The 144,179-nt window shown below is 45.9% G+C and overlaps 2 protein-coding genes across 7 annotated transcripts; both read right to left on the bottom strand.

Annotated features, from left to right (window-relative positions):
- Positions 1-32,307: 32,307 nt before the first annotated feature.
- Positions 32,308-88,815, bottom strand: LOC142836495 (uncharacterized). Of its 6 annotated transcripts, none has more exons than XR_012908092.1 (5): positions 88,441-88,815; positions 51,299-51,574; positions 41,027-41,082; positions 38,190-38,412; positions 32,308-32,622 (listed from the first exon to the last, which is right to left on the bottom strand). XR_012908092.1 is itself a non-coding variant. In XM_075950789.1 (4 exons), the coding sequence occupies exons 1-4, from the start codon at positions 88,600-88,602 to the stop codon at positions 32,454-32,456; spliced, it is 660 nt and encodes a 219-aa protein (XP_075806904.1). In that variant the 5' UTR covers positions 88,603-88,815; the 3' UTR covers positions 32,308-32,453. The 6 variants fall into 6 exon arrangements, 1 of the variants encoding a protein (XP_075806904.1); XR_012908094.1 differs by lacking the exon at positions 41,027-41,082 and adding an exon at positions 73,696-73,801; XR_012908095.1 differs by lacking the exons at positions 41,027-41,082; positions 51,299-51,574 and adding an exon at positions 41,604-41,774.
- On the bottom strand, positions 74,501-76,987 carry Sox2 (SRY-box transcription factor 2). The gene has a single exon (XM_075950800.1). The coding sequence runs from the start codon at positions 76,558-76,560 to the stop codon at positions 75,601-75,603; it is 960 nt and encodes a 319-aa protein (XP_075806915.1). The 5' UTR covers positions 76,561-76,987; the 3' UTR covers positions 74,501-75,600.
- Positions 88,816-144,179: the final 55,364 nt, after the last annotated feature.

Here is a 144,179-nt window from a genome sequence, read left to right on the forward strand (position 1 = left end):
AGTACTCAGGAAGACACAGAGGATCAAGGATTCAAGGTAACCTCTGCTACATAGTAAGTTTAAGATTATCCTGGGCTGGCTACATGACATCAACTTCAACTAGACAGACAGACAGACAGACAGACAGATAGGTAGATGATAGATCAATAGGTAAAAGATGGATGGGTAGATAGATGGTAGATAGATAGTAGATAGATGGATATAGATAGTAGATAGATGGAGATAGATAGATAGATAGATAGATAGATAGATAGATAGATAGATAGATAGATGATAGACAGGTAGATAGATAGATAGATAGATAGATAGATAGATAGATAGATAGATAGCATGATAGTTAACAGCAGTTGCTGCTCCTCCAGAGAACTCAATTGCATCCTCAGCACCTTGGTTCGACTGCTCCACGTACTGTGATTCCATCTCCACACACTCTCCTGGTCTCAGCAAGCACAGGGACACATACAGTTACACACACATGCACATAAATAAAAATAAACCTAAAAGAAAAAAAGAAATGATAAATAAAAGAGCCAGTCCTTCTACTGTATCCCAGACTGGTCTGAAAGTCACCAAGTAGCTTAGCCTCCTAAAGGTTAGTACTACAGGCTTGTGCCACCATATGCTGAGTGTGTGTGTGTGTGTGTGTGTGTGTGTGTGCATGTGTTGTGCAGGGGAAGGGAGAAGCATGAAGACAAGTAGTTCAAAGTTATCCTCACTGAGAGGCCAGACTAGGTTACATGAGACCATGTCTCAAAAACAACAAAAATATTCTTGGAATCACATTACAAGAAAGTCTTTTTCTGAGACGGGCTTAACTCTCATGTGCAGTCTACCAAAGCCCATATGACCTGGGTCCTAGAATCCTGACAAGGGGTGGTGTAACAGGCGTTTGGACCACTACAAACTCTCAAATCATGATTGGAGATGTACTATTAGCTATGAGTTCTTGGTCTTATCTTATGTTCATTTCATGCTGACTCTTATAACTTATATTAACCCATTTCTCTTCATCTACATTTGCTTCAGGCCTCTTTACCTTCCTTCCATTCTGTACACCTTACTCCATGTCTGACTGGCTGGCTGACCCTGGGTATCTTCCTGTTTTTCTCCCTCATTCTTCTCTTCTCTCATTCTCTTCTCTCCTATTTATTCTCTTCCTATCAGCCCGACCTATCCCTCTACTGCCTACCTATGGGCCATTTAGCTTTTTACTAAACCAGTCAGGTGCCTTAGGTAAACAAGGCAAAAAACAGCAACACATCTTTACATAATCAAACAAATACAACCCACCTTTGCAATAGTTAGCATACTATTCCACAAAAGGGTGGTGAGGGTGTGAAGAAACGACAGATGTACAGACACCACACACAGGAAAGTTGAGGGTGGTCACAATCTAACAGAGGGCTGCAACCTGGAACTTCAGTTGTTCCCCAGGGACAGCCCAGGGGGTGGGTGGGGCCAGCTAGCCTCCGCCAGCAGGTCTTTGTAGTTGAACAGTCCCAGGCTGTAGTTGCTAGTCTTTGCGCACACTGGTCATTGAATTGCCTTCCGACTCCTGAGGAAACGTTGTCAGCTCTCCTGTGCTGCTCCTGGGTAAGGCTTGGCCACTCATACGAAGCTTGAGGCATCGATGCTCTCAGTATTGTGCCACATCAACAATGCAACACACTCAGGGTTTCTTCTGGCCCCTACTGTAGTTTCTAAGGTTTACACAGATATAGACGATTTTATAGAGATACATAAAATCGTGTGTGTAAATATAACATGAAAAATGGGAGCCCAATTGCCTGGGGAACAAAGGGGGCTAACAAGGAAAAGGCTGAGAAAGGAGAGGGAAGAGGACGTGTGGATACATTGCTGGATACATACTTTACACTGCTGTGTTTCTTTTACTTTTTTTTTTTTTTTGGTTTTTCGAGACAGGATTTCTCTGTGGTTTTGGAGCCTGTCCTGGAACTAGCTCTTGTAGACCAGGCTGGTCTCGAACTCACAGAGATCCTCCTGCCTCTGCCTCCCGAGTGCTGGGATTAAAGGCGTGCGCCACCACCGCCCGGCTCTGCTGTGTTTCTTTATGCAACATAGCACCACTTACAATCATACAATGAGTTTTCCCCCTTTTTCCAAATGTTTTTATACTTTTTTTTTTAATATTTATTGAGCTCTATATTTTTCTTTACTCCCCTCCCTGCCTCTCCCCTCCCCTCTTCAACCCTCCCCTAAGGTCCCCATGCTCCCAATTTACTCAGGAGATCTTGTCTTTTTCTACTTTCTACTTTTCATGTAGATTAGATCTATGTAAGTCTCTCTTAGTGTCCGCATTGTTGTCTAAGTTCTCTGGGATTGTGGTTTGTAGGCCAGCTTTCTCTGCTTTATGTTTAAAAACCACCTATGAGTACATGTGATAATTGTCTTTCTGTGTCTGGGTACCTCACTCAAGATAATGTTTTCTAGCTCCATCCATTTTCTTGCAAAATTCAAGCTGTCGTTATTTTTTCTGCTGTGTAGTACTCCATGTGTAAATGTTCCACATTTTTCTTATCTGTTCTTCAGCAGAGGGGCATTTAGGTTGTTTCCAGGTTCTAGCTATGACAAACAATGCTGCTATGAACATAGTTGAGCACATGTCCTTGTGGCACAATTGAGCATCCTTTGGATATAGACCCAAAAGTGGTATTACTGGGTCTTGAGGAAGGTTGTTTTCTAATTTTCTGAGAAATTGCCACACTGACATCCAAAGGGGTTGTACCAGCTTGCATTCCCACCAGCAATGCAGAAGTGTTTCCTTTTCCCCATAACCTCTCCAGCGTAAGTTGTCATCAGTGCTTTTGATCTTGGCCATTCTTACAGGTGTAAGATGGAATCTCAGAGTTGTTTTGATTTGCATTTCTCTGATGACTAAGGATGTTGAACATTTCCTTAAGTGTCTTTCAGCCATTTTAGATTCCTCAATTGAGAGTTCTCTGTTTAGGTCTGTATTCCATTTTTTTTTATTGGATTATGTGATCTTTTGGTGTCCAATTTCTTGAGTTCTTTGTATATTTTGGAGATCAGACAGACCTCTGTCTGATGTGGGGTTAGTGAAGATCTTTTCCCATTCTGTAGGTTGTCGTTTTGTCTTGTTGACCACGTCCTTTGTTTTACAGAAGGTTTTCAGTTTTGGGTACCTTTTTTTTTTTTTTGAGTCGGGGGTCTCACTGTGTAGCCTTGGCTGGCCTGGAACAGACTCCTAGGCTGGCCTCAAACCTGTGATCTTTGTGCCTCAGCCTCGTAACTCCGTGTGCAACCTTTCTGCTCTTTGTTTTCTTTTGGCAGCAAGGAAACGTGTCATTCACGCTATGCACTCATCAGGACTTCGTCTCTGCTCAAAGAATTCATGCGACCTCCCCACATCAAACCCAAACTCCTAACATAATCTGAAAAAGCTTCCCAGTGTCGGGAGCAGAATGTCCTTCACTGCTATTTCCTAGTTGGAGATATATATATATATATATATATATATATATATATATATATATATACACACACATATACACACATGTATATGGGATTTTTTTTGAGACAGGGTTTCTCCTTACTGTCCTAGATATACTGGAATTCACTCTGTAGACCAGGATGACATCAAACTCAAAGAGAGCCACCTGCCTCTGCCTCCTATGCTAGGATTAAAGGTGTGCACCTTCTCCTCCAGCTTTTAAAAAATTGTTTTATTATTTTTAAAATTATGTACTTGAGTACGTGTCAGTGTGTGGGTATGAGTGTAGGTTACTGAGTAGGCCATAAGAGATCGTCAGATCCCCTGAGCCTGGAGTTCATGAGAGATCGTCAGATCCCCTGAGCCTGGAGTTCAGCTGTGAGTAGGCCATGAGAGATTGTCAGATCCCCTGGGCCTGGAGTTCAGTTGTGAGTTTCCTGGTGGATGCTGGAACTGAACTCAGGCCCTCTGGAAGGGCAGCAGTATCTTTAAGCATCCATTCATTTCTCTAACCTCCTAATTTGAAATTTTAATCTATTTGAAAGATAATCACTAGATACTGGGAGCAGTAATATTGTATCCTGGATTAACATGTTACATTTAAGTATTAAAGCTCTCACCTTAAATGGGGAGTGGTGACTCATTCCTACCATTCTAGAACTTCGGAGGCAGGGGAGTAGAGAGTTTGAGACACACCTGGGCCACAGAATGAGATTCTCCCTATCTCAAAACAAACACAAATATCCCCTTAACAAAGAAAGGATTGGAAGAAGAGAAGAGGAGAAGGAAAGGAAGAGAGGAGAGGGGAGGGGAGGGGAGGAGAGGAGAGGAAAGGAGAGGAGAGGAGATTTAGTATCTGTGTCAACTTTACTGCATTAGGGTTCCTCTTCCAGTCATATTCTGGTGACTCTATAACTCAGAAGGACCCCACGGTTTATGAAAGGCTTATTCATCAGACGGAGCAAGAAGGTCTTCAGGCACAGTGAGTTATCTGTCCTGTGTGTACCCTCAAAGTACAGATGGATCCTCAGGGCAGGAATTAGAGCTGAAGGGAGTTCTGGGTGGAACACAGGGCATTGATTCACTCAGAGCCACCAGGGTGGGTCTACTTCACCGCCTTTTCCAAAATGCCCAGTCTGGCCTTGCGTCCAGTCACGGTAGATGTGACCACGCCCTCAGTGTGCCCGGGACTCTCCCCGTGGCTTATCACTGATTCTATGTGAGCTTCCTGATTGCCTGAGAAGTTTGAAGTGACATGGATCAGAGACACTGAAGGCTGGGTGTCACCACTCCAAGAGACCTGGACAGACAAGTCTTTCTCTGGTGAATTCTGGCTGGGGCTGAGGTTAGCCTGAGGAGAGATGGAAGCAGGAGTCTTGCTGGGCCAGCCCACCATCCCCTAACTTGTTATGGAGTACATGTGGGTTGTGACCTAGGCGGGCGCTGGGCTTGCAGTGTAAACAGGATGGGCTGAGAATGATGTTTTTATGTTCTTGTCTTATTATGGGGCCAGGAGGACTCTTTGGCTGAGATGAAAGACAGGGGCTGGGTTAAATAACCTTGTTTGCAGAAATAATTGTACAGGTCCCTGGCGTCTACTACCTCATGCCCTATGGGAAGGTTAAACACAATCTGTCATTGCTAACCAGTGATATGGGATTCCCCTCTGTATGCTGTGAATGTCATTGGTTAATAAAGGGACTGCTTTGGGCCTATAGCAGAGCTATAGGGGAACAGAGCTAGGCGGGGGGGGGGGGGGGGGGCAGAGTCAGAGAGAAGCCATGTAGCCCCACTGGAGACCAGATGCCAGAATTTTAGATGGTAAGCCATAGAAATGGGTTATAATAGCCGGGCGATGGTGGCGCACGCCTTTAATCCCAGCACTTGGGAGGCAGAAGCAGGTGGATCTCTGTGAGTTCGAGACCAGCCTGGTCTACAAGAGCTAGTTTCAGGACAGGCTCCAAAACCACAGAGAAACCCTGTCTCGAAAAACCAAAAAAAAGGAAAAAATAAGAAAAAAAAATGGGTTAAAATAATATATATAAGAGTTAGCCAATAAGAAGCTAGAGCTAATGGGCCAAGCAGTGATTTAAATGATACAGTTTCTGTGTCATTATTTTGGGGCTAAGCAGCTGGGAACCAACAAGCAGCTTTTTCAACAAACCAGACCTCATTGCCATCACTGAATCTATAGCTTGGCTACATCTCCATCTTCTGAGAATACTTCCCTTACACCTATTGTAAATCAGATTTGATGGTTAAATCCTAATTTTAGGGAGTGTAGCTCATTGGTGGTTACCTACTCTACGAAGGCCCTGAATTCAATTCCTAGCATCATGTATACATGCTAGAGGTTTTATTGAATATGTCCTTTCTTGCTGCTATCTTTTTTTGTGGGTTTTTTTGGGGGGGGGGGTATTTCTTTTCTTTTCTTTTCTTTTTTTTTTTTTTTTTTGGTTTTTTCGAGACAGGGTTACTCTGTGGTTTTGGAGCCTGTCCTGGAACTAGCTCTTGTAGACCAGGCTGGTCTTGAACTCACAGAGATCTGCCTGCCTCTGCCTCCCAAGTGCTGGGATTAAAGGCATGCGCCACCACCGCCCGGCTGGGGGTGTATTTCTGAGACAGGGCCTAGCTATATATTTCTGACTTGCCTAGAATTTACTTTGTAGGGTCTTGCCTCAAACTTCCAGACTGCTTTCCCCACCCCAATCCCAACTTACTGAGTGCTGTAAATACAACCATCATCTCTTAAATATATATTTAAATCATATATATATGTATGTATGTATATATATATATATATACACACATACAAAATGGGTATATATATTACAAATGTAATATTACAAGCCGGGCAGTGGCGGTGGACACCTTTAATCCTAGCAGCACTCGGAAGGCAGAGGCAGGTGGATCTCTGTGAGTTTGAGACTAGCCTGGTTTATTTTTTTTTTTAATTTTTAATTTTTTTTTTTTTAATTTTTCGAGACAGGGTTTCTCCGTAGCTTTTTGGTTCCTTTCCTGGAACTAGCTCTTGTAGACCAGGCTGGCCTCGAACTCACAGAGATCTGCCTGCCTCTGCCTCCCGAGTGCTGGGATTAAAGGTAGCCTGGTTTATAAGAGCTAGTTCCAGGACAGGCTCCAAAGCTACAGAGAAACCCTGTCTCAGAAAACCAAAAAATTACAAAGAACTTATATACTTATATTACAAAAGTATATAAACTTATATACTCACATTACAAATATGGAGTGTTGGGAAACCTGTATATAAGCATTGCACCTTGCTACAACATATAAAAAGATATATATGCAAATATCTATGACAAAGTTTTAGCCACAAAAATACTGCCAGTATTGAAGAGCTAAACTATTAACAACTTTTTTTTCAATTTTATTTCACACAATATAAAAGAAGTGGGAACTTTGTCAGTTAAAATAAAAGAAAGCTACTTTATTTCATGCCATTATTTCTTTTCAGTCTCCTAGCTAAAAACACATGCATATCCAGCTTTTGTTTCCAGATCCTTATTATAGTGTCCATAGAAATCACTAGAAACACGCTGCTGCAGAGGGGGATGCTGATTCCTCATCTGTCCAAATTGTTAGTTTTCTGATTGACTTCAAAAACCAAAACTTTACTCTCTTTGAGGCAAAATAATCTATTTTCCCAGCAAATTCCAGTCTGTCAGTCACTCTGATAGACACACAGTTCCAACCGGATTATTTTTTTGTTTCAACGAACATATCTGAAAATCAATTTTGAAAGCAAAAGGCAACTCGGCATCTTGATTAGTCCCCAAAGTTCCCTTTGTTAGGGAGAGGGCAGAGCTTTGTAATTGCCGATGCGTGCTGATGAGCCCTGGCCTCAGAGCCCTGGCAGCCTCAACTCATCTACGAGACAGACAGACAGACAGGCAGACAGACAGACAGACGGAAGCCCCAGCTTTTGTCTCCACCCCCGGCTTGTTCTTCTTGTTGGCTTCTGTTTTGTTTGTTTGTTTGAGGCAGGATCTGTCTATGTGAGACAGATTTAAACTCGCGGCAATGCTCCTGTCTCTGCCTCCCAAGTGCTGGGATTACACATAGGAATCGCCACGGCCACCTCATCGTCCAGCGACGGCCAAGTTTTCAGATGGAAGACAGTCTGAGGAACACACGAACTCTGATCTGCCCAGACTTTAAGAACTACACCCACAGCCACCTCTCAGCAGGAGAGGCCGCCCTGCAAAGTTTGTAGCTCATACATTTATAGTTTTAAATAGCACAGCAAGTAACTTTAGCTCCCAGACATAAAATGATTAAAAGAGAAAAAATTAAGTTCAGGAAGTCCTTGCTGCTCATGGTTTTAATCAATGATTCATTTGTGTGGGCCAGGGCTGTCACAATGGATCACTATGTGAAGACACCGATTGCAGTCTCTCGGCCACTTCCTCTTGGGAACTAGAACATCCAAGGTCTCTGGCTCAAAGTACGGATGGAGGGTAGAGAGTTGGGGGATTTTCAAGCGATTATTCTTCAAAGAATATCTCTGTGAAAACTTGTTTTAGTTGTTGCAGAAACAAGAAGCTGCAGTGCACGCAGGGAGGTTGTTGTTTTTTTTTTTAGAAGCCAATTATTCAAAAGAGGTCAGCCTTAAAAGCGACAAAGTGAGTAAGCGTAAGCAGATATTCGGAAGAACTAGGTTCTCAGGTTCTACCATGTGGGTCCCGGGGATCAAACCCAGGTCATCAGGCTTGCCAGCAAGCACCCTACACACTGAACCATCCAGCTGGCCCTCGCTAAGTTGATATTCAGAAAGAGGAAACCTGATGAAAATAGTATACAAGTCGGTGGAATATAATGCAGAAGCCTTTTCTCTTACCCCCTCCTTTCGGCCCTGCCTTCCTGTCTCTTTCCTGCCCCCCACCCCCACCCCACTTTCCATTTTAAATCTTACCGTCTTTAGCCAGAGCAAGGCTTGAATCCTGCAGGTTTAAGGTGCTGTGTTAAATCCACTCTGCCAGGGTTGCAGCTTGTCAGAGTTACTTACCGGGCAGCACCTTCAGGGAAAAGCACTTCAGAGCCACAACATGGCAGGTCTCCGTGGCCCTAAACTCAGTGGCTTTTACATGTGGCCAAGAGCAAGGACTGTTGTTTAAAAATATATGAGGCTTGCACTCGAGCGGTGGAAAAATTACAGTGAAAGAAACTGCCTCAGCTGGGCGGTGGTGGCGCATGGCTTTATTCCCAGCACTAGGGCGGCAAAGACAGGTGGATCTTTATGAGTTCAAGGCCAGCCTGGTCTCCAAGAGCTAGTTCCAGGACAGGCTCCAAAGCTACAGCGAAACCCTGTAAAAAAACAAACACAAAAAACAAAGTAAAAGAAAGAAAGAAAAAGAAAAGGAAAAGGAAAGAAAGAGAAAGGAAGGAAGGAAGGAAGGAAGGAAGGAAGGAAGGAAGGAAGGAAGGAAGAAAAGAAAAGAAACTGCCTCTTTCCATAGCCCAGGCTGACCTTAAACTCTTGACCTGCTTCAGCCTCCAGATTGTTGGGATTTATTTGACTTCTCTGATAATTTTTAAATATATATTCTTTGCCAGATGGTGGTGGTGCACACCTTTAATCCCAGCATTTGGGATGACACTGAACTCCAAATCCTCCTGCCTCCACTTCCCAAATACTGAGGTGATAGGCTATTTGACCACATCTGGCTTGACATCAGTCTTTAAAGCCATTTCTGAAAGGTCTTCTATGACAAACCATGTAATTCATGCCCTGACAATGTTGAAGTATGCATGGGCAGCCCATATATGGCGGTTCTCTTGAACTTGTCCATATTGGGTTTCATGGTCTAAGTTGATGAGGACGACTGACCAGGTCTCTTCCTCAGGAGAGCACCAGATCTCAGTACAGATGGGTGTGAGTCACCATGGGATTGCTTGGAATTGAACTCAGGACCTTTGGAAGAGCAGGCAGTGCTCTTAACCTCTGAGCCACCTCTCCAGCCCAAAGGTCTTCTATAACATGGTGGTAAGAACCCCACAAGAATAGCTAAACGATTAAGGGGTCAATGAGGTGGTTCTGTGGGTGAAGGCACCTGCTCCATGCTGACAACCTCATTCAAACCCTAGGACCAACATGGTGGAAGGAAGACCTGAGGCCTCAACTGTTTTCCTCTCACCTCCATCACGTGCTCTGTGACACTTGTGTGTGTGTGTGTGTGAACATGTGCAAATAAATAAAGGTAGTCAAATGTGTTTAGAGGAAAGAAATGGAACAGCAGAATCTGCCCTGGACATGCATCTGCTTGGTAGAGTTCTGCCCCACTGCGTGTGAAACCCTGGTTCAGTCCCCAGCACCTCTGACCACCCCGGAGACCCTGGTAACCCTCCCTGTTCAGTCTTCCCAGACTGGGACCACAGGTGTGGGTCACCACAAAAAACTACTCTTTGCTTGTTTGGTGGACTGGTCTTTCTTTTTATTATAATGCTTTTCTTTAATTTTATTTTAGGCATATGGGTGTTTGACCAGCATGTCTACTGTAAGCCTACAGTGCTCTAGGAGATCAGAAGGGGGTGTCACATCCCCTGGGACTGGAACTGCAGATAGTTATAAGCTGCCATGTGGGTGTTGGGAACCAAACCCAGCTCCTCTGTAAGAGAGGAGCAAGTGCTAGTCACTGCTGGACCATCTCTCCAGCCGTTTGTTGTTTCTTGAGTTAAGTCTTGCATAGCTCAGGCTAGTCTTGTACGACCCAAGCCTGCCTCCACCTCCCAAGTGCTGTAATTATAGGCACGTGTCACCACACCTATGCTTGACTTTGCTTTTTTTTCCAAACACGTTTACGCTATCTTATTTCTCCAAGGTGTTCTTGGCTCTCCTCCTACCTGTAAAGCTAGTGACCACCTCTCCCCATCCTGCAAAAGACTGATGGTTTGTTCTTTGGAGAACGTAGGTGGCCTGGGGTGGGCTAAGGACAGTACTGTGCTGAACCTAAGAGGGGACTCAGTGATGTGCTGAGACATCCCTCCGAAAGTCCACTCATCCACAGGGACAGTCATCTTCTTCCCACACAGGTCCTACCGCCCTTCAGCCTAGAGCTGAAAATCAGAAGCCTGTTTTCCAGCAACCCAAGAGGAAAAGCTTTTCAAAATGCTGATCAGGAGAAAGGTTTAGACAAAGGGTCCCACACAGAGCATTTCCCATTCTCTTAGGAAGGAGGCAACCTTGAGTAAGGACTGCCAAGGGCAGCCCGCAACACTAAATTACTAATTAAGACAAATGCATTGATAAAAGCCATTGGAATGAGTGAAGTCTGAATAACACAACAGCAAATCAGTACTGCCAGATAACCATGTTGTTGCGGGGCTGGGGGTGTGGCTCAGCTGGTAGACTGCTTGCCTAGTATGTACAAGGTCCCAACACAAAATTAAACTGTGTATGGTGGCAAGTCTCTGCACTCAGAAGGTAGAGGCGTTATGAGGAATTAAAGGTCAGCTTTGGCTACATAGGAAATTAGGGGCCTGTCCAGGTTACATGAGACCCTGTCTCAAAAAAAGAAAAAGAGAAAAAAAATATTAAAAACAAACAAAACAACCCAAAGCTGTGGATATCTATTCATTCACTTGTTCAACAAATACTTATCAAACAAGCTTTGTAAGGCTGAACATCTTCTATAACGATGCATAAGAACAGCTGGGCAGTGGTGGTGCTTACCTTTAATTCCAGCCCTTGGGAGGCAGAAGCAGGCAGATCTCTTGGAGTTCGAGGTCAGCCTGGTCTACAAAGTGAGTTCTAGGACAACCGGGACTGCTGTTACATAGAGAAACCCTGTCTCAAAAAAACAAAACAAAAACCAAAAAGGATGCCTGAGAGATAGAGAAATACCTGCCATCGAGAAGGACAGGTATGTGTGTGGGGGTGGGGATGGGGGTGGGGGTCAGGGGACCACTAAAAAAGCCATGTGCTTTTACAGCTCAGTGAGGACTGGTGGCTGGTGATTTCAAAAGAACTTCTCTTATGCTTGGGATGCTGGATCTTTTTTCATTTTTTTTTTGCAACTAAAATATTTCTATGAGTTAATTCTGTAATTAGATGCAAAGACTTACTTCCTACCTGTGTGGCTGAGGAGAAGAAGGTAGCTAGTTACAGATGACTAATCCCAAATCCTATAGCCTTGAGATACAGCCTGCTTAAGCTTTATCTGTATAATAAGCATACATGAGATTCCGACACCATTCCCATACACAATGATACAGGTTCACGGCTTTGGGGAGTCAGGCAAGGATGGGGGTAAGGATGGGGCACAGGGGCCCTAGAGTGCTGCCCCCTTCTCTACGCCCATCTACCACTCCAGTTCCCCCAACATAACCTCATCTATCCTTTTTTGAGACACAGTCTATTATAAAGTTCTGACTGTTCTGGAACTCACTATGTAGACCAAGAAGGCCTTGAATTCACATAGATCCATCTGTCTCTGTTGGGATTAAAGGCATGTGCTGTAGCTTTTGGAGCCTGTCCTGGAACTAGCTCTTGTAGACCAGGCTGGCCTCGAACTCACAGAGATCCGCCTGCCTCTGCCTCCCGAGTGCTGGGATTAAAGGCCTGTGCCACCACCGCCTGGCGACCTGTGTCTTTTGTCTTGTTTGTTTTTCAAGACTGGGTTTCTTTGTGTAGCCTTGGCTGACCTAGAACTCACTCTGTAAACCAGTCTGGCCTCAAACTCACAGCTATCCTCCTGCCTCTGCCTCCTGAGTGCTGGGATTAAAGGGCATGTACAACCATGCCCAGATAATAACAAAAATTTTTAAGAAATCAAGACTTCATTCTATCTTTATTAATTTCAACCCTAATCTCGGAGTTCTGCGCTCCACACCCAAGCCCTCTGGTTTGTCTTCTCATTTAACTCTGTGAAGTACTGAGATCTGTCCATCACACAGCCGTAGGTTGATCTTCTGAGAGATCTCGCCCCTTGCTGAAGGTCACCACCCAACAAGCAATGCTACCACATTCAAGTCTACATCCAACTAGACTACAAGATTCCTCACCCTAAACCTGAAAGTCATCCCCTGAGCCTCCTTGGTCAGCAGTCTCAGAGAAGGGTTTCTGAATAAACAGAGAAGCCTGTGGGGTGGCCGGCTGAGAGCCTTCATTTTCTGCAGCTCTTCCTCTCTCTGTGTTCCTAGCTCACAGCAAAGTTCCACTTTACCGTGAAAGTAGTTTACCAGTTTACTGTGGTCGTGTTTGTTAAGTATTTGTTAAGTACCTTTGAAAACAGAATCATGAGCAAACGCGGGGACTGGCCTTGCTCTGAGAACACTACTAGAAACTTCCTCAAGGGCTGGAGCAGTGGTGTGGCCGGAGTCTCTGAGCAGCACCACGTCCTTGGTTTTTGTTTTTTGTTTTGCTTTCTCGCTTGTTGCTTTAGCTTTTCCTTGTTGCTCCAGCACGACCTCCTGCTGTCCTTCCTGCCTCAGCCCCTGCAGCAGCTGGAGACTGAGCTCTCCGCCCACACACCTAATTTCTCTGTATTTTACATAATATGCACCACAACCTGAGGCGTGGAGGAAAAAGATTAGACTCTTGAACTTGATACAAGGCTGGGACTGTGGGGCTCTGGCTCAGCTGGGTAGAGTACTTGCTTAGTACACACAAAACCCCAGCCCTGCTGGGGTGCTCAGCGCTGAATAACTGAGGGTGTGGAGCTGGCTCATCTGCCTGCGTCTGAGTGGGGTCTGAGTTCACTCTCCAGACACCACGGTAGAAGGAGAGGAGAGAAAAGACTCCTGAAAATAATATATCTGCACTCACACAGAGCAATAACAAACAATTTTTTGAAAAGCCCAGGTATGATCATGAATAGGGACAATCCCAGCTCTGGGGAGTTAGAGACAGGTGGGTCATGGGTCAGAAATTCAACGCTATTCTTGGCTATTTGAGCCCATTCCAGACTACCTAAGACCCAGTCTCAAAAAAAAAAAAAAAAAAGGTGATTTGGTCTTAAGATTACTGCGTGCACAGACTCAGTGAGCACAATTGTCTACCCTACACTCAGGGCTATATGCACCAAGCCTTTCATGTCAGCAGATCCAAGACAGGTACTCCTATCCCCATTTCACGAAACAGAGTACAGTCTTGGTGGGCCTACGTAACTTGTTCAGGCTGCTGAAACACTTCCAACCCCTGGCTCCAAGAACATTGCCCGTGTTTGCCTGTTTCTGCCCTGCCAGCCTAAGAGAAGCAAACTGAACACCCTCGGCTACAGCAGAGCAATTTCATCAGGAGGGAAATCCTTCGACCCTTTGGGGACTCTGACTGTCAAATAGAAGGCCAGGTCTTAGAAGCCTGGGATAATGTCGGAAGAGGAGAACATTTTATCCCACCTCTAGCTAAACTTTCGACTTAGGCTTCTGCTATTCCCATCCTGCAGTATCGCATATCCCATCAACAACGTCCAACGTTCATCCACACTCACGCAAGCATCAGACAGACTCCTTGAGGACACCAGCTGGAGCTTGCACCAAGGATGCTAGGGGTCACAAGTCCCAACTCAATCTCCCACAGCTCCCTGAATAGTGTTCCCTGCACCACACAGTCTTGACATCACGAAACAGGTGCATAGTGACTGCAGACACTACCGAGGGGAAGATTTCACAGCCAGCAATCGCTCCTGTAGAGATTTTTTAAATTATTATTGTGTGGGCACAAGTGGCGCATTTGTGGAGGTCAGTCCTCTGCTTCCACCTTTAGGTGGGTTCCAGCGACTGAACTCAGGCCACCAGGCGTTTGTGTCTTTACCTTTAGAGCAGTCTCACAATTTCTTTATTTTTTTCTTTTGGGGCAGGATTTCATCTAACCTACACTGGCCTTTAATTTGCCACGTAGCTAAGAATGGCTCGTGATCCTACAACCTCTCAAGTGCTATCTGACTAGGACGTGTCACTAGACTCAACTTTCCTATAAAGATTTTGCACACACACGTGTGTGTGTGCGCGCATGCACACGCGCGTGCAAGTGTATGCGCAAGACAGGTCATCCTCTGCTTTCCTCCCTTCAGACAAAGTGTCTCACTCAATCTGAACCTGAAGCCAGGCTGGCAGACAGCAAGGCCCAGCCATCCTTCTCCGCAAACTTTGGGTCATCACAGGCAAGCGCGTGAGGCTGCTTTCAATGTTTTACATGGGTGCTGGACCCAAACTTAGGGCCCAGTGTTTGCATAGCAAGGCCCCTTACCTACTAAATTGTCTCTCCAAGTCTCCTCGAAAGTTTTGTCTAAAGACATGATGACACATGCTTGTTTTCCCAGCACTCAGAAGGTAGAGACAGAAGGATAAGGGGTTCAAGACCACTGTAGGCTGCAAAACACCCTGCTCGAGAAAATAAACAAACAAAACAATAAAACAGGCCGGACAGTGGAGACAAAGGCAGGCAGATCTCTGTGAGTTCGAGGCCAGCCTGGTCTACGAGAGTTCCAGGACAGGCTCCAAAGCTACAGAGAAACCTTGTCTTGAAAAATCCTAAACAAAAACAAACAAAAATCAAAAACAATAAAACAGTGACTGAAGAGATGGCCCAGTGGTTAAGAGTACTTACTTATAGGACTGGAGAGAAGGTTCAGCAGTTAAGAGCACTGACTGCCCTTCCAGCGGACCTGGGGTTCAATTCCTAGCAAGTACATTTCTTGCTGTCTATAATCCCAAGATCTGACACCCTCACACAGACATATACGTACATGCCAGCAAAACACCAATGGATATAAAAATAAAAGTTAGTTATTTAAAAAAAAAAAGAGTACTTACATCTCTATAACAGAATTAAGGCTCAGAGGCACAAAAAAGCACCTATAAGTTCATCCGCAAGGGATACACACACACACACACGCACACACACACGCACACACACACCACTCACACACACACACAAAAATTATAAATTGAGAAAGAAAAAAGACAGGACCACTAGGACCCCATCCAAAGTCTGAAAGGGACAGCTCATCTTCAGCAAAATTGGTTGTCTGGGACAAACTTTACAAACCATAAAAAAAAAAGGGGGTGGGGGCTATATCTAAATTACGTGAATGTGTGGGGTGGAGTGGTCACAAGTGCTGTGAAGACAGTTGCCCTCAGAGGTGTTAGATCCTCTTGGAGCTGGAGTTACAGGGTTGGCTATCAGGAGAAATTAATCTAACAGAGAGACCCAGCTGACACAGGGGTGTGGCCCTGAAATCCCAACAGCAGGGAGGCAGAGGCAGGAGGATCACCCTAAGTTTGAAGCCAGTCTGATTTGTAAAGTGAGTTCCAGGACACTTGGGGGCTACACAGCAGGATCCGTTCTCAAAAGCAAAATGTAAAATAACAATAAAATCAAACAAACAAGAGTCTGCCAGTACTGGAGAGCAGGGAATCACACAGCCCACCAAAGGAGAGCCAACTGGCCTCCTGCCTGCTCAGGGAGCCCAGAACCCCCAGGGGTATATGGCTGTTCTCTCTCTCTCTCTCTCTCTCTCTCTCTCTCTCTCTCTCTCTCTCTCCCACTCCCTTTTGTCTTAAAACTTAGAAAGATTGTTCCTGAACTGCCAATAGAGAATCTGGTTCTGAGGGCTCACTTGGGATTTTCTGTCGAAAGACTCGATATTACTAGTCCCTAGGGGAAACATTTTCAGACATTTGTGGGAGTGTGGTTGTTGGGCCCTGCAGTACCTTAATAAAAGATCATTTCTCATCAGCTGAATTCCAGCTAGAAACACTGTTAGACAAGTCTTCGTCACCTTCTGCTCCCGTCTTTTCTGCAATTTGAACACTTGAGGTTTTCATGCAAAATTCGCTGTGTACGGAGTCTGGCCTCATGTGGTCCTGGGCTTTCTCTTTGATGTGATCACTTAAGGGCATCCATCGTGGTAGAAAAACAGCTGAGTTTGGGCAAACAGTGCTCGCTCAGACCCTGGCTCCCTTTCAGACCTGGGGACCCTTCATCTGGCCCAGTTCCCATTCTTGTGCCTCTCCCCACGGCTTCCCCAGGGCCATTTTATTAAAGCCCGGTTCATCCACATCCAGCCGCACGACTTCTTACAGGCTTCAGAATAAATCACCACATAGCTCCGATCGTGGCTTCTCTGCCCTCGGCTTTCAATTAAATTTAGAATTGCCTTTAAAGGTCCAACCTCAATGTGCATGGTGGAAAATGACCTTGTTTCCCCTTTCCCACCACCTGCGACTTCCTGCGAGGGGTTCTTACACTCCAGCTCCCGGTTCAAAAACTAGAAACAGGAATTTGCTTCATGCTCCCGTGGCCAACTGTAAGTCTCAAGCTGTTTCAAGACTTTCAAGTCCTATCCAAAAGGTAAAGTGTACTCTGCAGAGAGAAATCTGGGGTCCGGGATCTGTGTGTGCCTGGATTCAGGAAGAGATGCAAGGACAGGGAGAAGACAGACAAACCCATCTCTGAGCTGAACACTTTTAATTAGTTTAGTTTCTGAGTCTTCGGCTCACAATATACGTCCACCATTAAGGCAAAGGCGTGAAGTCTGTATAGACTCAGAGATGGAGCCCATCAAACGAGACAGACCTCAAGTCTAATCTCCACCCTGTGTCTTATTGCTCGGCTTCAGATTCTCAAGGGCCATGCCATTGGAAGCAGGCATGTTGGGCTCTTAGGGATCCCCTGACTCCCCAACCCGTGCCCTTTGGAAGGACAACTGATTTGGAAAACAGTTCTCTCTCTGTTCATGAACCATTTATGTTTTAAGACACAGGATTGTATCTCACTGAGGGCAATAAGGTCCCTCGGGTTTGGAAAGAAGAAAATAATTTGCTCGTCATTAGGACCAAAGGAGATTCTGTGTGGGAGAAGGGTGCAGGGGATCAACGACATAAGAGAGTTCCTTATTTCTTATCAACCGGTTATTGGGTATTTAGCCCACAAGCCTCACTTTTCTCCCCTTGAAAATGGGTGCAGAGAGCCTTCATCTTGTGGAGGCGAGAGTTCAGTGAAAGAATACATGCACGGCAAAACCATTTTCTAAATCATTTATTTATTTTTGTTTCTTAAAGAGGGATTTATTGTCTTGTGTATGAGTGTTTACCTGCATGTTGTGTATGTGTACCAGGTCTCAGAACCCCTGGAAGCTGGGGTTACGGGCATTTGTAAGCTGTCTTGTGGGTCTTCTACGAGGGGCAGCAAGTATTTAACTGCTGAGCCATCTCTCCACTCCCAAACTAGGGTTTTGTTTAGTGTGTGTGTGTGTGTGTGTGTGTGTGTGTGTGTGTGTGAACCTGTGGAGGCCAAAGGACAACTTGTGAGAACTGGTTCTTCTCTTCCACCTTGAACGTCCCTGGACTCAAGGTCATCAGGTCATCAGGCTTGGTAACACAAGCACCTTACCATACCTAGTGGTCCTTTAGAATAGATTTGGAAGCTTTCTATGAATATAAATTTTCCAAATGTGTGGAATCTAGAATATAATGAGTAGCTCCCCTGAAACTTATAATTTTTTTAAATATTTATTTATTATGTATACAATATTCTGTCTGCATGTATGCCTGAAGGTCAGAAGAGGGCACCAGACCTCATTACAGATGGTTGTGAGCCATCATGTGGTTGCTGGGAATTGAACTCAGGACCTTTGGAAGAGCAGGCAATGTTCTTAACCACTGAGCCATCTCTCCAGCCCCATAATTTTTTTTTTATTCTCTTCATTTCTTGTGGAGAGGAGGGAGGGGGAGGTTTTGTACAGTCCAGGCTAACCTTAGACTCATTAAATAATCAAGAATGGCCTTGAACTCTTGCTCCTGAGGCCTCCACCTCCTGATTAGAGGTGAGGGTGTCTTTGGGGTTACTATTGTTGTGATAAAACACCTTGATGACCAAAGCCCCTGTAGGGAGGAAAGGGTTTATTTCATTCATAGTTCATCATCAAAAGCAGTGAGGGCAGGAGCTGGGTGGTGGTGGCTCACACCTTTAATTCCAGCCAGCACTCGGGAGGCAGAGGCAGGCGGATCTCTGCGAGTTTGAGGCCAGTCTGGTCTACAACAGCTAGTTCCAAAACAGCTAGGACTGTTAACACAGAGAAACCCTGTCTTAAAAATAAAAACCAAAAAAGAAAAGACAAAATGAAAAAAGCAATGAGAGCAGGAGCCAGGAACTCAAGCAGGGAAGGAACCTGGAGGCAGTAGCTGATGCAGACAGAGGTCATGGAGGGGTGTCTCTTACTGCCGGGTTCCTCATGGCTTGCTGAACCTGCCTTCTAATAGAACCCAAGAGCAGCAGCTCAGGGACGGCACCACCCACAATGGAATGGACCATCCGCACTCAGTCACTAATTAAGGATCTTAAGGAGGTATCTTCTCAGTTGAGGGTCCCTCCTTTCAGGTAACTCTAGCTTGTGTCAAGTTGACTTAAAAGTGGCCAGCACAGTGGGCTACCACATCTGGCCTACCCTTGGCTTAAAAGCCCAAAACTCAAAAACTTTCAAAGACTTAACTTCTCAAATCTCAAGTCAAAATACTTTTCTATTGATTTCCCTTTAGAAAGATGTACTGGGGCTAAGGAAACAGACAGGAGGATGGCTGTAAGGTTGGGGAAAGCATGGGCTACAAGTACCAAGAAAATTGTGAGGGTGTTAGTTCATGCCCCTTCCTTCACGCCGAGTGTATGTGTGTGTTTGACCGGATGGGTTTCACTCAGGTGGCTTTTATGACCCTGGATGAGAAATTATTTTGGGGAACATGGGCAACTTACCTGTGGCTACATCTGTGAAGAATGTATCCATGCCTCCTCAGTAACCTATACTTGCTGATGGGTCCAGTACCATGCAGGTCTTATGCAGAGAAGCGTGGCTGAGTAACTTGGCGGTGCCTGGAAAAGATCACATGACAACACCCCACCCCTTCCAGCTCTTACCTTCTTCCTGCTCTTTCTTCCAAGAGGGCCTCTGGGCCCTTGAGGATATGATATTGATGTCCTATTTATAGTTGAGGCTTTGGGCCTTCAACAACCACTTAGGGTTAGCACTTTGGCCAGTTACCTGGTCTGCAGGCACCACTGCCCTCTGTGGAAAGAAGCTTCGCTGACCAAAGCTTACAACAGAGATAAACGTAATTATTCAGAAGTCAAGCTTGTAACCAACCACTTTCTGACTGGAATTGATGCCGCCCCATGGGAAGGACGTCACATCTGGTACCACAGCTGGTCAAAAGTTACAACTGGAAAAATAAATAGATAGATAGATAGATAGATAGATAGATAGATAGATAGATAGATAGATAAAATTTTAAAAAGCTGGGTGATAGTGGTGCATGCCTTTAATCTCAGCACTCAGGGGGCAGAGGCAGGCAGATCTCTGAGTTCGAGGCCAGCTTGGTCTACAGAGTGAGTTCTAGGACAGCCATGACTGTTACATAGAGAAATCCTGTCTCAAAGAAACAAAATAAAAGTTATGGCTGGGAGGGTCTAGGCTCTGCGGGAGCTAAATGGGCATGATGTGCAAGGGTACATATGTCCTGCCTGGCAGTTAAGTAGTCTAACATTTTGGTGATTGGGTTTGTTTTTGTTTTGTATTGAGACAGGCATTCATTCTAGGTTGGCCTAGAGGTCACTCGGTAACCAAGGCTAGCCTTGAATTACTGCTTCTCCTGTCTCCACCTCCCGAGTGCTGGAATTTCAGGCGTGAAATTCAGCCCAATTTGACAAGTAAAGTAATGAATTTCTCAGGCTGTCATGCGCAGCACAGTCTACAGTGTTTTCTGCTTTTCCATTTAAATTCTTCCAAGTAGAACCTTCCTTTCTCAGCTCTGAGAGATCAATATTGGCAGGGCTGTTTCCGTCGGCTTTGATTCTCTTTTCCTTTCTCTCCGGAACACTTCTGCTTCTTCTTGGAAGGAAGCCACACAAGTGTGGAAGACTGTGAACTGAAGCTAGGAAGGGAGGTTGCACTGCACTGACCTTCTCAAAGGCCACCACCACCCCCTAGGTTAACTGATTCCCAATTCTATATTTTACAGCCTTCCCAAAAGGAACTCCTAAGTGGGTATGTCCTGCTCCCTGCCTCCATCATGGGAACAGTGACAGTCACATGCATGAAAGTCAAACCCAGGAACCAGGGGCCGAAGGCTTTGCTAGGTAGATCCATCACCCTTTTTTCTCTTTTGTTTGTTTGGGTTTGATTTGGTTTTTGAGAAAGGGTTTCATTGGGTAGCTCAGGTCAAATTACTTGGTCAGCTTGCCTGTCCTGGGTGCGTAAATGCATGCCAGCATGAAGAGGCGTGGTGGGTAGGTCCCAGGCTCCACAGCATTTTGAGGGTATCAAGGAGAAGTCACCTGCCCCTAAAATTGTTCTACCAAGACTGACATCCTCAGCCCAGTTGCCATGGTCTCTCCAGTGACTGCCAGGCAGTGTCCTTGGCCAGACCAGCCAATTGAACTGTCCATCCACAGAACAAAAAGCCTTGCATCATAGGAATGGTTCTTTTTACCCTTTCCTCCTTCCTTCCTTTCTTTTCTCGGCTTTTTGAATTTCCAGAAATGATCTTTTCCCAAGTGGATAACGGAAAGGCACTGTTTTGCTCTCTCACTGCGGAGCCTGAACGCTTCCCTCTGAGACCGTCTGTGAGCTCCACGGAGGGAAAGACTGAAGGGTAATAGCATCCTTCGGGGGCTGAGTTGGGTCTGTGAGCTCCACGGAGGGAAAGACTGAAGGGTAATAGCATCCTTCGGGGGCCGAGTTGGAAAGAGGATTGATGTACTCTACTCTTGTGGAAAATACACTTGCTAATGTCAATGTGTGTCGCGACTACAATGTGCATGTGCATAGCGACACTGCCCAGCTTGGTCCGGGTTACTGTGGTCATACCAGTGTCCCCCCTTGTACCTCTTAAGCACTGAGGCATTTGGCCATGAAAATATTTTGTCTATTTTTTTTTCTAGAATGTAATCATGGAATCGGGTAGGGTGAGGCAGGCCTAGCATCTCAGGTACTTGGGATGATGAAACAGGAGCATCAGGTGTTCAAGACCAGCCTGGGCAACCTAATGAGCTCTGTCTGAAGGGAGAAACAGAATGAAAAGAACTGTCCCTGAGCAGACAGAGCATTTGCATGGCTTCAGGTCATCCTGGCTCAGTTCCCGGTAGTCTCCCTCTTCATCAGCGAAACAGTGGCATTAGACTTGAGCAATAAAGGCCCATTAGTGGAAAACTAGTACAAAGAATAGAATCTGACATTGGACGTGGTAGCACAAGTCTTTGATTCCAACACTGGGGAAGCAGAGGCAGGAGGATCTCTGTGAGCTCAAGGTCGGCCTGGTTTTACACATCGAGTTCCAGGCCAGCCATTACATAGTAAGATCCTGTCTCAAAACAAACAAACCGAGAGAGGCAAGGGAGAGAGTCAGAGTCTCTGGCCTAGGTGGATGGAGCCTTAATATTCCAGTTGAACGGTGTCAGTTCAAGGCCAAGGGACACCTGTAGGACAATAAGGCTACCTTAAGCCGTGCTGAAGAAACAATTGTCCTATAACGAGATGCTGTACTTCTCTTTCCCAGAGTTCCTGCCCTGGAGCCGGGACTCAAGTCAAGCTGAGTAGCCCTAAGGCTCCTAGAGACTGCACACTTCTGAGAGCAACCTTTTCCTTTATTTCTCTTCTGTCTCTCGCTGGTCTGAACTAATGATGCTTTTTCTGACACTGTGGGCTTCCTACCTCTTTCTCTACAGGCTCCTCCCTTCCACATGGCTGCTTCCACCTGGTGAAGGACCAAAGGCCACAGCTTGTCTCCTTCTCTCCCCCATCCTCCTCCTCCAGGCAGATGCTGAGGTTCTTTAAAGTTGAATAAAATTGTCTTAGAGCTTCCATTTGAAAATTATTTTATTAAGAAGCTTAAAAACCTCCAGGGGGACCTCCATCTTCCCAGAGCCCCCGGGGCCATTTCTACTCTCAAGGGAGCGAGGTTAGATGCAGTGTCTGGCAAGCTGCTCTCGGCAACCCATGCGCTCTCAGGGTATTAGAGTCCAGATCTTTCTTTTGAAATACTGAGTGAAGTCAAGAGAATGAGGTTAAAGAAATGAGGCACCAGGGTTATGTCCCCTCCAATGCCCTCCTGAAGACCACAGCTTCCTCCTAACCTACAGAACCTGCAGAGGAGAGCTGGTTGAGACAGGGTCAGAGGCACGGAAGTCCCGAGGCTGTGTGGTAAGGCCAAGATGGGCTTAACCAGAAATGGGCCTGAGGGTCCTTGTATCCTCCTTCAGACCCCCCCCCCCCCCCATCAAGATTATCCAGACCTCAGGTGTCTTTGTTCTTCCTTTTCCGCTGCTGGGAACTCAGGTGGTCACTTGGTTTCCTCCTTCAGCTCAAGTGTCATCCTTTCAAGGACATGGTCACTATCAGGTCTGAATCAGTTTGAATTCTGTTCTTCTGTTAACTCTGCAAGGCCTTATCCTGTTTATTTTTATGGCCAGGTCTCACCGCTTAGCGCAGCCTGGCCTTGAATGTTCCTTCTGCTACAGCCTCCAGGTGTGCCCTATCATGGCCACGTCAAACTCCTTATTTTGACTGACTTTTTCTTCCTTTCCTTTTTATTTTTATTTTTCAGACAGGGTCTCACTGTATAGAAACCCACAGATACTTGCCCACCTCTGCTTCTCAAGTGCTGGGATCAAAGGCATGGAACCACCACACCCCAATCCTGTTACTTACCAATTCTCCACTAGAAGCTAACAGCCACAAAGGAACACACATGAATTCCCCTAGCTGGTGCAATTAAATGTTTGCTGAACGAGGAGGAAGCATCTATGTTATAGGTATGAAATGACAAAATTCTAATTTTTATTACCTAGTGAGTTATTTTGTAAGTGTGTATATACGTGTACACATGCCACAGCATATGTGTGGAAGTTATAAGACAATTTGTGGGAAGTGAATCTAGGGATTCAAGTTAGGTTGTCAGTCAGGCTTGGGACAAACATCCTTACCTGTTGTTGGGTAGTCTATAAATGGCCAATAGTTATTGGATTTGGGATTAAGTGTGAGCTCCTCAAAATCAACTTTTTCACTTCTGATCTTTCCTTAAAAGATTTTATTTGTGATTTGATGTCTGTGATTATTTTTCATGTATGTATGTTTGTATGTGCACCATATGCATATCTGGTACCAATAATGGTCAGAATAAGACATCAAATTCCCTGGAACCAGTTAGAGATGGTCGTGATGCTTACAACTGAACCCAGGTCCTCTGCAAGAGTAGCAAAGGCTCTTAAACAGCTTCACGTGTGATCTTCCAACTGATATTTTCAGCCTTGGACTGGGGTTCACAGAATTGTTAAAGCTAAATGACATTTAAAAAATAGTAGACAGATTAACTCTTCTCTAAATTGGCACTTTTCACTTAGAAGAATACCCACGCTAGGCATGGAGGCCCAGACCTACAATCCCCACATCAGGAAAGGTGAGGCAGGAGGATGGCAAACAAAAAGAAAATCATTTTTCTGAATCCAGGCCAGCTAGGAGAATTTAAAAGAGATCTGACCTTGTCATCTTGCCCTCTGCCCAGCCGGTGCAGACAACTGTGACCACCCCAGGCGAAGCTGAAGAAGCCCCACCCAGAGGGCCCTCCCGGATCTGGTTTTCACCGGTACTAGCGCACCTCCCTTTAGCTGTAGGGTGTCATAGAAAACTTGTTATCTCCAGACTCCACCTCCTAGGGGAAAAACAGAAAACTACCGCGTCCTTGCCTTAGCTTTCCCTTCCTCAACCTGGTGACCTCTTCTGGGACGTTCTGTAAAGTTAGAGAGAAATTATGAAATGATTGTGCCCCAAGGAGAGCTTACCGTGTCCTTTTTTTTTCTTTTAAACTTATTTACTTTTTATTTTATGAGCATCGACTGGTGTTTTGCCTGCATGTATATCTGTGTGAAGGTGTCAGAACCCCTAGAACCAGAGTTATAGACAGTTGTGAGCTGCCATGTGGGTGTTGGGAATTGAGCCAGGGCCCTCTGCAAGAGCAGCAAATGTTCTTAACCCCTGAGCCATCTCTCCAGCCTAGGATATCTCCTTCCTGACATGCATTTTCACGGTTCCAAGCAGATGAACTAACCATATGCCACGGAATCAACAGAATTTCAGCATCCAAGGGCCAAGGAGAATCCAAGAGAAGCCTCTAACATAGCTCAAATTGTCAAACCGCTCAGAACATCAGTTGCTAGCTTACTGGGGTGCTTTTTCACAGAGGCGTCTCTCAGTAGAAACAGGTGCTCTTCAGAGCCTCTGCTGTGAACTGGGTAGGAACATAGTTCATTGCTCTGAAAAATCAAAATTAACAGCCTGGTCTACAAAGTGAGTTCCAGAACAGCCAGGGTTGTTACACAGAGAAACCCTCAAAAAACAAAAGAAAACAAACAAACAAAAAATCAAAATTAGGAGGCAGGGATTATGACTGTAACATAGTTGGTATAGTGCTTACCCAACATGCACAAAGCCCTGGCTTCAGCCGTGGCACTGCGTGAACCAGCCCTGGTGTACACAGGACATATTTGTAACTCAGCACTTAGGAAGTAGAGGCAGGAAGATCAGAAGTTCAAAGCCATCCTTAGCTGTCTGAGCCTCCTCAGACCTCATTTGAAAAAAAAATTGGGATGCAGAAATCTTTTGTCTAATCTCAGACACCAGACAATACTGAACAGCATTATGGGTGCTCTGAGCCTGTCCCCAGGTCTCTACAGTCATGGTTAAGATTCCTCTTTGAACTGCAGTAAGAGGAGGTCCTTAACCACAAGGATGCTGACGTGATGGACTACAAAGAGGTAAAATTCATCTTTTGTGTCTCCCAAGAGCTTTATGGCAGGGGATTTTTCTTGAATTAGGGATATTAATACTTATAATATAGAAACCCATTATGTTTACCAGCAAGAAAACCTTTCCTAAATCAACAGCAACAGCAACAAAAAAAATGTATGAGAATCCAGCCTTCTCTGCTTCCTGTCTCTCCGTGATGTGAATAGGTTTCGATCTGCCCCGGCCACAACCCACCAAGCTTGGCGCCAGCCAAATCCTCAACTGTGATGGGCTAGAAGTCCTCAAACTGTGAGCTAAAATAATAAGTATTTCCTCTCTGAAAATAATAACAAATTGTTCTGCTGTAATGAGGAAATGTAAGCATTTGACCATTGTGAGTTTGGGGCGCAGACCTCTGGAACCAGTTTTGAAAACGTGGGTCACCCCCTTCCCACATTTTCAGCTGCTCCAAGAATCCCAAGCTAAGAAAGATTCAGAACCAAAGAACAAAAAGAAAAAAGAAAAATAAGGCTGGGTGGTGGTGGCGCACACCTTTAATTCCAGCACTTGGGAGGCAGAGGCAGGTGGATCTCTGTGAGTTCGAGGCCAGCCTGGTCTACAGAGCGAGTTCCAAGACAGCCAGGGCTACAGGGAAAGCCTGTCTGAGTAGGGTGGAAAAAGAGACTCAGAAAAGCAACTGAACTGAGATCCCAAAAGTTCCCTCCTGGCAAAAACTGGAGCGATATTTAGGCTTAAAAGCCAAGGGCCAGTTGCTGCTGGCTGTTGCTTGTTTTGATTGATTGTGCTCCCCTGTGTTTCTTTGATTTCAGCACTAAATTCAGTTTTGTAAGAGCCCTTTGAGCCCGCGGGTGGTGATGCAGGCCTTTAATCCCAGCACTGAGAGGCAGAGGCATGCGGATCTCTTTGGAAGTGTGTGCCCTGTGTGGGAGAAGGGAGCAGGCTGCTGAGAAGGGACCAACACTCAGCTGCAGGTAAGGGAGCTGCTGTTTCTCCAGCACCTAGCAGTGAGCTGTGAATGCCTGGCTTGGCTCCAGGCTCCACTTCTTCCGTTGTCCTGGGCATACCTTCCACCCAAAGCAAGCTCATCACATAGTCTTCATTCCAGGGAGCAGAACTATTTCCTGAGCTATGACTTGGGCTCAAACACCTCCTGACTGCCTTCCTGGTCACCACAGGGAATCCATTAAAAACAAGTAAACAGTTGAGTAGAGGAGACCTAGGCTCCTCTGGTACCGAGAAGTGACTCCTCCCTGCTAGGCTACCACACGCGGCTGCCTTTCCGACTTAACACTGGAGAAGTTGATCACGTAAACCTGAGAGAGGTGTAAAGCTAGGCGCTGGCCTCAGATTCACCGAGTTGGCTGAGGATAGCATTAAACTGCTCTCGGTGCCCACTTCCCAACCGATGGGCTAACAGGCATGCGCCGCACACCCAGTAACAAAAACCTTAAGTAACAAACAAAACATGCTTCTTCAGGGTCTAGCCTCACCTCGTAGATGTAGCCCTCATCCCTCACTGAGGAAACGTCTCTCTGCAACAGATGGAGACCCCTACAGAAAATTGCAACCCATCAAACTGCAGAACTGTGGAGCCGGGTCCCAAAGGATACTTCAATAAAACATTCCCGTGCTGAGGGGGGGGGTGGGGGGATCGAAGGGGTGAGGGGGATGAGTGAGGGGTTAGTGGGGTTGGTGGTACTCGTCTTTCATCCCAGCACTCAGAAGGCAGAGACGGGCAGAGTTCGAGGCCAGCCTCGTCTACAAATTGAGTTCCAGGACCGGTTCCAAAGCTTCAGAGAAATCCTGTCTCATACCACCTCCCCCGCAAACAAACAAACAAAAACAAACATTCCCCTACTTAAGGCTCAGGGAATACTGCAGAAGAGAGGGGCAGAAGGGCTATAAAGGCCAAAGAATTGGGGGTGGGGGTGTGCTGTGAGACTGTGTCCCCTAGGATGTCACCCATAAAGTCCTACCAACATGACTGACTAAATATGAGTTGAATCTGTTCAACAGGAATGGACATACCAAAATGAATGCAGGGAAGACCGCAAATGGAGTTTTATCCTTTCACAAAGAACCACAGGCAGCCAGGGAATGCCCAGAGCTGTAGAAATAGTCTTCCCCGAGGAAAAGCGCTTGAATTGATTATCCAATACCAAATGACCAGCCCTGAAAACATAGACGCAAGGAACACTATGCAGACGGAGCAGAATAGATTTAAGAAAATGTCTATATGTGTGTATACAAATATATGTGTGTGTGTGTGTGTTAAAACAGTGAGAAAAAGAAGCCATTAATTTGAGGAGAGCAAGGGGAGGAATATGGGAGGGTTTCGAGGGAGGAAATGGAAGGGGGAAATGATGAATTATAACCTCAAAAAATAAAAGAACAGAGTTTTTTGGTTTTGCTTTGTTTTCTTTTTTTTCATTTGTTTGTTTTTTTTTGTTTTTTCAAGACAGGGCTTCTCTGTTTAGCTTCGGAGCTCATCCTAGAACTCACTCTGTAGACCAGGCTGGCCTCAAACTTACAGAGAGCCGCCTGCCTCTGCCTCCCGAGTTCTGGGATTAAAGGCATGTGCCACCACTGCCCAGCAAGAATGTAGTACATTTTCCAAATATGCTACCGAACAGGACAAAGGCAGTCCAGACTCTGTGCCTCAGTGTTCTCCGCGTCTTTTCCGAGAGATGCTGGCTGAGAAGAGTCTACAGCATCACCCTTGCTCCTGTCTCATGCTTGCTTTTTGTGGATTGATCCAAAAAGAGGCAAAAAACTCATCACACTTCCCAGCCTTTGCAGTGGTGTATGGTTTGAACTCACGACTTGATTTGCCCAATAGAAGAGGAGAGAAGAGGGACCTCGCCAATTCTGAGTTTAAGCCTACAGACGATAGGTGTTTCCCCTTAATTTAAGATGATTCTAGCCTGTGATAGTGTAGTGGGATACCAAAACCACCAGGAAAGCCTGTGAGGAGAAACACGGCTTTCTGTTTGACCAATCAAGTAGAATACTTACTGAGAGCTTCCAATATCACCGGTGTCTACCTATGCATTGTGTCAGGGACCACAGGAAAGGTCCAGAACAGGTGCATTCCAGATAACCAGATTCAGAGATGACAACAGGTAATTAAAGGGTTGCTCAGCTAACTCTGAACAGCATCACCATAAGAAATGAGAAAATGGTAGCTTGTTTCAGGCAATCAAATCTTAGGAGAGTGTATATTGTTTTGTTAGGCAGCAATGAGCAACATAAACATTACCAATCAAAGGATATAACAAGGAACCCTTAGCCCGACAGTGGTGGCACATGCCTTTAATCCCAGCACCTGGAAGGCAGATCTCTGTGAGTTGGAGGCCAGCTCTGGTCTACAAGAGTTAGTTCCAGGACAGCCAGGGCTGTTACACAGAGAGACCCTGCCCCCCCAAAAAAGAGTCTAGAAAATAAGTAAACAGGAGGGAAAGCCCCCACACAAAGATAACAAGACGAACTTGCATTCACAGATGTTTCTTTCCATTTAGATTTTATTTTATTATTAAATTTTATGTGTTATTATTATTATTATCATTGTGTGTGTGTGTATGTGCATACCGATGCTATGGACCCTGTGTCTAGGAGGTCAGAGTATGACTTTGTGAAGTTGGGGTCCCTTCTACCACATGTGTCTCCAGGATAAAATCCAGTCCTCTCAACTTGTATGACAAACTCCTTTATCCATTGAGCAGGCCGTTTCCCACTCCTCAGGAACTTCGGGTTTCAAAATAACTACTTTTGGTAGCCTTTCTTCCTTCAAATCTTCCAAGCAAAGAAACTGCCCACTGTTTTTATTTTTCCATGGTTTTTTGAGACAGGATTTCTTGGTGTAGCTTTGGAGCCTGCTCCAGAACTCGCTCTGTAGACCAGGCTGGCCACGAACTCACAGAGATCTGCCTGCCTCTGCCTCACGAGGACTGGGATTAAAGGTGTGCGCGGCCACCACCACCAGGCTAGAAACCTCCAGCTCTTAACATATGTCTAACCATAATGGTATAATATTTATATCAGTTTTAGAATTTAAAAAATTACTGGGGGCCAGGTAGTGGTGGCATGCCTTTAATCCCAGCATGGGAGGCAGGCAGATCCCTGTGAATTCAAGACCTTGCCTGGGTCTATAGCCAGGGGTACACAGAGAAATCCTGTCTCAAAAAACCAAAAGGAAAAAAAAAAATCCCTGGGGAAGAATGTTCATGCATTTACAGAGGCAAAACTGAAACAAATGAAGTGTATGTGACCTCATTTTCCTTTTCTCATCCCAATAAACAGGCCCCCAAGGATAAGGGCGGGCATCATTTTTAACAGCAGTAATCAAATAAAGCCAGAAAACCGGAGACGCAAACCGCAAAGACAAGCCTGAAAAAAGTTATTATTTCAAACACACAGCTCTCCAATCTCGTTTCCCTGAAGAGAAAGCAAAGCTAGGGCACTCATCGATCGCATCCTCCCGAGGCCTCCTGCCCAGGCGGGATCTTTCCCTTTCCTTGAGGAAAATGGGGGTGGGGAGGGGTTGTGGAGAGGAGACAGGGACTTCTCTACGTGGCCTAGTGGTACAAGTGACCATGGCTGCAGAGGAGAAGAAAAGCCCATGAAGCTGAAAAATTTTGCAAAGAGAAAACAATTGTCCCGCAGACCACAGTAAATAAAATAACAGCGGTGGGGCGATTTGCAAGCATGTAACGCGCTTTTGTGCGGGGCTGCTCCTGCGGGCCTCGAGGGTTTCTGTGTGCCTGCTCCGCAGGACCTCCGCGACTGGCCTGCAGCACAAAGGCCGAGCCTGCGCCCCTCCTCCAGCGATTCACCCCCAATCTTCCCCATGCTGAGGAGGTCTTACAGCGCACTGAAGACTTTCAGTGGGGTGCAGGGCAGTGCAATTTAGGATTTCTGCAGTACGGGGTGGGTTTCCAAGCCTGGCAGACAGGGGCCAGATTTAAAAATAGCCTTTACTCACCCGATTAACCCTTTCCTCGCTGCGCTGCTCTTTGCGACTTGCTTGCTCGGAACAGTGTAAGATCCAGCTTCTCATGGCTTGGAGATCAGCTGAATAAATGTCATGATTCATTGCCAAAAGAGCTATTTAAATTATCGCAGTCTTATATGGTAGGGTTGAAGGTGAAAGAGGAAGGGGGCTACCAAGGGAGACATGATGACCCAAGTAGAGGAGAAACGGTTCCTGGTTAGAGGAGACATGGCCCTCACATGGAGACTGGGATGAGTCCGTGATTACTTTAATGACCGTGAAACTTGAGTATTCAAAGAAATAAATGAAGCTATGTAATCACCTTCTAAGTCCGATCAAAGGCTGGTGAGAGCCCGATGGGAGGGGCCGGTTATATAATAGCATTTATGTCCCACAGGGCTCTGCAGGCCGAGGAAAGCAAGGCCAATGTGTTAGCAGGAGAGCAGGCCTGCATTCAACGCCACCGGGAAGATCTCATCTAAAGCAGGGAAGGGGCAGCCCGTCCCACTGGGACCACCGTGGGCTCTTGTAGCTTTTTGGTGGGGAATGTTTTGGGTTTCTGAGAGCTTTGCAGTGAAAAGCAAACTTGAGTATGCCACAGAGGATGGGCCAACACCATCCAGCACGCGCCTGTGTGCTTTGACTTTTAAATAAAAACACACGATCCAAGCAAAAGACAAACTTGTGATTATCTTAATGTGACGTTATTTTAATATTTCTATCTCTTCTTTGTTTGTTAATGTGATATTACAAAATAGCAGCGTAACCAGTTGCCTAAGGGAGAGATGCTGGACATTGGCCTCCAGCTCTCTTTGGGGCCGAGGATGGCTTTAAATGGTTGATCTTTTTTTGCCTCTCCTTTCCAAATGCTGGGATTGCAGGTGTTCCCCACTACCCACTTGTGCTTGGTTTGTGTGGCATCTCAGATCCAAAACAGGCCTCACTCTACCAACTGTGACTAGGTCAAGCCTGGGACACCCACCTGTGATTTTAGCACACTTGGGTATTTCTCAGCCTGTTGCTCTGGGACAGGCCTCATCTGGCTTTCTGTCCTGCTTCTTGCCCTCACAGCTGTCTAGCTCAGTGTGCTAGGGTCTCGGTTTCCTCAACTACGTCTCTGGCTACATCCTCAGCTTGTTCTGGGGATACCCACTGGCAAATGGGTGGCACCTGCTGATTGACCGTCGGAGACAGAATGGTGTGGTGGTGTGGCCTACTCCAAACTTCCAGCAAGGCACAGCAATGGCTTGGTTTTGTTTTGTTTTCCCAAAGACAGGGCTTCCCTGTGAATCAGTCCTGGCTGGCTATCCTGGAACTCACTCCGTAGACCAGGCTGGCCTCGAACTCACAGAAACCCACCTGCCCCTGCCTCCCACATGCTGGGATTAAAGGTGTGAGCCATCAACATCTGGCTTGGCTTTTCTTTCTTCCTTCCCTTCTTTTTTTTTCTCTTCAGATATTCTTAATGTAATCTCTAGGAGTGGGGGGGGGGAGCCTTTAAAAAACAAAATAACATCTCTAGCCCTTCTAGCGAGGAGTTTGTTATTGTTGAAATTCTCCAGAAAAAAAGAGAAAAAACAAAAGTCAGACACCCAGTTAAATTTGAATTTGAGATGAATAATCATTTTTCAGTGTAAGTATATGTCAGTAAAAAACAAATTATTTAAAAATTCTAGTTTGGCTGGGCGGTGATGGCGCACACCTTTAATCCCAGCACTTGGGATGCAGAGACAGGTGGACCTTTGTGAGTTTGAGGCCAACCTGGTCTACAAGAGTTAGTTCCAGGAGAGGCTGCAAAGCTACAGAAAAACCCTGACTCGAAAAACCAACAAATAAATAAATGAAATAAATATTCTAGTTTGTTTGGCCATCCAGTTCCTTCCTACACACCAACTGTGGCCATCTAACTCTTAACCCTGAAGACCTGTGGGTAGTTTTCTTGCCGTAATGGGGATTGACTGAGGGCCTCCCCTGGGTCTCCAGGTGCTGTACCACTGCCCAGGCCCAGCCTGAGACCTAAGAAGAGATACTGCTCCCTTTCTTGGCCCCAGACTCTGCTAAGGTAACAAGAAAGGCTTACTCATTTCAGAATGTTTCCAAATGAAATTAATATCATTATTTTTACTTATCCAGAATATAATTTCTCAACATTATAAAAAGACAACCATTTTGACTTTCGCAGTTTAAAAGTGACTTGCATTTTTATGATCCCTGGCCTGCGCCACAGCTATGTGCCGGTTCAGGGTTGCTGGGCCAGTTCTGAGTGTGTTGCGATCGGATGTCGACCACAGGGTCTTGGTGGGTTCTGTTTTCTCCTTCCCTTCTGCAGAGTAGAGCCCCACGGAAGCTCATTAACAGGCCCATGTGGTCCAGACAAGGCCGGAAGCTGCCACACCGGCACACACCGGCTGAAGGAGAAGAGGAAAATGACGGGCTGAGTAAGGAATGAGGCACCCCTGAAAATGCGTAGGTGGAGGGGTGCACAGAGGCGGGCGAGGACAGTCTGGTCAACACTGCACGTTCCAAAACTGCCAGGGCCACGCTGATCCTGTCTCGCAAAAAATTAAAAAGCAAGGAGGGTTAGAAATTCATTGTTGAAAACAAAAAGTTACATACAGTGTAACAATGAGTTAATACTTGAAGCATGAGTTTTGTATTCTTAATTCCATGACACTACCTTTGTAACGAAAAATTTAATAAGGATTTTTTTTTCCTGTTTGTTTGGTTTTGGTTTTGGTTTTTCCAGACGGGGGTTTCTCTGTGTAGTCCTAGCTGTCCTAGAACTCACTCTGTAGACCAGGTTAGCCTAGAACCCAGAGATCCACCTGCCTCTGTCTCCCTAGTGCTGGCATTAAAGGCGTGACTCACCAGTGCTGGGTTTTAAACAGTTCTAAGTAACATTTATTACTTTTTAAAACTTTCAAAAGAAAGTTTGCCTTATCGGTCTTCATTTTATTTGACTTTATATGTAGCTCTGGCCGTCCTGAAACTCACCCTGTAAGCCAGGCCTTGAATTCAGAGATCCGCCTGCCTCTGCTTCCTGAGTGCTGAAATATAGGGCACATGCCACTACTCCCGACTTGCATAATTGTGTTTTGAAAGGAGACTTATAGACTTCTATTTTTTTCTCTTTGGTTTTTATTTAGAGACAGAGTTTCTCTGTGCATCAGCTCTGGCTGTCCTGGAACTAGCTCTGTAGACCAGGCTGGCCTCGAACTCACAGAGATTCACCTGCCTCTGCCTCCCAAGTGCTGGAATTAAAGGTATGTGCCTCCACCGCCTGGCTAGATTTATGTATTTTTATTTCATGTGTATGAGTGTTTGCTTGCATGTATGTGTGTGTGTGTGTAAGCAGGTGGACCTCTGAGTTCAAGGTCAGCCTGGTCTATAGAGTGAGTTCCAGGACAGCCAGGGCTACACAGAGAAACCCTATCTTGAAAAAACAAACAAAAACCCCACCACCAAAAACACTGTTTGGTCTGAATTACTCTAAATTTTTCTCTGTCCTTCAAAAGTTAACAGGTTGTTCTGGTGTTCTGCTTTTTCATTGCTTTCATAATTCTTTTCTTTAAAAAAATCTTAGCTGGGCAGTGGTGGCGCATGCCTTTAATCCCAGCACTCAGAAGGCAGAGGCAGGCGGATCTCTGAGTTCGAGACCAGCCTGGGCTACAAGAGCTGGTTCCAGGACAGCTCCAAAGCCACAGAGAAACCCTGTCTCGAAAACAAACAAACAAAAAAAAATCTTTTACTTTTATGTGTATTGTTTTGCCACTGTGTATATATATGATGTGTATACCTGGTATCCATGGAGGCCAGGAGAGGATGTCTGTCTGATCTCCTGGAACTGGAGTTACCAAAGGTTGTGAGTTGTCTCCAGCCCCACCATTTTTGTTTGGGGTGTTAAGTTCTAAGGTAGCATGAGGAGCTGGCAAGGTGGCTCAGTGGTTAGATTACTAGCTGCTCTTGCAGAGGACTTGGGCTCACTTCCCAGGACCTACACGGAGGCTCACAAATATCTGGAACTTAAGTTCCAAGGGTCTGATGCCCTCTTCTAGCTTCATGGTCAATATGTGTGTGTGTGTATACAATTTGTCTGTCTGTTGAGACAAGTTCTTGTTACACAGCCCAGGCTTGCTTTAGTCTCCTCTTCTGAGTGCTGGATTTTAGGTACGTGTCACTGTGCCCGCTCTATGGCATTTATTTTTCTTTTGAGACAGGATCTTATTAAATTATTCAGACTTGATCCTAACTTAGAATCCTCCCACCCACTTTCTGGATGCCCAGGTGCTGGGGTCCCAGGGGTGTGTTACTGCAGTCCACATAGTGCTGATGAGTGACCCCAGACTCTGTACATTCTAGGCAAGCGTTCTACCAACTGCATTGCATGCCGAGGCAGCTCTATGGACATTTTGTTTGTTTGCTTGTTTGTTTTGTTTTCCAAGACAGGGCTCTCTGTGTCGCCTTGTCTTAGAACTCACTCTATAGATCAGGCTGACTTGAATTTACAGAGATCTGCCTAACTCTGCCTCCCGGGTGCTGGGATTACAGATGTATGCCACCACTGCTCGACAACATTTGTGTGTCTAAAACATATACTAAGACCAGACATGATGGTGCACACTTTTAATCTCAGCCTCAGAAGGCAGAGCCAGGTGGGTTTTTGTGAGTTCGATGCCAGCTTAGTCTGTATATTAAAATCCAGGATAGCTGGGGCTATAGAGAGAGACCCTGTCTCAAAGAACAAAGAAGGAGGAGGAGAAGAAAAAAGTAAACAAACAAACAAACAACCCACAAACCAACCCCACATGTACTAGGCGAGGCAGTGTAGTGTATGTATAATCCTAACAGCTCAGGAGGCTGAGGCAGGAGGTTAGTAGAATAACTTAGCAAGACCCTGAAAGGCTGAGCTCTTGCCTAGCTTACATGAAGCCTTTGGTTGACTTTTCAGTACTGAAAACAAATCAAAACCTTAAAGCCAAAATAAAGCCAAGCGACTTACTTCATTGCTAGAGATTATCCGTGTGTGTGTGTGTGTGTGTGTGTGTGTGTTAGTGGCTGTCCTTTAAAGTCCCTTTATAAGAACAGTACTGTGGCCAGGCAGTGGTGGCGCACGCCTTGAATCCCAGCACTCGGGAGGCAGAGACAGGTGGATCTCTGTGAGTTTGAGGCCAGTCTGGTCTACAAGAGCTAGTTCCAGGACAGGCTCAAAAGGTACAGAGAAACCCTGTCTTGAAAAATTAAATAGATGGATTGATAGATGATAGATAGATAGATAGATAGATAGATAGATAGATAGATAGAAGATAGATAGATAGATAGATAGATAGATAGATAGATAGATAGATAGAACAGTACTGTGACAGATTGGGGAACATATTGGAAGGTTTTCATTTGAAAAAGTGAAGGGGCTTGCTATTGGCTGTGAGGTAGGCCAGCAGCTGTCTTCTGCGTCCACATTTGTGTCCTCAGTGTGTCTTATTTTCTTCCTGAGTACCTTTTTCTCCAAACCCTAGTGTTTAAAAACTGCATTGACCTCTCAGGCTAGAGAAAGCAAGCACTCTCTGGATTTAAAGCCCACGCCACAAGAAGGACCCAATGTATGACACCGCCCAGATGACCAAGACCTGAAAGTGGATAGGCCATGGGCCTCGGGGGAAACACAGCAATAAGATGACTCCTAGGAACGTTCACTATATGCATAGGTCAGAACCTCGCTCCATCATCTGAGAGGGACTCGGGTTAGGGTCTTGCTCAGCCGTATCGAAGAAGCTGCCTTCTGCAAACTGAGACAGAGACCCACAACTGGACAGAGTGCAGAGTGAGAGACTGGGGAGCATTGTCCTAGGCGGGATGTCTGCATCAAACCCCTCCCCTCAGGGCTCAGAGAGGGATGCAGAAAAGGAGGTGGGAAGACTGTGAGAGCCAGGGGGAAGTCAGGACTCTGAGGAACCAGTGTCTTCCAGACCCGGCAGGACTGGTGCCCAGAGGCGCTCACAGAGACTGGCAGCGCGCACAGGGCCCTCTCAGGTTCAGCCAGACGGGGTTCCAACGCGAGAAGGGAAAGTCAGGCCTCCCACCCCTAATCAGGAAGGTATCTTCACTTGACACCCGCTTGCAAAGGAAAAATTCGTTTTCTCCACTGGAGTCTAACTGGGAAAGCAAAGCACACTTAGGAGCAGGCGGCATGTCCAGCAGTAGACCAAAGCAAAAGGAGCTCAACGGGATTCTTGTAGACTCTCTGTCTCATGTTACTTTGTTTGGGCATTGTTTATCTTACTGTTCCTTTGCTTGTGTATTTTGGTTCCTAGTTTTGGGGTTTTGTGAGGTTTATTTGTGTGTGTGGATTTCTCGATTTTCTTTGTAGGTTGACTGGTTGTTTGTTTGTTTGATTGTATTTTTAAGGAGAGAAAGAAAGGATTAAGAGTTGGATGGTTGTGGAGGTGAGAGGATCTGGGGCAGTTAGGGAAGAAAAAAAAGTGTGGCAGATTACATTCCATGAAAAAAACTCCAATTGAAAAAAAAGAAAAAGGGGCTGGAGAGATGTCTCAGCAGTTAAGAACACAGGCTGCTCAATTCCTAGCACCCACATAGCAGCTTACAACTGTCTGTAACTCCAATTCCAGGGGATCTGACACCTTCACACCAATGCACATAAATTAAATAAATTATTAAAAAAAACCTCTCAGGCTAGTGAGATGTCTCAGCGGGTGAGGACAATTGTTGCTAAGCCTGTCTAGCTGGTTTGCATGCCTGGGAGCCTCTGGAAGGCTCTCCTCTGGAAGGAGAGAACAACGTTGCTCTCTGACTTCTGAACGTTCAGAGGCACCGTCCCCAAATAAACGTAATTTAAACAAAAATTTTAAAATCTATATTGAAAGGCCGGGCGATGGTAGCGCACGCCTTTAATCCCAGCACTCGGGAGGCAGAGGCAGGCGGACCTCTGTGAGTTCGAGACCAGCCTGGTCTACAAGAGCTAGTTCCAGGATAGGCTCCAAAGCCACAGAGAAACCCTGTCTCGAAAAACCAAAAAAAAATATTGAAATATCTTAATATACCTCAACCCTGCTCCAAAGGGAAAAAAAAATACATCAATTTTGTTTGTCAGGCCAACTATGCAATTCTACTTCTGTCTCTCTCATAATAACAGTCAGTGCTGTGTACAGTACAGATCTTCTGTGTAACAGGTAAGTCCTTGGGGTTAGCGGCCACACTGCCATGTAGACAGGGTCTAAAACATCTTCAGAAAGAGCATGACGGAGGGGCAGCCTGCCCGGCATGCAGCCTAAGTTTTGGCTCCAGAGATGAGATGCTGGCAACTGTGGATGGGGGAGTTATCACACAATCTCCTGCCGCCAGCAAATGGGAGTCCCTGTCTCCCAGCGCCCGTGCTTCAGGTCCACCCTGATCAGCAACAGAGCGTCACCATAGAACTCTCCCATAAACAAGAGCACACAAACGGGTCTGTGGAGACACCTGCCTGCAGGGCTCGCTGAGGCCACCAGTGACTGCTACAGATCCCCCCCCCCCCCAATGAGATATGAAAACAAAGACTGTTGGCTTATTCAAGATGAGAACTGGGAGGTGGCGTGCTGCAGGGGCCTAGGGGCACACACCCTGGCGGCTGGCGGCGGTTTGGGATCTGACACGGAGACTCCCATTCATAGGTTGTCTATTTGGAGTCAGAGATGATTGGGATTGGTAGTTTAGTTGCTGGATACATGGAGCTGATTTGACAGATGAGTATCTGTGCCAGCCCCTTAAGTCCTGTGGCAACTCAGTGAGAGAAGCAGAGGAGGGATAAGACCGCTAGTTTAACTAATTTAGTAATACCCAGGAAATAGATCGATCTTGTTGATTGCTTATTTGTTTTCTTATTTATTTGGTTTGTTTTGAGACAGGATTTCTCTGTGCAGCCCTGGACCTCCTGGAACTAGCTCTGTTGACCAGGCTGGCCTTGAACTAGAGATCTGCCTACCTCTGTGTCTTGAGTGCTGGGATTAAAGGCGTGCGCCGCCACTGAGCACAGCCAAGAAACATCTTCAGAATCCACAGAGCTTCTTGTGTTCCACCTGTGCTTCCCCCATTTCCAAAAGTAGCATCTCTCTCACGGCAGTGGGTCCTCATGATCTGCATCTCCCAGGCTTTTCCAGAATTCCAGACAGAATCCCTTAGCTCCCAACAAATTGAACAGACTGGTCCTGTTTGACAAAGAGAAAATTTCAACTTGGAAATGTCATTTACCTTTTGCCTACCGTCGCTGGATGACCTAGCTGAGAATAAAAATCTAATGCCTAGCTTTCTAAAACTGGTCACGGAGGCATACTCCTGGGACACCCCACCCCCGAACTCAGGAAGTAAGTAGATTCACAGGCTCAAGGTCATTTTCAAGTTCAAGACCAGCCTTAGCATCTTGAGAACCGATCTCAAGTAACAGAGACTAGGTAGCCACATTTCTAGTTTTCCTCTCTAGTTTCACAGTGACTGGCAAGCACCGGCACCACCGATAAAGGCATGTAGACAGTGACTTCTTGAGTCTTTAAAGGGGATTCCAAATACTGCTGTTGACAAACATAGATGCCCGCATGGAATACCATGCATTTGAGGCCATCATGTGGAGAGAGGACCATACTTATCTCAAAGCTGATTATATTATAAACAGACCATAAGAACACAAAAACTGAAAATTACTATAGTTACTTTCCCCATGTGGCGGTGCATGCCTTTAATCCTAGCAGTCAGGAGGCAGAAACAGGCAGATGTCTGTGAGTTTGAGGCCAGCCTGGTCTACAAAGTGAGTTCTGGGCCAATCAGAGCTATACAGTGAGATCCTGTTTCCAAACAAAGCAAAACAAAAACAATGCTATTCAATTTTTATATACACTTGTAGTTACTCAAGTTTGGTTGCCTTCACATTATTAAGTATCATTCAGTATGACAGAGATACACAACTTCAAGGTAGACAACAATTCAGTGTCTTTGTTTTGTCTTAGAAACAGGCTCTTACTTCATCGTTCAGGAAGCCTCAGATTCCTGAGCTGATGTTATCTGCCAGCTCAGTCCTGCAACCCCACTTCCTCCCTGCTGAGCAGGCATTACCTGCACTGGTGAGGAGACAAGGCCTAAGTTTTCCAAACAGCCTCACAAAAGGCAGCCAGTCATCCTCCCGTCTACCGGTGTCTGGGATGTTTCACAGCGGGAGGGCCCGGAGAGGCAGCCCAGCAGTGGAAAGCTTTCTGCTCTGGCAGAGGACTAGATTCTAGTCCGGGCACCATGTGGTGACTGACAAACACCAATTCCAGGCGATCTCATGCTTTTTTATGACCTCCTCGGCCTTCTCTACGCATGTGGCATTCAAACACACACTTGGGCACACACACATGTGCGCACGCGTGTGCCCACACACACAAATATACAAACAAAAGGAGAGCAAGGGAGGGCTCCAGAAAGAGAAAGTGCTTGACACACAGGCCTGATGTGAGTGCCGTCCCTGGAACACACATAGGAATAGAAAGACTGAATGGTCCCCACCGAGTTTTCCTTTGACCTCTATACATGGCCACATAGACACCACATGCAATAATAATAAAATTGATTATAAAAAAACCACAGAGTGAAAGTTGGACATTGTGGTCCCTGTCCCAGTATTCAGGAAGTGGAGGTGGGAGGACCAGAGTTGAGTTCAAGGTCAGATTTGGCTACGGAGGGCATTCAAGGCCAATCTGGGACGAGTGAGACCTTTACAGGCTCATTTCAGTCAGGTGACAAAGCTTCCAGAGCTCAAAGTGCGCAGGTTCCATTTCCAGGGGGCAATATTACACTGCAAAGAAAAAAGATGCTGTACCTCCAGGGCCTTCAAGGACAGAAAGACTGAAAACCAGCCAAAACCCTGACCGGCAAGAACAACAAACAATAAAGAATGAAATAGATCCCCTCCATCATCAGCTCTGTATTGGACCGTCTTCCTGGAATACTGCAGAGTAAGAACACACACATAATAAGTCTTATTGACTTACTTATTTGAAGCAGAGTCTCACTGTGTACCCCAGGCTGGCCTGGCATTCACTATGTTGCTCTGGCTCTGCCTTGATTTCAGAGATCCATTTGCCTCTGTTTCTGTCTGTCTTTCTATCAATCATCTATCCAGTCATCTATTTACCAATCTTTTATATATGTACTGATATTTATCAATGTCTATTCTATACATATGTATCTACCTATTATCTATCTACCAATCTATCTATCTATCTATCTATCTATCTATCTATCTATCTATCTATCATCTATCTATCGATGGTTCCAGCCATGCCTCCATCTTTCTGAGATATGCACTTCTGGGGAATTGATAGTCTCTTTCTTAGTCCACACAGAACTTTCAAGTATGCCTCTTGAAATGTCTGGACTGTTACCTGTGCCATGGTCAAGTCTGAAATCATGGTGCTGAGTATTCCTGATGTATAGATATTGTAACTACTAAGGAAAGCTTTGCAAACTACTGGCCCTTACAGAGGTACTTAGGGTTAAGTAAGTGATTTGCTTTGCATCAGATTCTCTTTTGAAAAACAAAACAAGGTGGCAAGTGGAGAGAGGCTCACAAGGCCCCGCCCTCCCTGAGGATCTTCAGACAGCTGATAGTTGCTAGGTGAGTTGTGTATGTCTTTGATACTCACAGGACCCTGGATGGGAGACTTTGGCGGTTGAATCCAACAGATGGTATTGTTATATACTCATAGGCAAATACTATAGAAAGACTGTAAGAGTTTGCTGAGGTTGTGTCTCCTATTAACGTCAGAAGCTACACCCGTAAAGTCTCACCAGCATGGCCACTGAGACAGGAGCTAAACAAGGACGACACCAATGGACACGCCAGACTGAAAAGAGAAAAGCCCATGAGGCCTCAACTCTACACAGAGAATTATAGACACTCGAGAAGCACTGGGAGCAGAAGAGGTGGTCCTCCCAGAGACAGAGCACACCAATCGGTGGTCCTTCCAGAGACAGAGCACACCAATTGGTGGTCCTCCCAGAGACAGAGCACACCAGTCGGTGGTCCTCCCATAGAAGACAACCAATCGGTTGTCCAATCACCATCCAGCCCTGAGCACACATACAAGTGTAATCACATAGACTCAACAGGTTGTGTGTAGGAATATATATGTATATACTTATACATATATGCTTGCAACAACAATAGCGAGAAAAGAGGCCATGAATTTGAAAGAGAGAGGAAAGGAACCTAGGGAGGGTTTGGAGGAGAAATATAATTAAATTACAGTCTCAAACGATGTTATGTAACAACTTGATTACTTGCTTTTCAAATTTGATCCCTACAATTAACTTGGGAAGATGATAACGGCATCAAATGGAAACTGGCAAGTTTAGTGACACTGACCACCACCTGCAGAGGACCGGAGTTGGGACGCCAGGGAGGGCCTTCCTGAGGGTTCTCAGACTGTCTTGAGCCCAAACGGAAGAGGAAGTTTTCGGTGCATCGTCTAGAAACCAAGCTGCCCTGTATTTATTTGTTTGCTTCTTGAAGTCTTTTTCTGGGGTGGAAGTTCTCCTGGTTAAAGAAAACAGAAAACAGGGCCCAGCATGCTAGACAAGTGTTCTGCCACGGAGATAAAGATGTAAACAAAGAAAAGAAAGGTAAGAGGAAGAAATGAAAGAGACAGGATGGGCTGATGAAAAGAGAAGACAAGGGATGGCTCAGCAGGTAAGAGCACTGGCTGCTCTTCCAGAGGACCCAGGTTCGATTCCCAGCATCCACATGGAAGTTCACAACTGTCTGTAACTTCAGTTCCAGGGGATCTGACACCCTCACACAGAGGGTGCACCAGTGCACATAAAATAGAAATAAGAAGAGAGAAAACAGAAGGAAAGAGAAGACAGAGAAAAGGGAAGGAGGGAGAGGTGGAAAGGAGAGAAAGCAGAAGGAGAAAGCGTTTTGAACAACAGTCAATGAGAAGACAAAGGGACATGGCGCAGATGGTTGCTGAAAGAGTAAGAAACTTCACAAACGATCAGGAACAGCTACACAAATACCCTGTTACCAGCAGAGCATCGCTTCGGTGCTGAGACGGAACCCAGGCTTGACCTCCAACCCAAAAGCCTTTTTGTTTTTAGCTCTTATTTTGCATTTGGGGAGGCACCAGGAGTTTGGTAGTCTGTTCGCCTACCTTTACTTCCTATGAACATCTTCAGCCTAACGTGGCGTTTTCTTAGGAAAGTCTGAACACTGGAAAGGTCCAATGGCTTGGGAAGACAGGGGAATGACTCAGGGATTGCTACACAAACCTGAGGAACTGAGTTCGGATCCCCAGCACCCACGTGAAGAAGACTGAGAGACAGCAAGCCTGGCATTCCAGCACTAGGAGGCTGAGACAGGAGGATCCTTGGGGTTCAGTCAGACCAAAATGGGTGAGCTGCAGGTTACTGCGAGACCCTGTCTTAAAAAAAATACTTTGAAAAGTAATAGAAGACTCCCAACATTGACCTCTGGCCTCCACACATGCCCGAACACACATGTTTACATCACACACATACATGTATTTTTCTTCTGTTTTTAAAAGTTCCCACAGAAGCCGGGATCACACCTTTGATCCCCACACTCAGGAGGCAGAATCAGGCAGATCTCTGGGAGTTTGATGCCAGCCTGGTCTATAGAGCTACTTCTAGGACCCTCAGGACTGTTCACAGAGAAATCCTGTCTAAAGAAAAGAAAAGTTCACACAGATCTGTAACAGCAGCACAGAGAAAGCAGGGACAGGAAGATAGGTTGGAGCTCAAGGGTCAGTTTGGTTAGAGAGACAGACCCTATCTCAGAAAGACAAAAGGACAAATGATACGCCTAAGGCTAGGCATGGCTGGTTATCCCAGCACTTGTAGGTGGAGCAGAAAGATAAACCTCCAGCCTTCCTCTCATATATATGTACATATACATATATACGAGCCAATCTGGACTGAAAAACAACTAAGAAGAATCAAACATAGGCATCATTTTGTCTGTTTTAATCTTTATGTTTAGAAAGGGCTAAATTAAGCCGGGCGGTGGTGGCGCACGCCTTCAATCCCAGCACTTGGAAGGCAGAGGCAGGTGGATCTCTGTGAGTTCAAGGCCAGCCTGGTCTACAAGAGCTAGCTCCAGGACAAGCTCCAAAGCTAGAGAAACCTTGTCTTGAAAAGAAAAAGAAAGAAAGAAAGAAAGAAAGAAAGAAAGAAAGAAAGAAAGAAAGGAAGAAAGGAAAACAAGCAATCAAATAAGCAAGGGCTAAATTAACATAAGTAAATAAAACCTTCTATGACCCCTATGAAAGTCACACCCCCTCCTTTGAAACAAGGTCTCACTCTCTAGCCCTGGCCTTCCTGGCATTGTTCTGTAGACCAGGCTGGTTGGGAACTCATACAAACAAGTGGTCTGACACCAGGGAGAGCACTGCAAACTTTTTAAAAATAAGGAATTAAAAAAAAAACAACCCAGGAAGAACAAAAGTAGTATATAATTTTGTTTCTTAAATCTTGCCAAGATTAAAAAAAAAAAAAGCAGTCCATAAAAACTAAAGGCCGGGCATGGCTAAGTGTGCAGGGTGCTTGCCTAACAAGGATGAGGCTCTGGCTTTGATTTGCAGAAGCAAATTAAACCAGAAGCCTGTAAAACAGCGGCAGGAGGCTCAGAAGCTCAGCTTCAGCTTTGCTAAGTAGTGAGTTGTTGATACGGTTGTAATTTAAAAACTGAGAAGTCGGGCTTTGCAGCAAGGCTCACAGAGAAGGTTTAGGGGAAGAGAGAAGAGAAGGGGGTAGAGAGGAGGGCAGAGGCCAGTCCCTGGGGACAAGAGTGGCAGAAGAGAGGGAGAGAGGGAGGGAGGGAGGGAAGGAGGGAAGGAGGGAGGGAGGGAGGGAGGGGAGGCGGGCAGGTCCACCTTTTAAAAGGGAACATAGCAAATGTGCATAAAAGGTGCCCTTAGTGGCTGCAGCTGAGGACATAGCCTGTCAGGACCCCAAGGGCAGGCCAGTGCAGATGCCTGAATACTAACAGACACACAGAAGTTCAAAGTCAGTCCCGGGATACAGGAGACCTTGTCTCAAAAACAGAAAAAAAGAATAAAACAAAAACCATCAAAGGACACAGAGGTAGAATGCTTGTGTAGCAGTGATTTAATTATACAAAGTGCCTTGAGTTCCAGAAGACTGTTTTAAAATCATATACAACTCAGAGGCAGGCAGATCTCTGGGGGTTGAGAGCCGTATTGTCTTATACAGTGAGTTCCAGTGAGTAAGGAATCATAGTGAGAATGTGTCTTAATCAATAAATCAATAAAAATGTTTAAATAGAAATCATGTACAGCCGGTTCTAGTGGTGCACACTTTTAATCTCAGCACTCAGGAGGCAGAGGCAGGTGGATCTCTGTGAGTCTTAGGTCAGCCTGATCTACAAAGGGAGTTCTAGGACAGCCAGGGCAACACAGAAAAATCCTGTGTCGAAAAACAACAACCTTTACCACTCTTTAATACAGAATGTTGGCAGTGAAAAACAGAAAACACAGATCATTAAAAGCCCATTTTTTACATGTATTAATCTTCAGAGGGCTTGTCTGGCATATCGAAGAAGCCCTGGATTTGTCACTGCAGAACCAGGTGTGATAAATGCCAGCATCCCAGAGTCTGAGAATGAGAGGCAGAGGACTGAGGGTCCAGGGCCATCCTTAGTTACACAGTAAGCTCAAAGCCAACCTGCACTACCCGAGACCCTGTCTAAAATTGACAATAAGAATAATTTTTTAATTAATTAATTAATTTATTTATTTGTTTTTTTTCGAGACAGGGTTTCTCTGTACCTTTAGAGGTTGTCCTGGAACTCTTGCAGACCAGGCTGGCCTCGAACTCACAGAGATTCACCTACCTCTGCCTCCCGAGTGCTGGGATTAAAGGCGTGCGCCACCACCGCCCGGCAAGAAAAATTTTTTTAAAAAAAAAATCATAATCTAAGTCGATGCCCTAGTTAACATGACGTGCAACCACAAGACAAGATTTGTGCTGGGGTTTCCTTAAATGTCCTTCTAGGGCTCAAACAAAGCTAGGAGTCAAAAGGTATTAAAGGGCCAGCAAGACAGCTCCATAAATAAAGATGATTGCTGTCAAGTCTCACAACCTAACGTTAATCCCTGGGATCCACATGGTGGAGTGGGAGAAACAACTGCCACAACTTGTTCTCTGATTTCCATATGTTCCATGGTAGGAGCTTTCCTAAATACTTGAATTTCCCTGCACGGTGCGCGTGCACACACACATTTGTGCATGCACATACATTTTCAATTTAAATGTAAAAAAAATAAAATATTCTGTAATAGTACATTCCATAAAAACAAAACCAAATAAGACTTTTTTTTTTTGGAGCGGGGGGGGGGGGGGGGGGGAAGGGAAGGGGGAGGGGTTACTATGTAAATTGGCTGCCCTAGAACTCACCTCCCAGACCAGACTTGCCTTGAGCTCACAGAGATTGGCCTGCCCTCTGCCTCTGCGGGACTGTGGTTCACAGAGTGTACCACACCGGGACTCCATGGGGGGGAATAAAAAAGTAAATCAGTTTGTGTACGGTAGTGTTCATGCCTTTCCACCTGACATCTGAGTACAGGCTCTGTCTTGACCAAGCTGTCTGTGCTCAGATCCACAGCCCGAAGGAGGTCACCTGCCGTCAGACCTCTACAGTGCTGGCAGGACAGTGTCGTCACTGGGGCAGGCTTAAGATAGAGGAGGGCATCTTGAGTGTCAAGCGGGAACAGTAAAGGTGCCCTGTATTAAGAAGGAAGCTTGGAATCCATCTATTTAAGATTAATCACTATTCCCTTAGCTAAGCTGTTGTCACGTCTAAGTTTCCTCGCGTAGAAAATAATCTACACTTCCAGCTAAGTTATTCATGGTCCAGTTTGTTCTCAGAATACTATAATAGGCTTTGTGGAGATAAGTTTTATAATAGGGATTTAATGGAGTGAGAAGGAGCAAGTCCCAGGCCTTGGAGCATGAGCATTTGTACAGAGCACCTCCCCGTCCCCTAGTCTGCACCCCAAAGGATACTCAGCCTTCTTTAGGTTCTAATTTCCACAAAAGAATCAGATGCACAGGCACAGCAGTTGCTTCCTATGGGGAAGGGACTTGCTATTTGCAGAGCTGGGGAAACAGCAAACAGGGATGAGGGCCGAACTCAGCAGGGGTCAAGGAAGAGCCCTTCAGTGCCTCTTCCAGGGAGTGGTTCAGGTCCCTGCTCTGCAGGGAAATTTGAGTGGTGCTTTTTGAACAAAATTGTGTGTGTGTGTGTGTGTGTGTGTGAGAGAGGGGGGGGGGGAGGGAGGGAGGGAGGGAGGAGAGAGAGAGAGAGAGAGAGAGAGAGAGAGAGAGAGAGAGAGAGAGAGAGAGAGAAGGGTCTATTGACACCAGCTTTATTTCCCAAGCTTTGATAGTTTAAACTGTTGACTCTGTGTAACTCTGCTGTGAAGACACTGTTACATCTCGTCAAATTTTTCTTTTCTTTTTTTTAACCGCTGTATGATGTTACTTTCCTTATTTACAAATTTCCTCTACTTTGTATCCAAATGAAGCCTATTAGTCTTTTGCTTTACAAAGTAGCAAGGGACTTGAGCCAAACAATTCCTTGTCAATCCCCAGTCTTGATTTGCCCTGAGAAGGTGTTAAAAATCCCCCCTTTAAAGCCTCTCAAAACAGGTACACACTTTCCTACTTAACAAGGTTACAAGTTCTTGATTTAATATTGAATTTGACTAATAATCGGTTTCTGTCACATGATAACCACGTCTTATCTAGTTTGTTGCAGCGCTGTCTATCCTATTTGCATATTTGTAACAAAGTATATAAAAGAGTACAGATGCTTGGTTTATTATTTACATAAAACTGATTTTAGTCAGGTGGGGATTCTGAATCAGATTCTTAACACTTCTAACTTTTGAAAGCAGAGCCCCTTGCTTTGCTGCACGCATTTTAACGATTTCTACAGCTGACAACGCCTCTCCCTGGCCTTCCAAAATGTTTATACTGTCCCCAGTAACACTCAGCAAATGCTGTCGTTTCTGGCTAAATCCTTACTTAGGGTGCATGCTATGCCTCTCTGAGACAGGGTCAGGAGGTCAGAATTGATTTTGGAGGCCACCTGGAGAGTCTAGGCCATGAACTGACTCAAAAAATTTCTATCAGAGCCGGAATAGGCCACCTCCCACGGTCGGATCTGGCCTGACACTCCAATTGCGGGACCAGCATCGCAGACGGGCTTGGGGAGAGGGCAGAGTTGTCGACCCCAAGAGCTGACCTCTTCAAACTTCAGGAGAATTTTTTTGGCAGTTACCACGGTGACTGGGTACTCTAAAGGCTTATCCTTCTTACTGAATGGAGGAGGAAAAAAAATAGGAAAAAATATGTTAAAACCTACCTCATAGAAATGTGTATCACAGTTAAGTTTTTTTTGTATTTTTAAAGAATGAGGATGGCCTTGACCTGTTTATTCTTTTGGATATTAATAAAGTCCTAAAAGATGCTTTCAAACTACAAAATTTGATGTTTGAAGCAGATCTGTTTTCATGTTTGTTGTGTGTCTGCCTGCTTTTTTCTCTTCTCTTCTCTCTCTTTTTCGGTGTGTGTGTGTGGGAACCACACTACTGACAACATATGACCGAGTCATGAGCAAACCTTTCAAACAATGCAATTGTATTGGAAATTCTAATATCACCCCACTCCTCTCACAGAATAATTAATTAGCTATTGGAGGGTGATATAGATATGAATAATTTGCATTGGTATGGATTTTAAGGTCAGTTTTGTTATATGTATATGAATATTTCTAATCTTGATTAAGGTATTGTGATTGTGTAGTTCATTTAAAAATGTAATGTTTAATTAGGAAATATAGGTTGTTAATGGATAATCATAAATAATAGTCAAGCTTGTAGTCATGTTAGTTAGATTTTCTAGATATATAGAGATATATTTCAGTTAGATAGACATTCTTCATATCTTTCAAAGACTGCAGAATATGGCATTTAATGTTTTAATAACTTAGGGTTTTTCATGACAATGAGACACGTCTGCTCCTGGCAGCACCAATCTACTTTGAGAGGAAGATGGGTATCGAAGAGGATCCTTATGGAGTTTGATAGCCATTTGGGCAAGAAACTGTTCTTGCCTGGACTGTTGCATAAACTGGACACAGAGAACCTGCAGAGAGAGGACTGCTGAACTTGTCTAAAGGTGAGATGGTCTTTCAGGGTTCCTGATTCATAAAAGAGTCTGCGAGATATTCTGCAAGACACAGCAGAAAGTGACTGAACTGTCTTTGAAATTTCCTGCTTCCTGAAAATGTCTGCTGGATACTATGGGCCTGAAGGCCGAAGATGGATGCCCCAATGGTACAGAGGAACTTTGGGTGACTGTCCAGGCAGCGAGATGTCTCTGTCATTTCTAGAGTTTTGGACTTCTTGTTTGCTTAGGTAATATTATATCCTTCTGGAGTCTTTGATGGAGTTGAAGAATGGTTAGTTATAGTTATAGTTTTCCTTAGATATGATAAAAGATAAAGTAGATATAAATATTGTAACTATAATTCTTGCTTGATAACTGTTTTGTTATATGTAATCTTACTATGTCAAAGTGAAAGCCTTTCTTTTTTTGTTTAAACAGAAAAAGGGGAAATGATGGAGGTGGGTCATTTGTCTATCTGTTGTTTTCATTGGTTAATTAATAAAGAAACTGCTTGGCCTTTGATAGGGCAGAAAATTAGGTAGGCGAAGTAGACAGAACAGAATGCTGGGAAGAAGGCAATGAGCAGTCGCCATGATTCTCCCATCGGACACAGCCGCAGGTTAAGGTCTTCCCTGGTAAGCCACCTCGTGGACTACACAGATTATTAGAAATGGGTTAGATCAATATGTAAGAGCTAGCCAATAAGAGGCTGGAACTAATGGGCCAGGCAATGTTTAAAAGAATAAAGTTTCCGTGTAATTATTTCGGGGCATAAGCTAGCTAGCGGCCAGGAGCCGGGCGGCAGGAACGTGGCCCACAGCTCCTTCAACAGGAGGGAAGTCTCTAAATAAACATTTTTGCTTTAAAAACAGGCTCAAAGTACTTCTTCCTCTTGAGTGGATATTCTCCATTGTATCTCCCTTGAAATAATAAACATAGGGGAAAAAGCCAAGAACAATTGTCATTACATATATTACCCACAAATGACGTCACAAAAATAGTATATATGTTAAGAACAACACTCACAGCTGGAGAGATGGCTCAGTCAATTAAGACCCCTGGTCACTCTTCCAGAGGACCCAGGTTCAATTCCTAATACCTACACAGCAGCTCACACCTGTCTGTAGCTCAAGTCTCAGGGGGTCCAATGCCCTCTTGTGACTTCCATGGGCACCAGGCATGCACATGGCACACAGACATATGTGCAGACAAAACACCTAGACACACTCCCACAACAACAACAACACAACCGCTCTAGAAATACTCTATACATGACAATGAATACACAGAGAAAAAAAATACTTCATTTAAGAGCAACAAATACTGAAACTTAAAACTTAAAATACTCACCAAAGCCGCGTGGCCGTGGCACACACCTTTAATCCCAGCACCTGGAAAGCAGATGCAGGCGTTTCTCTGTGAGTTCGAGGCCAGCCTGGTCTACATAGTGAGTTCCAGGACAGTCAGGGCTACACAGAGAAACCCTGACTGAGAAACAAAACAAAACAAAAACCAAGCAACAACCAAAACCCCAACCCACCAAATGGTCTTTCATGCTAATAACAAATATGATCTTGACATAAAGTCCTGGCCAATGCAGATATTTCCACACTTAATTTTATTCCATTCCGCAAAGCCACAGCACGCACGTTAGAGAAACTGCTACTTGACTTTTGGTCACAGGTTATTACATAACATTCCTTAAAATAACTCCTGGATGATACATGAAAGTAAATGAGAACCATAGTAAGAGTGTTTGTTTGTTTTTAGCTGGGAAGGCTAAGGAGAAGACTCTCTAGTGGAGGGGTTGTTTGACAGCAGGGAGGCCCTGGGTTTGAGTTTCAGCCCTACTAAACGTTAGCAACGACAAACCAACTAGAAAGCTGAACAAGTATTCTGGGAACTAAAATCATGGGCTTTCAATGTTGTTGTTGCTTTGATCCACCCTTGATTTTCTCATCCACCACCTCATCGGGAGAATATGGACCCCTCCCCCCAACCACATACCTCTTGGGTGTTTGATATGTGCCCACTCACTTAGCACCAGTGTTTAGGAGCCCTTCTACACACTGCAGAAGGGAGAGCTGACTGGCATTTAAGAAAGCATTGGCTATATAATGAACAATGTCTTTGTTCTAAATACCATTGTTTTTTTTTCTGCTGGAAATGACAGCACCTAAACTCCCTGATCCAAGTCATCCTCAGCTACATTAGAAGTTCAAGGCCAGCATGGAATGTAGGAGAACCTGGTTCATAAAATAAATAAAGAAGTAAATATGCATTTTTTTTCATATGGATTCTAAGCCTACCCCCCCCCCAGGCCAAAAAAATAAATTACAGAACTGTAGTAACTGTCACACCCAAAATGACACAGAAGGGGCAGGAGAGTGCTCTAAGCTGCTCTTGAGTGTGCCTTCTGCTGTGACCTATTTTTACTGTTTCGTAATCACCACTGGCTTCCTGGAATAGAATGAACATGAATCTATGTATTCAGTAATTTGCCTTTTCTTCCCCTCCCCCCCTTTGGTGTTTTGAAACAGTCTCTCTATTTTGCAGCCCTGACTGTCCTGTTACTTGATGTAGACCAGGATGGCTTCCAAATCCTGAGTTCTGGGGTCAAAGTGTGCGCCACCACACCCAGCTGGCTGTCTGTGTGGCCCAGGAAGACCTTAGTCTTGAGAGTCTCCTGACTCAGCCTCTCTATGGCTGGGACTACAGGTATATATCACTGATTAATTCATCTCGATTTTAAAAGGAAAGAGAGTGTAATTCAGGAATCATTTCTTTTCTTGTCTTTTTCTCAGAACAGCCCTAGAAGGAAATGCTTCAGATGCCCCTCCGGCTGACCTTGAGTGGACCTTGCTGTGTTACCAAACACAGTTGCTAGGATCTTCCAGAGAGTAGCTTCTCCACTGCCTGAGTCTAACGAGGTGGTGCCACCCACTGTCTTCCAGCTCCGGGACCTCCTGGCAAGCTTCTCACAGGGCCCAGGGCTAACAAAACAGGAGGAGCGGCAAACAGGAAAGGAGGCCATTCTGAGGTTTGCAAGGGATGTCTGCAATCCCAAACCAAAGGAACCAGCCACTTTCTTTTAAATGGGTTTTGAGAATTTCTAAGTTTGATCTGAAAAAGAAAAAAAAAAAATCAAACGTAAGTCCTATATTCCCAAGACCCTTCAATTAGCTTCTTCAATTTTAAAATTCCCCTCTCAGAAGAGAAAAAAAAAGCAGTTTTTCATGCCTTTATTCTCATCACTTGGGAGACAAAGAATGGCGGGCCCAGATCTCTGAGTTCAAGGCCAGCCTAGTCAACAGAGTGAGTTTTGGGACAACCAGGGCTACATAGAAAAACTCTGTCACCAAAAAAAAAAAAAAAAAAAAAAAAACTCCCCCCAACCCCCCCCCAAAAAAAACCCAACCAACCAATCAAACAAACAAAAAACCAGTCATTTTTCATTTTCCTTCCTTTTGGGATGACCTTGAACTTGTTCTGTAGCTGAGTATGACCTTGAACTTCAGAATCTCCTGGTTCCACCTTTCATGTACTAGTTTATTCTGTGCTGGAGATCCCAGCCCAGGACTTCCTGCACTCTAGAAAAACACTTGACCAGGTTGGAGAGATGGCTCAGTGGTTAAGAGCACTGACTGTTCTTCCAGAGGACCCAGGTTCAATAACCAGCACCCACGTGGTAGCTCACAACTGTCTGTAATGCCAAGGTCTGGCACCCTCACACAGACCTACATGAAGACAAAATGCCAATTTAAATGAAACAAAAATAAGTAAATTATGAAAGACAGACAGACAGACAGAAAAAGAAAGCATTTCGCGAACTGAGCTCATCCCAGTTCTCATTTTTCAGTTTTGTGTATAAACATTTGTGCAATGATACGGATATTTTGTTTAGTAGTTAGTCGAACTGAAGGTTCTCTGATGGTAAAAACCCATCCCATTTGTGTGTTGTAAAATCTGCAGATACACTTACAGGCACAAAGCCTGAACTCCAGAAATCCACTCAGACCTAGGTAGGCCCTCCCTGCCTGCTCAGTGTCATCACAGGTCAGGAAGAGTCACCTCCGCAACACCAGCAGATATCTTGGAGCCCCGGAGTCCTTCAGGTACCAAATGTTCTGGAAAATAACCTGATCAGAGTCCTCATGAAACCAGGTGTGAAATAACAACCTTCAGCAAACTGCCTTGACCAGCTTCAAAACTCTCAGGACAGGTACTGTATGGAACCTAGCAAGGTCATGTTGCCGATGGTATTTCTCTAGCTAATTTTCTTTCTTCAGTTGTTCTAGCCAGGAAGCATCGACCTATGAATTTTCTCTAGTAGGGCCCAGTCTCCTTTCGGCTGGGTTTGTAATTAGATGTCAAACAGGAGGCCTGTGGCCTTAGTTATCTCCCCTCCAAGTGACAGGAAAGACTGCCCAAATAGCTACGAGCTATGAGACACACAGGATGACCGCTCAGCCCCAAATGACTTCACTGTGCAGATTTAAGGCTGCTCTAGTTGGCGCCAGCTTTGCTGTCTTTCTTCAGGACTGGAGAACCTTGAGAACAGAGTGAAAAAAAGCCTGTAGGCAAACGTGGGGCTATGGTCCATAGCGGGCCACCACGTGTGGACCGCGTTCTGTCACTCTCTGTGGAGCAGTCCTAAATTTCTCTTAGTCATTGCTTCTGGGGGCTAATTTCTCTCTCTCTCTTTTGTCTAACTTTTGGGACAATAACCATGATTTCATTCTGAAAAGTTTCCAGGGGGCCCGAGAAGAGAAATGGGTTAGGGAAAAGACGACACTTTCTCATTCTTTCTCCTCCTCCTCCTGCCTCCTTGTCCGTCCCTCCCACTCCTGGGCTGGGATTCCAGGTGTGCCCCACCATGCTCAGCGGGACTGGGGTGTAGCATGTGTGGTCCTGGGTTCAATCCTTCACTGCATAAGCCAGGCTTGGCGTCACAGCCTATGATGCTAGTCCTCAGGAGGTGGGGGTGGGAGGCTCAGAAGTCCGAGGCTGTTCTCAGCGACACAGTGAGTTCTAGGCCAGCCTAGGTTACCTGAGGCCGAATCAACATCAAATGCAAACAAGAGAGTCCAGAGCTGAACAGAGAGAAGAAAGTGGGCAAGGGCAGAAGGGGTGGAGAAGGAACGGAAATGTCCCTTCTGGGCTTGTCCCTGATGTGACCGTAGCGAGCTGGATGGCTGAAGCTACAAATATAAGCTACAAATATAAGCAGATCTGCATGGCGGGGTGGGGCAGACTGCAGGGCATAGCGAGGCTGAAGCTTTCCAGTTGTGCTGAGATCAGCATGGACCATGGGGTACCTGCCAGCCCTCTCCCTGCATCCGATGCTCACGCTTGCTCTTTTTCCTCCCGACAGCGCTGCGGCTCTCCGCCACCTGCATTGATGCTTTCTAAACACGCCCGTCCCTGTCTCCAGCATCCTACTGTTTGGCTTGACCCAGGTTCTTTTGTTTGAAATCCTGGCGTCTTGGGAGTCACCGGACTTCAATGACATCGGTGTGCTTGCCTGTTCCTTACCTTAGAGAAAACAATGCAAAAGACGGACGTGGCATATCTCCCTGTGGATGTGCTGGGAGAGTGTGTGCACATGGAGCTATTGAAGAAGAGTCTGATGCTCTCTCGGTGTGGCTCTTCACTGTCGCGGCCTCCTCCACCTAGCGCACGCTGCTAACGGCTGCCCTCTTTGTGCTCACACTCACAAATCCAGAAGTAACTTTATTTATTTTTTTATATATTTTATTTACTTATTCTTCTCCCAAGTATTAGATCCCCGATTGCAGTTTCCCCTCTCTCCTCTCCCCCTAGCCTCTACCCCCCACCTCCAGTCTCCCACAGACCCACTTCAGAAAAGGGCAGGTCTCCCAGGGACAGCAACCAAACATGGTACAACAAGTTACAATAAGACTTGGTGCATTCCTCATATCAAGGCTAGATGACACAACCCAGTAGGAGGAAAAGTGTCCCAAAAGCAGGCGAAAGAATCAGGGACATCTCCACTCCCGATGTTAGGAGGCCCACAAGAACAATCCAGCTACATAACCGTATTATATATGCAAGGGACCCAGCATAGACCTATGAAAGGTTCATGATTAACATTAAACACATACAATGACCTACATATGCATTTAGGGTTTCTTAGGAAAAAAAAATCTTTCTTTCATCTATTTATTTTCAAGACAGGGTTTCTCTGTAGCCCTGGTTGTCCTGGAACTTGTTTGCTAGACCAGGCTGGCCTTGAGCTCACAGAGATCCACCTGCTTCTGCCTTCCAAGTGTTGGGCAGGATTAAAGGCATGCACCACCATACCCAGCTTTATTTTTATTTTCATTTGTGTGTGTGTGTGTGTGTGTGTATGCACACATAGACACATGTGAATGCCGGTGCCCCACCGAGGGTAGAGGACATCAGTTTCTCACGAGCTACAGTTACAGGCAGTTATAAACTGCCTGACACGGGGACTTGGAACTACACTCAGGTCCTCTACAAGAACAGCAAGTGTTCTTAACTGCTGAGCCATCTCTCTACCCCCTAATGCACACAGAGTATTAGATACTTCTTCTTTCAAGGTAATGCATCCAATTACAAATCGTGAGGATTCAAATTAAACAGTCAGTCCCATCCCTTCTCTGAGGGCCGAGGTAGCTAAAGAAGTTCAGATTCAAAACTGAATTCCCCGTTGCACTTTCTTGGACTTGAATTTCGATCTTGGCACTTTGATTACCGCAACGGCGCTGGAATTAAGAATCACCTTGCTAAACTGGATTCTCTTCTCGCTTCTGCGGCGCTATGAACTACATTGTCATAAAATCAATAGGGAAACCTCAGCTGTCACGGATCCTAAGCAACTCCTAGCCACAGAAATAACACGAACTGGCATTTCCGAGTTGGAAAATGTGTGCTGTTTGGATGACAAGAGCGGATCTACCCGAACGGCTTTAAATTTCCTGATCTCTGTGAGTGCAGAGGCCTGCCCCCACTGAGAGACTGAGATCCTGGAATCCGCTTTTCTCCTGGTTAGAGACCAGGTGTTCCCTTTCTTCTTTCAGAAACAACCACAGGGGCCAGCACAGCATATTGAGATGTGGGACTCAGAGCTATTTCTAAGCTCTTCTAAGTTGGCTTTCAGAGAATTTATAACAGGATTTCAAATTAGGTATTTTTTCTTTTCCTCTCCTGAACCAATGCAAAATTCAGATTTGGATTTAAAAGTAGGATTCAGAAACGAAGTGCTGAACAGTTTCAAAGCCTGTCTGCCCGGCCACTGCCAGGACACTGCAGTATCTGAAGCCTGCAATTCCAGAAACAAGGGCGCACCGCCGGGCTCATTTCTGATCGGAAACAACATAACCAGTTGCAGTTGCCCCAACTTCACCATCTCGGGGGACAATGCTCAGCCTTGCTACACAGTCTGCTACACACATGCTAGCATGCCATTCAGAGGAGAGAAGAGGAGCCCGTGACCAGACCGACTCTGTTTTTAGTTTTGACACTGCTTTCCGCTCAGCTCAGGGACTCTCTTTTCAAAACTTGTTACTGGATGCACCTACCCTGGAGTTCAACCAGCTTGGACGCTTGGATTATGCAGGAAACATGCTAACTCATCCCAAAATCTTGCTAAGAAGGCATATGACCATGGCACACTACAAATCGTTTACACACTAGAGGTAAAAATATTCTCTGGTGAGTCTGTCAGAGAGTCTATGCAGCACAGTTGCCCAGTGCCTGGATCAAACTATCCAGGTAAGCAAGTAAGTAAATACATACTCGAGAAAGCTAGATGAAGGCTGGCCGTGGTGGCGCACGCCTTCAACCCCAGCACTCGGAAGCAGAGGCAGGTGGATTTCGGTGAGATGGAGGCCAGTCAGGGCTACACAGAGATACCCTGTCTCGAACGTGCTCCCCGCCACAGAAGATAAAAGCCAGAGGGAGATCAGTGACACAAGAACATCGTATAGTTTTATAGTGTGGACGTGTGACACTTGTCGTTTCTAAGCTGTGGCTGCGGGAGTCTGTTTCCTCCATCGGCCATCGTTAAGATCTTTGGTCTGAGAACGAAGCTCTCTACCTCTGATTTGCTCAGCTTCCCGGAGTCAAGGTTTGTCTGTTGCACCCACTTAGCTCTGGAACAAAATAGAACTCGGGCTTCTGTCAAAAGCCAGTATTTCAAACAAGCTCCATTTACAATCTCTCAGAAGTCTCCAAATCACCAGGTGCTGGTGGCAAACACCTTTAATCACAGTACTGAGTTCAACGAGAGATCAGAGTTCAGACTCAGAATATGAGGCCAGCCTGTTCTACGGAGCGAGTTCCAGAATAGCCTGGGCTACACAGGGAAACCCACACTCAAAAAACAAAACAAAACAAGAAACAAGATAAAGAGGTCTCTGACTCATTATGAATAGGCTTTTTCAGGGACTCAGGCCTAGCCTGGTTTTGAACTTGTGCCTCCCTAGTACTGGGATTACAGACATGGATCACTACCCCCACCCAGTCTATGCTGTGCTGGAAATTGAAGCGATGCTTTGTGCATGTCAGATAGGCACTCTATCAATCAAGTGATATCTGTACTTCATTCAGACTTTCTTGGCAACTTTGCTCTAGGACTTTGGACACTGCAGGGTTTATCTATGATCATGGTTCCTCGGCTCTTCTAGAACAAGGGGATACAAGGGACAAAGCGTACACAAGTACCAAGTCACTCTTCCAGACAAGAGTCCCCCAGCGGGAGTGGGACAGGGGGAGTCAGGACCAGGCACATCATACCAGCTGCAACCAGAATTTGGTAAATTCTGATGTTTCGCTGTAACCGGACATTTGATGAATTAGCTTTTCTTGCCATTGTAGGAAATGACTAAATCCTACCCCAATCTCAGGTAAGGTGCCTGTGGGTGAGGACAGGGGGGCTTGTAAAATTATATCTGATTCCTTAAATTTGATAATAGTGTTCTTCCATGTGGCCAAGTCAGACCTCAAATTTCCAACGTCTGAGCCTCTTGTCTCTACCTCCTAAATTCCAAACCAGGGGTGTGAGCCAATACACTTAATACACACGCCTTCTAAGGCAGTTCCCTAAGCTTTCTGTTGGCTTAATTTTACAGACATATCTGTGTCTCCATTGATCTGTTCAAACGGTACATGATGCAGGAGTCTTGTGCCACCAATTCGGGCACCTTGCTTCTTCTTAATTCTTGTTCCTAGCCAAGCAAGGTGCTACCAAAGGTGAATTCCCAGCCCTGAAAACACACTTATAGTTCAAAAATCACTACATCAACAAAATATGCCTGAAGTTCCAAGGTTGTAGATCTGAAATCCTCTAGTCTAATGCCCAGGTGTGACATTCCCCTGCGGATACCAAGTTCTAGACCAATGGCATAGTCTCTGCCCCTGGGAGCACTCTGTCCTTGGGGATTCAAAAAGAAGGGAAAAGTTTCAATGTTCACTTGCCAGAGTTACTACATTTTTAAAAGAGAGTCCAGAATCTCCACACTTTCTTTTGAGCTCTCTCTCTCTCTCTCTCTCTCTCTCTCTCTCTCTCTCTCTCTCTCGTACTCTTGGTCACCAAGAAAATATATCTTAAAAGGAATTCTTTTCCATGCAGTTCACTAAGAACAGTTATAGCAGGGTGTCTCTCCTGGGAAGTGTGGGCACTTGTTGATCTCCGGGTTAGGGGCGGGGTTTGGGAAATTCGACCTCTGCCTGCCCTTGCAAGTTGTGGGGTTGTAGATTGGCAGCGGCTCAGCGGAGGCAGGGCCCGGGATAGCAGGGGTCAGGGAGGTTGAGATGTATTCAAATGTAAATTTACACCTGAAAAGACAGAATGGAGTCACCCACTTGGGGGGTGATTTGAGTTTCTTGTGAATACACGCCCTGAGAGCTTCCTCCGAAAAGATGAAAGTTGCAGGAGAGGGGAAACCCAGTCTAGAAGTGCAGGAGCAGGAAGAAAGGAGGGAGCAGACACGGCTTTGATGAGCAAAAGAAATGAGTTCAGCCACCGGTTGTAAATCTATTTTCAACTTTTCCTTTTCAATGCAGTTTTGAGATACAATAGCATGGTGGTAATTTCTGCCTTTCTAAATATTTGGAATTGTCTATGAAATCAGGAATATTCAAATAAAGAACCAGCCTGTTTTTTTTTTCCCCTGGCATTTTCCTGGGCTTTCTTGCTGTGTAACAGTCTTTCTCTTTAATGACTGCTGCCTCCCTTGCTTAGTGGAATCCCAAAGTACCAGTGAGTAAACAAGAAAGAAAGAAAGACAGGAAAGAAGAAGAAGAAGAAGAAGAAGAAGAAGAAGAAGAAGAAGAAGAAGAAGAAGAAGAAGAAGAAGAAGAAGAAAACACTTCTACATTCCGACACTGCCTTCAACCTCAGATGACAGTAAAAGGTTCATTCAGACCCCAGGACCACACTGAGGCATTAATTAGGCTGATGAAATCCATGGAAATGTATGGATTCAGCATAATCAAGTTTCCACCGCAGACTACCGTTTAGGAATATGTGAGCAGCTGGGAGAATAGAAAGTACTGTTAGAGTTAAGTCATGCATGTAATTGAGTATATTTAACATAACCATTTTAATGACCAGTGATTAAAAGTGCATCTTACTTAAATGGTATATCCTCTGCAATTTGTTCATATCAAGTCGATAATGTTCTCAGAAGGAAAAGGGGGATACAAATTTCTAAACAAGTTTTTTTTTTTTCAGTTGGGAAGAAAAGGGCAAGAAAATGAAGTGAGAAGGGAATAAAAAGCCTCTTGCATGCAAAGAGCTTCACCGGTATGCTCTAAATTAGCCGCTGTTTTGGGCAGTCTGTACTTAGTTCAAACAAAGTAATAGGAAGATATAAGCACATAATATGTGAATTTTTCCCTTTGAGTCCCTTTCTCGGCTGAAGGCTTTAAGGTGTTCATCTGTGTGTGTATGTGTGTGCACGTGTGTCCATGTGTGTGCACGTGTGTGCATGTGTGTCCATGTGTGTGCACGTGTGTCCATGTGTGCATGTGTGTCCATGTGTGTGCACGTGTGTCCATGTGTGTGCACGTGTGTCCATGTGTGTGCATGTGTGTGCTGTCACTTCAGCTTCCACGCAGGCCAAAATTCTTCTAATTTGAAGAGATTTCCCTAGGGATCTGGGAAGTTCACCCTTGCAATCTTCCAGGCTGTAGGGTTGGCTGATGTGAGTGGAACCTGCCCCTGGGAAGAAGAGTCTACAGAAACAGAAGCACCCGGATATGGCTGACCATAAGCAAACACAACACGGCCCAGAAATCTGTAAAGTGTGTGTGTGTGGGGGGGGGGGGGGGCTGAACTGTTTCAACCACTAAAGGGGCCTGGACTCTCAGTCCACACGCTTAGAGGCAGAGTAGGCTCTGTCCCATTCACAGGGACCAGGCCTATAAATGCCGGCTTTGTGGGACCGTGCACAAGCCAGCCTGGCTACTTTTGTTATATGTTCTCAGCTTTTGTGCTCAAACAACAAAACCCACCAATGACTGTGCCCCAGGAAAGAACGAAAGGCAGAGGAGGCTCCAGACCTGCGTGCAGGAAGGACACACACCCGCCCAGGCCCCATTAAAAGCGGGAGTTTGGGAGGGCTGTCCAGCTCCCAAAGTTGCTCCACAGAGCTCCTTTTTCACTCTCGTCTCTCCCACCCCCATTCCCACAGAGAGACAATCCATTCTCCTGTTGAAAAGGAAGGCCGCAGAGGGGCACATTGCTGTGGATGTCTGGGAGTTGGGCTGACACGTTTACTAGCTCAAGAGGAGGCTAAGGGAAGTGTGCAAACACGAGAAAGGAGGCTGGTGTGCGTATTTGGGTTACATCGACCACAATAAAGGAAGTTTTTAGGGGAAAAATCATTTGGAGTCTTTCCACCTCCAGGTAACGTGTGTGTCTCTTTTGGCTTGGAGGGATAGGTCCGGGGACGTGCGGGCTCTGAGGCACACTCTTGTCCTCAATGTGCAGTCTATAAACGTGGCCGAAGAGTAGTGCCAGGGCAGGCAGAGCAGAAGAATCTGAGCCTTGAAAGCATCTTTTCCTTCTGGCTATGGTAGCACTTAGATGATAATGTGGGCAGTCAAGCTGGGAGATTTATATCTTTTGGAAAGTGGAGCAAGCCAGATGGTAATAGCGTCATTAACACACAAACTTGGGATGTGGGAGTCAAGCTTGAAATCAGGGAAGAGCTCAAGAGAACAAAGGGGGCTGCTGTGAAGAGCCCCCCCCTCTGCTGGCCAGAGCCCCCCCCCCTCTGCTGGCCAGAGTTAAGAGCCCCTTGGTACTGGGGTCTGCTCCTGTCCAGAACTGGATAATAAACAGCAACCTTCCTGATCTCCCGTTGTGACTTAGTACAGAGAAAACTTTTCCAACAGGCAAATTCAAAAGTCATTCGTGGGTAAGCCTTCATACTCTGAAGTGGCAGGAGAGGGCCTTTAATTCAAATGTGTGTCCCCCCAACCCAGTATGATAAGCCCTGCAATGTTGACACTTTATGAAATCAAAGTTCTGCTTAGTGTATGTTTCAGACAAAAGTTCGCTTCCCTCCCCTTATGTAAACACCGTATGCAAACAAGACAAGTTCAGAAGCACCTCCTTTTATTTTATTTTTTTTTTTCATTTTGGTGCTGGGTTTTGGTGCAAAGGTGTTGGGGGGCACAGTGGCAAACTGAGTTTTACTTCGTAAGACTTTGATGGTCAAGTCAAGCTTTTTCTGAATAGATAAGGTTTAGAAAGAACAAAGACGATACCAGGACAGTATAAAAATGGAACTAGTAATAATGAGTTTATTCTAACTACCTCTGCAGACGCTTGTGAACAGCGAGTACAGTCGTAACTAACAAGACAGAAATTAGTAATTGTGTCATTTTATTAATGCAACGTGTGTGTACACATATATACACAATGCATTATTAAAAAGAAGAGCAACATTCTTGACACAATGAACGTGCCACACACAGCTTCCGGAAGACAGCAAGCAAAGGTGATGGGGATCAAGCCTCGACTTGCTTGAGTGATTCCTGTTAGTAACTAAAAGATGACGAGGTATAAACTAAAATTGAACATTTTCCCTTTTTTCTTAAAAGCAAAACAGAAAACAGCACACACACACACACACACACACACACACCCCGCCCCCCGCTTAAAAATACCCCCAAACTGAAGCTCTTTTTAAAGACCTTGAGGACTTATGCTCATGGCATTATTCAGAAAAATACTGAGCGGGGCCGTTCGTCACAGGCAATTGTTAAAGGCTTTCAAAGAGCCGATCAAACGCGGCCAGAGTAATCTACATTGGAGTCCGGATGGTGGAGTTACAGCGTACACCTGCGGGGTGTTTGCTGTCCTTGCCCCTCGCAGAGCTACAAATCTTGATTACAGCTCCCTGCCTAAATTTCTCCCCAGTTTGAAAACAAGAGTTTCTTGGGACAGTTCGCTTTGACCAGAGAGCTATTTGGACGCTCCAGTCAGAGCGGAGTGAAGCCATCAAGGTGGGGAGGGACAGGGGCGGCGAACAACAGAAAAGGTCTGTTTCTCGAATCGATTTCCTGAAACAGAACCTCCACCCAAATGCTGACAACCCTGTTAGAAGCCCTGATATGTCGCTTTGAATTCCCGCGTCTCCGAAACTACTTCACTGTCTTTGCCACAACTTTTTTTTTGCCGACCCAGTGTGTGGATAGCAAGCCCATTTCTTCTCTTTCTTTCCTCCACTCCCACAGGTGCCTACATTAGGACCAGTCCCCACCCTCGGCCAGCACTCTTTCTTTTTTTTCTGGTGCAAAACTACATCTTTCTCCCACTCCCCACCCCACGCCCTAGGGTCGGTATCTAGTGTGAAACTTTCACTTTTGATTCATTTGTTTGAGATTATCCTTATTACTCCCCCCCCCCCCCCGCTTTTCTGGGTTGGCTAGGTTCCCCACTGCCTTCACTCTGAGGGGCAAAACATGTGAAGTTGTGAGAAAAGAAGGCGAGCGAGGGTCGGACGGTTGGAAGCGGGAGGGACCTCAGCGTCTGTCTGCACTCAGCTAGCAAGTCCGCACACCGTCTGCAATCGGTGTGTGACCTATTTGGGGGTGGGGTGAGGACTAACCGGCGGCCCGCGATGCCAAGATCAACACTCGGAGCGAATGTTATCAATAGACCAATTTTCTGCTCTTACTCGGGCCTTTTTTTTGTTGTTGTTGTTTCATTCCTAAGTGGAGAGTGTCTGAGCTGCGCAAGACGCAACTGTACGGAGGCATCCGGAAAGAGAGGGCGCTAGAAGCGGGAGACGCAAATATGGAAATTAACTCATTAGGAAGGGGTGTGGTTAGCGCGAAGCCTCCTCCTCCATCCCTTCCTTTCTCCCTTGCTGCCACCGTCCTGGCTTGCTAAATATGAGATTACAAACAAACAAATAAAGCAGAAGCTGACTACGCAGCCCCAGATCAAACACGCTCCAGATAATTCTCTCCACTCAGCGCCGCGGCCAGCTCTGCCACGCAGCGCCCGCCCCTGTCGCCACCGGTGGCTGCGGCGCTCCCTGCGCCATCTCAGGCCGCCTGGTACCGCACCGGGGCAGCAGCCACCTTTCGAAGGCGCAGCACGTGGTCCCGACACCCGGCAGGGTGCACGTTTTAAACCCTAAGGCGCCAGCTTCAGCTTCTGGGGCGCCCTTCCGAGGGCGTCTGCTGACCTCGTGGTTCCTCTGCAAAGGCCGTGGGTGCTGGTGTGCTCTGGGGGAGAAAACAAGCAAGCTAGAAAGGAATGTCCCCGAGTCTCTGGCCTGGGGACGTTTTCTGCGGAGCCGTACTCCCAGCGCGAGATTGCGGTGTGCCAGGGCTCGGGTGAGACAAAATTGGCACCAAGGCGGAGGCAGGCTTAGCGTCAGAGCCCAAGGTTGAGATGTTAACAAAAGACAAGGTTCTCAAGAATGAAGACTAGGGGGCTGGACCGCCTGGAGTGCAAAATTCTGTGTTTAAATAAAATCGCGTGTGTGGGGGGAGCAATTAAAACGAAACAAAGTGCAAAACTCATCACTCTTTAGGGTGACACGCCTGCACGCACTCACACGACTCAGGCAGTCCAGTGTCTAGGTCCTGAAAGCCAGGCTCAGTGTAAGGCCTCAGGCAAAATGGTACTTCTAACGGCTGTCCTTCCGGCGACCGGCCTCCCCGCCCCTGACGCTCCCGCAGCTGCGGGCCCCTTGGAGGAAGGCTGCGCAGTCCCCAGCCTCCTGCTGCCTGCAGGCCACCGCGCCTCAATGCGGGCATTGTCCGCCGCGGGTGGGGAGGCCAGCAAACCGACACACAAGAATAGCAATGTGCCCGACTCCTCTTAAGACAAAGTTTCCAAACGCACTTCTTGTGCTGAAAAAATTACCTTTTTTTAAAAAAAAGTGCAAGTGCGTGTTTTTGTGGGCAAAGACTCATTTTCGAAAATCCTCTATTTCCTCAACAATTTTCACTTCTTTTGGGTTTTCAGAAAGGGAGGGAGTGGGCAGGGAAGTGACAGGCACATCATGCGAAGGGGGCCAAAAACGTGCACACGGCTGGCCGCGGTCAGTGGGACGGTTTTAAAATACAGGCAGTTGTCACCCTGGTCGGGGACGCGGAGACAGCTGCTGGGTCGGTGCGCCCAGTGGGAGGAGGGCCCGGGGCGCGTGTGCTGGGAAGCGTTTCGCACCTCCTGTTTATTTTAGAAAGGCGCCGAGGGGTGGGTGAGGAGCGAATTGTTCCTTCTCCCGACAGGCAGTATAAGTTGACTAAAATGGAGAGGCGGGCACATACAAAAACACAACCTTTGCTGGCTCCGAGTGTCTCTCCCCCTGACCCAAGTTCCAAAGGCTGGGGGCTTGCCACTTAGAAGACATTCGCAAGTCTGAAGACCCCAGCATCGGCGGTCTCCCTACCAAGGCAGAAGCAGCGGTGGATGCCGTTCGAATGGGGCCTTTGAGGACAAGGGTGATGAGGCTCTCATTCTAGCAGCGGGGATGCCTTCCTTCCAAGTGTGGTCTTTCTCTGGGTACTCTCAGCTCTTCCAGGTATTTGTGAGATAATGGTTCAGGTCTCTTGCCAGACTGTCTGGGGCAAGTCTATTCCAAGACCCTGCAAAACCGACTCCCTTTAAAGAAATCACACCAAAACAAAATAAGACCCAAACCAACCAACTAACCAACCAGACAAACAAAACAAAACGAGGCCCCTGCTCTCCAGGTCCCACAGCCAAATTGACCGTAAGGGCGCCCAAAGGGTTGTGGCAGTTTGCAAGTCTTGTTAATTTGGTAAGCTGACTGGACGCCTTAATGATAAATCCCCAATGTAAAGAGCCCGATACAAGCTCTAATTGCTGCTGGGAACTTCAGGTGGTTGCTAGGTTCTGTGGACCACCGCCACCCCAGAATGCCTCCAACAGTGTTTGGACAGTGGGCAGAGGGGTGGGGTGGAGTTTCTACAACTAGCGGTGCCCACATCTGCTGGGACTTCCATATCGAAGCTGTTCGTTTACCGGAGCCAACTTATGAAACCTCCACAATTAGATCTTCATTGTCCTTCCCCCATAATACTGTCTAGAAAGAAAAGGTCTTCTCGGTCGGGGCCAATCCAACGAAGCGTTTGACGTTATTAAATAATAAAGCGATTGTGATTTACATTGTTGTTGAGAAAAAAGGCCAATTATCCACTGTTATGTTGCCATAAAGATCATATTAACTCGAATTAGCAATCAAACAATATGCGAGCGCCTAAAAAGTACAGCAGAAGTGGGTGACAGCTACCGCGACGTCTTCACTTTCACCAGCAAACCCACCCGCGTCGTCAGCCTGAGCAAAAGAGGCCGACACACCAGGCCCGAAGGAGGGAAGAGAGCCGCGAGGTGGTGATTAACCGTGTCCAGTGTTAATTATTCTCAATTAATCCCAAACAGTGCAAACCTTTCCTGGTTCTATGCAAGTTCCCGCGTTGGGAATGCTCTGGGGATTGCACCTCTTTGGGAGGGAAGAGGCGCCTTGGAGTACCTGCAGGCTGAGCAAAGGGACTGGGATGCAGGTGCGTTCGATGATGCTGGGCGTGGTGCGCGCGCGCAGGAGGTTCGCTGCCTTCCCCACAACCCCAGCTGCAACCCGAGGCAGACGCCAGACGTGGGTAAGGCCCACAGCATCCTTCCACCCCACCCCACCCCCCGTGAATCGTGCGTCTTCTCTACTCAAATCCCTCGCGCGCGCGCCCTCTGTTATTAGGTTTATAACTCGTTGCCCACTTAAATCTGTGCAGCCAACCAAGGAAATCTAAATAGGTTTGAGTCGCCCCTTGGGTACCGAATGGAGGCTTTAATAAGAAAGATTAATTGTGGGTGTGTACCGGCCGGAAGATACGTTAGCGCTTAAGCTGCGACCGCTGTGGATGGGGGAGCCAGAACCCTGTTCTGGGTCTACACTTTAAGTAGGCGCCATAGGCATACCCACTGTGAGGCCACGGGCAGTGGGCTTTGTCGCGCCCTCAGACATCTCTCCCTGAGATTCGGGGTTTTAAAGAATTTGGCCTTTACTATCATTGCTTTTCAGAAACACCCGGTGCAACTCTTACTCATGCAGAGGTGAGCAAGGGGTCCTGCCAGGTTACCCCCCGCCCCCCCCCCCCCGCAAGTGTTTAAGTGAACCATAAACAGGTTTTGCTTGGGGAGGGCCGTTGGAAGGTTAATGTTTTTCTTGGCTAGAGGAGTGCGCTTTAACTGTAAGTAAACTGGGAGTAATATTTCTCAGCACAAATGGGAACCATCTATTAGCTGGGCCACCTCGGTGTCACCCTCATATCGCGGGCCAGGGTGGTGCTGCGGGAAGTATCTTACCTCCCCTTAAATGTCCAGATCCAAAACTAAAGCCTGGCAAAGCGACGGGGCAGGGTGTGTGAAGAAGGGCCCTGACTGCGAAGTTCCCAGCAGCCTCTCACTCTTAAATAATCCCATTGCAAACTTGCTGCACCCAGGGCCGGCGTTTACACCAGGGCGAGATGAACTCTTCTAACGTCTGCTCCTTGCCAGCAAGGGCGGCTAAAGGGTGGTCACATTTTCTGTCCAGAGTTTTTAAACAGTTGCCGCCTTTCCTGACCCCCTTCTCTTTCTCCCCACCCCTCTCCCCAGTAAAACCAATTCAAAAGGGGACAGGACAGCGATCAGCGAGATTAACGTGCCTTCATTTGTAGGATTAGCCCTCTCGTACTGCATAATAAAATACTAGAGGTCCTTTTACATTTAAACAAATACACGGAATTCATGCCTTCTCTCCTTTCCTGTTTGATCTCACAGGACATGCAAGACCCGGGCTTGGAACCTAAGTAGTCTCAGAAAAACTTTTAACTTAGAGTTTTCAGATCCCAGCACATCTGGCCCTTCTGAGCATTGATATTGGGAGAGAGCAGAGAGATCCGCTCACTTTTTAATATCTACAGCTATAGATTTGAGTTTGGAACTCACGATTAAAAGTCTGTTTGTTCCTCCCAGGGCTCATGGATTTCAATGCTGGCCATAGGAACCACAAAATGTTCATTAAAGGAACCTATGCAAGGCTACTGTATGGCCACTTTGTTGGTTCAGAACTATGGATGGGGGAAAGTATGTAAGTGGGAGCCGATGTCACGCTGGCCACCAGTGTGTGGTCTATTGTGGGAAACGCTGCTTTTTGACTGAACAGAGGGCCCCCTCCCCCTTTCCCAGCTCTACTGCACCTGCAGTGGATGAGGGAGTCCCTGCCATTCAGCCCATCGCAGATTGTTCAAACACAAGACATCTCTGACAGCACTCAATTCATTACATTTCTTCCTGCTTTTCAAACCAACACACACACACAAAATGAGTATTGCCAGCCAGTGACAGCCAAAAAAAAAAAATCTTAAAATACTTTATATGCAGCTAATTTAGAAGCTCACACAACTAACCATGAAATATTTTGTGTCCTTAACTTGGAAAGCTTCCTGGGGCTGGATGGGGGATGGGAGGATTACCTGATTTTTTTCCCCCCCCCTATTAAAACTTATCTCCATAGTTTATAGGGAAATAGTAAGTTTGTAAAATGACATTACTCACAGAGCAGGGAGAACTTTCTATGGGGATCAAAGCCAAAACATGCAAGAGAAAAGAGGTCCTGATTAATCTTAGCAGAAGGGCCCACTTGATATATATTCACAGTTTATGCTGGGGAACCAGCAAGCTAAAAGAGGTGGGGTACCCAAGTACCAGGAGCAGGCTCCTGAGGAGGAGAGGGAAGCCCTGGGGGCCTGAGGTGAGAGCTAAACATTTAAATCAGTCTCCTGACAAGCACGCCTCAGCTCCATATGTTCAGGTTTGCTTTGCCATCCTTGGATCCTAAAATGTTTTGCACTCTTTTGCAAAGCTGATGAGAGGGTGTTTAGAAAACTACAGAGAAAGTGCTAGCCTAGTTGACCAGAAGTTGGAGTAAACAAACTCCTGAGGAGCCTAGGTTTTAAGGTAGACCTTCCCTGGAGGAGGGAGGAAAAAGAGGGGACTTTGAAAAGATAGGCTTGCTTCATGGACTGTCATGTTATGCAAGAACCCAGATTGGAGCTGTTGGCCGATTCTTGCTGAATCATTAGTCTTGTGAGATCCTAGACCAATATCAGAATATAAAGCCCAGTTTCTGAACCCATTGCACTTGAAGGGAATTAAAAATATATATACAACTGATTTAAGGGGGTTGAAAAGAAAGCCTGGGCAGTACATCTCCAAGAACACCAACGGGCTTCCGCCAGCCACTTTGTCCATCTTAGACACACTCCGGCCACCAAACAGCTTCATCTGTAACTTGCCCAGGCAATGTCTGTAATCAGTGTTTAACTCTAACATGGTATCATTCCTATTCTGAGATGGGTCTGATGTTGCTCTAATTTAAAGTTGTACAGATCCTCAGGACTGGAAGGCATGGAGAACATGGACTTGGCAAGCCAATGGTAAGCCAGGAGCAATTGTTCTAACCACCGTGGCATCAGAGCCAGGTCCAAAGCTGTTGCTGGGACTCAGGAAGGCAGAAACAGACAACTCATGGAACATCTAGAAAGGCCTCCGGCCTAATTCGATGGCCTAAAGACTAAAAAAAAAAAAAACCCACAGCTGACCAACTCATTCTGACCTCAGAATGAACTAGCTAGCAGATGACTCCACCTCTGCAAGTACACATAAAGGAAAAAGAATCCCGCTGTAACGTATGTGAGCAGGGACATTTGAATGCTGGGGAGACCAGGGTCCTCTACAACTGGACCTTTAGGTAGTGTGATAGAGGTCAGCTTTACTACTGGTCAAGAACTCTCTGGTCCAGATAGATCTCCCCGAGTTGCTGTGAACCCTGACATCACAAGGTCTCCTTCTGGCCTGGCTGCCAGTGATTAAGAATGTTGGGGAAGAAGTCATGGCTCTTTATAATACAGTCACTATTTTACTGCCCTCTGGGAGTGGGGGCAAGCCAAGTCTCAAGTGCCAATAGTTTTCTCTTCAGGGAGACACAGTGGTGACAGAGTTTCCAAGTGACTTTCCAGGCTAACCCTAAGCCAAAAGGAGTAGAAAAGAGGCTGGAAGAGTGGCCCCCAAGCTTAACGCCACTGCCTAGAACCAGCAAGAAGGACCAGCAAGACAAACTTGGCTCATGTGCTCGCTCCCCTTGTCTCTCACCTTGTTCTGAGAGACAGAGAGGAAATCTCTGGCTTGAATCAAGGCAGTAGATGTTGGGGGCGTGGGAGTGGATTCGCACGGCCTTCTCTACTTCACACTTGAGGAAGCGCAGGGCTGGCTCAGCATCCCCACCTGCATCTTGCATCCTTCCACCCTTCCCCCAATCCAACCAGACCAGAAGACTCGCAAAACTTCCCACACTTCTGCCAGCTCTTCCCCTCTGACCCTGGGTGGGAAGGAGCCGGTGGGGCTTGGCCACAGGCAAAGGACTAGGGTGAGATGTCAGGGAGACAAGACCTGGTCGACAACTTGTGAATTGGAAGGTCTGGAGCCTGGAGCCATCTCTGGGGCCAGGAGGTCAACAAACAGAGGGTTCAGGCTCCCGCGCAGGAGGATGCAGGGGACTCTGTAGCAGCGACACAGTGTAGCAGCTGAACGCAGGGCTGCGGGAGGGCAGAGAGACTGGGAACCCCTGAGCATTTTATTGGGGTGGGGTCTCTGGCCGCGGTGATGTCAGAAGCTGCCCAACCCAGGTCAGCCACCCGTTAGGTTTGCCCCAGCCCAAGCCCAAGGCTCTAGGCCTGGGCCCGACAGTCCCTTCCTCTCAGGCGGCCTGCAGGAGGCTGGGGAGCTCTCAACTCAGTCCTGCCGAATCTGGGCCTAGAGAGGCAAAGGTGGTTCAAAGCGCCAAAATCTTTATAGCTCCGTGCTCACTTGACTGGGTTATAGACCTCAGATAGGGTCATAAAACGAATGGCCCCTCCAAACTTTGGATCACCTGAGCTGCCTTCCAACTAGGAAAACTACCTCTAGCCTGAACGCTGGCCCAGCAGCCACAAGTAAGTCTCTGTGTCCCTCAGATGAGAAAGATTTACCACTTGCTTCTGGAGAGAAACTGAGAGCAGCGCCCAGGAAGTCAGAACTACTCCCATTCTACCAAAATATAAAATACAATTCATCCGGAACCGCACACAGAAAGAGGGCTCTGACTCAAGAAATCCCAGCTTACCTGAGTACTCCCGTCTCCCCAAGAGAAGTCTCTTTAGTCAAAACAAGAAAGTCGAGTCGCCCATTATTTTCTAAAGGCCACAGAAGGAAAACATCCTCGCGCAGAATAACAACACTAAAGCTGGCTAGCATCCCTAGAAGAGAGGAGGCTCTCGGCTGGTGTCACGGGCACATTTCCGGTAAAGTTTTTAATAGAAAATAATTATGAAAGACGTCAACGTAATCCTGCAGTTAGAGCCATCTTCCCTGTCTTTGGAAAGCTCTGTGGAGCTTATTTTAAATTTCCAGAGGCCGTGTACAGGCCTTTGGACATTATCCAGACTCTCACAGTAAAGGACAGAGTTTCTCCGGTCTTTAAGGAATCCATCTCTTAGACAGGGTCCCTAGGGAGAGGCAGTCAGACATCTTTCAAGTCAGGTCAAAAAAGGAAGCGAAGAGTATGAAGCCAATTCCCAAACCCAGGCCCAGGTGGACCCTGTACGAGGAAAAGCAACAGAAAACAAACAAAAACAAAGCAGAAAACCCCACCGAGATGCAAATTGTTTGAAAGTAATAGTGGAGTGTGTGTGTGTGTGGGGGGGTATGGGAGAATTAGAAACTGGGGTCCTGGCTAAGGGGGTTCCATGCAAAAGAAATTCCAGGAAGAAACAAATATGAAGGCCTGCTTTTCAAAACTTTTCGAAAGCAAGAAATGGGGGAAGGGAGTTTCAGAGAGGAAGTGTTCTCAGTCACAACATAAAATAAATAGATAGATAAGGAGAATAATAAGAGATGCCAACTAGTAGTGATCAGCCACAGCCAGTCCACAGTCAGACCTCAATCTCAGAGCAGTTGAAAAGTAAAACCTCGTGCACACAAAGGCCCGATTTAATTTCGCTCGGGTAATGGCTCTAAATGAAGACCCCATCACCAAACAGTTTAGTAGTGGTCCTCCCCCCCCACCCCAGGCCCTGATCAACTCCTTTCAATGTGAGAAAACTGGCAGCTCAATCCCAGTCAATGGAGCATCTACAACAAAAGTTCTGAGAAGCTGAATGAATTGGGCTGTAATTACTGCCCCCCCCCCAGCTTATGTCTTATTCATTCAATTTATATTATTGTGGAGGAATCTTACTCTCAAAATCATTCGATTACCAGATTACCATTCACCTAAGGTCATGGAGGAACCTGTGACATGGCAGAAATGCATACCCCCCCCCCAGTGTTAAAACCAACAGGAGAAGAAGGGACTCCTTGCACCTCTATTTACTCTGCCATTATTAGAACTCAGAACACCCAGCCTGGTGCCTTCCATTTCAAACCTTTGCTTTTGTTGCCAAACAAGAGTACGTTCCCTACCTAAGCTCAAGCCTGGCAGGGGCGTGAGAGATCCTGTGACTTCGTTATTTGGACAAGGCAGAGGTTGTATAAAACACCATCCAGTTCCTCCCCAACATCAGACTCTAAAATATCTTGCCAGATATGGTGAAGAAATTCACGTAAATTATTATATAGTTCTTTCTTTTGAACTAAAAATAGTCCCTGAAACGGGATTTTTTTTAAAAAAAAATGCAATTCTTTCCCTTGAACCAGGAAAATGTTTCAGGAAAAAAGTCAGCCTTGGAGTGGCAGGGTTTCCCACACCTTTCCATCTGAGATGCTGCTGATCGGTAGTCTCGGGAGATTTTCCCACTGCAAGAATGTGTCGCTTCCAGAAATAAGTACAGCTATTACATCCAAATCTACTAGCAGTCTAAATAATTAATTGAAGCATTGCTCTTTGACCTTGAAAAGTCCAGTAGGGACACATTTATAGTAATAATACCTCCGAATGAGCCCTTGTCAAATATTCATTTAGTGGTTAATGTGAGCCATTTTCCCCTGGGATAGTCTGTGATACCAGCTTTCCAGCATTGGCAAAGGAACCTTGTTAATCTACTCCCGCTCAGCAAAATATTTTAACACTCTTTTAAGATATGGAGGGGGCGGGGGTAGGAGAAAAAAATGTAGCAAGCACAGATTATATGCTCATCCTGGTACAGATTTCTAGTCTGTGTATAAAGTCAAAGCAATATTTAAATTCACCCTCTTGGCTGGAAATTAACTCTCTTTGACCAGCACAATATCCCTAGGAATGATGGGAACAGCCAGTAACAGAAGCAAGCCATCCCTGCCTGGGCAGATTCATGTCTTATCCCTTTTCTTTAAAATGAAATTCTTCTTAAAAATGATTTGCTCATAAATATTAACCTAGGTATGAAATTATACATCTTGGGAACTGTTTTACTCAATAAAATGGATAATGCAAAAGAAAAGGAGTATTTTTTCTTCAGTTGCAGTTTATCAAAAGCTTCTATACTTGCAAACAAAATACGGTGACCTCTACTTTTAAACTATTTGGTTTGGAGATATGGGGTTTCTCCTCTCCCCCCACCCTTTTTTTGAAGAGTGATAATCATTTAAATGTTTTTAACTCTCAAAAGTGCTTTTCTGTTTTGCGAAATATTTGAACCTGAGCATCTCCCCAACAATGTTTGGCTTGGGTCAGATCCACTGAGCCTTTTTCTTGTTCCTTTAAACTGGGAGATTGAGTCTGGTCAATTATTGTAAACTGTGTACACACACACACACACACATATATATGTATATATACACATATATATGCATATATATCCCTAAAATATATTTATTTTCAAATATATACATTCTATACTGTCCATTGGCTTGAATTCTGAGAATATCCTCTCCTGTCCCCCAGCACGAGAGTTTGGTTCTTTATTCAAAGTTTCTTTTATTCCTATGTGTGAGCAAGAACTGTCGAGCGTGCTCATCACCACGTGAATAATCCTATATGCATCACAATGGCTGGCCAGGCCCAGAGAAATTCTTTCAGAGTCTCTGCATTAATTAGAGGAGAAAATGCCTAGCTTGGATTGGAAACTGAATAAATGTCCCTTCTCCATACAGCATAACCGTAAAAACGAAAATAAAGAAAACTACCCACTGTACACCTGAAATGAAGCGATCGAGAAGAAATATAAACACAGAAAACGACACCTTCATATTCCTCCACAGAACATCAGCAGCTCCTCAAGAAAGAAAAAGACTTTCTTGCAAAAGAGGCAACGTAGGCCTAGAGGCTGACAGAACCGGCTAAGGCCGGTATCCGGCTCCAGGGCAGAAAGCGCCGCAGGATTCTAACTTTAGCAGAGGTGCCTCGAGCCGACTCTCTAGAAACAGAAGCAATGCTAAACTCCTAAGGACGCTCGATTGCTGGTTCTTGGTGCCTTTGGATGGATGAGCGGAAATGGGGGCAGGGAGGGAAGAGCCCGCCAGCGGCCTCGGCTGCGCCGCCAGAACCTGCTGGTTAGCCTAAAGACCTCGGCGGTTCCCAACTTTTCAGCTCCAGCCGAGGACGTGGCCAGCCTCTCTTTACTTTTCCTGGGGCGAAAGAAAACAGCAAATCCAATCTCGTTTCCCCTCCCTCTCTCCTCCCCGTCTCTCTATTACTGTAGTAAAACAGTTAACAGATCAAAAGCACAATCATGTCCAAATGTGATCAGAGCGCACAAAGCGAAATATCTACCTCGGAGTCGAGAGCTTTCTTCTGTAATATGTCTGTTGCCTGGCTTCTCTTTTGCGTGTAGCCAGCTGCAGAGATTATCCGATTTGGGACTAGTCTTGGACCCGCGCTGCCAAATTAAGAAGTGGAATCCGGAGTGGGGGGTGGGGGAGGAGAAAGGGGGAAATAAAATAAAAAGTCCATGATAAGTAAGGGAATTTTGCAAGGCGGTCTTTGCTTTTCCCTCGCCCCAAACAGGAAAACATAGAGGAGAAAGTTTATGAACTCGGGAAACAAAGACAGAAAACCACTTGTTTCCTCACACAATAGCAGGGATGGAGCCACCCAAGCACCTACCCGGCAGAACACTCCGCGTCTACTTTGTAATTATTCCGATACAAGAAGCATCATTTTCCCCTATAAACCACATTTCAAAGGGCCATTGTGTTGTAAAGAAAATGAAAACAAACCCAGCCAACCTGGCTCTGATTTGGCTCAATACCCCATCTGCTAAGCTACATGAAAATTTTAGAATCGACTCTTTCTGGCAACAAGTGGTACAAGCTAGCTTAAGCCCACAGCGCGCTTATTCACGCTGCTTCGGAAAGGAGGGGGTGGACTTACAATATATGCCTCTCGTTTCTATTTTAGAAATGACAGCGCATTTCAGTTTCCCTTTATTAATCAGCCAGCCATCTTTTTCTTCTGCAGTTAATGCTAACAGACATTGCTGGGAACGTCAAGCCTGGGGGCTCAGCATGGTATTCTCATTCCCCAAGAAGTTATGTCTAAGCATTGCTAGCCAAAGAAATGAAAGACTCAGGCATAATTTCAGTGTCCATATTTCAAAAATTTATTTATCTCAAACTGTGCATAATGGAGTAAAAACTTAAGTTGAAAATGTAGCTGTTATAAGGATGGTATTAGTTCAAATATATACATGGATTCTCGGCAGCCTGATTCCAATAACAGAGCCGAATCTTTTAAAGTACAACTACGGAAAATAAAAGGGGAAAAAAACCTTAAAATATCACAATTTACAGAAATATTACAAACCATAAGAAAATATTCCAAACACAGTAATTCCATATTCTTTTATCTGAACAAAATGAAAAGGTGGGATTGAACAAAAGCTTTTATAAATTAACAACGATATCAACCTGCATGGACATTTTTTTGCCTTTAACAGTAAGTTAAAAATTTAGTACAATCTAGAATTTTGCCCTTTTAAACAAGACCAAGAAAATAGTCTTGCCAGTACTTGTTCTGAAGTTTTCCTTTTGTACAATTTTAAAACTAAAATGTTCAAATCCGAATAAATTTCTTTCTTCCTTGTTTGTAACGGTCCTAATTTTACGCTGCAGAATCAAAACCCAGCAACAACCCTTTCCTCGAAAAATATTGGCAAATTCTCAGCTTATAAACAATGGACATTTGATTGCCATGTTTATCTCGATAAATACTGTACAAAAGTTGCTTGCAAATATTAAAACTTTTTTTTTTCGTCGCTCGGAGTCTAGCTCTAAATATTACTGGTAAAGACTTTTGCAAACTCCCTGCGAAGCGCCTAACGTACCACTAGAACTTTAAAAAAAAAAGTTTTGCGTAGTTTCTTTCTCCAGATCTATACATGGTCCGATCCCCCACCCTCCCCGCCGCCCTCAGGTTTTCTCTGTACAAAAATAGTCCCCCAAAAAGAAGTCCCAAGATCTCTCATAAAAGTTTTCTAGTCGGCATCACGGTTTTTGCGTTAATTTGGATGGGATTGGTGGTCTTTAGCCGCAGCTGTCACTTTGCTGCGGGCAATGAGATTTTTTTTTTCCTTTGAGCATATTAGATTTTTCTTACTCTCCTCTTTTGCACCCCTCCCAATTCCCTTGTTTCTCTTTGAAAATCTCTCTCTCCCTTTCTCAGTTCGCGGTCCGGCCCTCACATGTGCGACAGGGGCAGTGTGCCGTTAATGGCCGTGCCGGGCACCGGGCCGCTCTGGTAATGCTGGGCCATGTGCAGTCTACTGGGAGCAGCGGGCTCCGGCACCTCGGCGCCGGGGAGGTACATGCTGATCATGTCCCGGAGGTCCCCGGCCTGGCAGGGCGCCCTGGAGTGGGAGGAAGAGGTAACCACGGGGGGGCTGGAGCTGGCCTCGGACTTGACCACCGAGCCCATGGAACCCAGCGCCATGCCGGGGGTGCCCTGCTGCGAGTAGGACATGCTGTAGGTGGGCGAGCCGTTCATGTAGGTCTGCGAGCTGGTCATGGAGTTGTACTGCAGGGCGCTGACGTCGTAGCGGTGCATGGGCTGCATCTGCGCCGCGCCGTGCGCGTTGAGGCCCGGGTGCTGCGGGTAGCCTAGCTGCTCCTGCATCATGCTGTAGCTGCCGTTGCTCCAGCCGTTCATGTGAGCGTAGCTGTCCATGCGCTGGTTCACACCCGCACCCAGGCCGGCGCCCACCCCAACCCCGCTCGCCATGCTGTTCCCGCCCGGGGCCAGCAGCCCTCCGGGAAGCGTGTACTTATCCTTCTTCATGAGCGTCTTGGTTTTCCGCCGCGGCCGGTATTTATAATCCGGGTGCTCCTTCATGTGCAGAGCGCGCAGCCGCTTGGCCTCGTCGATGAACGGCCGTTTCTCGGTCTCCGACAAAAGTTTCCACTCGGCGCCCAGGCGCTTGCTGATCTCCGAGTTGTGCATCTTGGGGTTCTCCTGGGCCATCTTACGCCTCTGCCCCCGGGACCATACCATGAAGGCGTTCATGGGCCTCTTGACGCGGTCCGGGCTGTTCTTCTGGTTGCCGCCGGTCGCTGCAGCCGTGGTGTTGCCTCCGCCGCCGCCGCCCCCCGAAGCTTGCTGCGGGCCCGGCGGCTTCAGCTCCGTCTCCATCATGTTATACATGCGGGCGCTGGGCGCGGGCGCGGCCCGCCGGCGGCCGCCGACCCTCGGCCCGGCCGGGACTGCGGGGGCCGCGCACGGGGGCCGGGCTGCAGGGGCCGCGGGCGGGGGCGTCGGCGTGCACGGCCCTGCGCGGAGATCAGGCGGAGAATAGTTGGGGGGAAGCGGAGCTCTAGTCGGGCGAAGTGCAATTGGGATGAAAAAACAGGCGCTCTCCTCCTCGGGCCGCCGCGATTGTTGTGATTAGTTTTTGGAAAGGCTTAAGCCTCGGGCTCCAAACTTCTCTCCTTTCTTTCTCTCTCCTCTTCTTTCTCCCAGCCCTAGTCTTAAAGAGGCAGCAAAGTACTTTTCCCTTTTTGCAAACACTCTCTTCTCTGCCTTGACAACTCCTGATACTTTTTTGAACAAGTTAATAGACAACCATCCATGTGATGGGGGCTGTCAGGGAATAAATGGGTTTCCGGCGGCCAATCAGCGAGCGCCGGCTCCTGCGCCCGAGCCCAGCCTCGCCAGAGGGTTTTGCATGAAAGGGGGCGGGGCCTGCCGCGCCGCCGAGCCGAGCCCAGCAGAGCGCTGTGCCCGGAGCGGCGCGGGGGAGGCGGGCCCGCTGCCTGCAGCCGGCCGCGGGGGAACCTTTGTATCTCCCTTCCTCAGCAACAGGTCACGGCGCACGCCTGTTCGAAGGAAGTGGGTAAACAGCACCAAGACGACAGCTCCTTCCCCCCCTTGCTACGGAATATTGGCTCCCTCTTGGGTACATAAGGGAGGATGGGACGCGGGGAGCTGGGGCCAGGGTGGGGCAGGGCCCATGGGTGGTTCAGGGCGACCGTCCAACTAGTATTTCAGGAAGCTGGCAGGGCCGGAGGTGGTGTGCCATTGTTCCTCCGCTCATCCGCGGCACTGCTCTCGGTTCCAGCCCCTCTTCCTACCTTGGTGCCAACACCCACTCAGCCCCTCTTCTCACAGTATAGACAAGAAGTTAGACCCAAGCCTCGGGCCTCAGCGCCCTCCTGGCTTCCACGTCATCTGCTCGGCTCCCAGATAGTTCTCTGCCCATGTGGCCCACTGCAGAGCTGAGCTAGGGCCAGGCCTTGTTCTCAGCCTTCTCCTAGCCTGGCTCAGGTGTGGCTTAAGGAACCGCAGCACGTGTCCTCTATCCTAACTCCCTCCTCCACTAGTCTGTCCCATCCAGAGGGTGCAGGGGCAAAGCTTGAACTCTCCTCCCACTCTCCTAACCCCCATCCCCGACACAAGAGGATTTTCAGTGGGGGCAGTTTCAGATGAGAGCCTGGGGACGAAAGAATCAACAGAAAGAGGCTCCAGAGCACAGGCGAAGGGGGAGGGTCACGCAACTTCCTGGCATCCCACCGCGAGGCACCGAGGTGGCATTTGGGCTGCGCTCACCAACTCCCTCCCACGCAGCGTTCCCAGGATGGGAGCTGCGCAGCCAGCACTGCCCCTGCTGACTGGCAAGCTGGTAGCCGCGAAGGCCAGGCCGAGTTGGTCTAGGGCTGAGAGGCACTGGGACCTGGGAGGCACGCGGGGTTCAGAGGCACAGGTGCAGGCGAAGTGCGCAGGGACAAGGCCTACGGAACCCGGGGAGCCGGGCCCCAGCAAGCCCAGGCTGCGGGAGGATGGGCTGGGGGCGGGGGTAGGGGCTCAAGAATCTTGCCCGCCCTGGACCCGAGAGGGTAATTTTAGCCGATCTGCCATTGTCCAGACGTAAAGATTTCAATCGGCAGGCGCTCAAAGAAAGCCCAGAGCCACCGCACCACGTCCGTTACAAATAGGTAGTTTTGTTTCTCTTGTTGTCGCTACACGGAGTCAAACAAAGCCCCGTCTAAGTTTCCTTCCACTCTTGTTGGAACCTTTGTGGCTAAAATGCAGTTGGGTACAAAAGGGGAGAGAGAAGGGGGGGAGTCCTGATGCCATTTTTTTTTTCTTTTTAAATAAAGAGCTTAAACCATCAGGGTTAGGTTTTTTTCCCCCTGCAATTCTCCCAGCCCCTCCTCCCCTCAACCACCCCAACTAGGCCTAAAGAAAGCGTTCAGAAGGGTATCTGCCGGCCACGCTCCGCACATTGTCCTTACAGCCCTGTTTATTCCCCACTGTCCGCCTCTGCTCTCCTCCCACCCCCACGGCTCCAGTTCCTGTCCTTCCAGACTTGGCTGCTAGTGTCACACTCAAGCTAAATATGCTCACGTCACACCCGGAAAAGTTGTGGTAAAGAATTTTTTTGCAAACTTGAAGTAAATAATTTCTTTGCTACTTCTCCTTCTGTCTGTTCTGTCTGCCCCAGGTGCTCCTTAAATTTTGGTTGCTTTAGTTCTTGGGAACCCGAAAAGGACTTACAGAAACGCGTAAATATTTGGGACTCTTCAAATTAAAACATTGTTTTCAGCTTAATCGGGGTGTACTATTACGCTCAACACGAATCTCTGGAGACTACCGAAAAGGTTGAGCCGGGGAAGGCAGCCACCGACTTTTCAGCACGCCTAGTTTCTGGGATGTAGCTGCTGCGCCCCCTGCTGGTGTATTCGCTTTTCCAAGACTATGCCTTTAAAAAGAAGGTGTGTAGAAATAATTAAGTAAAAAAAAAAAGGAGGATGGAAGATCAAACTAATTACACATAATCTAAACAAAAGAAAAGTTAACATATCATATAAGCCGTAGGACCAAATCATAAGAATCAAATTTAATTTGCTTAACTTAGAAATGTACATAGAACCGCCAGATGAAGTGGAAGGTTAAACCAGGGGAAAATAGGTATAAATTATGAGATTCAACATATGAATGAATTATGATTGTCCGCGCGCCACGAAGGGCAGGCCGGGCATTCACTTTGTGATTGTGTATGTATCGGTAGGCGCTTAATAGCATTATTCTGAAAACTTAAAAAAGCTTATGGATAATTAAGTTTGAGGAGAAAAAAAAACCCCAACAAGTTAATGTGGACAACGGTGGTGTATATTTATTAAGATAAATATTAATAATGGATGGTGATAAAGGAACATCTTTTTAAAATCTTGATAAGTGTTCTTTCAAGGGTAGTAGTAAAAAGCATAGCTCCGCCCTCTCCTCCCCAACCATCGGATGGTGTGCAATTCTCAAATGCCTGTCTGCACCTGAACTCTATAATAATGTACTTAGAGAGGGTAAGGGTTCTGGCTGGGTCTTTTGTTAATTGCTTTATCATACGAATAACCTATGGGAGTACATTACAGTCGTGTTAGCCTTGGTAGCATTTATTTACAGGTTTATTTTAATTAAGCTTGCTGTACTTAGACTTATCCAGGCAAAGCACTAACCGTGGCTGCTGTTTATGCATAATAATGTGCAATGAAAGTAAGATTAAAGAAGATGGCAATAGCAAAGACCATTATTAGTTTATGGTTTTTAGAACATAAGCACTGAAAAAAAAATTAGATCACTGGCCACCCGATTTCAATCCAGCACCATCATAGTCCCCAAAGTATAATAAAAACTATAACAGCCCCAGCCCACGACGGAGGCAAGCCTCTTTGGGGGTTATAATAGCTGACTACAGTAGCAGCAACAATACACTATTGACTAGCAGACAATCAGAAAGAGTCTTGGAACAGGGTGCTTCATCCTCCGAGAATTTAAAATGTTGCCACTGGCATAGTTTATGAAAATTGGAAGTGCTTCATCTAAAGAGAATGTAACACTTCCCTTCCATGGGCAGCAAAAAGCGATACACTTTTAGACCAGCATTAGTGATTAGCATATGCCTGGAGGAATCACATTTTATTTTGCTCTGCTATTGGCCCTAGCCAGAAGCCTTAACTGCTAAGTATAACCCAATTTTATTTAAAAAATCTTTTGCATCAGTTTTTCTCTCCTAAATGCTCCCTATCCTTCCAGTATTATATCTGAAGCCAACTGACAATTTTGTGGAGGTAAGGACTGTAGACTTATTTTTTTTTCTTCTTAGTGGCAAATAGAGGTTTAAGTTGCAGTAATTAGCGAGAACTAGCCAAGCATCTTACTATTATGATGCTTGTTAAAAACGCTTCGCTCCCGCATCTGCATTTGAGTGGGTTCCCTCCTCTCCTAATCTCCTTATGAAAATGAAGGCGAACGGCAGGGGACCTGCAGAGTCTCGGAGAATGCCCTTGTTAACTGGAATTTCTCAGCGTTGCTAATTAGCTGAGTTTGACGACCACCAGTATTGGGGGAAAGCTCTGTTTAACCACTCGCCAACCATTCCGAGGAAGAGCAGACTAATTTTATTTTGTAATTAAACTCTGAAAAGGGCCCTATTTGACAGTTAGGGCTATGAGAGTTTTATCTCCCCGAGAAATAATTAGTGCCTTGATAACTCAATTTTCTGAAAAATGTCAACTGTGGGCTCCAAAAGTTTTAATTTCATTACATAAGGAAAAGAAGCAAGAAAAACAGGAGAAAATGTACAGAAAGGTTTTCTAATTCTGGAGCTGCTTAAATATATCAGGAGCCATCTTTAACTAAATGAAGTGGTTCCCCCTCCTCTTTTTGTGATGTTTTTCAGTCCTCGGAATGCTAACCTTCTAACCATCTCCTGTGGACACGACCATAGCAGGGATCCTTCTGCTGCGAGGGAAATGACGTCGGAGCCTGGTGTTCCAGAGGCAAATAAAGCCCCAAAGTGAAGTGTAGAAACTATAGGAAGGTTTGTGAGTTTAAAAACCACAGATGCAGAGAGTATGGTACCCGAGGCTTAGGGAAAGGCTGAAAGGTCTGATGGGGCGAGATTCTTTCTGTCTATCCCCTAATACTACAGGAAAACAGAGGGTTACATAGTAAGGAGACTTTATGAAATGCTTCCTTCTGCCCTCTAAGTCACAAAAATGCCCAGTCACTCTCCTTGGCAGGTGGGGTACCACTTGGCTTCCAGAAGGACTAGAGCTTTAAGAGTTAAGAAACACAGATGAATGAAGAAAAAGGAATGCATTTAGAAAATTTGTTTTTCAAATAAATAACTAAATAAGTATATAAAATCACATGCTTTCCAAAAAATAATTAACAAGAAATATGCTAGAAAAGTTAGGGTACAGAAAATTGGGGTGAGAATTAGAAAATGAAGTCCATTGCCATGAGGCATTCTTTCTTTTGCTATGAACTTCCCCTCACTGGAAAGCCCATAGGGCTACCTTGATTTTTATATTATGACTTTGAGAATAATGAATGGTCTTTCATCTGTGCCTTCGCCATCCCATCTCCCTAGGTTACATTTGTTAGATTTCAGAAGTGTGAAAGATTATTGACAGAAACCATCACCCACCTTTCAAGATGTCACGAAAAACCAAGCACAAACTTCTACCCCTTTCTATTTGCCATATGGATACAAGGTAGACTGGTAATTTAAAATTACTTAATCATATTTTTTTTCTTGTGTGTCTCTCTTCAGGGTCTTGCCTCTAATTTTCAAAAGTGGTATTACACACAACAAATGGACAAGGGGCTGTTGAAGTCCAGACTCAATTTTACCAAATAATTTCACTGAAGAGCTGCAAGGACCCTTGAGCTCAAGGAATGAGGAATGCAGGGCGGTCTGCCCACTGTCCACTGTACCCATCCCTCCATCTAATTCTCACTGGTGAAGTAAATACATTTTCAAAAAGAGTTTGGCAATTAGAAACTGAATATATTTTTCCTCTTGCTTTGAACTGTATCCCCCCCCCCTTACTTGTTTTTAGTCTTCTGAACTGTATGTAACACAATATGACTTAACTTACAGTGTTTCATATATTTCTGAATCTTTCAGATAGTCCAGATCAATTATTTTCTGGGCAAAATATTCACACTTCTCTTTTTTCATTTCTATTTGTTTGAGTCATCAGCCATGAGATTCTGTTCCCACGCTGCTGTGGCTGTCCAGGGGAAAATGTAGATTGCCCATTAAATGATCTAATTGCTTTAAAACAGACATTCCCCTGTTAAAGACCATCTGAGAACATGAAGAGCACCGTTGGCTTTCAATTTCACTTCTGATTCTAAAAATCAGAGGAGAGAGAGAGAGAGAGAGAACCAGAGAGTGCAAATACTTCAGAGTTCTTAGTTCCTTTGCACCCCCAAATCAATGCTTGGAAGTCTACGCACACACCTGTTTGACAGCCAAACTACTTTGGGCAAAATTCATCCTACCAAAGCCATATGGCCTCGTATGCCCAATGGCTATAAATGTTTCCCTAACTTAAAGAAGATGTTAGTTTAAAATTTTCTAGCTGCAATTATTGTATTTAGTTGTGACATCTATCAGAAAACAAAACAAAACAAACCCCAGCCTTCGTTGAGGTTTTTCTGACTCATATTCAGCGACAGCCGTGCAGGCCAGTAACACGTGACTGCCACAGCCAAGTCCAAGAGGCTGGAACTCTTTGCCTGGATCCTGATCTTCTTTCCTGGGGTGACCTCATATAACTTTCTGCTCTGTATCACTCACGAGCTTCCTTCCGGAAGCTCAACCCGATGGAATCCAAACACCAACAGAAAGTGATAAAATCACTGAAATCAAGGGGCTCCGGCACCCCTAAGAACAAGCCACGGGAAGGGGGAGATCTGCTTCCCTGTAAAGGACTGGTCGGTGCTCATGGGAAAAAGAGGAAAGCTTTTCACCTGTAGCATGGCAAAAAGGTCAAGTAAATTTGTGTAGCAAAAGTCACCCGTAGTCACCACCAGACCTAAGAAAAGCCATGGCTAGTCTGACAAAATCTCTCTCTCTCTCTCTCTCTCTCTCTCTCTCTCTCTCTCTCTCTCTCTCTCTCTCTCTCTCTCTTTCACACACACACACACACACACACACACACACACACACACACACACACACACACACACACACACACACCAGATTTAAAAGCCACCATGGCTCCTTCTGGAAGGTTTGCTCTTGGCGCATGCTAACGTGCCCCCATTCCAGGCTGGCTGGCATCCTTCAGGCTTCTGTTGATACCAGGAGGCCCCTTGTAAAAGCTCTTCTAACCTCACAAACAATGTCTGAGAAGTCGGGTTTCCCTGAGGCCCACTTCTGCCAGTCCTCAGCATCCCCTTCCAGCCCAGCTCAGAGAGATCTGGGCTTCCAAACCCATCCCTGTGGAATTCTCAGATCGCTGGCCTGATAATCTTTAAAGACTCCTTCTGAGCTGGGGCTCCGACTTTTATCTCCCCTCCCATCCTTCTTGGCTTTTTGCTGGCGGTCCCCACTCCTTTTTCCTCTTAACCCCCCCCCCCCCTTAATTTGGAGATCACTGACAAGCTATGCTGTAATGAGCCTTTAGAAACTGTTGTGATCTATGGTGATAGTCTCCACACCTGATTCACAGATTATCGACAAGCACCGTGGGCTCAGTGGTGTCAAGTTGTACTTGTGGTATCTACACCCTTCAGCAGCCCACGTAGCCCCTGGGCCCCGGTTCCGGAGCCACAGCCTGGCAGTTTGAGAATGATCTGTAGCCCTGTTTCTTTCATCCTGGCCCGGCTCTCTCCCTGGCTCTTTGTCTGTGACTTGGATTCCAGGAACTGAAGGTTTAAAAAACGAACAAGAAAGTAAACTTAATAAACGAAAGCACATCCTCGAACCTGGCTCTTATTAATGAGCCTTGCCCCCGCCCCATCTCCAAATAGCCTGTCCAACTCCAAACCACAAACCCTGCTTCTCAGCGTACTAAGCTTGGGAGGTAGCGGGAAAGAAAGGAAGGACGGGTTTGGACTCAGTGGACCTAAGCTAAGTTGGCCCACCCGGCTGGCTGGCTCATAGGACTCAGTACTTTACAAAGCAGGGCGCCCAGCCAACCCGCCCGAGCTCAAGCCTGGACGAGGCGACTACAGACCCAAAGAGCCTGCCACGCCCCTAAAGGGTACAGTGCGGCTGGGGAGAACCGGCCGGCTGCCAGCCCGGGGAGGCTCTGCCTTCTCGGAGGACTCAGCCCCTCTTTGGCCGCCTCCCTAGTCTCCAAAGGTGGAGCCGCCGCCTCCCCGCTGGCAGTCCTGCGGCGAGGGATTGGGGCAGGGGCTGGGCCACCTGCGGCTGCAGAATCACAATGCAAGAGAGCCTGGGTGGTGCGCTCAGGCCTGGCTCACCCCCTAGCTCAATGGCTTCTTGCTCAGGCCCGCAAGTCCTCCGACCTTGCGAAGTTGCGGACTTGCAAGCTGCACGCCTGCCCCTGCTGATCTTTGCCTAAATCTTCTGTTCGCACGTGGGAGGGAAAGCTCTCCCAATTTTTTCACACACCCCAGTGGCAGTCTGTTTCCGAGGCAGGGTCTGTCTTGACCTCTCCGCTGCTCCGCGAGGCGGGATGACCGCAGGCAGCACTGGGAGCCGGGGCGCCCAAGAAGCGTTCCCGAGTCTCCTCGGTGGGAGTGAGATTTCCAAGGCTAGTCCAGGGTGGGAATTTTCCTAACCAGGCCTACCCTCTTCGTGGAGTAAAGGGTGAAGGTGCCAAGGCAGCGGCTCCTGTTCGCCTATTATTTCGACAGACTGCCGGGTAGGGATTTCTCAAAAGCTGGATTTCCCCCCCTCTTCCGAGATCCGATCCCGGGATCAGATGAGAGGCGTCTTCGAGAGAAGCAATTCCTTTAAAAACCGTCTCAGACCCGCTATTCTGAACTGGCAGAGATACGGCATTAAATGTGGAGAAGCCATTCAGTTAGGGAAAGTTAAGCTGGTTTCCGATAGCCAGCCGTAACCGTGCGGTTAAAAGTTAAAACGGCAAACACGTCTGCGAAGGGGGAAATGGTCGTTTTTTTATGCAGCGCTTGATGGTTTCTTTTTGATTTTAAACTAAACAAACCAACATTTTCTGCATTCTAGAGGCTATGTTATTTTTGTGGTCCCTCTTTCCGAATCGGTCGCAACCCTGCTTTCCCCTCCCTCGCTGGCAAAAGTTACAGCTCCTTCTAACACAGACAGGTTTGGAGGTATTAAACAAACAAACAAAAACTGTTTCCAGTATAACTTGGATTTATGACCAATACAGTTTATCTCAGATTAACCTCCCTCGAAATTCTACATTGAGATAAAAGTCCGTAAGACACCTGTACGGTAGACAGTAGCTGGGATTTAGCCAATCGCCAAGAGCGAAAAGTTTGATCAAGACTGGTTTGAGGGGAGGCAAATACTCGAAGGCGAGACTGGACTTTTAATTACAATCTGGAATTAATAATCAAATTTTAACCGAGTTGCTTCATTCACTAGAGACTCCAAGCACTTTACTTGCAAACCGCGGTTGGCGGTTCAGCGAAGCAACCGCCGCTTTACTGTGATTTTGTGGAAAGCGGGCGAGCGGCAGAAGCAGTTTTCATTACGTTTCCCTGTGGTACCACGGGATAACTTCTAAAAGAAGACCCCAGACCAGACCAGGATGGGGGAAAACTAGGGTGGAAGGAGGATTGTCATTTTTTTTTAAAGAAATAGAATTGAAAAAGAATATCTCTTTAGTTTTTGTTGCATTCTAGTTATCTTTTAAGGGCATAAAAACTTCCCGCACCCCTACTTCCTTTTTTTGAGGGCAATAAAGAGTTTTCTCTAACCCCAGGGCAAGGGCTGACGCAGGTTCGGGGAGGGCGCTGTGCATCTCCCACTGCGTCCAATAGGGGGCGCTGGCACGAGACCGCCGAGTCGCTTCTCTACTGAGCTGCTCCCGGCCCGACCGCGACAGCCGCTGGCGGGGTCGAGTGTAGAGCTTTCGTCTTTGCGTATAAAAAGAGATTAAAGGCTAAATTTTTTTTGTGTGTGTGTGCGTGCGTGCGTGTGTGTGTGTGTGGTGTGTAGAGAGGGTATCAGTTTTAACCAAGTACGAAAACGTAGAGCTTTGATGTTATAAAGAAACTCCTATGGATTGTAAAATTTTGAGGTTTCTGAGCCAATACGCAGCTACAGTGTGGGTGTGTGGGTGTGAAATTATTAAAAATATATTTTCCATACGTTCACACGATCTTTTAGAAGTCCTTTAAAAGTGAACGCTTATCTTTTTGGCTGGCCTGTTAACCCTGCTCTGAGTTTCAAATACTTTTAGCTGTGAAGGCCCTTCTGTTCATTCGAAGAGGAAAAAAGACTGGGGTCGGGGAGGAAAAAGAGAGACTGGGGTCGGGGGTGGGGCTGGGGGTGGGTGGGAGATGAGACCCAAATATTTAAATCCTCCTCTAAACAGTTACTGAACTGCTTCCTTCCCCCACTTCTTTAAACAGTGGCAGTTATGTGACGGACGCATTTTACCCTGTCGGTCCCTCAAAGCCAAGTATAAATGACAAAAAACAATTCTAATAGAAAAAAAAAAAAGCCAAACCCGGTGTTGGACCACATAACCAGCATAGTACAAGAAGAACTCTAAATAAAATTGTAACCCACCCACCCCCACCCCAACTTAAAAAAAAACACACTACTCTTCACCTGTATTTAAATAGCGTGTCTTTAATTACAGCGGCGGGGGTTGCCTGGGGCTGGAATGAAATTAGCAGTCATTACTGTCCTTTAACTCCGTGGGCTTTGATCAGCACTAGATTAGTTTTTGAGTCCTAACAAAGGCTCTACAGCAAGCAGTGGGCTGTAAATAAGACCGCGCGACCTGCCCTCAACACCTTCTCCCTTGTCAATCATAGCTCTATCATTCAGCCCAAGATTAACCTTTATCTACCAAAATTTTGAATAAAAAAAAAAGAAGAAAAATAAAGAGGAAGAGGAGAGAGAAGGGAAAGGAGAAGGAGGCGTTAGAACAGGCCCCTGACCACCGCAAGCCTGGGTGGCGGAGGTCCCCAGGAGCCTCCTTGAACTGCGGTGATGGGCGGGTGGAGGATCCTGGATCCGCACACTGGCCATCCCGACCACACTGCTCGGGCGGAGAAGCAGGCCCTCCCTCCCCCAGCACTGCTCATCCCCCCGGGGCCTCCCTCCACGAATCAAACAGCCATCCACCGTCTCCTCGGCGTGGAGGGGAAACGCGTGTCTAAATCACGTGCACCAAGTTTCTGGGCTGAGAAATACCTATTTCTTCTACTCCGTGCAGAGAAAAACAAATCAGAACAAACAAACAACAACAACCACAACCACCACAACAAAAAAACTCTCAGCGGCGGCGACAAATAAATCCCTTTCCTGAGCGTGGGGTGGAGAGGGTAACGTTGCTCGATTGTCGTTAGAGGGCGCCAGAGAGCAACCCACAGCCCCAGCCAGCTCCCCTCAGCCCTCCCAGCTCCCAGCCTCGTCAGCCCGTCATTCCCTCTCAGGTAATATTTCTTGATGATCCTGCCCCCTTGCGTTCCTATCTCCCTCTATTCCAGTTGCATAAAGAATGAGGGTTCGCCAAGTCCCCTGACTTTTTTTTTTAATGCAAGCTCCCTCTCACCCCAATTACCGCCCCCCCCTCCCCCGCCCCAGTCCCGACGGCGATTGGCGTGAGCCCTTCAGGAACTGTACCTTTCATTGCAAGTCACAGCGGTCTGCTCAAGGTTCTTTGTAGGAGAGCTACTAGAGTTTAACAGTTTTAAGATGGAAGCCCCAAATTTTTCATTATTGCATTTATCTATAGGGGACTCACGCATCTGTCTCTAAGTTTTCACATATAAAGAAACACCCTCCCCCCCCACCCCAAGCCACCTTGGTTGCGTTCAAACCTAAAACTAACTGCTCGGAAGGGAATAAAACGTCATCTCAGTTCTGCAGTTGTTAACGAGATCTTAATTAGCATTTAATTCCCAAACTTAACACCTTTAGACTTAAATCGGCCTGCGTTAAATGACTACCACACAAAGTAGTTAGGCAGACCTCTTAGAGGTCACAAAAAAAAAAAAAAAGGCAGAATGAGAGAGGAAGAAAGTGAGCGAGAGCGTGTTGGGGGTGGGGAGAGGGAGCTAGCCTTGAATGTCAAAGTTGGGTTGCGAGCTACTTACGCGTCCGTGCCAGATCAGGGTGTTGTCTTGTAGCAGTTTGATTGGCAGGTAAAAAAGCCCTGAACGTGAGGGCTCCCGGAGCCTCTTGTCAGCCCAAGCTGGATCACTCCTCACCGGACCGAAGGAGTTGAAGGAGCTCGCACTTCCCCCCTCTTCCTCCATCCAAGGCACGGAGAATCCATTTCGGCTTTTCTTCCACAGTGTCTTCCATGAGCCTCCTGCCTTACCCGCACCGCCTCACACCAGCCTCCAAGACCTAGCCTAGCTTTGCCTCTGCAATCCCCTGCAACAAGAAAAATCGTTTATGGCTTAAAACCCCAAATGGCTGATTTTTTAAAAGAGAGAGAGAGGGAGAGGGAGAGAGAGAGGAGAGAGAGAGGGTGAGGGGGAGAGAGGGGGAGCGGGAAGAATGCACCCAGAGAACAACAAAAAGTCAGTTATCCTAACACTGCTCTGTCCCCCACCGTACAGAAGAATAAAAAAAAAAAACAAGCTTTATGTTTTTCAGTGGGTATTCAAAGATAATTTGATGCCATTGTTTCTGCTACAGATGGTTCTTTTAAATACAATAACACGGCTCTTTGTGCAGGCTACTCACAATAAAATCCAAAGCGTTCCCCTGAATAACCATTTTGTTCTCTCTTGTATGGGGCCAACAAAAGATGCCGTGAGGTAATGGGTTCTGTTTATTGAAGCCATAGAATAGGGGTTTGATAAAGATTTTTTTTTTTTTAAAGCAGAAGACCTTGGAAGGTTGGGCTGATCTCTTCATATTTTTTGATTAAAATATTTGTCCAATACATTATTCCTTGGTGCAGCTGCAAGCTTCCTCCTCAATTCTTAATCAGCCCAAACATCTGTCTCTTGGAGGCTCTAAAAATCTGCAATTGTATCAGTCATGCAGTAACCTCATCAAACCCCAAGTCTTTAGGCGCACTCCAGGCTTGAAGGCAAGGCAGTTTCAATTGCATTTGGGTTAAAGGAGGGTTGGGGGCGCGGAGACCGGCAAACCCAGCTCCAGTGACTTAAGGAAAGGAGGCTTTCCTCTCCCCAGGCTGGCTGACCACGCTACCAGCTGAATCAGACACATGCTTATCAGCAAGGACTTCTTCCCTCCTGAGGCGCGCCTCCTCCCCTCGGCAAGCATCTGCCATGTGCACGGGAGGGGCAGCGCAAGGCATGTTTTCTTTCTAGCTGGCCTTCCTCTCTGTTAACCTAAAAATCCTAGGCCGGGAACCCAGGTGCTGTAGAACCTGTCAAAGGGCCATCTCCAGCGCTCAAGGAGCCCACTCTTGACTCGCTGATTCATCCCTGGCCACTTGTGACTGTGCAGGGTCTGAGGATGGGACTGACCGCTGGGCAACCTCCAGCTTCGGTGTCTCACACTCTCAGGGTGGCCCTTGCAGCTAGCTGCTCCCTTTCTTTCAGTTCTGTTTCCTCCCACTCAGGAAAGCCAACCTCTAAACTCAAGGTCTGAAAGAGCTCCCAGAAGGCCACAGAAAGTGCTTCTTCTTTGGTTTGTCTATGGACCTTTCTAGAGACTTTGATGCCATTGCCCTTAGGCCAGCAAGACCCAGGAAAGGACTCTTACTTCCTCTCCTGACTTCTGCTGTCTGTGTTATTTGGGGAGAGACAATAGTCTGGGGAAATGCTTTTTATCTTAAAAACAAGTCTTCAGAGAATTTTCCAAATGCCCCTCCCCCATCATTACTTCTTTTCTTCCCACACACCTCCAAAATAAAAGTAAACACTCAACTAATCCCTTAATAAAACTGATATCATCTCTTTTTTTCTTTTGGAAGAATTCTGTTATTGGTATACAAATGGCCATCTCACAAGGGATTTGGAGGGGTGTGGTTACTTAAACTCTATGAACAAATAAAACCTTGGCAGCAAAATCCTTTCAGGGGTTATTTCTTAATAATTCATATTCTAAATTATTTCTTTATTTTGAGACAGTCTTACAATGCAGCCCTGGCTGGCCTGGAACTCACTGTGTAGCCGAGGCTGGCCCTGTAGACTCTGCCTCCTGAGTGCCGGAATTGAAAGGGTGTACCATCACACCTCACTTAAATTATTTATTGTATATACTGTTGAGACAAACAGCCTCATATAAACCTAAAAAGAATGAAAATTGGGGCAGCACTTTGAAAGGTTAAATATTTCCTGAGATTGGTTGAACAATGGGCCCCAATTGGTGCCATGGCAGCTGAATTATGATAAAGCCCTTACTCAGCGAGCACTAGGTGTTAAGTTCAATCCCCAGTGCCGCCAACAAGAAAAGACGACTCGTGCACAGGTGGGAGGGACCTTTATCAGTGGCTGAGGGTTGGGTTGGTGTTTTCTACTTGGGGCACCGTGGGAGAAGCTGGGACACCATACAGTCAGTAGGAACCCTTCCAGTAACTGGGGATGAGGAAGGCAAATGGGAAATGAATGCCCAAGTTGCCATAGTAACAAATTCTGGAAAGGCCGGAGTGGACCACTGTACTTTTCTCCCTATGTTTTTCACTATTTAGACTCAAGTGGCCATGGTCAAAGTTGTCGTGTCCCCCCCCCTCCCGTTTACATGGACTGCAGGAAGACGCAGGCTGATGACCTCTCTCTCTCTCTCTTTACATTGAGGGATTTGGAAATTGAACCAAAGACTCAGGCTCAGGGTGAGACACCCTGCATACCTTAGAATCGGCACTATCCCAGCCCTAAGATGTTTAAGGAATTTAAAATTAGCTGTTCTTTATCTCCTCTAAGTGACCAAGAAGGTGTGTGTGTATGTGTGTGCGTGCGTGTGTGTGTGTGTGTGTGTGTGTGCAAGTCATCCAAAGTCTCAAAAGCCTTTGCAGTCAACTCGAAAGATGACCAACACAGAGCTGATCATGGAATATAGAGATGTCCTGGAGAGTGACAGCCTTTGCAGATGAGGAATCTGGAGCCAGGAGAACTACTTAGGAAGGAAGGAGAGAAGGGAGGGGAGGGCAGGACAGGAAAGAGGGAAAGGTAGAAAGAAGGGAGGGGAGAGGGGAGAAAGAGGGAAGGGGGAGGAAGGGAGGAGAAGGCAGCAAGAGAGGCTTTCTACATCAAAGGGACAAAGCTGACTAGTCTCCCACACCCACCACCCCCATGTTTGGAGCCACCAGAAGGATGCTCTCGAGACATTCTGGATGTACAGACAGGCTCTTTGGGACCAAAGCTGGGCTCCACAAGTCTGTAAACTCAGACACGGGGAGATCAGATTCAATTTCTTCAGAACGGGAGCGGGAGCGAATAACACTGAGCAGGAAGCATTCGGGATGAAGAAGGAAAGAGGGAGGGAAGGAGGAGAGGAAGGTAGAGAACCTTGTCAGGAGGGGAGTGCTACAGAGGGTATCCAGGTTACAGGTAACCATCCCTTGAAGCCTGTAGCTCCAGTCTCCAGAAGCAGTCCGCAAACAACCATTCCCCCACTGAACCTATCCACGCTCTCCTCTTGAAAGCAAGTTTGGTCTGCTCGAGGGCACACGGTCCCTGGCATCTCTGTAATTCCTGGGCACGACACAGTGACAGCGGCATGCTGCCACCCGCACCTGCCACCAGCTACGACCCTGCTAGTCACTGCCGGAAGTTAGAAGGTAGCACAGGTTAGAGGGCTCTTAAAATGCCAAAGGTGGTTACTTGGATCTAAACCCAAATGCCATGGCTGCCTGCTACCGCTCACTTGTAGGTGACTGGAAGGCGGCTACTGATGTCCCGCAAAAGACTACCGGTGGGAAGACAGGGTTTAGAATCCAGTTTTCCAAAGGCTGAGTGCCCTCCAAGCGGCGGCGGGCCATTGCAGAAACCAACGCCAACGGGTCTTGCAGACCCTGCTCCTGCTATGGCCAGCCTTACCCAATTGCCCCCAGGTTGGAAAATAGAGGTTGGGGTGGCCGGGCTAGGTTCCTTTAGAGTACAATTTTTGCGTGGCTCACGGAGGGCTGGACCTAGATTTGAGTGGGAGGCCTCTGTTTCAGGGTACAGAAGCCATTGGCAGGCCACTGTGGAGAGTCTGATTTGGGGTCAAAAGCCTGGAGGGTTCTCTAGGCAGAGTTTGAGAGCAGTCACCAGGGAGGAAGGACTCGGGATGGAAAGTCTTGCTGGTGAGACTGGGAAGCTCAGGGAGGGTCCGAGAATCTGACTTAGAACAGGGAGTGGGCAGCCATTGAGCCTACGGGCTGTGAGGAGGCCCCCTGCTCTGCAAGGCCGGCCTTCACACTAAGGACATACTCTGGCCCTCTCTGAAGTTCTTGGTGTTGACAGACAACTCTGATCCAAGGAAGGTGAGCTTGATAACCAAGAGGAAGTCCCAGCAAAAGCAAGGGCTGCTGGGAGACTGCGCTGCGGCTTCCTTCATGACTTCTTTTCATAGATGAATCGAGATTATACAAAGCCACGTGCTTTATCTGTGTATTTGAAAAGCATTAATTTAACCAGGCATAGTGGCTCACATTCATAATTTCACCACTCAGGAAGGGGAGACTGAGGCAGGATAAACTACTGCCCCTCGTTCAAGACCAGCCTGTATAGAGAGTTGCAGCTAGAGCAACAAGGAGAAGATCTTGTCTCAACAAAGAAACAAGACAAAATATAACAGGGGGCTACGGATATAGCTCAGGATATAGCTTGCCTAGAGTGTGCAATACCTCATCGCTGGTATTGTGGCAAATAAGGAAGTAAATATAAAATAAAACATGAGATAATACAAATGAAATTAAGTTATACCCAGTCTGATCGACAGTCAAATACACCAACCAAGACATTTGCTCTCTTTCTTATTTTCTATAATTTTTTGAATATTTTTTTTCCTTTAGGATTTTTTCCTTTATTGCTTCTGAAACATGGCATACATTTTAAACTGGGCATAGTGGCCCATGTCTACAGTCTCAGCTTGGGACGCTAAGGCAGTGGGGATTGTCGGAATCTGAGGCTATCCTGGGCTACAGAGGGAAATCCCATTTCAAGAGAAAATCCGCAAAGAGTATTAATTAAAAACTGTTAAACATTTAAAACATACTATACATGAACATGTTAATAAGTTTTCCAATTTATTTATACATAAATCCACCCGAGTGTTACCCTGAGTCCTAAGAGATTGGAGAGGAAGTAAGGGCTGCAGGATGTCCCAACAGGACGTGTCATTGGTACTGCGCATGGGAAGCTGCTGTTGTATAGTCTAGGAGGAGCCATCATTTCTACATGAATAAAATACTAATGCTCTCTAGTAGGCTTCAAGAATAATGCAACTGGATCCATTTTCAAAATGCATGCCTTCTACTTTTTTTTTCTTTTTGAAACAGTCTTATGTATCTTTGACTGGCTCAAACCTGCTGTGTAACAGCCTTATATTTCTAAGCCTCAATGTCCCTCGACCAAGGATGGCTAAGGAAAATGTGGTACATTTACACAATGGAGTACTACACAGCAGAAAAAAACAATGACATCTTGAAATTTGCAAGCAAATGGATGGAGCTAGAAAACAGTATATTGAGTGAGGTAACTCAGACCCAGAAAGACAATTATAATATGTATTTACTCATAAGTGGTTTTTATACATAAAGCAAAGAAAAACCAGCCTACAATTCACAATCCCAGAGAATCTAGACAACAATGAGGACCCGAAGAGAGACATATGTGGATCTAAGCTACATGGGAAGTAGAAAAAGATACGATCTCCTGAGTCAACTGGGAGCACGAAAGAGGGTAGAAGGGGAGGGAGAGAAAGAGAGGGGAGTAGAGAAAAATATATAGCTCAATAAAATCAATAAAAAATATGTAAATAAATCTCTGAGCCTCTTGTGGCTGGAGAGATAGCCCAGTGGTTAAGTGCACCACTTGCTATTTCAGGGGACCTGGGTTCAATATTCAGCACCCATATAGCAGATGGAAAGCTAACTCCAGTTCCCACGGATCCAACTCCCTCTTCTGGCCTCCATGGGTAACAGGCATGCACACAATGCACATACATGTGTATAGGCAGAACACTCACATACAGAAAACTTAAAAAAGCAAAATCTTACAACAAGAACAACAGAAACGCAACCTGCTCTTCCTGCCTCAATCTTTCATAACTGGAGTTACATATGGGTGGCACCGTGCCTGACTGCGTTTTATACTCTTGAAGTTACCGGTGCATAGTTCTAGCTTCTGAACTTGAACTTTCTGAACCAAAGTGCGCAAAATTTAAACCCATAAACACAATCACACACCCACGACCACACGCAGTCTTCATATACACAGGTTTGGAAAGGCCCCCAAATGGTGGTCCTTACTTTCCATTCCTCTGTTTTATAGGCACGAGAGTAGGCAGTTAGCTCCGGTAATTAAGTTACTCGAATTTTGTTGTTGTTATTGTTTTTGGGACAGCATCCATCTAGGCTAGCCTTGAACTTGCTATGAAGTTGAGGATGACCTTAAACTCCTAATCCTCCTGCCTCTATCTCCCAAGGGCTAGAATTATAGGTGTGCACCATCACACCCAGGATATCCAGTGCTTAGGATTGAACTCAGGGCTTTGTGCGTCAAGGCAAGCATTCTACCAATGAAGCCACAGCTTCAGCCACGCGCATGAATGTAAGCACATTCGTAGGATGACAGAAAGGGGGCATGTTCATAGGGATTTGTCTAGAAAGGAATTAGTAATCCAAGAGAACATTCCAGAGAGAATTTCTATTGCTTTCTCCCAACCGTGCCTCCTAATATTCTTTTCCTCTTTGAAGAATGAACAGCCTTCTTGTAGCCTGAGGGTGAACAAGCAAGGAGCTAACCCTGAATTTGGCCAGCAGATACCGTCTCTACCTCTCCAGACAACACATGAATTTGGGATTACTCTATTCTGCTGTAATTTATAGCATTGGAGGAGATGCCGATGTGGAACTCACTGTGTTTGGCCTCAAGGTCTTAATCCTACTGCCTCCATCTCTGGAATGCTGGGGTTAGAGCTGAGACAGTTTCTTAATTCAGCACCTCCTTAGGATCTTGTAGCTCCCATCCTGGCCTCAAACTCTTTATGTAGCTGGAGATGACTTTGAACTTCTGATTGCCCTGCCTGCCTCTATCCTTCTAGTGCTGGGGTCACAGACTTGGGCCACCAACACCCCATTTATGTATTGCTGGGCCTCAGATTTAGGGCTTTCTTGCACACCACTGCATTCCAGGCTTCCCTTCGGCTACATCCATCCAGGTCACAGTTCCATGAATTCAGATGGTACAGGGCTGAGGAAGTTTCAGCCTTAAAGCTCCAGCTTTAGAACCCAAAGTGCTGGGAGGGAAATACAGCAATAACTAACCTCATTAATGACTGTAAACTGGAGAACATTTATATTGGTATTTTTCTCAGAAAGGCAGCAGAATACTTTGCTTTCCATGAATTTATCCACACTTCCCATGGGGAATTACTTAGATCAAAATTACCCCTCAATATTGATAGCCCTTATTTTAAGACAGGAAAACATAAAATAAACATTGTTCTTTTAATAGGGACCATGGAGAGTTTAATTTGTATCTCATATAAAAATTAAACATATGGTGAACAAGGTATAATAGATTTTTCACACTCTAGCTGCCAATGTGGCAACCGTGGCCGGCTCCTCTCACTGGCAGGCATGTCAGTGGTGTGTTCACTAGCTTATTTGAATTAAAATAAAGCTTCGTCTCCGCTGACTGCACCGCATTATCTATGAGACCGTAATCCTGCGAGCAAATCCTGTATCTTCTAGAACTGGCTCTTTTGTTTGGGATTACTGAGAGCTTAGTTTATCACAAAGAAGAAGGAGGCATCTCTCCCTTCCTCATAATTAAGTGTAGGGACTAACGCAGAAGCAAACCCAGAGAGATGCACTGGTTAGAGTTATATTTCTATGCCGAATGGGGAGGGGACGGAGCTGGTAAGTGTGCTACAGGATTGCAGCCCATTAAAACTAAGAGCAACAGGCTCCGAGGCACTGATGGCCTCACACAGGGCAGCGCCTCTGCGAAGGATCTGAAAGGATGTCTGCAAGGGGAAGTTGTTCCGCATTGGGCTTGAGATGCGGTACTGCACTTCCTGGGTGTCATTTTTCGGGCTTCTTCCATGCTAAGAGGCTGCCCAGTGAACGGCTGTCCTGAGCAGGGCTGTTAAGGTAGAAATAAACCGAGCAGAAAAACTTTCGCTCATTAGGAAAAATAATACAACTTTTTCCTCACTAGAAATGCCAACACTTTGCCCCCATGGAACACATGAGCAAGCTTGCATGTACAGATAACCCAAATATGTGTTCAAAGAAGGGATTTTTACTGAAGGATACGCACAGACTGCTCAGTAAGCCGTGTGCCAACTGATGTCTGTTTATGTGTATTTATCGAGGGATAAGGAAAACAGGTTGATTTATCAGTGTCACCAACATTAATCGTCACAGACAGGAGCTGGGAGGATATCTGTGAAACCAAAACAGACTCTGCTAAAGCAGGCCCTCAGACTTTAAAAACACCCAGGCAGAGTGACAGTTCGGAACATCTGTTAGCCTTCAGGCTGAGCCTGCACTAGAAGTCCTGGGGTGCACAGCTGTGGGCATCTCAGGCTTTCTTCCCCAACATCTGTCAGAGAAGTAGAATAATGGAGGTAATTACCCACACCTTACATAAACTGTTTGCTAGTTCAGCTTTGAGAAAGAGTAAAATTAGTGTTTCAACCCTTGGCGAAAAAAATTGAGATAAATGTAATTACTTTTTTATCTAGAAAATGAATAAATGATCTGATCTTTCGTGTAAAGAGCACACATTTAAAGTATTTTTGGCAGCTGACTTGGGTCTGTATTGTATTAAAAGGCAAACTTCACTTGTAATCTTATGCTTGAACGCAAAGACAGAGCAAATGAGGGAAGGAAGAAACCCACCCAGTAACCGAAGGTGCTGCGATTTGTAATAAAAGGTTGCATTTGCTAAAACCACACAACTGTGGCATTAATTAATTGATTGTGTTTTTATAAGAAATTTAAAAAAATCACTCTAACACAGCCCACACTGCTGAATTAGTAAAACCTGCCACCCCTCCCCCACCCTTCAGGGCTAGAATTCTACAGCATCAGGGTAAACAGACTAACACCAAAGTCAGGCACCTCATGGATGCCCAAGGACCCAAGGATCCTTTTCTTACTCTTGGTTTCTTTGTGTAGCCCTGGTTGTCCTGGAACTCGTTCTGCCCACCAGAGATCCCCCTGCCTCTGCCTCCTGAGTGCTGGGATTAAAGGCGTGTGCATGACCACCGCCTGCGGATTCCTCATTCTTTAAATGCAACCTGCATGCAAGTCACCTAGAAGATGTAAGTCGCTACTGTCTCGTAGCTGATACCCATGATCTGGGAAGCTGTTTTCCAGCCTAAACAACTCGGATTGACAAGACTGAGTTCCACAGTACCTGTTCTGGACGAAGATGCCGGTCAGTGATGTCTCATCGGAAGACCAAGACCAGTCACAACAAATAAAGGAGCTTCATCATTGATACACGCAGTGCCACGGAAGGAGCTGGGTACAGCCCGGCTTTGCCATCGAAACACGCAGTGCCATGGTTGCCAACTCATGATACACTTTTGTTTCTCCTACAAAAGGGGTGCCACCTTTGTCAGAGACTGTAATTCCAGGATGTTCAGGCAAAGACAAGGAAAAGTTGAATAAGTGCTATAAATTCTACCCGCAGTGAGGATGAACGGTAGGGTCAGAAGGTCATAATCTCCATCCCATAGGCAGTTCGATCTAGACCACTGATTGCTAAAGTTTCCATGTTGTCACAGAAAGGTATGAGAAGGGGTTGGAGAGACGTGTCTTCGTTACTTTTCTATTGCCATGATAAAGCATCATGACCAAGACAACTTAGAAAAGAAAGCATTTTGTGGGGAGGGCCATGGCTCCCGAGAGAGCCCATGACCATCATGATGGGGAGCACGGCAGGCAGGCAGGCAGCCATGGTGCTGGAGCAGTAGCTGAGTGTGAACATCTGATCCACATACACAGGGTAGAAAGAGCTAGTGCCCATGGTGTGGGCTTTTGAAATATCAAAGCCCACTCTATGACACACCTCCTCCAGCAAGGACACACCTCCTAGTCTTTTCCAAATCGTTCTATCAACTGGGGACCAAGCCTTCACATCTACGAGCCTACAGGGAATATTCTTATTCAAACCACTCCAGATGGCTCAGCAGTTGAGAGCATTAGATATTCTTGCAGAGGTTTGATTCTCAGGCACCCACATGGTGGCTCGCAATGACCGATAACTTCAGTTCCAGGGGTTTCAATACACTCTTCTGGCCTCCACAGGCACCAGGCATGTAAGTGGTGCACACACATACGTGGAGGAAAAACACCCATATGCATGAAATAAAAGAGACATAATAATAAATATTAAAAAGGCAAGTTCCTTAAAAAAAGAGGAAAGATATAGGAAAACAGAGCTGTGGAGAATGCTGGGTGAGAATCATGGCATAAATTCCCATTCTCACACAGGTTTGAGTAACACATGTGGAGTGAAAATCAAACAGTTCTTTCAACCGCAATCGACATGTTTAATATTATTCTTTCTTTAGGATTATCTTGTGGGGGAGAGATATTTTACTAGCAGGCTCCTTATGGCAAAATACCGTGTCACAAACTTCAGCACTCATGATCTAAAGATCAAGAGAGAGAAGGCAGAAGTCGAAGGCGGCATCAGGACAAAGACGCCGTGATGGTTATGGAGCTCATGCCTGTAATCGGAGCACTCGGGAGGCTAAGGCAAGCACACTGAGGGGGTCGTTTCCTCAACCACCAGACTAAGCAAAACCGAAACCAAACAAGCCCCAAGGATACAGGTGAATAAAGGAAACGAAAAACATGGATACTGACAGAGAATAAAGGGAGTGGGGTTATCAGGAGGGAAGAAGGAGGTCTTGATGGCCAAACGGAGCATCAGGGACCAGCTGGAAACTTAGGTGCCGTAAGGCTCGATGGTTCCTAGAGAGAGTCATCACTCCAAAGACTAAGTCTTGGAAAGAGAAATGCTTTTAAATTGTAAGCTTGACGTTTGGTTTTGAGACCTGTTGAAGCGGGCTCATTTGATAGTTTTCCGTGTCCTGTTTTGATGTATTTTGAGGTCGAGGAAAAGGAAAGAGAAGAAAGCAGATCATTTTCTGAATAACTTGGGGACTATTTTATTGGTGACTTGGACTTTGTGAGGGCGTTGCCATCCCACCAGGTTAAAGCAGAGTAAGCATATCAGGAACAGCAGCTATCTGGGTGAATGCCAAGATGATCGCGATGGCACACCCTCCTGGAGTGGGGGTGTGGGCGGGAATGTTCAGCACGCATCGTGGCTTCAAGGGCGCTGCTTCCTATTTGTAAGACTCTGTTCCTGGTGGATCAGGGTCAGACTCTCTCGGGATCTATGTCACAGCTCTTTGGGATGGACAGTTTGCAGCCAGCCTGTTTGCTGTCCTAATCTGTCATCATTCATCCCCACACCCTCCCTCTTCTTTCAGGAAGAGTCCCCACCTGGGCTCGTCTTCCCTGGGCTTGTCCCATCCTCTGGCTTTTCAAAATCTGAAATAAATGACTCACAAATTGATCCTTCGAAAACAAATAGGTGACGATAATAACACTGAGTGCTTACTTCAGAGTTCTGAGTTCGGTGTCCTAAGCTCTTTGGAGAAGGGGAGCAAACTGTGGTCATTTCTGTGTCAACAGTTCCCATAACACCCGTGAACTCATTAGTTAGTATCTGTAGAAGTATGTCTTCTTCCCTAAAACTAGCAAATGCAATAGGGTTATTGTCTTCTAAAAATCTTTGCTAATATTTAGGTTCCACTAGCTAGCGAGATACAATGATGGAGAAAAATTAGAGGGTGTTCTTTTGTTTTATTTCTTTTTTTTTTTTTTTGGTACATGGTGTCTCTGTGTATCCCTGGCTGTCCTGAAACTCGATTTGTAGACCAGGCTGGCCTCGAATTTGGGTGTGTGTATGAATACACCTGCCATAGCATAGATGTGGAAGTCAGAGGGCAGCCTGGAGGAGTGGATTCTCTCCATCACCATCAGTCCCAGGAATTGATATCAAGTCATCTGGCTTTGCAGCAAGTGCCTTCACCCACTGAGCCATCTTTCTGGCCCTACACATTCTAGTGGTGAAGAAATCACACACACACACACACACACACACACACACACACACACACACACACATTTTCCAGATGCTTTTTCCCCCAAGACAGGGTCTCTTTGTGTAGCCCTGGTTGTCATAGAACTCACTCTGTTGACAAGGCTGGCCCCAAACTCAGAGATCCACCTGCCTCTGCTTCCTGAGTGCTGGGATTAAAGGCATGCGCCTCCACACCCGTGGATCCTCTGGTAGAAGGGGAAATTAATAGCAAAGACTCTTAGAGTCTTTAAAATGTCCTGCAGGAAAGAGGCTTGAACTTGGTTTAATAACAGCCTACGAGTCCATAGCAATGCTCTATTACCCTTCCTCCTCGAGACTATCTTTATCACTAACATGCACCTCAAGACAGCATGGGCAGAGGGTTGAGAAGTGTAGGCCGTGCTCACCAGTGTAAAACAGGCCCTGTTAATGTGTTCGCTGTAGCAGTCTGCTGTTCTTCCCATGTCAAAGCCTTCACATGAGGAACTCCGCAGCATTCTGTCGATCAAGGATCATAGGCAGCGTTTTTGAGTGTAATGACTATTAGCTTTACTATGGCAGAGCTCCGAAGATTTGGAAGACTCTCACGATGTGAAGTGTAGCCTTGAACATTTGTTACCAATACAGAGAATGATCTGAAGGTTATGGGAGCGCAGTTGGTCAGAAACCTGCCCTCTAGCTGTGGTGGTGCACATCTGTAATCCCAGTACACTGGAGAAGGATGCAGCAGGATCAGGGTCTCAGCTGCTTACTGCATATAGAGAGCTCAAGGCCAGACTGGGCTGCACAAAACCTGCCTTGAGAAAACAAAACAGATGGATAGATAGATGATAGATAGATAGACAGACAGATAGATAGATAGATAGATGATAGATAATAGATAGATGATACATACATACATACATAGATGGATGGATAGATACATACATACATACATGTATTGATAGATAGATGGATAGATAGATACATGGATGGATGGATGGATAGGTAAATAGATAGATAGAAAATAGATAGATAGATAGATAGATACATACATACATGGATGGATAGATAGATGATAGGTAGATAGATAGATAGACAGATGGATAAATAGGCTGCTGTACTTTTTTCTCTTTTACCTTCCTTTTCAAGCCTGTTTTGACTTTACTAGCTAGTTGCCTTTGTGTTATATATGCAATATAAATATTTATATGCAATACAAATAATGCCCCCTTTTTCTCACACTCACCAACAAGACAGACAGACATCTTGATTCCCAGTCAACAGAGGCTGATTCCTTGTACTGTGAAATTCAGTCAGTTTTCTCTACTCCCAACATTTTGAGTCAGAGGTTGATTATGGTAGCCAGGGCTGGCCTTGAACTCATAATTCTCCTACCCCAGCCTCCCAAATGGTGGCCTCACAGGACTGTGTCACCATGCTGGACTTAACACATCGCTTCACACTTATAAATCAGGCGCGCTTTTCATTCCCTTACTCACTAGTTTTGTGGGTCAACTAGACACAAGCTAAAGTCATCGGAGAGGAAGGGGCCTCGGCTGAGGAAATGCCACCATGAGATCCAGCTATAAGGCATTGTCTCAATTAGTCATCAACGGGGAAGGGCTCAGCCCATTATGGATAGGGCCACTCCTGACCTGGTGGTCCTGGATTCTATAAGAAAGCAGGCTGAACAAGCCAGGGGAAGCAAGCCAGTAAGCAGCACCCCTCCATGGCCTCTGCATCAGCTCCTGCTTGAGTTCCCGTCCTGACTTTCTTCAGTGATGGGCGGCAATGTGGAAGTATAAGTCAAATAAGCCCTTTCCTCCCCAGCTGGATTTTTGGTCGTGGTGTTTTGTCACAGCAACAGAAACTCTAAGACAATACCTGACATGAAATGGAAGTCCTACAAGGCCATTAACCGATATGGACTATTATCGTTATATAATGCAATCAGAAGGAGATTGCATTCTTTTGAAATGTGAGCATTCACAGGACCCATGGAATTCTCTTCCACAGAAAGGAGTTGACATGCATGGGGCCAGGAACCAGGCTACAGGCGAGAGAGAAACACCCGGAAAACACAGAGCCGATTCCTGTGGCACTTACGGTACCCATTGCCGGCAGTGCTGTTCTAAGGGCTCTTCCTGTTCTCCATTCTCCCCGCAGGTTAGCTAATTCTCTAACTCTGTAATACTGGCAGCAGAGACAGCACACAGATGTGAACAGGGTCACGAGGGACACAAGGACGGGGGGTGGAGGGGTGGGTGATGCAGGCTACATTTCATGTTCACGAAAATCGCTGTCTGCAGTCAGTAGCAATGCGGTAAGGAGAGGAAGCATCTCCAAACACTGTCTTGGCTCCTGTGCCCGGCTCCCATTCGTTCCACCTTCTCCAGCCAGCTGGCCTTAACAGCACACCAAACTCATTTTATGTTGCAGGCAAAAAGCCAAAGAAAATACAATCACATTTAAAAGCCTTTTAAACAGTGAGCACCTCCCTTTCTCCCACTGTTCCCCGCCTTCTCAAATTCCCAGTTAACAGCTTTTAAAGCAGTTTCCCCAACTCTTGTCCTGACTCACTCTCTGGCTGGAGCTGATGCCACAGAAAGTCTGCTGGTCAAGAGACTTTACACCTGTTACGCTTCTCCACACCCTCCCATGACGAACTCCAGGTATGGGCTGGCTCCCTGTCTAGGCTATTTTGCATATCCCAAGCCATTTACAGCAACCAAAGTGTAATAAAGACAGTCACTACGATCCCAGCACTGAGCCAGCCAATCCCACTTGACGAGTTCCTGCCTCAAAACCCATCGTGGACAGTGTCTGCATGGTCAGTCTTTTCTTCTCATTGAAGCAGCCAGAAAATCTATTTAGGCACCCGTGACATTTCATCTTTGCAAACAACGTCTCTCTTCCTTCTTATATCGAATGCTTTGGGGTTTGGGCTCTAAGATGAGCTAGTCAACTGGTTCAGCTTCTGAAGTACTTATTTTTTTCTTTCATTTGTTTTTTAGATTAATTATAAAGATGGAAGCATCCTCAGGCCTATGAGGACAAGCAGAGTGAGTGATTCCCGGAAGCAAGAGGAAACTGGCAAAGCAAGAATCACTCCCAGGAGACTGGTGTCTTAAGGAAACACTACGGTTCCTTCCCTTAGACCTCCTTCTCCTCTTCTTTAGACTTTGAAACATTTACTTATTTGCACATGTGAGTGTATGCACTCGTGCATATGTGTGTATGTGGGCACATGCATGTCATAGCATGTGTGTGGTGCTCAGATGGGGTGATGATGGGGTGCTGATGATGGGGTGCTGGTGATGATGGGATGCTGGTGATGTGATGTGGTGCCTGGTACTGCACAAAACAGGGGGGCACATAAACTGCCGGCTGATCAAATAATATCCCATTTCTGTTGTTGTTGTTGATTTTTTGTTGTTATGTTTTTTTAAGACAGGGTTTCTCTGTAGCTTTGGAGCCTGTCCTGGATCTAGCTCTGTAGATCAGGCTGGCTTCAAACTCACAGAGAGCCACCTGCCTCTGCCTCCTGAGTGCTGGGATTAAAGGCGTGCACCACCACTGGCTGGCTAACATCCTATTTTTGACTTTCCATCTAAAGAACTGAGATCAGGGTCTGGAGAGTAGAGAGGCAGGAGGCCCTGGATTTAATTCCCAGCAGTGTTTAAATCAGGCATGCTGTCTCGCCTCTGTAATCTCAACAATCCTTAGGTGAGACAGGAGGATCAGAAGTTCAAGGTCATCTTTGGATGCACAGAAATTTTGAGGGCAGCCTGGGCTAAATGAGATCCTGTCTAGAAAAAGAAAAAAAAATAGAGGGTAAACTTAAAAAAAAGTTATTTATTTATTTATAATGCATTTGACTATCTGTACAGGCGTGAGGCCAAAAGAAGGTACTGGATCCTCTGGGGCTGGAGTTCCAGGCAACTGTGAGCCCCCCTCATTCCGTGGGTGCTGGGAAGAGCAGCAGGCACCTAACTCCTGAACCTTCACTACAGTTGTACCTACCCTGCTGCGGGAAGGTTTACAGCTAGTCACTACCCGCCTACTGAGGCGTGGCCTCATAGACTATTTACCCGGATGTGGAAGCGCTGGCCTGGCACCTTTCTCTCGTTCCTGGTTCCCGCTTCGCTAGATTGAATTGTTTTGGATCTCATCTCCATCTGCTGTTCAAGCAGAGAATTCTGGTTTTGTAAGTTTTCTCCCTAAATAAATAACGGTCTATCTCTCAATTCTGAGCCAGTGTGAGATTTCTTTTAAGTGCCCTATTTCTCCGCCCATCACTACCCGCTTTAAGAAAGAATTGCAATGGATTTTTAGAAAAACAAGATTTCGCCACGTTCTCAATCTTTACTCAACCTACACAGAGTGTGGGATCCTGGGGATGACTCAGCGGGTAAAAGAGCTTGCTATTGAGAGCCTTGCAACCCGAGTTTGGTCCCTAAAACCCTGAGTAGGAGAGAACTGACTCTCGAAAGTTGGCCTCTGGCTGGGCATGGTGAGGCGGGTCCTTAATCCCAGCACTCAGGAGGCAGAGGCAGGCAGATTTTTGAGTTCCAGGCCAGCCTGGTCTACAGAGGGAGTTCCAGGACAGCCAGGGCTACAAAGAAAAACCCTGTCTTGAAAAAACAAAAACAAAAACAAACAAAAAAGAAAGCTGCCTGCTGACCTTTGCACATGCATTGCAGGGAAAAACAGCCAACAGCGAATGTCTCCCACAGGGACTGGTTCCTGAGTTCTCTTTGAGGTTTCTGCTAGGAGCACAGAACACAGATGCCCTGAAGACAATCACCTCCTTCTGGGAGGCTGCGATGACCTGACTGGCAGGGTTTAGATTCCGCCTGAGCATCTTCCTAACTCCCTGTGGCCTCTGCAAGGGCACATGTTAGTGATGTTAGGTAACAAATACTACTTGAAAGTGAGGTCCATGCAACTGTATTTTCTGCCCACTGAACGCCTTTTAATTTAATTTTCTCTTTCTTCATGTGTGTCCACTGTGCTGAACAGGCTGACCTTGACCTCCTGGCAATGCAACTGTATCAACTTCCAAAGTAGCTGAGGCTACAGGTGTGGCATAACGTAGTTGACCTGAACTTTTGTTCAAAACAAAACTGTGGTAGAATGATAAGAAACAGGGTCACCTAGAGATAGCTCAGTGGACAAAGGCCCCTGCAGTCAAACTAAGGCTCTGACTCAATCCTGGGACCCAAGTAGTGGAAGGAGAGACAGCACCCTCTCTAACTCCAGAGGGGTGCCACAGAATACACATACATGCATGTAGGATGGGTGTGTGATGTGGGAGTGTCATATCAATCTGTTGCTTTCATTGGTTAATAAAGAAACTGCTTGGCCTGATAGGTTAGAACATAGGTGGGTGGAGTAAACAGAACAGAATGCTGGGAGGAAGAGGAAGTGAGCTCAGACTCCATAGCTCTCCTCTCTGAGGCAGACGCGATGAAGCTCCAACCCAGGATGGACATAGGCTAGAATCTTCCTGGTAAGCACACCTCTTGGTGCTAAACACATTAACAGAAAAGGGCCAAGCATGTCAGGCAGTGGTGGCACACGCCTTTAATCCCAGCACTTGGGAGGCAGAGACAGGCGGATCTCTGTGAGTTCAGGACCAGCCTGGTCTACAAGAGCTAGTTCCAGGACAGGCTCCAAAACCACAGAGAAACCCTGTCTCGAAAAACCAAAAAAAAAAAAAAAAAAAAAAAAAAAAGAGAAATGGGCCAAGCAGTGTTTATATGAATACAGTTTGTGTGTTGTTATTTCGGGTAAAGCTAGCCGGTGGCTGGGAGCCGGGCGGCAGGAACGCAGCCTGCAGCTACAACAACAGGTGTGCACATACACACATGCATGCATGCACACACACATGCAACACACTAAAATCCAATAAAAATTTACATTTATAATTTTACATATAAATTTTACACTTATAATGATTATAATAAATAAATATTCCCATTAGTGAGGAAAAAAGGACAGAAATAAGATTTGAAGAAGAAATACAGTGCCTATGGTTGGTACCACACATTGCAAGGACACACGTGACACAATGCAATTGCAACGTGTAATTCTAGCTGCATTTTGCTTTCAGTGCTGGGGACTGAACGTAAGGCTTCATGATTAAGGAGCGAGTGCCCTGTGACTGAGCTCAATGCTCAGTCTTTTAGCTAGACTTCCGAGGAACACAAAAATTATATGATGTCCACAGGCTCGAAATGTCCTAAAAGAAACATAGGAAAGAGGTGATAGACAGATGTGTCTCTAATACTCCAGTGTTACGTACCACAAAACATGGCGGCATTGATGTTGCCAACTTTACAATATATAAATAGACGAAGAAAGCAGAATCCAGAGTGCAGAAGCAGGGCTACTGGAATAATAAATGCTGGCAGCAATGAGTAACGGGTCAATGGCTGGAGATGAAAATGGTCGATACAGCTTTTCTGACTGAGGAGAGAAAAATGTTTCTTAAAATCTTAAAGCAGCAACTCAAAGTAAAAAAGGAGAATAGATTCAGCTACACAAAAACTTAGGATTTTTTTTAATGTAATGCAATACAAGTAATGTTAATAAACACTTGTGAAAATATAATGAAGCCCATTTTTACACATGCCAATAAAATCATTAAAAAGAAAATGGTATCTGTTATGCTTAAAGCTAATAAAGGAAAATGTTCAAATTATATAAAGCTCCTTGATTACTAAAATGTGGGGATCTCAAGAGAAAAATTTATAAGGGCAAATAGATAACTCACAGAAGAGGTCCAAATAAAGAGCAAATCTATGAAAACTGTCATTCTGTAACGAGATGCCATGCAAATTAACAAAACATCACCTTCTATGTATTTGAATGGCAGTGATTAGAAAGGCGAATATTACCAAGGATTGGGGATGGGATGTGTCAGAGAAGATGTCTGCACCGTTGCAGATGATCTACAAGCAAACTGGCAATAGTAAGATACATCAAAGGCAAAAGATAATCTTGTTCAAGTTTCTCATAGACCCAGCAGAAGTTTGGTAGGGACGCATTTGTGGAGATTGAGCCTTGGAGAGGAGAAAGGTGTGAGCCCCATCTGAGGTGTCCGTCAGTAGCTGAGTTAATACATTGACAACAGGGGATGCGTGCTGTGGAACATTGTGCAGGTGAGCAGTAATGGATGAAGAGGCGGCAGAGAAGCCCCAAACACAGTTCTGGGAGGAGATGTAGGTGACTAGGTGTGGGGGATCTAAACGGAAAACACTTCCCTGTAAAGCAACAGTGCATATTTTACGATGGAAATTTACATTTAAACACACATCTCCAGATCCACATCCACATATCCATGGAAGAATATTCCGAGGAGGAACAGGGAGGGTAACAGAGAGGGGTCACACATGGACCAAAGATGACAATAGACGGAGAAACCACAGCCGGACTGTCATCAGCTTGCTGTCTCTGGATGTGGAGCTCCAAATCTGAAAGTAGAACTATGTCAAACAAGTCGAGTCCAGGTCTGGAGAGATGCCTCAGTAGTTATGAGCACTGACTGCCTTAGCAGCGGCCCTGAGTTCAATTCCCAGCACCCGTATAAGGCTCTACAAGAGAGGCTGTTTGCAGACGGCTGAGATGGAATTTGCTTCTAAGACCACTGACACTCACAACCATCTTTAACTCCAGTTCCCAGGGATCTGACACTCTCTTCTGACCCCTGCAGGGACCGGATATGCATGCGGTGCACAGACAGTTATGCAGGCAAAGCAACATGTACATTAAAAAAATTTAGACTTGGGCCATGTTGGGTCTTTTCTTATTGAAAATTATGCCACCATGGAGGTCTTTGCTATAACACATATTTTTTTTCACTTAAATCATTCTGTACAAAAATCTTTAAGATTTATTTTTATTTGTGTGAATGTGTATGTATATGCCACGTGTATGCAGTGCCCTCAGAGGCCAGAAGAGGGCATCAGATTCACTCAAACTGGAGTTATAGGCCACTGTGCTCTTCCCTGTGTGGGTTCTAGGTGCTAAACCCTGATCTAAGCAAGAGTCGTCGTCTGCCAAGCCATCTTTCCACCTCCTTAAGTAGTCTTTAATTTAAAAAAGTTTATTTAGTTACTTTGTGTGTGTGAGAGAGAATCCTCCCCTCCCACCTTGTCGATCCTGGGGATTGAACTAAGGCTGTCAGGTGGAGAGGCAAGCGCCTTATCTCGTTATCTACATTTTTGTTAAAAAAGGATAAAATGCTAACATTTTAAAATTTATATATTTGTGTGAGACAAGGCCTCATTATGTAGGTCACCATGGCCTCGAACTCGAGATCTAACTGCTCTAGCTTCCAGAGCAATGGGACCATCTCAACGACGTTTTGCCAGCTGACACATGAGAAATCAAGATGAAAAATAACCCAACGGTTTAAAACAGTTTATATTATAAAACTTGAGACTAATAGTATTCTTGAATGAAAGATCATAGTCTTAAAGCAGGATGTTAGTGAGAGCCCGGAAGAAATGTCATGAGTATGCACACCTCCCTAGTGCCCGCCCCAGAGGACAGCAGAGTCCCCTGTTCGCTCTCCAGTTCAGTCTCTGGTAAGATGCTCCAAGTCAAGTAGCAGTAGACAGGCCGACTCCACACACTGAAGTAAGGAATGCCTTAAAAGCCTTCCCAGACAGTCAGAGACTTCCATCTGATGCTGTTCAGTGAGCAAGCCACGCGACGCTGTCATGGGGTTCCCAGTGGCTTTTCTAAGGACTTTATGGTTGTGTTGAAGTAGCACGTGTTGGATTTTGACACTTTATTTTTTCCCATAACTAGTTTTGTGCAGCATTGGTGGGAAGGCTTTGTGTATCATGTACAGTATTTGGTAACGACCGTGATGCACTGGGAGCTCACTAGAGAAGTGTGTGTATGCGTTGGGAAGCCGTGAGCACTCATTGTGTGCGTGTGTAAGTTTGTCCAAATGATTTTCACACGAAGGCTGAGATTTCATCATCGACACCTTCCCCTCCCTTTGTGTACGTGTGTGTATGTGCACATGCTGGCCGAAACACTGTGCTGCTGCTCCTGCCTTGGTCTCGTGAGAGCTGAGATTTCAGAGCGGCGTCAGGCACCCACCTAGCTGTTGCCACACACACACACACACACACACACACACACACACACACACACACCGAGGAGCCACCTCCTGTAAGAGCTAATGGCCGCTTTATGTACTCTCACGTGGCCTCCATCTTTTCCGTGTTCTAAGTGTGAAGAATCCATGAGCTGGAATAACGTAATTTTCCCTGCAAAGTACTCAAAACAACAGTTTTAGAGGAGATCCAAGAAGTTATCTAAGAGGAGAAGTTAAGAAAGAGAGTGGAGAGATGGAAACAGGAAGGGGTGTGGTTTGTTCTCTAGGATGACTGACTGTACTGTAGCTTTAGGAATATTCCCGTATTAAAACGCAAGCAAAGAAATACCCTACAGAGACAAGCTGGATTTTTGTTTTGTTTTGTTTTGTTTTTTGAGGCTTTGGAGCCTGTCCTGGCACTAGCTCTTGTAGACCAGGTTGGTCTCGAACTCACAGAGATCCGCCTGCCTCTGCCTCCTGGGTGCTGGGGTTAAAGTCGTGCGCTACCACCACCCAGCTGGAGAAAGTTTTCTAGCAATGATTTCCTAAAATTTATAAGAAAAGATTGCATTAGGAAAAGCACTTCTTGCCAGATATATATATATAAATTATATATTAAATATACATATTACACATATATAATTTTTTCCTCTAGTGTTGAAGAAGGAACATAGAGTTTTGTGCATACGAGGCAAGCACTTTTCCTCTGAGCTTCACTATCAGTTTGAGTAGTGGAACATGGTGGGAGCTTACGTTCTGCAAACAGCAGGATGAAGCGTGACACGCAGCTCAGTGGATGGGTCCATGCTTAGCACGCTCAAGGCCCTAGCTCAATCCCTAACACACACACATTCTCTCTAAAGAAGAGCTACCCCATGTGAGTGGACATTTGTCTGTATAAGATCTTCATGGTTAAGAATTAAACCCATTATCTTTGACCACCCATGAATATTCATCCTTATTTTACTGAATGAACAGTATACTGGAAATTTTCACTAAACCTTTGTTGCTCATGCAAACAGAAACTGAGCTGGACAGCGCTATCTCTGAGGTCTTATAGCTGGCCCACTGATTCCTGAATGCAAAGTTCCCTTAAATCCTGGCTGCGTCAGAAAATGCCCAACAAAGGCTTAGAATCTGGCAAGTCACAATGTATATTTAATGTGATATAATATGAAATATATTTAGTGCTGATGACTAATAACAGAGCAAAGTGCCTTATTATTTTCTTAATTACTCTCTCGTGAGTTGTCATGTTTAACAGAAATTATCATACGCTCCTTTTATTGTATGTTGTAATTGTCATTAATCTCCCTTCAAAAAAAAAAAACTATTGGCAACAGAGGTTCACAGCTCATCACACAGTGTCAAATATCTGACAGATGATGGGAAAACAGGGCAAAATGTGATTGGGTTTGCAGGATGAAGCATTTCACAGCTTTGCCTACATGTTTGCAGGCACGCACGTATGCTAAGAAACAGTTCATCTCTGACTTCTAAACAGCTTTCACTGGTTAAAAAAACAGATGGTGGTAAAATGCATATTCATAAAGGACATAATTGAAGTCATTTTTAAAAACAATTTATTTAACTTTATTTTATGTGCATTGGTGTGAAGGTATCAGATCCCCTGGAACTGGTGTTACAGACAGTTGTGAGCTGCTATGTGGGTGCTGGGAATTGAACCCGGGTCCTCTGGAAGAGCAGCCAGTGCTCGTAACCACTGAACCATCATCTCTCTAGCCTGCAGTCACTTATTTTTGCTATACACTTGCATCATTAAATTATCCCTAAGTAAAAAAATTACCATCCTATGGACTCCTAACTTCAATAACTAATTAGTCAAGGTCAACACATTCTTACATTTATTCCATATGATAAAATTAAACTATTGTTATTCTATCTATCTATCTATCTATCTATCTATCTATCTATCCATCCATCCACCTATCTGTGTGTGCACATGAGAGTACATGCTGTGGTATACCTGTGGAGATCAGGGGATAATTTTTGGGAGTCAGTTCTCTCTTTCCACTTTCTGGGGTTCTGGGGATCGAACTCTGGTCATCAGGTTTGGCGGCAAGCACCTTTACCCAGCGAGCCATCTCACTGTTCCTTAAAATATTGCTCACATCAGAGTCTGCAGGACACTTTCTGCTGTTGAGCACTGGAGCCAGGATGCAGACCGAGTGCTCTAACAGTGAGCTGTGCTCTGAAGGGTGAGCTCGAGTCCCTGCTTCTTGTTCATTTTAGATTAAACTTGGTGTCTAGGGCAGCTGAGGTATGCCTTTGTGTCTAGGAATTCAGAGGTCCTCTCCAAGAGCCCAGAATCCACTTCTGCCTCTCCTAACTTTCACAGCTGTTTCTGAGACTGGGTTGTGTCAAGTGTGGAGGCCTAGAAAGTTCTGGAATATGTGTGGAATGAGAATTCCTGTGCAGAAATGGCCACCCACTCAGGTCTAGGGGGAGCAGGAACTCAGCCTCTGGGAAGCACCCTTGTCAAAAGCCTTTTCATTATCAACAGTATGATGCCCGCCTGCTCGGGAATGCCTCAGCAGCCCATGCCGTCTTCCTCTGGAGTTATCCGAGGAGCACACCCAAGCCAGTGAGGTGGAGATGTCACAGGCTCCACTGCACAATGCATAGAGATTGGCATCAGGTCTTTCCAGTCCCCCAGACGGTGGAGACCTCCCACGAGCTATCCTGGAACCGTGGGAAGCATCTGCAAGTTGCTCTCTGTCTATATCACGGTTTCCGGGTTGTGTTTTTACAGGATTCCTGTATGTGCAAACGTGTGTGTCTCCATCTGTGTCTTTACTCTTTGCCTCCTTTTGCTTGTTTTGCCCTAGTTCGATTTTTTTGCCCAGTTGTTTGTTTGTGTTTTATATTATTTTATTTCATTATCATTCTCTAGATCTCTGCTTGTTTTCTAACAAGAGACAGAAAGGGTGTGGATCCAGAAAGGAAGTGGAGAGGAACACAGACGAGTTGGGGGAGGGAAAACCATAAACAGAATATATTGTATATTGTAATCTATTTTTCTGTAAATCTATTTTCAATAAAAAAATAGACAAAAACAAAACCACAAAAATCTCACTGTGTAACCGAGGCTGTGTTAGGGGCCACAGTGTTCCCACCTCAGCCTTCTGAGGGCTGAGTGGGGGATACCCTGGGCACCATGTGCCCTGCCAGGTTAGCCTTCTGAAGCAAGCCAAGAGCTGGCTTCTCGTTCTCTTTAGTTCCCACAACTTGAGTGCCCCTGCCTGAAGATACTATTCTAAGGATGTAAAGGACTTGCATGGGCATCTTGATGACTTAATTTTGGATGAACCCATCATTCATAGTATTTGACATCCGTGCGGATGTTCAGAACACTGAACGAGTCACGTGGGACACCCCAGCTGCGCCCTCCAGTTCATTCCTGTCAGCGCCTCAGGCACGGTTCTCTCTAGTTATCTGCTTGCTCGGCACTAGGTCTCTCAGAGTGTGTGGTCTTGAGAACTGCGGGGCAGGATAGAATTCTTTACAAAATACAGCCAGTGACAACAGTGGCTTCAAATCATAGCCACCACTCCGCTAGGAGAAAGGAACACAGTGACTGTAAGCAGATGGGGTAGCAGCTGCCTGCCGTCCTCATTCTGGGAGCTGGAGGCAGGCGATCAGGAGTTCAAGGCTGACCTAGGCTCTAACTTAAAAAGATTTTAAAAAGTAATAATAAAAAGGGAGAAGTGAAAAAGAAGTGCAGTGGTGTGCAAACCAGGCCAGTTCCCCTTGCTATGTGTTATTAGACGGTTGATCACACATTCAAAGCAGGACGGGTGGGGGCGGCACATGCTCTTAACCCCAGCAATTGGGAAGCAGAGGCAGGTGGATCTCTGCGAGTTTGAGGCTAGCCTGGTCTACAAGAGCGAGTTCCAAGACAGGCTCCAAAGTTACAGAGAAACCCTGTCTTGGAAAACAAAAACAACAGCAAAATAACCACAACAACAAAAGATTTAAAAATTTAAAAATTTCTCTCTGACTCAGCAGATAAACCCGAGTTCTTGGAGTCTGTATTGCTGCTCCTCTGCAGGCCCAGTGAGGGTAGAGCTTGTGTGTACTGCGAAGTGTGACTACCCAACAACTGTTTACAAAAATCCTGGAGACAAAACGCACCCTCCCCATAAGGTGGGAATCGTGGGGTTAGACAAGAGTCCCCCCGCTTTGCTTTCCTTTGTGTCATGTTATTCAGGATTGAAGGGTGGCACTCGGCTCTCGGCCCTTTTTACACTATTTGAGACAGACTATCACTGTGTTGCCCAGGTTGGCCTTGAACTTGTGATCTTCCTTCTTCCCTGGCCTCCGCGGTAGCGGGAATCTACAGTCTGTGCTGCTGCGCCAGCTCACGTTCTGGGTGGTGTTTTTATGATTAATTGCTGCTTCATCCACGAGCTTCAAATTTCTTGGGACGTGGATCTCCTGCGCACCTTCCTGTCAGTCACCCAGAGGTCTGTGGTGACATCAGCAGTTCCAGCCTCCCCTGGTCTATTCTCTCATCTCCAGCCTGGACTCTCACTGTCTTGGCGGAAGAACATCTTGTTTCTTGCGCGTGCCGTCTCTTGTGAGCAAAGGAGGCACCTGAGCCTGAAGTTGCTCTCAGCAGCTTCCCTTATCCGTTCTCCACTCCCAGTACTTTGAACCTTCCCCCACGCCCCTTTCCACCACAGTACACTTTGTGGTTTGGAGAGATGTACAATTGTGTGTCTCTACTCAAAACAGAGCTAGTATGCTAACGAGGGGCCACCAGGACTGGGCGGTCATTTTCCCACAAGCGTCAGCCACGTCTTCAAAACTCCCTAAACCAGAGTGCAGCTTATAGACAGACCAGGTATCATTTCACCCACTCACTCACTACCAATTCATGAATCTTGCTGAAGGCTCTCCTGTATTTTCTCCTTCTGGGCTGAGGAAGCTGGTGTGCGGGAGGAAAATGAGCGGAGGTGGAGGCCGTCTCCACTGGAGCTACACATCCCACCAAACCACAATCCGCTCATGTATGGAGAGAATAAATAATGTATACCCCAGGGCTTTTTCATGTAACATTAAATCATATCCAGCTGCCCCAGCTGTTTTCATTTGAATGTTTACTGTTTTACGGAGCTGGGAAAGCAGCTACTGAGAGCCTCATGTATCATGCTAAAAAGCCTTTTTAGAAAAATCATTAATAACTGAAGTACCAGAACTAACCAGGAGGTCAGAGGCAATGTCTGCTTTATTCAATACTGAATTTAAAAAAAAGGAACCCAATCCATTCTTGATTCTTTATAGGTGCCCCGTAAATGCTTAAGAGAATGGTTGTTCTCTGACAGGCGTCATTAGGTGGTTGTTCTCCTAATTGATCAGACACACAATAGAGACTAAATGACATGGGCACAACTGTGTGAAGGGTCAAAAATGGGACTGCTTTCCGTGTGTGTGTGTGGGGGGGGGCTTACTATGTAGCTTTGGCTGTCCTGGAACTCACTGTGTAGACCAGATCAGGCTGGCCTCAGACTCAGAGATCCCCCCATAACCACCTTCCCAGTGCTGAGATAACCTCATGCATGGTGATGCTTGGCTTCTGTTTTACTTTTCAAATCCCAGTCTCCGTGTATAGCTGAGGTGGACTTTGAACTTGCAGCAATCCACGCATCTCTTTCCTGCATGCCAACATCGCTTTTCATCTCCTATATGTACATATATTACCTATGTAATCAAAGGGTTCCTTTGTTGATTTGACTTTCTGATGGAATTTGTTACTCTGGTTCCAAAAATATTTATAAGATGAGGCAGCTCTTCGATTTTTTTTTTTTGCTTTCATCCTCATTAGTCATTTTGATTCAACTCTGCAGGTTATTTTATGCCATTCAAAATCCAAAACATATTCAGGGTTTTCTCTCTCATCCTTTACTTCCCCCTTCCCCTCACCTTGTGTCTCTTCTTGTGTAGATATCGTTTTCTTTCTACTGCAGTTTTCTAGAGAAATGGGATGTGTGTGCGCGTGCGTGCGTACGTGTGTGTGTGTGTGTGTGTGTGGTATTTGGAATAGAAGAACTCAGGGCCTTGTGGTGCATGGCAGGCAAGCACTCTACCATTGAGCTACATCTCCAGCCCTAATTTGTGCCTTTAAAACTTTTTTTTTTAGACAGGGTTTGTCTGTGTATCATTGGCTCCCCTGGAACTTGCTCTGCAGACCAGGCTGGCCTCAAATTTACAGAGATCTGCCCGTCTCTGCCTCTCAGGTGCTAAAAAATTCCTGAAATTCCACCTGCAATCCCAACTCATAAGAGGGACATTTACATTTTGTGCTGGGCTGTATGTGTGGCGCTCCCAGGCCACAGGCAGCCCACGGATCCTGGGTCAGACATGCCTGATGGGGGCCGCTTCCCTCTTTCCTGTCTCCTCATACTCTGGGGCATCAATTCTCCAGGCTGCACCTAAGTGTCTTCTTATTAAAGGGCATCTCCGTCATCTCCAGCCTGTTAGCATTATGACGATCGGGTGCGTGAGCCTGGGAATTTGCCGTCCCATGTATGAACAGCATTGTCATCAGCTCACTCTCAGATGCAGAGTGAAATGTGCGCATGCGACCTCGAGAGATGTTTCTCTAATTGCACAAGAATAGGTTTCAGTCCTTTTTTCCCCTTAAAAAGTTGCCTGGCAAACCGCTTTATCAACTAAGCACTAACACTCTGTAGATCATTATAAAATCAAATCTTACAGCCCAGAATAAGTACATTTTATTACATCTCAGCAATGATGCAATGAACTTTGATATTATACTAGTTAAACAGCAGAATTCTTCATTTGCCATTGCAGGATATGCCTGGGGGTTTCCTGTATGAAAGCCACAGTCAGAGCTGTACCCATCTTTAGTTTATAATTAAACTAAATTAAACTAAATAAATAAACTAGTAAATAATTCCTAGTGTTCATAACTTTAAAAATACTTTAACAAATTTTAATTGTGTTTATATGTGTGTGTTTGTGTGGAGGGTCTATCACACCAGTGCACTCTCCATGAAGCCCAGGAAAGGATGGCATACCCCAGCAGCTCTGAGTTACTTACATCTTAAAAATTATAAAATGCCTCTCCAACACTTCCCTTTCCTATGCTTCTCATCTATTGAAAGACTGAGCTGAGCTCCCATGATTTTTTTTTAACTATTATAAGCTGTAGAACATTCCAGAAACATTGATTATTGAAATCACAATGGAGAGTAAAGGAGAAAAAGAAGAGGAACCAAGTTTGCCACAGCTTCTTTTCTTCCTCCTGGTGTTCTAGAGATGAACCTGCTAATGACCGTTTGGTGTGTTGGTTCCTGACCGTTGATTCTGTCTGAAGAGATGAGGTAACTGCCATTCTGGGAAGAAAGAGTCTGTGGTTGTAAGTTTACCTCCAACGTGCTAAGGAGATACAGGGCTGAAGAATTGTCTCTTATTTGAAAGTTGAAGACAGACAACATTTTTGTTTTGGGGACATGGCCGCAGGCCAGTGTGGCTCTTGAAAGTGGCACTCCCCCACCCCCGGCCACAATGTCTGTGAATTATTTATTTGTCCTTGCGGAAGATTATACTAGCTCATGAAAAGCAGGCGCTGCAGGATAGGGAGTGTGGCTGGGAAGGAGAGGTTAAGAAATGGGAACAGGAGAAGCAGAGAGGAACTCTGAGAAAAAGGCCAGGAAGGAAGATTAACATCCAGGCATCCTGATTCCACTTCAGAGTTAGGGAGCTGAGCTGAGCAGCCAAGAGGCTCACCTCCTGGGGGCTGCTGGTCAGGGGGAGCCTTCTTGGTTGCACTGAGCTCAGGGTTAGGTACTTGGACCTGCAGGCATGTTTTCTTAAGACTTCCTAGTAGAGAGAACATGGTTTTATACGCCCCAGCATCTAGTCATGAGCTGCAAAGCAGAAACAGCACCACAGAAACTCAAGGTTCTACCCAAGACCCAACTGAGCGACCTACCAAACAACGGCAACAAAAACAAGCCAACGTTCGGGCAGAGTGTCTCTAGCTTGGGCTGGGATCAAACTTTTCATGATCCTCTTGGACTACTGATTCTCCCGCCTCTGCCTCTCACTGCTAGGATTACAGGCATGTGGCACCATGTCCTGTTTGTGTGCTGCTGGGAATTGGACCCTGGGCTTCGTGTATGTTAGGCAAGCAGTTACCAATCTAGTCACAACCGCTAAATTCCAGTGCCTCTTCCTACCAAAAAAAAATCCTTTTTATTTAATAACGTGTGTTTCTTGTAAATGTGACTGACCCCACCCCCAGCCCCGCAGCCCCCTCAAAGTACGTGAGAGGAGGGAAGAGGAGACAAGCTCTAGAGACCTGAGATGATTGGTCAGGCTGCCCTACAAATCGCTTCCTATTGGATCAGCAAGCTTGGGTGTTTTACAGTGGGACTGCCAGCCAGCATGCCTAAGACAGTCACCGTGGCTCTCTTGGGGATACTGAGGCAGCCACAGAATGATCTGATGCTGAGAGGAGGACTTGAGGGTAGAACGTGCCCCTACACACAGTGGCTGTGGGAACATGCGTCTTGGCGTGTCCTTGCGCCTCTGTCGAAGCCTTCACTGCCGCTTCTTTAGCGACTTCCAGAATCTCCTATGACTCCATCACACGCCCGCTTCACCAAAGTCTGCGGAAGGAGAGTGGGCCTGATCGTGGGGACCTGGGCTTGGGTACCATTCCTGACATCTCGTTTTGGCTGTGGGCACTTGGACAAATTATTTTGCGCTTCAAAATCCCGGTCTCCTTATTTGTTCTGGGGATGGTGGCCATGATCAGTTGGGGGCTTTGCGAGGTAATAGGTGTTGGTTCCTTAGCGCACTGCAACTAACTCCTGCAGGCTGCCTCTGCCCTGATTTGGACACAGCAGGAACAGGCAGTGAAGGTTTCATTTTTGTTTTACGAATTCACAACGAAGATTAAAAACGCTCACCTAGTCTTTGTTAATATTTTGTTCATGTATAATATATTCTGGTCGCATCCTCCCTCTGCCGTTTGACCTTCCTTCCTGCAGTTGAAGTTTTGGTGAGATCTGGATGCCCTAGGAAGGAGTCAGATGCCTGTGCCCTGTGATTGGATTTGGGTTCGGATGTCGTCTGTCCGTGTCCCCTCCCTTCCCCATGGTAAGGAGCATTTGTGCCCGTAGGCTCCCATGTGTAGACCAGAGGGCAACATCCGGTGTCCTCCTCAATTGCTTTCCAAGCTGTCCCTTGAGATAGGTTCTCTCACTGAACCTGGCTTTAGTTGTTTAGGCCCTTGGCCTAGGGACCTGGAGTGCTGGGGATATGAGGGGGTGCACTGCCAGGCTGGGGATCCGAACTCAGATTCTAATGCTTGCACAATGAGCCCCTTAACCCACTGTCTCCACCCCATGCTTTCCTTTTTAGTGTGTGTGTGTGTGTGTGTGTGTGTGTGTGTGTGTGTGTGTGCGTGTGTGTATGTGTGTGTTTCAAGGCTAGCAAGGCTTACTTCTCTATTTTTTCATTGCATGTTATAATCTTTGGGATCTGTGGCCTGAAGACCTACTGGGATACTGTACAGTGTTGCGATGGCACTAAATGTATTGTTTCACAATGCAAAATTCCCAATAGGCTGGGTGGTGGTGGCGCAGGCCTTTAAACCCAGCACTCAGCAGACACAGGCAGGCAGATCTCTGTGAGTTCGAGGCCAGCCTGATCTCCAGAGTAAGTTCTAAGACAGGCGCTAAAGCTACAGAAAAACCCTGTCTCGAAAACCAAAACAACCAACCAATCAACCAACCAACCAACCAACCAACCAACCAACAACAACAACAAAAAACAATAGAAATATATATATATTGTTCTTCCTTAAAAAAAAGATACATTAGGTTCATGGTTCCATGGTTCCAGGCAAATAGCTTAGTCAATGCTTTGTAAGTAAAAATGATCAAACAGCAAAGTAAGCTGCTGGAGACTTTAGATTATGAAGAATCTTTTTGAAAGTCTATTTGTTACAAAGATGTTTATTGCAGAAGGATTTGTAACTGACAGACTGAAAGCAATCTAAATGGCTAATGTTGGCACATGAGTAGCCATAATAATAAAGATTTATTAAAGATCTGTTATGGGTCGGGCGCTTGTGCATTTTCCAGGTGCTAACTCATTTACACCCCCCCTCCCCACAGCTGCTATTAGCACTTACAGGGAGGGGACAGCTGCAAAGCCAGGGTAAGTCACCCACATTTTCTTAGCTGGGGAGAGGCAGCGCAAGACCCCTAATTAGTCAAGTGGTTTTGGAGCCCAAATTCGTGATATTTGTGTAATATTTACAACCTTCAAGTGGTGCCCTAAAACCCTTCTGATGACACGAAATGGGTGTGATGTAACAAGACACAGACTTGAGGACAATAGCTTCTCAATTTTGAAAAAGTCTGTGGTAGACAAATTAAAAAAAAAAACAACAAACCAAAAACAAAACCAAAGCTAAAACCTAAAAACAACCCAGAACAAAATGTTTGTTCTCTAGAAGAGAATTATGCTGGGGCTGGGAACATGGGAACATGCACCTGTAAAGCTGAGGCTGGAGGATTGCTTCAAGTTAGAGGCAAGCCCGGACTACATGAAATCAGACCAGCTAGGCCTGCACAGCAAGACCATGTCTCAAAGCAAACAAATGATAAAATTATGCCTAAAATGAAAATTGTAATTTGGCGTGCATGTACGAATAGTGTGTGTGGTGTGTGTGTGTGTGTGTGTGTGTGTGTGTGAGAGAGAGAGAGAGAGAGAGAGAGAGAGAGAATGAGAGGAGGTTAGAGCACCATTTGTGGGCATCTATTCTCTTTTTGTCATACCGGGCCTTAGGATTGAACTCAGGGCTACGGGCTTGGCTGCAGATGCCTTTCCTCACTGAGCCATATTGCCAGCCCGCCCTGTGATGTTTTTTCTTTAACATATATTTTATATCTAGCTTTTAAGTCAACTTGACACAAACTAGAATCATATGGGGAAAAGGAATTTTTAATTAATTAATTAATTATTTTTTGGAAACAGAGTCTTTAGGCTGGCTTCGAACTCCCTGAGATCTGCTTGCCTCTGCCTCCTGAGTGCTGGGATTTAAGGCACGCAGTACTACTCCTGAGAAGAAAGACTCTTAAGTAAGAAATCACCTCCATAGTATTGGCCTGAGGAAAGTCTGTAAGGCATTTTCTTAACTGACAGTTGATATGAACAGGCCCAGCTCACTATGGCCAGTGACACCCCTGGGTGTCTTGGGTGACTTATTGCTTGTGTCTGGGATGGTACCCGGGGCTGTGGGGGTGTAGAGAAGAGCTCTACTACTGAGCTGCATCCTCAGGCCCTGGGAATCTCTTGTTCCTCTAAGAGACCTCACTCTGACAGGTCTGTGCCTACATCCTCCTGCCCCTCTGGTCTGGATTTTCCATGCACACTCTTCTTGCTTTTGGGCTGTGTGTGGCTACTTGACCTTTGTGTCTCTGCTTCCATTGAGCCATGGTACCTGCTGCCATGAACTAACTCATACAGTACCTCCTTAGGAAACTCTGTTAGCTCTGAACTGGCTCTCACCAAGAGGAAAACATTCATCTTCCATAGCAAGTCCAGAACTTTCCGTTATGAATAACGACATTTGATGGATCAGCTACCACATCCCAGACATGCGATGACATTTGTCCTTTTCATTGACTTAGGGATGTCTTCTTTCCATTTTTGAAGATGACACTCATGCCCATAGGGACAGAACCCCTCAACACAAGGGGCTGAATAATGGTGGGAGATCTCAGAACCGGTGAATGACAGTTAGGCCCGTGATACAGGTCAAAGTCATTGTCCAAGTTCTCTCAGGGTCTCTGGGTTAGACCTGCTTAGAAGATGACCTTCTGTCTTGATGACTCAGGGTGACAGTGACGAACATGGGTGGAGCAGGGTGGCCCTTCAGAGGCTGGGCCATGGAGTTCCGTCTCCTAATGAGCAGCACAAGCCTCTCTCCTGCCTTTGACTCCGCTGTGCTCGATATTTTCTGATACGCAACTTCCGATTCGAAGCACCAGAGGCTGGATTCTGTTAACCACAGGTATTAATGAATTGTGTCTCAGCTGGTTCAGGGAGCTCAGAGGGCAAGCCTGGGGACTTTTCTTGTGTTCAAGGAGCCTGCCAATATTTCTGGGTATCCTGGCCATTTGGGGGCTTGGTTCCAGCCGTGTTCTCTGTACAGCTGACAGGGATTAATAAACAAGGCAGGGCCTTTCTTTGAAGTTCCTTTCAAAGCTCCGAGGACTGATGGCTTAGCGGGCGCCATCGCTCAAGGCACCACACCAAACACGGCGGAGTGGAGAAAGAGAATTCGTTCAGCCGTCCTCACCTCCATTCTTGCTGCTCCAGACTTTATTCCTATCTTGTGTCTTTTCACATAGGATAGCAGGCCTGGCCTGTTCTCAGAACCATCTAGACTAACAGCTGGTAGTGGTTGTCAATACCAGTTATTTGTTCATTGACTGACAACCTCATGTAGCCCTGGCTGGTCTCACAACGTAGTCAATGATGACCCTGAACTTCTGATGCCCCTGTTTCCACCATCTGAGGTGGGAACCCAGGGAGGAGTCACTATGCCTAGTTTCTACTGTCCTAGAGATGAAGCCCAGATCTTTGTAAATGCTAGGCAGGTATGCTGTCAACTGAGTCCCATCCCCAACCTCTGTTTATTTAATTTCTTTTACATTTTGAAAAGGTATATTGCTATGCTGCTCAGGCTAGTCTCAACCTTCTGGTCTGTGGGGATCTTCTTGTGTAAGATAATTTTTGTCTCAACTTAACAGATGCGGTGAAACAGGGAACCACAATTGAAAACATGCCCCTACCAGTTTGGCTTGTGGGCAATTTGTGGGACGTTTCCCTGATTGACATTTGGTGTAGGAGGGCTCATCCCACCGGGGGTGGTGCCACCCAGACAGGCAGTCCTGGGTGCTATAAGAAAGCAGCCTGAGAACTGGAGAGATGGCTCAGAGATTAAAAGCACTGACTGAGCTCCCAGAGGTCCTTAGTTCAATTTCCAGCAAGCACATGGTGGTTCACAACCATCTACAATAAGATTTGGTGCTCTTTTCTGACATGCATGCAGAATGCTGTATGCATAATAACTAAATAAATCTTTTAAGAAAAAAAAGAAAAAGCAGCCTGAACAAGTCATGAGCAGCACTTGTCATGGCTTCTGCATCAGTTTCTGCCTCTTGGTTGCTTCCCTGTTTGAGTTCCTGCCCCACATTCCTCAGTGATAGATTGCGATGTGGAAAAGTAAGTAGAATAAACCCTATGCATTGCTTATGTCACCATGTTTTATCCCAGCGATAGCAACCTAATTAAGACACAGCATTGACTAGCTTGAGCGAGCGAATTGTGGTACCCGGCTAACAGCAACCCACTAGCAGTTAAGAGTTAGAAGCATGGTCTGGGGTAGAGCTCATTGGTGGATGAGTTAACCAGCATGCATGAAGCTCTGGATTCCCACACCCAGTTTCAAAACACAGAATAAAACGAAAACAAAGAGCCGGACAGAGGTAGGAAGTGATCAACGGAGCAGCAAACCCCACTTCCAACATGAGATGCTATTACTGGGGGCAGTCACTTCCAACTTCAAGGTCTTGGTGTTTGACAGTAACCACTATTGTGATTTCTTGAAATCCCTTGTGATTTCTGAGAATCCATTGAGCTATGGGAGACTTTTCTTTTTTTTCCCTCTACAGAGATGAGATGGCAAAAACATTTAAAAGAGATGTTCAGATATCCTATCCCTTGAAGGTTAGGAGGACCTTTTAGGCACGCTGAGATAGGCTCAGCACAATCAGGGCTTTTTCTTCAGCATTTGGACTGCTTTATCATTTCAACAAGATGACAAGCTGATTTCATTTACTCAGCAAGGCAGGGCTAGAATGATTGAGAGAGGCAAAAGAAAGATTAGATAGATAGAAAGATAGATGGATGTATAGATAGATATAGATGGATGGATGGATAGCTAGATAGATAGATAGATAGATAGATAGATAGATGAATGGATAGATAGATAGGTATGTAGATAGGAGAAAGAGGAAGATGAAGTAAAGGAGGAGAGGAGGGGGGAGTGGGGAGAGAGAGAAGAAACGCAGAAGAGGAAAGAAGTTGCTTCTTGTGGGAACCCACAGTTTTGAATCCATTCTATGTTGACTGAAAGTCAGAGAGTTCAAACCTATCCTTGCTCCTCCAGGTCTTGAACAACAGGGTGTTTGACTCAGGGTGTGGTTACCAGGTGTTTTTGTGATGTAAAGAGGTAATTACTCTGGCTGTTTCTAGTATCATTGGTAAGGAAGCCTTTTGCCCTCCCCGTTTGATTGGGGCGTGTAAGGACTGTGAGTGATAAACTTGGGGCTTTTCTCAGCACTCACTGGAAGCCCTCCCCACTCTGTCTTCTGTCTCCGGTCTACTTCTTTCCTCAGTCCATACTCCTCCTTTCAGGAAAGTGTGGACAAACTGGCCAGTCCCCACAGCTTTTAACCTTACAAGACGTAAGAAGCATTTGGCTTCAAGTCATATAGATGGAATGAGAAGAACAGAGGTCATGTCCTCACAACACTATTTATTCAAATAAAAACACACGGGGGGGGGGTTTCCCAATTCTAAGTGCTCACAGGGCAGCCAAGTCAAGGGTGAGAAGTGTGCACCTGGGGAAGCCTTGTCCCAGTGCAATAGCTGAAAAAAACCTGAAATCTGTGACCCGGGCCTCGGGGTCAGCAGGCTACAAGGCCTGACTCTGCTGCGTGGTCAGAGAAAACACAGGCTGCAGGCGGTAGGCCCGGTCTCACGAGAGTCTCAGATGTGCAAACGAAAGGAACCACTCCCAGATATCAGCTATGGCCTACCAGGAATGGTTTTTTCCTTTCATGTTTGAACATTATATGTTTTTATTATGTTTGTGTATATCTATGTACATACATGTATGCATACATGTAATATGCACACAGTCACTTGTATAATATCTATGCTGCATATATATGTGAATACATAGACACTGTCTATGTAAGAATATACTGATGCGGTCCTTAAGGAATTATAATATATATCTTAGCAACCTAGTGACTATATAAATTGCTATATAAATTATATAAATATATATATAAATTATATATGTATATTATAATTTCTTATATAATATGAGTCATATATAAACATTTTTGTTATTGTTTTTGAGACAGGGTCCATGTAGTCCAGGCTGGTCTCAAACTGACTATGTAGCCAAAGATGAACTTGGGATTCTCAAGTTTCTGCCACCCCCTCCTGAGTGTAGGGAAAACAAGTCTGTGCCATCATGTCTGGCTTATTTGATGCTAGAGACAGAATTTAGGGCTTCATGCAGATCAACAAGAATGCTATCAGATGAGTCCCAGCTCCCACCCTTTTTTTTCATCAGGACTTTCAGACTAAATTAAATATATATTTAATATGATAAATAAACTTTCTAAATGGAAAGCAAACTTTTTAAGCCAAGGCCCAGAATTTGCCAGGATGTTCACATCTGTTCTTCCCATAACAACCTTTGGTTAAATAACCAACAAACTAACGGTCCTTTTATCTTTTCCTTAAAAAACACACAGGCTAAGGACTTAATTTTGATTCTGAGCAGTGGAGACTTTGACACGCCGAGGCAGTGCATGTGTATAAGGAACACAACAGTCACAGGTATGTCATGTGCACGCATGGAGGTGTATGTGTTCTGTGTATGATACACACTTCTTGCTTTACTATGAAGCAGTCAAGTGTGTCTCTGTTCTCATTGGTTTCAGCTCACCTAATGCCCTAGTGCACTTGATGTGAACCTTAGCCCTGCAAATCCCTATTCTCTCATTCTCACCACAAATTCTCTCTCTCTCTCTCTCTCTCTCTCTCTCTCTCTCACACACACACACACACACACACACACACTCATAGGTGCCCACGCATGTGTGCACACACATCCGTGTACACACATGCATGCATGCACACACACAGGGAATCTTCTGTTCCTCACCACCTTTCCCACAAGACTTCTGTTCTAATCACACCAGAACCTGCTTGATTCCTCCCAGAAAATTATGACAAGGGCAGGTTATTTATACCGTGATTTTCACCATCCCAAGAGCACCGGGACAGGGCTGTGCTGTTTCATGAATGAATCAGGCTATTTCTATCATGTCCATCCTGAGAGCACCGGGACATGTGCTCAACTATGCTCATAGCAGCATTGTTTGTCATAGTTAGAACCTGGAAGCAACCTAAATGCCCCTTGACCAAAAAATGGATAAGGAAAATGTGGTACACGTACACAATGGAGTACTACACAGAGGAGAAAAATAATGACATCTTGAAAATTTTCAGGCAAATGGATGGAGCTAGAAAACATCATATTGAGTGAGGTAACCCAGACCCAGAAAGACAATTATCACATGTACTCACTCATAAGTGGCTTTTAGACATAAAGCAAAGAAAACCAGAGAACACAACCTCAGAGAACCTAGACAAAAATGAGGACCCTAAGAGAGACATACATGGATCTGATCTACATGGGAAGTAGAAAAGACAAGATCTCCTGAGTAAATTGGGAGCGTGGGGACCATGGGAGAGGGTTGAAGGGGAGAGGGGAGAGGCATGGAGGGGAACAGAGAAAAATGTATCGCACAATAAAAATCAATTAAAAAAAGATAAACAGGTGCATAATTTGGGGTTTATGATTCCAGAGGGTGAGAGTCCATGACCAGTGTAGACAGGGAACATGGTAGCAGTAGGCGGGGCACTAGAGCAGTAACTGAGAACTCACATCCTGATCCACAAGCTTGAGGTAGAGAGAGCTAACTGGGAATGGCATGGGCCTTTGAAACCTCAAAGTTCTCCCCCAGTGACACACCTCCTTCCGCAAGGCCACACCACCTAATCCTTCCCAAACAGTTCTACCAACTGGGGACCAAGTATTCAAATCTATGAGCCCATTCTCACTCAACCCAAAAATCCCATCTTTGTTCAAAATGACAAAATTAATCATTTTCTAAATTGTAACACTTTATTATATACTTTTAGTTTATTTTCAAAAGCTCAGATATATGTATGTACACACACACACTATATGCCTCCTGCTGAAAGAAAGGAAAAGATGTAACGCAGTAAGAATAAAGTAGAAAAACACACACAGTCCACATGCACAGAGGAGGCAGGGTGGTATATATCCCCTGACCACCCACCCGACTTCCACACATGGTTCTCGTTACCTGCTCTGTCTCTAAAGTTTTCCTTAAATTAATTCATCACTGTATGTTTGAGAGCACTCAGAGGTCAGAGGATACTCTATGGGGTCAGTTCTCTCCTTCTACCCTTATGTAGGTCCCACAGATTGAACTCAGGTCATCCGGCCTCATCAGGAGACTTTTTCCCCACTGAGCCATCTCAACCGCCTGCTGCCTTTATTCTTTATATAGGAGCATTACCATAGTCCCTCTTCATTAGTCACACAGATCCAGGATCCCCAGCTTAGCAGTGCCAGCCTGTATACTGCGGGGCTTCACTTCTCTGGGTTGCAGACCTAGCATCTTTAAAAATGATTTTTTAAAGGGAGTTCTGGTCCTACGTACCTCAAATCATTTTCCAGAGAATTGAAAGAAATAATGCATTTAACTCAAGAATTCTACTAGTGTAACTTAGTGACGGTTAACCCTAGAGTTGAGGACACAGCTCAAAGGTAGAGAGCTGGACCTCACTCACGCACACACATTAAAACTAACATTATCCATCATAACAGCCTCCTCGTATTTCTAGTATAGAAACATTCCAGCCTGTTTAATTGCTTCCTTTGTCTCAGAGTCCAGTTTCTCCCTTGTGAGGGGCAAACTACTGTGTTGAATGTTGCTTTCCACACACAACCGACAGCCCTGGTGATCCTTTCTGTGGCACAACCTCTCGATGGTGGGTATCAAGCAGGTGGGTAGCTGGGTACCACAAGCAGGCAAGTTCTAATGTAACTGATTGGCTCTTCCCTACGAGAGGCTATTTCAATTCTCCACGATGATTTCCTTTTTTTTTTTTTAAGATTTATTTATTTATTTTGTATACAGTGTTCTGTCTGCATGTATGCCTGCAGGCCAGAAGAGGGTACCAGATTTCATTACAGATGGTTGTGAGCCACCATGTGGTTGCTGGGAATTGAACTCAGGACCTCTGGAAGAACAATCAGTGCTCTTCACCTCTGAGCCATCTCTCCAGCCCCAGATTTCTTTCTTTTAATTCCTGTTATGACGTTACTGGCCAGTTCTTCAGTTTATGTTGTTATGTTCCTCATACACTTACACCAGTCTTACAGTTACCAGTCATTTTCTTTGTGGTTTCTTGAGTTGCTCGTGCTGAGAGTAAATAAAATTCTGGATTCTTATTCGATTTTCTTCAGAATTTTAAAAAAGTCACATTTAAGTTGTTAACCCGTTAGAAATCTATTTGTTGGGTGGTTGGAGTTGTAAAGGTTCATAAGCATTGGCATGATCTTTCTCCCTGGCCTTGTGTGCCTTCACACGGGGGGGGGGGAACACGGGTGTGTATTTATTACCAACACATTGACACATGCGCTCTCCCGTCTATGACTCCAGTCCGCAATAGGTCTTGGAGTCATTTTTAATAGAGAGAAGGGGTTGACTTGCACCTTCTGTGGAATGACTCCTGCAGAGTTCCATCAGTTCATGTCCAGGGTCTCCTGACACAACCTGTCACTGTGCCCTCTGCCTCTCTGGCCCTGGGGTGTGCTCTAGTTTCTCAGAAGACACGAACAGAACCATCAGGTCAGTGAGCTGAGCATGTCTTGAGTTTTTCTAGACACTGCCAAAATGCCTTCTCAACTGAATCCCCAGTTTAATGTATTTTTAAAATTAATTTTCATTGTTTAAATCAAAGCGTAAAGACTGTATATGCCAGCGGGTAACACAATGTTTCAATACAATGGGCAATGTTGAAATCAGATTCACCTTGTGCCTCTCCTTAAACATTTATTATTATTGATATTGTTATTAATTGTGCTTTTTAGAGCCAAAGTCTCGTGTAGCCCAGGAAGGCTTCAGATTTACCATGTAGCTGAGCTTGGCCTTTGATCCTTCTGCCTCCACCTCCTGAGTCCTGGGATTGTGAGTGTGTGCTCCATCATGTTTGGCCTGTTTTCCCTTGGTTTTCAGAGACAGAGTCTCTATACAGTCCTTGCTGGCACGGAACTTGCTATGGAAGCCAGTTGGCCTTAAACTTTCAGCAGTTCTCCTGCCTCTACTTTTTCTTTGTAGTAAAACTTTTCAATCTTTTTGTCTCATATGAACTACACCAAACCTTACTGTGCCCAGTACCGGCGCTGCAGGACAGAGGCACTATCCAGCTCTTCTTGCTCCTCTAATATTATGTCCATAGTGGCTGCGTGTATGAGAGCATTTTGTTTATGTAAATTCCCAGAGAGGAGGGCCTGAGAGATGGCTCAGAAGTTAAGAGCAAGGCAGTCCTTCTCCGGGGCCGCCATTCAGTTCCCAGCACCACGGCTGCTCACGCTCATCTCTTACTCCAGTTTCAGGAGATCCAGCGCCCCCTTCTGGCCTTTATGGGCACTGCTGGCACATTGTGTAGACATATATGCAAGCAAAATACCTCCACACAGAACATAAAATAAACCTTAAATTTATATATAAAAAAATCCCAGAATGTTCCCGGGCAGCTCTGTGCTAGCCTGCTCCTTTGTCTGTTTAACTGTTAGTTGGAATTCCGAAAACCCACAGACTGGGGCTGGATCAATACGATGTGATGACTTCAGGTTTTTAAGCTCTAGATGAGAAAGATTTTTCTGTAGTGTGCTCTATAAATCCTGAGCGGGCTGCTTTCTGTAAAACTGCTGCACCCTTTTCTTTTAAAGCTGCTAGAAGTTGCAGGGAAAATTTTGGACTTGGACTCTGCTTAAAAACACAGCTAATACAACCCACTAACTCCACATCCGCGAGCGTCAGGCCTCAACAACCAGGCCGACCAGATTAGCACAAGTCTAGCTAGTTCATTCCCGAGTAGGGAGCTGGTGTGTGAGAGGCGCGTGGGCATCTGATGTACCCCAGCGCTGGTCACGATCGCCAAGAGGTGAAATCACAGGAGAAGGTAAAGGATGCGTGTTCACATGCACACCTATACACTAATGTGCAGGGCCTTATCCAGGTACAAACAGGGAAACCACGCCGTTTTCCTAAAAATGGACGGAACAGGAGCTCATCCTGTTGAGAGTCATTACCCAGAGAAAGAAAATAAAAATGCCACAAACTGACTCCAAAGAAAGGACAGAAATGGAAGAGGTCCTTGGGCAGTGAAACGGAGGCATGGCAAGAGCAGGCATGCTTTGTGCAATTAATACGATTCACGATGAATACATAGTAAGAGACGCTGATGAAGAAATAGGACAATCACTCAAATACTTCCTAAAGTGAAAAATCACCAACCTGTATATGCATGGTGCGTGTGTGTGTGTGTGTGTGTGTGTATGTGTGTGTTTGCTATACATGTGTGTATAGTGAGTCATGTATGGTATGGGTATGTGTGGTGTGTGTGTATGATGTGTATATGTGCATTTGGTGTGTGTTTGTGTATGATGCATATGTGTGTGTGTTATGTGAATGATAGGTAGTGTCAAGAGGAACAGCCACCCGTGGATACTTGAGTCTTTACCCTTATGATAGCTTCAGATGCTTTATCAAAACAGAATCAGAACTCACAGTGGCCACCACGTCACTGTGAAGTGAAGTAAGACACACTGAAAACCAAGGGTCGCTGTAAATTTCCGGACCTTGATCTTCTTTCTGGGTGCTGAGATTATAGGTGTGCAAGGCCGCACATGGTTTATGCATTTTGGGGACCAAACTCTGGGCTCCAGGCATTTTAGGCAAACATTCTATTAACTGAGCTACACCCTCCACTTGGTTGTCTGCTTTTTGAGGTAGCATCTTGCTAGGTAGGCCAGGCTGGCTTCAAAGTTACAAGTCTCTTGAGTGCTAGAATTCTAGGCACATGCCACCACACTGAGCTTGGTATAGAATATCTTTTTAAAGATGTATAGCCAGGTGTGGTGGCACACACCTTCAATTCCAGCATCCAGATCTCTGAGAATTCTCAGCCACCCTGGTCTACACAGAGAGTTCCAGGCTAGTCAGGGCTATGTATTGAGACCCTGTCTCCAAAGCAAGCAGGGAAGCAAACAAAAACAAAACAAAACAAAAACCAAAAGCAAAAACAACTGAACAAAATATCAACTCCCCAAAACCTCAATTAAAAAAACAAAACAAAACCAAAACTAAAGGTGTTAAAAAAACAAAGAGAAACAAACCACAAAGTGAGGAGAATTAGAAAGCAAACTTGCTATCTTTTCTCTTCCTCTTCCCGCCTCTCACCATGATTTTAAATTGGGGGGCTCTTACTTGATTTCAAGTCCCTCAGTGCTAGAGATTTAGGGAGTACTTACTCTGGCTGCTGCACTGTGGACTCAGTTCTAGCTCTGTTCAATCTATCCAAGCACACGATCAACAGGAAGCATTTCTCCTGCGGACAGCTCCTAACCGCAGCTTCTGCAGAGCAAAGGGCAGGCTATGGGGTTGGGTGTGCGGATCTGAAGGGAACGGGGGTCAGGCTGACTATAAGTCACAGAACACCCAAGGTTACGGACAGTGTTTGCGTCCTGAGTTCACGGTTCTTTATGTAGCTTTGCTTATGGGGTGTTTAAGGTAATTTCAAAACCATTTCTGTCACATATTATGTCAAAAGAATAAAATGGCTATAAAAATGTTCTGATTTGCTGATTAATTTTGCTTCTAAAATTATATTATACCAGTTTTTAAAAAATGTTTTAACTGTTTCCAAATGCAATTATCTTGAAATAACTATGAATAGACTATTGGACATAACAGAAAAGACAGGCTTTCGTAATGTATTAAAGTACCTAATTTAGTAAGCTGAATAGCAGGGACCCGGAGAATCCATTTTTGAGTCTGTAATTATAAGTTAAGTCACTATTAAAATGACACGCATATATATTTCCAGTTTAAAATAATTAAAGCTTCAAGCCATGCCGAAGCTTTCACTCACAACAGGAGACACTTGGGAACATATGAGCTCATACGTACACAGAAATATTTCATGGTATTTATCTCCCGTACTTGACAAATGCAGTCTGTCTGTGTTCTCTTCTGGAATCACCTCTCCTCACCAGCTGACATGCATTTTAACCAGGGTGGGCTAACTGTGAAACGGCCAGTTAATGTTTGAGAATCGGAAGTAAGGACAGAGAGACAGTCCTTAAGCAAACCCCAGCCTTAGGGAGTTGTATGTCTCCAGGGTAACTGCCCCTCCGGTTTGATTTACTCATAGGTATCATGAATGCCAAAGCTACACAACCTTTCCTGCCCCTGGGCCACCCTCTCTTCAGGTCTGTAGTGGTGCCTGCTTATCTATTTCAGTCAAATGTATTTCTTATTAAAAAAAAAAATAAAAAGAGTGAGAGGCCCGACAACACAGTGTTATCGAATTTTCTCAGCTGAGACTCACATGTCATTCGGCATTCAGACATGCGTGCGCGTGATTGATGGATGGGCTTGCGACAAATAAAACTAGGATCAACAGCTTTGCTCCTTTTCCCCCATCAGAGAGCAGAGTAAAGCATAACTCTGCAACAATAGCAGGATTAGGGATGCATTAGCTAGCCATCGACCAGAACCATCCATCCCCATCAATACCTCACGCGCAATAACCTGAGGCTATGATAAGGAAACAAAAGAAGGAGAAAAGAGACAGGAGAAAACAAATCAATAAGAGAAGGGGTTGTCTGAAAGCCACGCTGGCCCAAGAAGACCCCCCTCCCTGCATTCCAGGGACTCTTGCCGCTTGAGTGTGGGGACACCTTACCCAGAGTTCACACGGGGAGCAGAAGGGCACAGGCTTGGGATCTGGATTTTGGTCTCAATACATGTTGTAGTATTTATGCGGTGAGCCTGCAGCCCCAAAATTGCCTTTAAAGAAAGAACACCTTTTAGCCCAAGGGTTCAGACCCTGGGTGATCAGAGAGGCCTTGGAGACACAGTGGGCAGAGCGCGTGTGTCAAAATCCTCATAAGTATGGGTTAGCTTCACAATTCCCGACTGACTGGTTCCATGAGACACACAGAGAGCATAAATCTTATCTCTTAATGGAAAAACACGTATACCCTTTTGACAAAAACTAATGCCAATCTTAAGTCTTACTTTTCTAGGTAGTTTTTTGTTTTTTTCTTACAAAATCTTTTTACAAAAAAAATTTTCTTTTCTTTTCAAATTGTAGAATATTTTGATGATAATTTCATCATTTTCGCCCACAAACAATGGAGTGTTAAGCTTATTTATTCAGCTTTTTGTTCCGTTTCTTTGGAGAGCTTTTGATTTTTGGATTACCTATCGTATTTGTTCTAATTGACAATTTATTCTAATTGGCCATTGAACGGGCCAGTGTGGTTTTCTCCTGGTGAGGAGGACATTAGCGGTATTTGTTCTTCTCTGAAGAAGAGGGGAGAAGGAAGGAGCCCCTCCTCTGATTGTGGAGCCCCTGATCTTGGGAGACAGGCTTCATCACTGGACTTCAGCTCCACACTTAGAAGAAGAAGACCATTATGATAATTTATCATTATCATCATTGCCATCATTATTAATGTTGTCAGTATTCTCTATTGGCATGGCCTAGTGCTTCATTTCCTCGCATAAGTTTGCAAAGTGTTGAAAAGAAAAGAAAGTCATTTAGCGCTATCCTCTTGTTTAGTTCTGGGGAGAAGCAAAATCTTTCCCTTTATTGAAGTAAATACAGAAAGACCTCTGAGAAATTGCACACCCAGATAATGTGCAGACAATTCTTAGCATAGAATGCAAACTTCCGACTGTTGGGCCAAAATAAGAGATATTGAAGAATTTCTAGGCCGGATTTGGTGGCACAGGCTGGTGGTCCCAGCTACTCAGGAGAATCACAAGTTCAAAGATGCAGGGTGAGTTTGGGGGCCCACAGACGTGAGCCTGTTCCACCTTGACTAAATGTCAGAGAGTTTGGGTTTATTTTTGCTCTTTCAAAGTTGTTGACAGAGCCTGGCGGTGGTGGCACACGCCTTTAATCCCAGCACTCGGGAGGCAGAGACAGGCGGATCTCTGGGAGTTCGAGGCCAGCCTGGTCTACAAGAGCTAGTTCCGGGATGGGCACCAAAGCTACAGAGAAACCCTGTTTCGCAAAACAAAACAAAACAAAACAAAACAAAAAGTTGTTGACAGGTATGGCTACAAACAAGAAATCCTGACCTAGGGTGTGGTTAACTAGTATTTTGAGTGTAGAGGCGGATCTACCTTGCTAGTCCTGCTCCTTCAAAGGAGATTGGCAGGAGGTTCCAGGGAGTAGCTGCCTGCAGGATGCTTGGTCTTTTCCCTGTCATATTAATGAAATCTCTTGCTCCCCCCCCCCACTCTTTGGGAGTGAAGTGTATAAGCATGTGGGAAAAAAGGGCAGATCCAGCATTTAGGATTCCCGACATTCTCCTATGTCTCTGGATTGCTTTTCTATCTCTCTCTATTCTAGCTGACATTTCTAATCCACACACCCCTGCCCTGGAAGATAGGAACCCATCATGACTGGACCACGACAGATGTCACCCCAGCATGTGGCTTACGACAGGCCAGTTTAAGCTTGGGCAACTTAGTGAGACCCTGTCTTAAGATAAAGACAAGTAAATTAAAAAAAATTACAAAATTTGGAGATATAATTTAGTGGTAGAGCACCTGCCTAGTCAAATGCTCATTATGGCTTTGAGAGTTTCCAATTAAAACAATTTTGTGTTGGTTTCTTGCTTTTTAAAAACGTTGTGTGTGTGTGTGTGTGTGTGTGTGTGTGTGTGTGTGTGTGTGTGTGTGTGAGTGTTTTGGCTACATGCTTACCTGTACACCACATGCATGTACCCACAGAGCCCAGAAGGGTGAGTTGGGTTCTCTGGAACTGGAGTTACAGGTGGTTGTGAGCTACCATGTGGGTGCTGGGAACGGAACATGGGTCTTCTGGTAGAGCGTATAGTGCTCTTAACCTCTGAGCCCTCTCTCCAGTCCTGGTTTCTTGTTTTGATATTTTGTTTTGGAGACAGGATCTTGCTAGGTAGCCCAGGTTATTCTTGAACTCCAAAGACCCTGCCCCTGCCTTCCGAATGCCTGTAGCCCCTATACTAGCTACTGATGGTTATTATTATATCTACAGAGTCTTATCTCGGTGACCCAAAGTCAACTATTCGTAGTTACATAATTTATTGCAGGTGCACAGACAGCTTTGGGCTTGCATTATTGAAGGTTGGAGGCATATTAATCAGGAAAAACAGAATTACTCTAATCACACATACACCTCCACCAATTACATTTCAATTATGATTCTTTGGACTTAAAATGCTTAAAAATTTCAAAGCTGCACAAATATGACATTTTAGGTACCATTTTATGTATACCTGTGTAGTTGGTAGTGTTTAAAAGTCTGTGCAAGCCCCTGAGGGAGCCTGATTTCTAGTGCTTGTGTGTGTTTGCATGCGTGGGTGATACATATGCTTGTGTTTTTCTTGGTCACCATCCATTTTTTTTTTTGAGGCAGAGTCTCTTGTGTATCCCAGAGTTTCCTAATTTGTCTAGACTTTCAAACCCACGAGCTCAGGCATCCTCCTGATTCCTGAACCCAGCCCTGGTAATAATGACATATAGTCCTTACACCAAGGTTTCACATGGCTGCCAGGGCTAGAAGCCAGGTCTTCATGTCTGCACTGCAAATCCTTTCCTGGTTGAAACATCTCAACCCTCCAGCAGGTATTTCTTTCAGGTTCTAAACATCCTAGGTCATCCCAGGAAGTGATCTAGTTACCTTGGTCAACTTCTGTCGAAGCCAAATGAGCCCCAACGCCTAACTCTGACATCTCAAGTAGGCTCACTCCATCCTTCTTCCTCAGCTAGACTGCTCTCTTTGGCATCCCCATTGGCTCCCTCAGGATTTGAGCAGACCCTGGCCCTGGTTCTAGTACCTCCATACCAGGAGGAGTGTCCAGAGCTCAGTGGTCCATCAGTGCTGGATTAAAGATATCGCTAAGCTCTGACTGACATCAGTCTAAACGGGACAATGACCTCTGATACATTTGCAAACTCCAGGTCATGCATCTCCTGATTGATAGTGTTTCTTCAGGCAGAGTTATCCTGTCAGCATTCCCGGGAAGCTGTTTCCATTGCTCTTATGCCCATGGTCCACTGTGGAACCTACGACTCATCTCATCGAAGGTAGCACGAGGAAAACTCTGCCTTCCCTATACTGTTTGTGCACTGGAGGAGAAGGAGAACTTTTCTCCTGATGACCAGGTATATGCAGCTCTGAACAGTACTTGAACGCAGCTCTAGGCTCAGGAGTCTTTGGACAGAGATATAATGACCACCATAACATCCACAAAGTTCACACTTGAGAACAGTGCAATTAAATTACAAAAAGAGAGGAAGGAAGAAAGAAAACGCAAGAAAAAGAAAAGCAGCGGAAATTATTCATGTCTCAAATAAATTTACAATTTTTGTTGGACTGTACTCAAAGCTCTCTTTGACTCCGGGTAGCCTTCAAGCCAAGAAATTGGACGGATGTTCTGTCTGTATATGCTAGAGTAGAGGGGGACCCTGAAGACAAAGCTGTGTTACCCAGGGCTAACTGCATAGAGCCTGATACAGACTGTGGAAGGCACCCAATATTAATTACACGGAAAGAAATGTCTGTATTTCATGAGGACACACGTGCATACATCTTAGAAGCAATGTGGGAAGCTCACAAGTGATGACCAGAGCTGGATACACTTGTATTCAATATTCAAGTGTCTAGGACAATGCTAAGTGCAAACATCTTTCTCTCTGTCTCTCTGATCCAGCCGCAAAACAAACTGTGTGTGGACTACCTGGATCGTCATTAGAAAACTGGCAGAAGATGCTTAATTGTTACTGTTCAGATAACATCCGAATGCAAAGATAAGACATCAAGGCCTAAATGTGAACCATTATGACCAGAACACAAAATATAAAACAGCTTTATAGAAAACAGCTTTGTATAAAACAGCTTTATATATAAAAAAAACTTTGTTTTTCTTTTCCTGTGCCAAAGATCAAAGATGGCGCTGAGGTATGAGGTCTAGTGCCTGCCGCTTCCTCTGTGGGAGGAGCTTTGCTGTTAAACAGCCGTGACAACTGACCCGTTGGTATGCACGACTTTTCTTTCTTCCTCCTCCCTTATCTCCCTTCGTTTATTTTCTTTCTTTTTAAGAATCGTATGTAAATGAGTGTTTTAATGCACGTGTTTGTGCATCATGAGGATCCTGGTGCCCACGGAGGCCAGAAGAGGACACCGGATCTCTTGCAACTGGTTTCAGATGGTTGGGAGCTACCTTTTGAGTACGGGGAATTGAACCTGGAACCTGCGCAGGAGCAACAAGTGCTCTTAATCACCAAACCATTTCTCTAGCCCTTGCTTTATTTGAGACAGGGTCTCAGTCTTTTGCTAAGTAGCTCTAGCTGGCCCAGAACTTCCTATGTAGACCAGGCTGACCTCAGACTTGCAGCAATCCTCCTGCCTCTCAAGTGCTGGGATTGCAGGTGCGAGCCATTACCTCTGATTCTGTCTCTGTTTTAGATGGTTGCTTCCGCACTTCAAGGATATGCTCAGTGGTTAGGACAGTATCATGTGGTTTGAATTGTGCCCCCCTCATCTCAAATTTATATGTTCAAGTACTAGCCCCCTAATATTTCTAACTGTGACCTTTCGCAACGGGGTTGTGGACCGCTCATTCATTTAAGATGAGACCACACTCCCACTGTAGTATTGAGGCTTTGGAGTCATTAAGAATGACCTCCTTATCCAAGGGTGAATTTGGACCCCTTTCTGCAGCAGAGAGTGGATGTTGTGTGAAGATGAAGGTAGAGGTTGGGGTGATGCGGACTATGATTGGGGCTATGCGGCCTATGAAGGCCAGAGGTTGACAGGGTATTGCTGAGCAGAAGCCAGGGGAGAGACGTGGAAACGACTTGTGTTTTCAGCCTGCAACGCTGACGTCCGACTCTGGCTGCGGAAAGGAGGGGCTGTGATTCTTGCTTCAACAAATAGGTGAGCCCCTTTCCAGTCTGCTGCGCCTGCGCTGTGTACCTCCCAACCTGCTGCGCCTGCGCTGTGCCCAACAAGCTGTTGACAAAAACTGGTGTGTCCCAGTGTAGGGCTCTGGCTTGTGAATTTGGTGGAATTAAACGTAGGAATTAGAGGCGGAGGGTGGTCTCAGTGGCAGAGCGCTTGCCTCGCAAGTGTGAAGTCTTGATTTCAATGCTTAGTTTGAAAGAACTTGTGTGTCAGTACACACACACACACACACACACACATACACAAAAATTAGACACAAGAAATGTGAGTTGGGACTCTAGATCTTTGCTAATGAGATCTCTTTGCTGCTTTCAGAGAAGAGCTGGCTGTGGTTCAGTTGGTAGAGTCTCACCTAGCATTCCTGGAGCTCTGGGGTCCATCCCCAGCACAACATGAACAGGATATGGCGGCACCGCCTGAAATCCCAGCACTTGGGAGATAGAAACAATGGGATCAAGTTAGTCTTGTCTGTGTAGTGAGTTCTAGACCAGCCTGGGTACATGTAGTCTTACCTCCAAAAGAAAAAAAAAAAGGAGGAGGTGGAGGAGAAGTAAGGAAGATTCTGGAGGTAGGGAGGGAGAGAGGGAGAGAGGGAAGGAAGGAGGGAGGGAGAGAGGAAGAAATGATGCTTGCTGCTTTTGCTGGCAGATGTATTTTAAAATACGCCCACAGAGTTGACATCTGTGCACTCTCTGAGTTTCTGTGTAAAAGGACTCCAGAGAGCAGTGTGCAAATGGACCGAAAACTTAGCAATTAATTTAGTCTGAAGCTGTGAAATTGCAAGGTTAATCATGTCATTTCGCCAAATTTAGTTTTCAAATTGGCACAATATCCAACTTTGCTGTTTGCTAGGGCTCAGTTCTGGCCTGGGAGAAAACACTCCGGTAGTCAGAAGCCCCTTAACAGCCAGATTTCTTAAGAAGAACTTCAGTGACTTATTCTTGGAGCATCCTGGTCCTGTCTCCCCTGAGATAGGTGTGAAGTTAGAGATGCAGGCCTGACTGCCTGGGAACGGACAAGTCAAGCAGGAGGCTGCTTGCTTCGGCTCCTTCTGTTTAGGAAGTAGATGGGGACATTGTACCCCACTCAGAAACATCTCAATCCTTTATTTTGTAATTAATGATGGAGGGGAAGTTCACTTTTGTTCTAAGGGGAAAATTCTCCGTGCTTGAGAATTAAAAGTATTTCATGCAGTTCAAGATCATCTACTCTCGTCCCTCCAAAGCACTACTCACTTTTAAATGCTTTCTTTTATAAATTAAAAAAAATTATCCTTTGAGAAATTCATGCATGTATACAATGTATTATGATCAAATCTATCCCCATGACCCACCTCTAATGTCCCCAAAGGGGAGTTTATATATATTTTGATTGATGACAAACATGACGGAAGAGGTTAGGTAAATGGAAAGATGCGGTGAGCTCCCTGACCAGCAGGAAGGAACAGCCACCAGATGAGGATTCTTCTCAAATCACGCTTTATTGGAGCCTCTTGGTTGTAGAGAGAGCAGAAAGCAAGGGGCCCGGAGCTCTGAACTATAGCTGCTTATATAGGGAGTCTGCCTAGCAACTTTTGATACTTTGATACTTTAACTACTTTTCTGGAGACCCACCGGCAGGAAAGAAAGCAGGGGAACATCCTTGTCAATTACAGACCAGGATGTTCCCCTGCCGGTCAGGGGAAGTGTGGGCAGCTAGATCACAACAACTCACCCTGTTTTCCGGTGGAAGAAATGCAACCCTAATATGGAGTTATCTATCAAGCGAGGCTGGGGCCAAATGCCATCTTGTAATGGCAGCTATTCAAATCGGCTCCCAGCAGAAAGATCCCTATGAAGTTTTCTCAACCTCAAGAAAGAGCCCTGGGGCATTTAGGGACAAGGTGAGCTCAAAATATTTGTTCTTCAGTGTGGGGTCTCAGGCTCCAGTGTCAGCACAACTGCATGTCTGGCAGGCATGAAGGATATGGGGGAGAGGGGATTTGCAAGCGTGAGGACCAAGGTTTGAGCCCCAGAACCACCTGATAAGTAATCCCAGTGCTGGGAGGCAGAGATGGGTAAATGGGGACCAAACCTTGGGACCAAACCAAGGTGGGTGACAGCTGAGGAAGCACACCTGAGGTTATTTCTTCTGATCTTTATGTGCACACATGCACACATGCAAACACACACACACACACACACGGGTGGGGGGGGAGACATGGGAGCAGGAAGGGAGAAGAGAGGACGGAGATCTCCAATTGTCCTCCTCATCTAGTAGGCAAGATAACACTCTTCAGGAGACTAAGCACTGTTGGGAATATTGTTTTAAGGTGTGTTACTTTTGTTTATGTTGCATCTGTTTAACTCTGTGACGCTGTGATTCTTTGCCTGTCTCGAACACCTGATGGTCTCATAAAGATCTGAACGGCCAATAGCGAGGCAGGAGAAAGGCTAAGCAGGGCTGGCAGGCAGAGGGAATATATAGAGGGAGAAAACTGGAAGAAAGGTTCTGGAGCAGTAGCCCGAGAAGGAGGAGGGCATTCAGGGGCAGCTGTCCAGCTACATAGAGTAAGAGTAAGATGGGAAAAACTTACTTAAAGAAGAAAGATGATGGGAAAACCACAGAGGCCAGGGCGTCGATAATTTCAATTAAGAAAAGTGGACAAGAAACAAGCCAAACTAAGGCCTGACATTCATAACTAAGAATAAACCTCCACGTGTGATTTATTTGGGAGCTGAGTGGCAGGCCTCCCAGAAGAGTCCAAAGAGCATGGCATCATAATATTACTCCCGAGCACTGGCCTCCATTTGGATGCTGTCCCGTAGTTGGCATGTGGGACCAGAGGGACAAATGGCGCCGCTCTGTGTTAGCTCTCCATCTTCCTATTGCAGGCTTTGTCGGCTCTTCCTCCTCCCTGCGCTCTTCATCTTATTCTCGAGACCCTTGCTAGGTGCAAACGCTTTTCTGAGTGTGTTGTTTAATCTCTGAAAAGGTTTCCAAGATAGCAACACTGACCTCCCACCTTGGAGTCATGAGGAAACTGAGGCACACCCGAGTAACTCGCCCCAAGCCAGCCTGTACACAGTCAGGTCTGGCTCTAGAATGTCCCAGACTTCTCCACTTCTTGCCTATCATTCTGGTGCGGATCAGGCAAATTCATGTTAAAGAATCTGCTGGAGTCAGAGGCCCGCGGAGCCACGGTCTTTGTGCTGGACCGATTCATCAGGTTGAATCCCAGTGTTCACTGGTGACAGAGGCAGAGCCTGGGCTGGAACCGGGGAGCCAGCCACTCACTGCTCCAAGGGAATGTGAATTCATACGCATGCCCATTCGGCTCCTGTTTTCACACTGGCCCTGCAAAATGCTGAGCCCCAAATACCTCGATCTGTCTGGGAACATTTGGACACCCTGAGGGCACTGCATGGGACGGTGCTTGGCTCATTTCATGGGATGCTTGCGTGGGCCCAGTTCCCACCGTATCTCCCTCTTCCAGGGCTAAAGGGATCGGAGAGTGGAGGCAGGGGCTATGGTTTGATCGCCTTTCTCCAGCCAAGTCATTGCCACCTTCAGTAAAATAATTCCATCCTCCGTGTCCTAAATGAGGAATGTGAGCTCACACATGTATAGGTGGGCACCTGTACGTGCGTGCGCGTGTGTGTGTGCACGCGCACACACACACACTCCACATCTGTCAATGAAGTGAATGGCAAACACGAACCGACAGATAAGGGTGTTTTTGTGTGTGTATCTGGGAGAGAATTAATGAAAATGCACCGTTCCCTTCATGACCTTGAGGGGAGCTTCTGGTCAACTGTTCATGACCTTAAGGAGAGATTCTGGCCATAAGGGGAGGTAGAAGGAGCATTGCTTGAAGCAGTACAGATTTGCTTTTCAGTCCTCTGAAGAGGATGAGCTTCCTGCATGTAACCTGAGACCTACTGTTCCTTCAGTCTGCCCTGGATGTGAGGAGCCCGTGTAGAACTACACAGCACCTAGATGCTGAACCTAACAGCAGCTCTGTTGTTTCTTGGCCAAGAGCTCTTCAGAGTTATTCTAATCTGACAGGAGCCTGGGGCTCAGGGTTAAGCCTAGGGACCAGCGAGACTCAGATGAGTAAGTACTCGCACACTGCTTCGGTCCTGCACCTTAGGCTATGCTGGCCGCGTCCCTTAGCTGAGCTGGCGTGCCGAGACCTGGGGGTCTCTTTGAAGACAAACGTAGAATTGGTGACTTTTCCCTTTTGTGTGTGTATTTGAGTGTGTGTCTGTGTGTGCTTGTGCATGCATGTGATGCATGTGTAAGCAGGTACATGAATGTGTACATGCATGTGCACATGTGCAAATGTGTGTGTGTATAGACTAGAGACAACATTGGGTGTTGTTCCTCAGAATCCCTTGATGTATGTTTTTGAGTCAGGGTCTCTCATTGATCTGGAACTTACCAGGTAGATAGGGTAGCTGGAGTGTGATTCCTGTCTGGTCTCCTCCCCAACACCAGGATGTGCCGCCACAACCGTCTTTTAAAAGATAATTTTTGTGTGTGCACATGTGCGTGCATGTCCATGTGCGCTACGACATGTGTGACAACATGTGTGCATGACCATGTGCGCTACGACATGTGTGACGACATGTGTGTGCATGTCCATGTGCGCTACGACATGTGTGACGACATGTGTGTGCATGTCCATGTGCGCTACGACATGTGTGTGATGACATGTGCGCGGATGTCCATGTGTGCTACGACATGTGTGTGACGACATGTGTGACGACATGTGTGTGACGACATGTGAGTGCATGTCCATGTGAACTACGACATGTGTGTGACAACATGTGTGCTACGACATGTGTGTGATGACATGTGTGTGCATGTCCATGTGCACTACGACATGTGTGTGAATGTCCATGTGTGCTACATGTGTGATGTGTGTGACGACATGTGCATGCATGTCCATGCGCGCTACGACATGTGTGTGACGACATGTGCGTGGATGTCCATGTGTGCTACGACATGTGTGTGACGACATGTGTGCGACGACGTGTGTGACAACATGTGCGTGCATGTCCATGTGTACTACGACATGTGTGTGATGACATGTGCGTGCATGTCCATGTGTGCTGCGACATGTGCGTGCATGTCCATGTGTGCTACGACATGTGCTTGCATGCCCATGTGCACTACGACATGTGTGTGAATGTCCATGTGTGCTACATGTGTGTGACGACATGTGCGTGATGACATGTGCGTGCATGTCCATGTGCACTACGACATGTGTGTGAATGTCCATGTGTGCTACATGTGTGTGACGACATGTGCGTGCATGTTCATGTGCACTATGACATGTGTGTGGCAACATGTGTGTATGTCCATGTGAGCTACGACATGTGTGACGACATGTGTGACGACATGTGGGTGCGTGTCCATGTGTGCTACGACATGTGTGTGACGACATGTGTGTGACAACATGTGCTTGCATGTCCATGTGTACTACGACATGTGTGACGACATGTGAGTGCATGTCCATGTGAACTACGACATGTGTGACGACATGTGTGTGACGACATGCGGGTGCATGTCCATGTGAACTACGACATGTGTGACGACATGTGTGTGACGACATGTGAGTGCATGTCCATGTGTACTACGACATGTGTGACAACATGTGTGTGACGACATGTGTGTGACGACGTGTGTGCATGTCCATGTGTACTACGACATGTGTGACGACATGTGAGTGCATGTCCATGTGAACTACGACATGTGTGACGACATTTGTGTTACGACATTTGTGTTACGACATGTGTGTGACGACATGTGTGTGACGACATGTGCTTGCATGTCCATGCGTACTACGACATGTGTGATGACATGTGTGTGACGACATGTGTGCATGTCCATGTGCACTACAACATGTGTGTGAATGTCCATGTGTGCTACATGTGTGATGACATGTGCGTGCATGTCCATGTGCACTACGACATGTGTGACAACATGTGTGCAAGTCCATGTGCACTACATGTGCGTGCATGTCCATGTGTGCTACGACATGTGTGCGACGACATGTGAGTGCATGTCCATGTGCACTACGACATGTGTGACCACATGTGAGTGCATGTCCATGTGCACTACGACATGTGTGACGACATGTGTGTGACGACATGTGTGTGCATGTCCATGTGCACTACGACATGTGTGACGACATGTGTGTGATGACATGTGTGTGCATGTCCATGTGCACTACGACATGTGTGACGACATGTGTGTGACGACATGTGAGTGCATG

The sequence above is a fragment of the Microtus pennsylvanicus genome, chromosome 16 (assembly GCF_037038515.1).
Source record: "Microtus pennsylvanicus isolate mMicPen1 chromosome 16, mMicPen1.hap1, whole genome shotgun sequence".
NCBI lineage: Eukaryota > Metazoa > Chordata > Mammalia > Rodentia > Cricetidae > Microtus > Microtus pennsylvanicus.

Bases quoted from the DNA above. Each gene is read 5' to 3' on its own strand.
- Sox2 (XM_075950800.1), bottom strand. From the start codon at position 76,560: ATGTATAACATGATGGAGACGGAGCTGAAGCCGCCGGGCCCGCAGCAA.
- LOC142836495 (XM_075950789.1), bottom strand. From the start codon at position 88,602: ATGGAGGAAGAGGGGGGAAGTGCGAGCTCCTTCAACTCCTTCGGTCCG. The intron at 38,413-73,695 runs GTAGATATTTCG...TTTGTCAAACAG, and splicing joins AGAAAGCTCTCGACTCCGAG to GACCAGTCTGTTCAATTTGT. The intron at 32,623-38,189 runs GTAGGCAGATCT...CTTCTCCTTCAG, and splicing joins CCAGCACTCAAGACACAGAG to CCGGTGTGTGCCGGTGTGGC.